This window comes from Coregonus clupeaformis, chromosome 15, assembly GCF_020615455.1.
Source record: "Coregonus clupeaformis isolate EN_2021a chromosome 15, ASM2061545v1, whole genome shotgun sequence".
Classification (NCBI taxonomy): domain Eukaryota; kingdom Metazoa; phylum Chordata; class Actinopteri; order Salmoniformes; family Salmonidae; genus Coregonus; species Coregonus clupeaformis.
The window spans coordinates 41,991,162-42,123,340 of NC_059206.1; the positions used below are offsets into that span (position 1 = coordinate 41,991,162).

The 132,179-nt window shown below is 41.9% G+C and overlaps 3 protein-coding genes across 8 annotated transcripts; 1 reads left to right on the forward strand and 2 right to left on the reverse strand.

Moving 5' to 3' along the window:
• Positions 1-28,257: 28,257 nt before the first annotated feature.
• LOC121583300 (protein phosphatase 1 regulatory subunit 3C-B) lies at positions 28,258-31,361 on the forward strand. The gene is made up of 3 exons (XM_041899484.2): positions 28,258-28,465; positions 29,574-29,650; positions 29,767-31,361. Exons 2-3 carry the CDS (start codon positions 29,637-29,639, stop codon positions 30,797-30,799), a joined length of 1,047 nt encoding a protein of 348 aa, XP_041755418.1. The 5' UTR covers positions 28,258-28,465; positions 29,574-29,636; the 3' UTR covers positions 30,800-31,361.
• Positions 31,362-38,715: 7,354 nt separating this feature from the next.
• On the reverse strand, positions 38,716-66,754 carry prkab1a (protein kinase, AMP-activated, beta 1 non-catalytic subunit, a). 2 transcript variants are annotated; one of them, XM_041898205.1, is made up of 8 exons: positions 66,641-66,754; positions 61,601-61,759; positions 60,137-60,303; positions 41,433-41,526; positions 41,148-41,262; positions 40,822-40,955; positions 39,813-39,881; positions 38,716-39,638 (listed from the first exon to the last, which is right to left on the reverse strand). In XM_041898205.1, the coding sequence occupies exons 2-8, from the start codon at positions 61,727-61,729 to the stop codon at positions 39,561-39,563; spliced, it is 786 nt and encodes a 261-aa protein (XP_041754139.1). In that variant the 5' UTR covers positions 61,730-61,759; positions 66,641-66,754; the 3' UTR covers positions 38,716-39,560. The 2 variants fall into 2 exon arrangements, with proteins under 2 accessions (XP_041754139.1, XP_041754136.1); XM_041898202.1 differs by having other exon boundaries at positions 41,136-41,262.
• A 5,850-nt stretch (positions 66,755-72,604) lies between these two features.
• On the reverse strand, positions 72,605-118,199 carry LOC121582431 (PHD finger protein 24). Of its 5 annotated transcripts, XM_041898200.2 has the most exons (10): positions 110,982-111,013; positions 110,728-110,813; positions 103,802-104,229; positions 101,726-101,911; positions 94,350-94,428; positions 91,385-91,587; positions 86,191-86,357; positions 73,967-73,999; positions 73,043-73,123; positions 72,605-72,915 (listed from the first exon to the last, which is right to left on the reverse strand). In XM_041898200.2, the coding sequence occupies exons 3-10, from the start codon at positions 104,225-104,227 to the stop codon at positions 72,819-72,821; spliced, it is 1,272 nt and encodes a 423-aa protein (XP_041754134.1). In that variant the 5' UTR covers positions 104,228-104,229; positions 110,728-110,813; positions 110,982-111,013; the 3' UTR covers positions 72,605-72,818. The 5 variants fall into 5 exon arrangements, with proteins under 5 accessions (XP_041754134.1, XP_041754135.1, XP_041754132.1 ...); XM_041898201.2 differs by lacking the exons at positions 110,728-110,813; positions 110,982-111,013 and adding an exon at positions 118,052-118,199; XM_041898198.2 differs by lacking the exon at positions 110,728-110,813 and having other exon boundaries at positions 110,982-111,253.
• Between the last annotated feature and the right edge of the window lie 13,980 nt (positions 118,200-132,179).

Here is a 132,179-nt window from a genome sequence, read left to right on the forward strand (position 1 = left end):
TGACAGCATTACACAATTAAACCCTCAAGTGATTTGCCAGATCAAAATATAGGCTGTAAGAGTGGTACAACTTAAGTTTCTTGTTGGAAATTACCAATTGTAAAGTCGTAAATATTAGTTAGATGCATTCACGTGCATTGAACTCGTTGAGAAATGCAGATTGGCTAATGGCCAACAAGTTGCATCAACCATAAACTAAAATGTACAGTTATGCTTGTAAACTAATTATATAGTGTTCAAAAACCATATTAATAGATCACTTTTTATAAATAATGTTTGTTACGTTTAACTGCCAAAAATGTTATTGAAGTCATATCCTTAGTATGTGACAGAGGTCAGCATGTGGTAGAAGGTGGAGCTCAGGGATGATAGACAAGTTTCCCACTAGTAATTATGAGTTGGAGGGGCATTCAAGTAGACCTTCCCCCTCAATTCAAGTCCTGGTTTTAACTTAACAGCCCTTCACTGACATGGCTATGCTATTTAAAGAGTGCATGGTGGGTGGAGGAATTGACTGACAAATCTATAGATATAGCAGCCTGTAGCCTAATTTCATCTGTCAAATAGGTAGGCCTACCTCTTATTTCTTAAATAGGCTCCAATACAAAGCCCTCTTGATGTTCGTAGTCCAATTAAAATTTAGACAGTTGAAATGAAGGTCTGCTCGAATTTGCCTACTTTCAGCACCATGAGCTGTCCATTTCCAATTGATTGTGATGCGGCTGCTTCAGGTGTGATATCCCTCTTAAATAGCTTGGGCTAATGTTTCTAACGACCCAGTAAGGCCAGCAGGCTATTTTTATTGGTATGTAACTGTTATGAAAGATGTATTGTCAATTTGTTTTGTATTTAAACATGTACATGACACTGCAACAAAATGTCCCCATGGGGACAATAAAGTCAGTAAAGTCAAGTCAAGTTTCAGCACCACAATGTAAGTTACTCAAATCTAGCTTATTGTGAGGTCAATAACTGATAAATACATCATGAGCAAGAAACGTTTTTAATCAAATCAATTGTAGTAGTAGCAAGCTATCAAAGTTGACCTCCGGTGTCACGCCCTGGCTCTGGGACTCTGTTATGTTGAGCCAGGGTGTGTTGTTTCTATGTGTTTTGTGTGCTAGGGTTATTATCTAGTTCATTTGTTTCTATGTTGGCCGGTGTGGTTCTCAATCAGAGGCAACGTGTATCAGCTGTTGCTTGTTGTCTCTGATTGGGAACCATACTTAGGCAGCCTGTTTTCCACAGTGTGGTGGGATCTTGTTCCGTATGGTTTGTATTGTAACCAAGGACTTCACGTTTCGTATCGTTTGTTGTTTTGTTCGTTGTGGTACTTAAGTAAAAATTAAGTATGTTCACATTCCACGCTGCGCATTGGTCCACTTCCTCCGACGATCGTGACATCCGGTCCTCATCTTCGTGCTCTCCTTCTCAAACTGAACGTAGGCTAGTCCGCATGCACAATTTTTTGGACTAGGCCTAATCAACAAAAAAAAGTCTGGCTTTCAACTTACTCTTGAACGTTGTAATAGTAGAATGCACAATATGTAATTTCGAAATTGGGTAGTGCATAATCTGTTTATCTTGTCATGTCAGTCATTGCATACCTTAAAGAGCTATTTATAATAATAATAAAATAATAATTTATCATGTGAACTGTACAACGCCACCTTTTTGTTACATGGAGGGAGGTCCTCGGGACAAGTTAAACACAGGCCTGTCAAATAACTGACACAGAGTTAAAAGTGTCAGGGTTTATTACAACATGAGCAATAAATTACAATACATAAGAGTCACCCGTATCCCTCAATCCACCCACCGGCTAGGGCCTACAGAGCACACACAATGTCAGCACCAGGGCCAGAATATGTATAAGAACACAGGACATGGCATGGCATGTAAAGCACTTCTAGGAGAAAAGATGCAAACTTCAAAGTTTATTCACACACATAAGATAGCACAGTCCTTAGGATAACACACGTGACGAAAACACTTTGTAAAATAGTACACTCAGATGAAACACTCTCGGAAAGATGATAGGCCTCCTGTAGCTCAGTTGGTAGAGCATGGCGCTTGCAACGCCAGGATTGTGGGTTCGATTCCCACGGGGGGCAGTATGAAAAATGTATGCACTCACTAACTGTAAGTCGCTCTGGATAAAAGCGTCTGCTAAATGACTAAAATGTAATTAGCATGCGGAAGCACACATGTGAATTCTTAAGGCTGGCTCCTGCTTTCTATTAAAAAAAGCTCCTCCAAACGACAACCAGGCCTGGAGGTCTGTCTGGGGAAGTGGTGATAAAATAAGTCAAATAATACAAACAAAGAAAAATAAACTAGTCCGCCGCCAAGGCAACCCTAAATATGTTGCCCGTGTACCAGTTCAGGTGCTAGGGCGGACTTGACAAAATAACCATACCTTACCTGCCTAATGTAAGGGACACAAACAGTTAACAGTAAGAGCAGCGAAAGGCTTCTCCAAAGTTATCTGAAGCATAATTATAACCCTGGTTAATTTACGCAATATCACAATTTTAATACAATACATTATCAAACATGCCATTCCAATTAAAGTTAAAAGTGCATACCTTTACAGACGGTAAAACATACCCTTTCCAGGCTACAAAACCATCAACCAATACTGCCCGAGTCTCGGACAGCATTGAACGCCTCTCCCAAACCGCATAAAACACGTCACTGAAACACAAATTATTGTCTTACATGGCTGTCGGTTACGTGAGTAAGCTGTAAAACATTCACAGAGAAAGACACAGAGGTTAACTTCCAACACGTTTGACATGAGTTCCACCAATACAGCCAACGGCATGAACAGAGGTGTGCACCGTTCCCTGTCCTCCGGGGCGGAACCAAAACTCTCACCTGAAAGACTTCTGCTCAGGTATTTATGACATTGCTCATCTCCCCTTATTTCATACCAGACACTAGCCGCCACTGGCTACAATAACTTGTTAGAAATGTCCAGATCAACTAGCCCATGTCAGCTAAGGTTTTTTAGCTAGGTTTTTTAGCCCATAGATTTAGTTGTAATGTTTGAGTCACTTAAATATCATATGAATGCACATTAGAGATCGCAAAATGTATAGAATTGCAAGAATATGAGCTTTAAAACTGGAAAATTTTCTCTCTGCCAACAAGAGGGGTGTGAACAGTTTGTGTCATGAACAGTGCTTGTGCCCATAGAAATAGACTTGGCGCGCCCACGCAGGGGGGAGCGAGATGTTCCTCAATGCTGGAAATCTATTTCTATGGGCACAAGCATTGTTCATGACACAAACTATTCAAGTATAAATTACTAAAGTTATGATAGATTGCCATAGATTTTCTGTTAATTACCAAAATTCCTGAAGATTCCAGTTTGCAACCCTAGTTGTAATGCACTTTGCTTTTAGTATTGTCAAGCTGGCCCGTGCTGAACAGGGCTATGGCCCGTCACATGACAGGGCGAAGCTGGTGAGGGAGGTGCGCCCTGCTCAAATCGAACAGTAATCTGCGCCACTCGGTCATGTTGTCAACAAGGCACACTGTAAAAACGGATAAGTTCTGGCTACTCCAACATTTTTAGGAAACTGATTACCTAAAAAAGAGTTAAGAAACTTAAATAGCTGAAGTGAGCAGTACTTCCTATGAGTAATACAAATGCAGATTTTTGAGTAAGGTATACTTAATTTTTTTCATGTAAATCAACTAACGTATTTTGATTTCTCTATACATAAAAGATCACAAGTTAAATTAAATCAATATGGTGAAGTGAACACGACATAATCTTATTTAAGTCAAAGTCACTTAATAAGTATAAGTTGCAATATTTGAAATGTTTGAGTTTAGCAAAGTCCACCTTACTTAGAAACTATAATTTACCATTACTCAAATGTAACTAAGTTTACTTTTTTTTTAAAGTAGGAAACTGATTACTTAAATGTTATAAATTAGCCTTAACTCAAATATAATAATTAAATACAAAACAGTTAGTTAACTACACTCAAAAAGAAAAAGTTCAGAAGCGTTCTGTTTTCCTCTGTGTTAACCTAGCCTAGAGCTCAGAGAGAGCAGGGACCAGTTGAGACATGTTTACGTAGTTGATCAGCCCAAGACAGCAGTGCCCTGGCCCTCTCTCCCCTCTTCCCTTACTGTAAACCCCAATGTGCTGTCGTTACTCAAAACCTTTGAGGAAACCTGTTGCACTAAATATACCTGAGTACAGTTACATGAAGTGATTTTGTAGTCATTACTCAAACCGATAGTCACTGTGACCCTGTAGGGGGTCCAGATTTAAGTTGTATCAGCTTGAAAAATTGTATTAACACCCCCATTAAGCCACGCCTCCAATATAATTTCCCAGTGTGCCTTGCCTTTGAGTGAATTGTAGAGTTATAACCCATGACTGTATTTGTTAGTGACAGAGACACGATTGTTGAATTCGTTCATTTTCAGTCCTGTGGCCTTCACCAGGCGAGTTCCTAGGTGAACGTTATCACTATAATTAAACTCTTTGTGACAATACATTACATATCTCATAAGGCCTTATTTTGAGGCCTAGCTTTACCATAATACAGTGGCCTGAAACTCATGGTTTAAAGACTACATCAGGCCTGCAAGTAAGGTTGCAAAATCCTGGTAATTTTCCCCAAATTCCCAGATTTTCTAAAAATCCTGGTTGAAGGATTTCCAGAAAACTTCCCAGAATTTTGCAATTCTACCTGCAAGTCACATTATGCTGGTTTGCAAAGTTATGTGTAATTCCTATTGGAATCCAGACAGAGTTAGGATCGCCAACTGTTTAAATTTGTATTCACCAGCAACCTGCTTTCATAATGACTGCCAGGGTTTGGAACAGTGGGAGGAGACTACCTAAGCCATTTAAACTTGAACAAGCATTTCAGTAACAGGTGGAAAAATTCTAACTAAATGACTGAATTAGTTTAGAAAAATGTATGTTATTTATCTTTGTGCAGCATAAGATGTCACTCAATGTACATGCAAATACACAGATATTAAAAAACAAAAATCTACCTGCAGTAGAGCATGCTGGGAAAAAAGTTCATTTGTTATCATAACTTGGTGTGACTTCTCATTTAGTTTTGAGTCAGTACCACATAAAAATTTGAAGTAATAATGACTTTTCATTTACTTTGAATTCAACTTACTATATGTATTTCAGTTAAAAATGCCTTGGGGTTTACAGTTAGCATGATGCATCATTCAGAAACATACATCTCTTTTCCATAAAATATAAGTTTTAATTTTCAAACAATGTTTAACTGGAAATGCAGATTTTTATCAAAAGCAATCACTTTTGTATGTGAAAACACAGAATCCTACTCATTACATGGGGGAGGCAGTCTGGTTCGCAGCCTGGTTCCAGAACAAATGCAATCACTTTTCACCCGGTGCAAAGTCCTCCCCGCCAGCTTAATCGAATCCCCTCAATCGTTACATTGTGGGAAGAAACCTGTCACAGGAGGTTGGTGTCAACTTAATTGGGGAGGATGGTATTTTATTTCCTCATTGTGTAGTAGCCTAGCTGATCCTGAAGTCAACGATTCCAAGGCAAGGTCATTTGACACGGAGCCTAGTCTACTGTCTCTGCTCCAACATATTTTTATGGTGTTTATTAGCCTGGGTTTTAACAGGATGAAGGTGCTGCTAACTGTGAGTCATTCCAGAATCTATATCATTCATTTATGAGAAGGGAGGCAACCAGTGGATCTTGGCCCTGAGTTTTGGATGAGAGTGCCAGTAAGTAAACAACATATTGCCTAGATGATTTCTGAGAGAATGTATTTATGCATATAGCTACAGGAAATGTAAAGGTTATGGTCGGTGAGTGAGGAGAGTGAGTCACACTGACAGACAGATGTGCTTGGCTGCTGTGTCAATCCACACACTGAGCAGTGACTCTTTCTCTAGCCAGGATGGAGAGGTTTAGGTCCAGTGCTTGGCAATGTGCTCCTATGCTGGTTTTCTTTCAGGGCAGGGTAAAAGAGTGAATGTTTACTGCAAATATTTGAAGGGCTTCTATCTGTCTGTCTGGTCTGATGCCAGATGGAACATGATACACACATGGGCAGTGGTCCAGTGAGTTAAGCTCTCCTTTTTTGAAAGGTAAAATGTTTTACATGCTTTTTCTTGTGTGTACACTGCATCACGGACCCAACTCCACTGCATGGCATTTTACAGATATCCCAAATGCTGTCAGGATATTCAAAGCTGATGCTCCAGTGCCATCAAGAGGAGCTACATGAAATTACATCTAATCAAGCATTTCTGTCATCGAGATTTCGGTAAATCCACTTAAGTGTAGACCCCTTTCTGTACATAATATCCCCCATAATAGAACTTGCTGAGAGCCGTTCCGCAACTTCACATAATTTTGTAACAGGAAATGAAAAGCATAATGGATATACATAAAACAATGTTTTACAAAAGAAACCATCCATGGAACTTGATTGAGATTATGAATGTTCTATTTAAAACTGCAGATAGTATCCCTACACACACACACACACACACTCATGACTCACACCCACACCCATGAACTCACACACGCACATTTACACTTTATCGATAAGTGGTAATTTAGTATATGGGCTCACAGAAATCAATGATTTTAAAATGTAAAACCGCCTTGTAATCAATTGCATTTGCCGGTTAAAGTGTATCAATGGGGATTACTTGACCAGATTTGGAACATCGATTTGGCTCAAGAGATACATTCTGTTATCTGAGAATTATAATTTACTGAAAGAACCATCAGGGCCAATGTCACGTTCCCTTTATTCAGGTCCTCCTAATTTCTCTATTGATCACTGATTCTGCCAGTAGGCCTACCTGCACTTCCATAATGATCATGAGTCATATTCACTTTGCTGTGGTTAATATTGGTACCTTTCTTTTTTCACTTCTCTTTAATAACAAACCTAGGGTGTTTTATTGCTGTGGTGTTTAGAAGCACCACCTAACAATGTGATCAATCACATTTGCAAACATCTACATCCTATATATTGTGAATTTGTTTGTATTGCTCAATAATCTTCCCCTTATCTCTGATTTACAGCTAATTGAAGCCTGCACATCAGTTCCAGACTTTCAGGGATGGTCGTTTAAGGACATGTATTTTCTTTGTTATTATGAACTGTGTGATGAATCTGGCACCTCTAGTGTCACGTCTGGTATCACCTCTGATATCACCTGCCTCTTTCCATCTTGATGCACTATATGCCACTTCTCTATTGAAGGTTGAGATATCAGAGAGCAGATACTCTATCAGCCTTTAGTGAGATTATTTATGCCCCCAGTTTAACTTTGTGTGGCTCGTTTGATGCAGGTTAAAGGTGAAAGGTTCAGCTGTCTCCTCTACTGTCTGTGTCTACTGAATATAATGACCCAGCAATGCTTTGTTCTGGAAAGAGTCTCTTTAATCAGGGTAACATTTAGGGTTAATCTATACATGGAAAAGCTCAAAATCAATGACCACTTCTGATATTCAGAGACAGATTCAACTATCTGGGGAGATATTAGGGATACGGCTTATTTTCTCCTATTATTGCCAACTATCCGTCATCTTTGAACCACATACTGTATTGGGAGAGAGAAAAAAGAAAAGAAAAGCTTTGGCCTAGAACAAAACCAGTTTTCCCCAGGACAAATGAGGCTCAGAGGCTGGCATACACACAGAAAAGTAGGAGGATCTGCAGACAGATGGATAAACATACAAATTATAGACAGATTAACAGACTAACCTTACTCATTGACTAGGTGTGAGTTTACCAGTGAAAGTGTCTATGCAGTAGACATGCATTGCATCAGCCAATGATGTCACTTCACCGAGACCTTCAGTACAGCTGTGCTTGTATGTCGGGGATGAGAGGTCAGCTGAGGTAAGGCCCCTTTGAAAGACTCCTATGGCTGTGAAGAGAAAATAAAGGTTGAAATAAAAGGTCAAATTTAATCTGAATGCAAAAAATCAATGCAACAGACCTTGCCCAGACATGCCCAATAGCCCTGTGAAAAACCTTTAAGCTTTTAATTAGCATCATTTTTACATAACTCGTTTTTAACTGTCATAAATAACTCCATCTGTATCCTAGGAGACACCCTGTGTCACGCCCTGACTCTGGGGACTCTTATTTGTTGAGTCAGGGTGTGATTTTCTATGTTGTATTTTCTATGTTTGGATCTAGTATGTCTAGATCTATGTTGGCCGGTGTGGTTCCCAATCAGAGGCAGCTGTCGCTCGTTGTCTCTGATTGGGGACCATACTTAGGCAGCCTATTGGCACTAGTGGGTTGTGGGATCTTGTTCTGTATAAGGTATGTTGTTTGTGTACCTTGGACTTCACGTGTCGTTAGTTTGTTGTTTTGTCGTTGTTTATTTGGTTCAAATAAACATGTATGCATATCACGTTGCGCCTTGGTCTGACCCGTCTATGAACGAACGTGACACCATGAAAGTATAATTTTCTTAATTCGCATCATTCACACAAACATTTGTTTTTATTGTATCATGCTGAAATGGTAATGCCATTTTTAATAACACCTGCCCTAGACTGTTTGATTAGTTTATAAAAAGACAACACAAAACAGATGGCAAAAAAGCTGGTACATCCTCTGAACCTGAATGCAGGGTTTGATCTCACTCTGACAATGCATTCCTAATGACAATGTGCCAGTTCAATAATATTGTGGTTTGGTTTCTATGCCTATCTTATAATCCTGCGTTGTGTAAAACAGTTCACCCTGGGTCGTTTCCGTGGGGCTTACCCATGTAGGCAACACTATAACCAGAGCCATGTAGTCGCATGACCCAGACTGATCTCCTGGTAGACTGGGTCAATAGATGGGTCAGTCCCTCTACCTCTGTCTTGAGGATGTGCTTGCAAGTGACAACATGGCGTGGGCAACATAAACAATGTAGTAGTTTGTAAACAAACACACTGTAAACATTGCTATGGCAGATTCAATTGAATTCCAGCCATTCCAAGTGAGAGGATTAGACTAATCCTTTGTTTTTATGTGTTCCTTGTGTGCAATATTACTGTATAATGTGTCTGTAATGTACTTCTGACTGTAAGCACTGCAGTCCGTTTCGTGGGGGTAGGCGGGAACAAGGTGATTCATGGCTGCATCATTATGGAATGCAGTTTTTGCTGGCTAGACAACATAAATCTCACTTGTGTCTATAGCGCTTCCATTTTTTAAAATAGAAACAAAGAAGTTGTGTTTAAAATACTATTGGACTGAGCACTGGATTGTCCCTAATCCTCATTCATAGTGATGTTATGCCATGGATGGGGAAAATAATTGCCTAAGACAATTTTATTTCTGTTGTGTAATATTGTAAAAAGCCAAGGACCTAGCCAAGCGCTGAATAATCAACATCAAAAGCTTTGGAATGAGCAAAGAACATTTAGATATGTGTCCCATTCACAGGCCAGATCAAACCATGTCAGTTAATGTCTTCCCTAATGCTGCTTTTGTTAAAATAATTTTTTTATTGGCGCACCAACGTAGTAATAGTATTGAATAAGGACCTGAAATGTCTCACCTATTTAATCATGCAGCGTTTCATTCACACTGGCTGCTCTGATTGGCCAGGGTGGAGAGTGGAGACATTTGATTGGTTATAAACGACACGGTTCACGTGAAGAATCAAAAGCTAGGGGTACGAGTAGCATCTCATTAAAATAGCGCATGGATGTCTTGTGAGAGAGATCATTCACATTGAGCGTCGAAAGGGGTGATCGATACCGTAACAATGTTTCGAATGGAAACAACTGGGAGGTGATTTTCACACGCACCCACACACCAATGACTCACACATACACACACACACACATTTACACTCTGTTGATAAGTGGTAATTTAGTCCAATCTAGTACAGGCTTAACTGAATGGACAGCATAGACAGAATGCAATATGACATTTTATTAAATAGTTTAGGGAATGGCCTCGTCTCCGAGGGAAGATTCTCGGAGCCAGATGATATGATGGCAGGTAGCCCAATGTGGGCCTGCTGGCATCGACACTCCCCAACTGGGAGAAAGGAGTTCCAATGACGGGCCTTATAAGGTTATTATAGCTGGTGGTGGGGAGGTGGAGGGTTGTATTGGCTCCCAGAAATCAATGATTTTCAAGTGTAAAACCGCCTTGTAATCAATTGCATTTGCCGGTTAAAGTGAATCAATGGGGATTACTTGACCAAATGTGGAACATCGATTTGGCTCAAGAGACACAGTGCATTCTTTTATCTGAGAATTCTAATTTACTGAAGGAACCATGTGGGCTCAACAGCGCCAATGTCACATTCCCTTTATTCAGGCCCTCCTAATTTCTCTATTGATCGCTGATTCTGCCAGTAGGCCTACCTGCACTTCCATTATGATCATGAGTCATATTCACTATGCTGTGGTTAATATTGGTACCTTTCTTTTTTCACTTCTCTTTAATAACAAACCTAGGGTGTTTTATTGCTGTGGTGTTTAGATGCACCCCCTAACAATGTGATCAATCACATTAGCAAACAGGGGCGCCGGAAAACGTGTGGCGAGGCAACATTTGCCACAGCACTTTTCAATCAGGAGCCACACCACTTTTGATTTAGTTTAATAAAAGATATCGACGCAAGGTGTTAAAAAGAGGAGCAAATTGATGTTTTTTTGTTTTTTTTACCAATTTGCCTCATGATTTGTCAAATCGCGCACAATTTCTCTGTCCTTCACATGCTGCTGCAGGCTTTTTGCACATCTTTACCAATGATTTATACAGTTGAAGTCGGAGGTTTACATACACCTTAGCCAAATATATTCTGTTTTTCACAATTCTTGACATTTAGTCCTAGTAAACATTCCCTGTCTTAGGTCAGTTAGGATCACCACTTTATTTTAAGAATGTGAAATGTCAGAATAATAGTAGAGAGAATGATTTATTTTTTAATTTTTTAATTTTATTTTATTTATTTCACCTTTATTTAACCAGGTAAACCAGTTGAGAACAAGTTCTCATTTACAACTGCGACCTGGCCAAGATAAAGCAAAGCAGTGCGATAAAAACAACAACACAGAGTTACATATGGGGTAAAACAAAACAAAGTCAAAAATACAACAGAAATACATATAATATACAGTGTGTGCAAATTTAGCAAGTTATGGAGGTAAGGCAATAAAATAGGCTATAGTGCAAAATAATTACAATTAGTATTAACACTGGAATGATAGATGTGCAAGAGATGATGTGCAAATAGAGATACTGGGGGTACAAATGAGCAAAATAAATAACAATATAGGGATGAGGTAGTTGGGCGGGCTAATTTCAGATGGGCTGTGTACAGGTGCAGTGATCGGTAAGGTGCTCTGACAACTGATGCTTAAAGTTAGTGAGGGAGATAAGTGTCTCCAGCTTCAGAGATTTTTGCAATTTGTTCCAGTCATTGGCAGCAGAGAACTGGAAGGAATTGCGGCCAAAGGAGGTGTTGGCTTTGGGGATGACCAGTGAGATATACCCGCTGGAGCGCAGACTACGGGTGGGTGTTGCTATGGTGACCAATGAGCTAAGATAAGGCGGGGATTTGCCTAGCAGTGATTTATAGATGGCCTGGAGCCAGTGGGTTTGGCGACGAATATGTAGTGAGGACCAGCCAACAAGAGCGTACAGGTCACAGGGGTGGGTATTATATGGGGCTTTGGAGACAAAACGGATGGCACTGTGATAGACTACATCCAATTTGCTGAGTAGAGTGTTGGAGGCTATTTTGTAAATGACATCGCCGAAGTCAAGGATCGGTAGGATAGTCAGTTTTACGAGGGCATGTTTGGCAGCATGAGTGAAGGAGGCTTTGTTGCGAAATAGGAAACCGATTCTATTTCAGCTTTTATTTCTTTCATCACATTCACAGTGGGTCAGAAGTTTACATACACTCAATTAGTATTTGGTAGCATTGCCTTTAAATTGTTTAACTTGGGTCAAACGTTTCGGGTAGCCTTCCACAAGCTTCCCACAATAAGTTGGGTGAATTTTGGCCCATTCCTCCTGACAGAGCTGGTGTAACTGAGTCAGGTTTGTAGGCCTCCTTGCTCGCACATGATTTTTCAGATCTGCCCACACATTTTCTATAGGATTGAGGTCAGGGCTTTGTGATGGCCACTCCAATACCTTGACTTTGTTGTCCTTAAGCCATTTTGCCACAACTTTGGAAGTATGCTTGGGGTCATTGTCCATTTGGAAGACCCATTTGCGACCAAGCTTTAACTTCCTGACTGATGTCTTGAGATTTTGCTTCAATATATCCACATAATTTTCCTTCCTCATGATGCCATCTATTTTGTGAAGTGCACCAGTCCCTCCTGCAGCAAAGCACCCCCACAGCATGATGCTGCCACTCCCGTGCTTCATGGTTGGGATGGTGTTCTTTGGCTTGCAAGTACCCCCTTTTTCCTTCAAACATAACGATGGTCATTATTGCCAAACAGTTCTATTTTTGTTTCATCAGACCAGAGGACATTTCTCCAAAAAGTACGATCTTTGTCCCCATGTGCAGTTGCAAACTGTAGTCTGGCTTTTTTATGGCGGTTTTGGAGCAGTGGCTTCTTCCTTGCTGAGCGGCCTTTCATGTTATGTCGATATAGGACTCGTTTTACTGTGGATATAGATACTTTTGTACCTGTTTCTTCCAGCATCTTCACAAGGTCCTTTGCTGTTGTTCTGGGATTGATTTTCACTTTTCGCACCAAAGTACGTTCATCTCTAGGAGACAGAACGCGTCTCCTTTCTGAGCGGTATGATGGCTGTGTGGTCCAATGGTGTTTATACTTGCGTACTATTGTTTGCACAGATGAACGTGGTACCTTCAGGCGTTTGGAAATTGCTCCCAAGGATGAACCACACTTGTGGAGGTCTACCATTTTTTTCTGAGGTCTTGGCTGATTTCTTTGGATTTTCCCATGATGTCAAGCAAAGAGGCACTGTGTTTGAAGGTAGGCCTTGAAATACATCCACAGGTACACCTCCAATTGACTCAGATGATGTCAATTAGCCTATCAGAAGCTTCTAAAGCCATGACATCATTTTCTGGAATTTTCCAAGCTGTTTAAAGGCACAGTCAACTTAGTGTATGTAAACTTCTGACCCACTGGAATTGTGATACAGTGAATTATAAGTGAAATAATCTGTCTGTAAACAATTGTTGGAAAAATGAGTGGTTGAAAAACGAGTTTTAATGACTCCAACCTAAGTGTATGTAAACTTCCGACTTCCACTGTATATACAATAGATGACTTATAGGGAGCTCTTTTTTGAAGCCACCATGCTTCCATCTTGGCACTCCCCCACCGTTGTAAAAAATATTTTGGAAGCTATAGAAATGCATTTATTAAAGTATACATTTGTTTTTGCCACGTTTATTCTATTACAGACACCTTATGCATACTTTTAAATTATATTATGTGAGCTAAACATTAAATAAAGTATAATCTTATAAAAGTATACTTTTTTTGAAAGTTTTAATGTTACTGTCCCCACTACAACAACAAAAATACTTAGATGCATTAATTTTAAATACTGTAGAAACCCATTGATTCATATGAAGCACAGTTTCCCAAACTCGATCCCCATGGGTGCACGTCTTTGTTTTTGCCCTAGCACTACACAGCTGATTCAAATAATCAAAGCTTGATGATGAGTTGGTTATTTTAATCAGCTGGGTAGTGCTAGGACAAAAACCTAAATGTGCACCCAAGGGGGGCCCCAGGACCAAGTTTGGGAAACCCTGCTAATATGGAGGACTGCTTCTTCTGGGGAGTGCCAATATGGCCAACCAGTAGCTTCAAAGCATTTCACTGGCCAATACACAGCATTAGCAATCCAGGGTTTATATACATCATTGGTCTTGACCAATATGATTCACTGAAATAGCAGGTTGCGCGGGCCTGCACAAAGCTCAACGCGCGCTCTACACTTTCCCCCGGTATTTATAGCACATCACTCCTGACAGACACAAGCAACTCTTAAATAAATGTAGCAGCCCTTACACCTAAACATTAGTGATCTGACGTGCTGTATTGCATGGAAACGAGACTACTTTTAAGTCTGATCAACTGTAGGCTACCAATAACAGAAGCTGCATAGTCTAGCCTATCAAGCGCCCTGTCCCTCTGGCCAGGGTAAACAAAGCGGTAACGTTAGTGTATTTATAGCCCATTTGTTAGTGAGAAAATGGGGGTTCTAAGCTGACATATGGAATTGTTTTAAGATGGTCATAACATGGATCATTTAGCTATTTCATTTTGAATTTTAGGACCCATTTAGGTATAAAACAAATATAAAATAATTATTTGATAAAATATTGAATTTGGCCTTTACTACTATAGCCCATAGAAACGCATTAAAGAACACATGCATAAATGGCATAATTCATAAGGAATAAGGTTTTGAAGTGTCTGTCCTATATCTAGGAGATACGTTTAAGAAAGCTCAGGAAATATATACAGTGGGGACAACAAGTATTTGATACACTGCCAATTTTGCAGGTTTTCCTACTTACAAAGCATGTAGAGGTCTGTAATTTTTATTATAGGTACACTTCAACTGTGAGAGACGGAATCTAAAACAAAAATCCAGAAAATCACATTGTATGGTTTTTAAGTAATTAATTTGCATTTTATTGCATGACATAAGTATTTGATCACCTACCAACCTGTAAGAATTCCGGCTCTCACAGACCTGTTAGTTTTTCTTTAAGAAGCCCTCCTGTTCTTCACTCATTACCTGTATTAACTGCACCTGTTCGAACTCGTTACCTGTATAAAAGACACCTGTCCACACACTCAATCAAACAGACTCCAACCTCTCCACAATGGCCAAGACCAGAGAGCTGTGTAAGGACATCAGGGATAAAATTGTAGACCTGCACAAGGCTGGGATGGGCTACAGGACAATAGGCAAGCAGCTTGGTGAGAAGGGAACAACTGTTGGCGCAATTATAGAAAATGGAAGAAGTTCAAGATGACGGTCAATCACCCTCGGTCTGGGGCTCCATGCAAGATCTCACCTCGTGGGGCATCAATGATCATGAGGAAGGTGAGGGATCAGCCCAGAACTACACGGCAGGACCTGGTCAATGACCTGAAGAGAGCTGAGACCACAATCTCAAAGAAAACCATTAGTAACACACTACGCCGTCATGGATTAAAATCCTGCAGTGCACGCAAGGCTTTTCTACAAAGGGGACAGGACGACTGCACCGTATTGAGGGGAGGATGGATGGGGCCATGTATCGCGAGATCTTGGCCAACAACCTCCTTCCCTCAGTAAGAGCATTGAAGATGGGGGAGTGTGTACGTCTGTATGGAGGAGTGGGCCAAAATCCCTGCTGCAGTGTGTGCAAACAAGGTCAAGACGTACAGGAAACGTATGCTCTCTGTAATTGCAAACAAAGGTTTCTGTACCAAATATTAAGTTCTGCTTTTCTGATGTATCAAATACTTATGTCATGCAATAAAATGCAAATTAATTACTTAAAAATCATACAATGTGATTTTCTGGATTTTTGTCTCTCACAGTTGAAGTGTACCTATGATAACAATTACAGACCTCTACATGCTTTGTAAGTAGGAAAACCTGCAAAATCGGCAGTGTATCAAATACTTGTTCTCCCCACTGTATATAAAATAAATATATAAATAAAAATAAAAATATATTTTTTACACATATTTAACCCCTTTTTTGGGGTAGGCACAAAACGACCTCCATACTTCCATTCATTTTTTGAACCAGTACCAGTTACCTTCAGACGAGTCACGTGACACTTGTGGGGGTTGTAGAGCAAAACGGATAACACCATCGTGTTCGTGAGAGTCTCCTCTTTCCAAAGCGTGGCTACAGACGTTTTGGTGAGAAGACCAATTTTTGGGATGTCTCAGGCTCTGAAAAACACTGCTGTAGCTCGGCCACCTTCCACTGCAGATGCGGAAATCCGCCATAGGCAGATGAGGTGGATTGAGACACAGCCCATGCAAAAAAAGCTCTAGCTTAACTGATTATTTTATTATGTTACTTAGATTGATGCACCGGTGCGTCAATAGACTCATGTTTAATTAGGCCTACAGTTGCATAGGGCAGGACTACACAATGCAGACCTGCATAACGCAAGCTCAGCCCTGTGACTTGTATTGTCCAATCATGTTGCTTTCTCTGTGTCTTTGTATAGGAAACTCACCTAGTCCCCTTTCTTTAAAATACAATTAATAAGAACAAGTACAAGTTTGCTGCAGTTTGACAGGGTTTTCATCTTCCTCAAGGCCAGGAGTTTTTTTTTTACTATGTGACCTGATTAGAAAAACTCTGGTCCCATCATAGCCCATATTAAAACGTTTTACAACAGATTAATCACGTCATACAGTATAAGGTTAAAAGTTTTACCTGGTTAGGTTACCAGATCAGGAAAAACTACGGGCCCAGAATATTTTTTCCTGCCACACCACCCTGGGAGCTGTGGTGCCATCTATGTTAGCAAACATCTACATCCTGTAAATAGATAATTTGTTTGTATTGCTCAATAATCTTCCCCTTATCTCTGATTTGCAGTAAATCCCCAGTGCCCAGCTAATTGAAGCCGGAACACCAGTTCCAGACTTTCAGATATGGTTGTTTAAGGACGTCTTTTCTAGGTCTTTATGAATCTGGCACCTCTACTATCACATCTGGTATCACCTCTGGTATCACCTGTCACTGTCCATCTTGATGCACTATTCTACTTCTCTATTGAAAGTTGAGATATCAGAGAGCAGATGCTCTATCAGCCTTTAGTGAGGTAATTTATGGCCCCAGTTTAACTTTGTGTGGCTCGTTTGATGCAGGTTAAAGGTGAAAGTTCTCCTCTACTGTCTGTATTTATTGAATATAATGACCCAGCAATGCTTTGTTCTGGGAAGAGTCTCTTTGATCACAGTGACATTTAAGGTTAATTTATACATGTAAAAACAGAAAATCTATGACAACTTCTGATATTCAGAGACGGAGTCAACTATCTAGGGATATACTAGGGATAAGACTACTTTTCTCCTGTTCTTCCCAGCTATTCGTCATCATTGAAACACATACTGTATTGGGAGAGAAAAAAAGTAGGCTTGGCCTAGAACAAGAACCAATTTTCCCCAAGGCATATTAGGCTCAGAGGCTGGCACATAGGCAGACAAGTAGGAGGATCGGCAGACAGATGGATAAACATCAAAATTACCAGGTGTGAGCTCACCAGTGAAAGTGTCCATGCAGTAGACATGCATGCATCAGCCAATGATGTCACTTCGTCGAGACCTTCAGTGCAACTCTGCTTGCATGTCTGGGGGTGAGAGGTCAGCTGAGGTAAGGTTGAAATAAAAGGTCCAGTTTAATCTGAATGCAACCAATCAACTCCCTCAAAGATCTTGCCTAGACACACCCAATAGCCCTGTTAGAAACTTTAAGCTCTTAATAAGCGTCAGGCATCAGATATTACATACAGTAACTGTCATAAATCAGGTAAATAACTCCATCTGTATCCTAGGAGCCACCCTGGAAGTACAGTGCCTTCGGAAAGTATTCAGACCCCTTGACATTTTCCACATTTTGTTACATTACAGCCTTATTCTAAAATTGATTAAATAAAAAAGATCCTCAGCAATCTACACACAATACCCCATAATGACAAAGCGAAAAACAGGTTTTTAGAAATGTTTGCAAACGTATTACAAATAAAAAACAGAAATACCTTATGTACATAAGTATTCAGACCCTTTGCTATGAGACTCGAAATTGAGCTCAGGTGCATCCTGTTTCCATTGATCATCCTTGAGATGTTTCTACAACTTGATTGGAGTCCACCTGTGGTAAATTCAATTGATTGGACATGATTTGGAAAGGCACACACCTGTCTATATAAGGTTCCACAGTTGACAGATCATGTCAGAGCAAATACCAAGCCACGAGGTCGAAGGAATTGTCCGTAGAGCTCAAAGACAGGATTGTGTCGAGGCACAGATCTGGGGAAGGGTACCAAAAAATGTCTGCAGCATTGAAGGTCCCCAAGAACACAGTGGCCTCCATCATTCTTAAATGGAAGAAGTTTGGAACCGCCAAGACTCTTCCTAGAGCTGGCCGCCTGGCCAAACTAAGCAATCGGGGGAGAAGGCACATGACAGCCTGCTTGGAGTTTGCCAAAAGGCACCTAAAGACTCTCAGACCATGAGAAACAAGATTCTCTAGGCTGATGAAAAAAAGATTCAGCTCTTTGGCCTGAATGCCAAGCATCACGTCTGGAGGAAACCTGGCACCATCCCTATGGTGAAGCATGATGGTGGCAGCATCATGCTGTGGGGATGTTTTCAGTGGCAGGGACTGGGAGACTAGTCAGGATCGAGGCAAAGATGAACGGAGCAAAGTACAGAGAGATACTTGATGAAAGCCTGCTCCAGAGCGCTCAGAACCTCAGACTGGGGAGAAGGTTTACCTTCCAACAGGACAACAACCCTAAGCACAGAGCCAAGACAATGCAGGAGTGGTTTCGGGACAAGTCTCTGAATGTCGTTGAGTGGCCCAGCCAGAGCCCGGACTTGAACCCAATCAAACATCTCTGGAGAGACCTGAAAATACCTGTGTAGCAACGCTCCCCATCCAAACTGACAGAGCTTGAGAGGATCTGCAGAGAGGAATGGGAGAAACTCCCCAAATACAGGTGTGCCAAGCTTGTAGTGTCATACCCAAGACTCAAGGCTGTAATCACTGCCAAAGGCGCTTCAATTAAATATTGAGGAAAGGGTCTGAATACTTACGTAAATGTGATATTTCTGTTTTTATATTTTTTAAATTAGCAAACATTTCTACAAACCTGTTTTTGCATTGTCATTGTGGGGTATTGTGTGTAGATTGATGAGGGGGAAAGAAACGGTTTAATCGATTTTAGAATAAGGCTGTAACTAGGGCTGTGGCGGTCACGAAATATCGTCAGCCGATAATTGTCAAGCAAATAACTGTCGTTCTCACAGTAATTTACCGTTAATTAACATAAACACATTTAGCATTTCCTGGCTTCCACACATAACCTACAAGCCATTTTAAAAAAGTATAATAAATCCATGTAATATAGCCTACACCTTCACAATAAATCCATTATTTATTTTAGACAGGTCTAAAGAAGCATGATATGAAGAAAATGTAGCCTATTTCAGAAGAAAATAATAGCATACTCTGAGTTGTCCTTATGTTAGGTCCTGATGTGGCTATGCCAAATGGCTGTGGGCTACACTAGTTTATTTAGCAGACAAGATTTGCTTATAATTCCATGCCATTATTTTATAGTATGAAGAATATAATTGAACAAAGCTGAATAAAATATACATATTTTCTCCAAACGATTTGAGGGAGTGTTCACATGCGGCTATTCTGTGTTGAGCTGTTAACTGTGATGAGTGTGATAGAAGGAGTCAGGCGCAGGAGGGTAATCACCGAATGCAGAGTTTATTCCATCGTACACAAATAGCGCTGGATAGCGACAAACGAAACAGGCACAGGGGGAAATCTACCCTGGCAATACAAGGTAACGGTAGCTCCAACAATAACAGGCACAGGGGAAATATCTACCCCGGCAATAACAAGGTACGAGTAGCTCCACCGAGCTCCACTACTAAACAATCACCCACAAGGACAAGGGGGGCAGATGGAACACTTATACACGGACTAATGAGGGGATAAGAACCAGGTGTGTGTGATTGACAAGACAAATGGAATGATGAATAATGGAGCGGCAGTGGCTAGTAAGCCAGTGACGACGAATGCCGAAGCCTGCCCGAACAAGGAGGGGAGGCAGCCTCGGCGGAAGTCGTGACATTAACAAAGAAATAGGTACTCCTATATGCTTAATTTAGAGTTATTAATGTAACTTTAGTTGTTCTACAAACGTTTGGCTATATGTTTTGATTTTTAATACATTGTAAGGCTGCATGATGAGACTCTAATGATGATTTGAAAAAAGTTGCCTGAAAAGTTGCCTGATAGTCTCTCATTCACAATTTGACATGCACTTGATAGTGCCTCGAATTTCACGGTAGCATCCCCCTTGTGGCCTTAATGCACCCTAAAAAAATGCATGCCTTTTGCAGCCCGGAGTGCTGCGTTGTGCCCTTCTCCCTGAGTGTGCTGCGCAATCCGAAGCGCCTCTCACTCACATGGCTCTCTGTCACATGATCGAGTCTTTCTCACATGCTACAAGTGAAGACAGACACATCGGGGACATCACTCTGTTTTCTACCGCAATTGCATAGCCTATAGAAATGTAGCGCAACATTAGCTCATTGGCTCTCATTAAGTTTTTGATTAGATTTTCGAATATGTTTGCATTATTGTCAGAGTGATTAGAAGGACAATAGAGGGCTGAGTACCAGGCAGTTAGCAAGTTTGGTAGGTTACTAATGACCATCAGCAGCATCAGAGCTTGGAGAGGCCTAATTACCGTGACTAAACGGTCATGGGGAATTTGACTGCCTTCATGACTCGTGACTACCGGTGTGGCGGTAACACTGTCACCACAACAGCCCTAGCTGTAACCTAACAAAATGTGGAAAAGGTCAAGAGGTCTGAATACTTTCCGAAGGCAATGTATACTTTTCTTAATAGGCATCATTCACACAAACATTTGTTTTTAGTGTATCATGTTTAAATGGTAATGCCATGTTTTAATAACACCCTTCCTAGGCTCTATGAATAGTTTTTAAAAAATCTAAAAAATTTAAAAGACTAAAGAACCGACTGCAAACAAGCTGGTACATCCTTGTCTGAACCTGAATGCAGGGTTTGATCTTACTCTGACAATGCATTCCTAATGAAAATGTGCCAGTTCAATAATATTGTGGTTTTGTTTCTATGCCTATTTTATAATCCTGCGTTGTGTCAGACAGTTCACTCTGGGCTGTTTCCGTGGGGTTTACCCATGTTGGCAACCCTATAACCAGAGCCATGCAGTCCAGAGGAGGCTGGTGGGAGGAGCTATAGGAGGACGGTCTCATTGTAATGGCTGGAATGGAATAAATGGAACGGTAGCAAACACATCAAACATATAGAAACCATTTATTCCATTCCAGCCATTACAATGAGCCTGTCCACCTATAGCTCATCCCACCAGCATCCTCTGATGCAGTCTCATGACCAATGGTCTCCTGGTAGACTGGGTCAACAGATGGGTCAATCCCTCTACCTCCATCTTGGCGATGTAGTAGTTTGTAAACAAACACACTGTAAACATTGCTATGGCAGATTCAATTGAATTCCAGCCGTTCCAAGTGAGAGGATAAGACTAATCCTTTGTTTTTATGTGTTCCCTGTGTGCAATATTACTGTATAATGTGTCTGTAATGTTGTCTGACTGTAAGCACTGCAGTCCGTTTCACGGGCGTAGGCAGTAGGTAACAAGGTGATTCATGGCTGCATCATCATTATGGAATGCAGTTTTTGCTGGCTAGTCAATATAAATCTCACTTGTGTCTATATCACTTTCACATTTTTTTTATAGAAACCACAGAGGGTGTGTGTCATTTTATATCAATCAGTGGCTTGGTATGTGAAAACAAACATTTGCGACACTTTACTTGTGTCAATGGACAGTGGCATACAGAAGTATTAATATCAACAACCTCCTAATTTAAAAATGATTGTTCATAAAATGCAACTAATTGGATTTATGTAAACTTGATTGTTTAACTCTAACATTAAATTATTAAAATATGTAATACAAATATCCTTGTTGCTTCATGACTATAAAATCTTAATAAATGTAACATTTTTAACCAAAATTCATATTCTGATAGTTTATGGTTTTGACCATGGTGATTCCAATATTTTTTATTAAAATCTATCAAAAGTAGAGAACTTTACAGACCATGAGTGGTATTATTGAGTACATGAATAAGGGGTCCTTATGGTATAGCTGACCATACTCATTCCTGATTAATTCTAGACAAATTTGACAGTTGACCAAACCCCCAGAATCTTTTAGGAATCACAGTTTTGAGAGAAATATTCTTTAAAGTCACAGAGGGCTATTGCAAGAAACTACATAAGATCATTTTTCAGTTAATATCCATCCTTTGCTCCGGACAAGGGCATTTCCAGGCGTAGAGCCGGTATGGAAATGAATAATAATGAAAGTATTTATACAATTCCGAAAACAAAGGGTGGCTATTTGAAGAATCTCAAATATAAAATACATTTGATTTGTTTAACAGTTTTTTTGGTTACTACATGATTCCATATGTGTTCTTTCATAGTTTTGATGTCTTCACTATTATTCTACAATGTAAAAACCCTTGAATGAGTAGGTGTTCTAAAACTTTTGACCGGTAGTGTAATCCTGCTGCTGATGATGACGATGACCTTGACACCATCTTTAGTAGTACAGAGCCGGTAGACCCATTAGATTAACTCTTTCAGCCTGGAATAAGCTCAAGCTCGAGAGAGAGATTTTAGCAGTGGGTGGGGAAGAACATCGCCACAATGTCAAAGCCTGCTAAACCAGCTGCCATTACCCAACACAAGAAGAGGTTCACCAGCGGAAGAACATTCTGGAACCTGCCTGGAACATTCAACCAACACAACATCCATATTCAGTTAGACTGATGTAGTAATGCCTAGTATGCTCACAACTGCATTGTGATATATATATATATATATTGCTATCTTGTGTACATATGTGTATATAATGGTGTTTTATATCATATTTTTACTGTACTGACAAGTGACTGATTCCAGCTGCATCAGAAACCAGTGAAGTGTTGACTTCAACTTCTGGATCAATTCATTGAAGCTATTTCATGAATATCACAATCTTACTGCTAAAACAAATCATGCAGGGAGTTGGTGTATCATTTAAACTTTAATTTGTTGGCAAGTAAACATGTTTTAATAAAACAGTAGATCAGTCTGTCAAAATAGCAAATAAGTAGACATGGCTTGTATTCAAGACAGTTTATTTTCTCTGTAAACCGAGGTGAGTTTACACAGCAGAATGCAAGAACAGTAATGTATGACATATACAGTAGAAGAAAAATATACTACTAATGCTTATAATAAATACTACAGTTCTACAAAGGGAATACTTGCATATGGTGTGTTTGGGTGGTGCAGTGAGGTGTTTGGAGTTACTTTGATACAAAGGGAGATTGTTGTTATGGGACATTTCACATCTCTTGAGAGTCATCAACCTTTTTGTATCCAAGCAGTATTGTCTGTGAGAGAAAGACGAAAATGCTATTAGACATTCATGGGCAATTGTTGTGTAATGTCTGTATTCGTACTGTAGCAGCATGGTCTAGAATATGAGACATCCCACAGACACACGTTAGCTAGCTAGCTAGCTACAACACACAGGTATAGTTATTCCAAGACTAATATGAGTCATAAAGCCAAAGTCATTCCTTTACGCTCCGCCATCATCATCAAAACATTTCCTCCGTTTTGTTCCTAATGAGAGGCACTGAGGCTAGCTAGGCTAGTTAGCAAACTAGATATAATGTTAGATTACAGTACATTTTAGGTATAGCTAACACAGCTAGCTAGCTAGCTAAACTTGGCTAGCTTGGCTTGTAGTGGTACTAGCAATCCTCGTTATGGCCGAATATATCCCCAAATTGTACTGTACTGAACAACACTGCCTCGTGTAAAAAGATAGGTTATTGCTAGCTAGCTACCGACAGCAAAACAACTTACTCGTTTGTCATTTGTCCTCCTGAGTCCTTGTCCAGCTGGTCTAGTCTCCTGCCGCTGCTTGCTGATCTCGCAATTATTTTTCTTGCTGTCTCAACTCCTATTTAGTTTATTCTGGCTCAAATAAATAGGGCTATATGTTCCTATGTTAAATAAAATAAAATAAATATCATCATCCAGCTCTTCTTGGAAAGAGGAATCATCAGAAGCAGCCAGTGTACCTAATTATTTAAATAGCTCCAGTGAACCTGTAAACTAGTACCACCCCTGTTTTGAAAAGCCTGCTTTCGAGTTTGGGAACAAGGAAGTAGGGCTCCCGTCAGCCTTTAGTCTTTACAAAGCCAGGGGAAATGAGTCAACCTAGTTATCCTGCAATGTCCTGGCAGATAGGAACATCGTTCCAATGGCTCTATTGAACAAGGACAACCATATCTACTCGCTGCTAGCGTGATCGTGCAATCGGCGAAACACAAAGACCACAATAATTGCTACAAAACATGACTCCATTCATTTTTAGATCATACAACAGGCTCAATCAACCAATGGCGTCATTGGTTGAACTCTCCCAGCGCGAAAACAAAAAATATAGCTATAGTGCATAGTTATGTCTGAAACACCCTCTCATCAATCATAATTATGTAGGGAGACAGGAAAAACACCCCAGATAGTGTCTAGCGGTGAAGTTCCCCTTTAACCACCACCATGCTGCTGTTTTTGCCAGCGAGCCAGCATAAACTAGCTAGCTGGGAAGGGCAGGACTCATCAGGACAACTGACTGAACTGAATCCATTCATCTCCACTTGAGTCTTAGCTGCACGACATACGTCCTCAATTTGGGCACCAGGCGTGTCCGCATAGCTGCTCCCATGTTCCCTGAAAACCTGAACATCCGGTTGTTGGGGATTCGGAAGAGTCTAGACAAAGATGATGGATATACTGACAAGATACACTACATGATCAAAGGTATGTGGACACCTGCTCGTCGAACATCTCATTCCAAAATCATGGGCATTAATAAGCAGTTGGTCCCCCCTTTGCTGCTATAACAGCCTCCACTCTTCTGGGAAGGCTTTCCACTAGATGTTGGAACATTGCTGCGGGGACTTGCTTCCATTCAGCCACAAGAGCATGAGTGAGGTCGGCACTGATGTTGGGCGATTAGGCCTGGCTTGCAGACGGGGTTCCAATTCATCCCAAAGGTGTTCGATGGGGTTGAGGTCAGGGCTCTGTGCAGGCCAGTAATGTTCTTCCACACTGATCTCGACAAACCATTTCTGTAAGGACCTTGCTTTGTGCACTGGGGCATGGTCATGCTGAAACAGGTAAGGGCCTTCCCCAAACTGTTGCAATGAAGTTGGAAGCACAGAACCGTCTCAAATGTCAATGTATGCTGTAGCGTTAAGATTTCCCTTCACTGGAACTAAGGGCCTAGCCCGAACCATGAAAAACAGCCCCAGACGATTATTCCTCCCCCACCAAACTCTACAGTTGGCACTATGCATTCGGGCCTGTAGCGTTCTCCTGGCATCTGCCAAACACAGATTCGTCCGTCGGACTGCCAGATGGTCAAGCGTTATTCATAACTCCAGAGAACGCGTTTCTAATGCTCCAGAGTTCAATGGCAGCAAGCTTTACACTGCTCCAGCCGATGCTTGGCATTGCGCATGGTGATCTTAGGCTTGTGTGCAGCTGCTCGGCCATGGAAAACCCTTTCATGAACCTCCCGACGAACAGTTATTGTGCTGATGTTGCATCCAGAGGCAGTTTGGAACTTGGTAGTGAGTGTTGCAACTGAGGACAGATGATTTTTACTCGCTACGCACTTCAGCACTCGGCAGTCCTGTTCTTTGAGCTTGTGTGGCCTATCACTTCGCGGCTGAGCCGTTGTTGCTCCTAGACATTTCCACTTAACAAGAACAGCACTTACAGTTGACGGCGGCAGCTCTAGCAGGGAAGAAATGTTATGTACTGACATGTTGGAAAGGTGGCATCCTATGACGGTGCCACGTTGAAAGTCACTGAGCTCTTCAGTAAGGCCATTCTACTGCCCAATGTTTGTCAATAGAGATTTCATGGCTTTGTGCTCGATGTTATACACCTGTCAGCAAAGGGTGTGGCTGAAATAGCCGAATCCACTCATTTGAAGGGGTGTCCAAATACTTTTGTATATATAGTGTACATGTCTCTACGCCCTAACAATGGGAGCCGTTGTCCACAAAGCAGCATGGCAGGCTGTCTAGCTCCAGCCTATCCTTTATTTGGATTGGTGGATACGTCTCATTATTGTAATCCTATTTTGAATATTCGATGAGGATTGTTGGTGTCAACCGCCTGTATTCAATAGAGAGAGATGCTGGGGTGCCCATGTTGCTGGGGATTGGAAGTGTCCAGTGCAAGAGAGGCAGGTTGAGATGGCCAGAGTCAGAGTAGTGCAGAAGGTGTAGTATGCTGAGGCATTGAAGAAAATAGAGGAGGATGGGTCAAGGGTGAGGGATCTGGAGAGGATCCCTGTGACTAGCAGATCTGTGCCAGCACAGAGGGCTAGGCCAACGAGTGATATATGCTTCAGTAAGGTTGGCTTCTTAGCATTCATAGCAATGGTTATCAACTGTACCGCAGAAATGGAACGTAAATCACAGAAAATAGATGTTGTGGTGGCAGCTGCAGAGAAGTATTTGGGTATACGAGATTTGACTTCAGAAGAGTTACAGGGTGTGTTGAGTGGTGGTGTCCCGTCCACTCAGGCCATTGGCATGGTGCAGGAGCAGATAGGGTCAAAGTAATGGAATGGGGTAGTGGATTTTTAATGAGTGTATGGTTAGTTTGACGGGTGTCTTTTAATTTATATTATTAATATTATATTTTTGGTGTGTGATTTTTTTTCCATTTTGTATCACAAGGTATAATGGATTTATATTATAGTCCAGTTGGGGGTGGTAATGCAACATATTGGATGCCCAACTGCCTTTAATCCCCAAAGAAGAAGAAGAATGCCCAAGTATGAAGGGATCTCGTTTCAGGCATTTATTTTGCCTGCTACTGTAGCTGCAACCTGGACTCAGGGATAGACATAACATAGTAAATGTAAATCCGTGAAACTCCAATAAGTATGAAATGTTACGTTTTGTATTGTATGTATACATTTGTGGATGTCCATCATCCATTGCATATGATATGTTACAAATTGCAATTTGTTGTGACTAAAGTTAACTAGGTGTCTAACTTTAGCTGGGCAAGGTTTAGGGTTAGAGGTTAAGGTTAGGGTTAATGTTAGGGGTTAGGTTAAAGGGTGTTAGGGTTAGGGTTAGGGTAGGGTTAGCTAACATGCTAAGTAGTCAAAAGTAGTAAGTAGTTGCAAAATGGATAATTAGTTAAAATGCTGCAGTTGTCAAATCAAATCAAATCAAATTGTATTGGTCACATGCGCCGAATACAACAGGTGCAGACATTACAGTGAAATGCTTACTTACAGCCCTTAACCAACAGTGCATTTATTTTAAAAATAAAACAACAACTAAAAAAGTGTTGAGAAAAAAAGAGCAGAAGTAAAATAAAATAACAGTAGGGAGGCTATATATACAGGGGGGTACCGGTGCAGAGTCAATGTGCGGGGGCACCGGCTAGTTGAGATAGTTGAAGTAATATGTACATGTGGGTAGAGTTAAAGTGACTATGCATAAATAAATAACAGAGTAGCAGCAGCGTAAAAAGGATGGGGTGGGGGGGCAGTGCAAATAGTCCGGGTAGCCATGATTAGCTGTTCAGGAGTCTTATGGCTTGGGCGTAGAAGCTGTTGAGAAGTCTTTTGGACCTAGACTTGGCACTCGGTACCGCTTGCCGTGCGGTAGCAGGGAGAACAGTCTATGACTAGGGTGGCTGGAGTCTTTGACAATTTTGAGGGCCTTCCTCTGACACCGCCTGGTATAGAGGTCCTGGATGGCAGGAAGCTTGGCCCCAGTGATGTACTGGGCCGTACGCACTACCCTCTGTAGTGCCTTGCGGTCGGAGGCCAAGCAGTTGCCATACCAGGCGGTGATGCAACCAGTCAGGATGCTCTCGATGGTGCAGCTGTAGAATTTTTTGAGGATCTGAGGACCCATGCCAAATCTTTTCAGTCTCCTGAGGGGGAATAGGCTTTGTCGTGCCCTCTTCACGACTGTCTTGGTGTGTTTGGACCATGATAGTTCGTTGGTGATGTGGACACCAAGGAACTTGAAGCTCTCAACCTGTTCCACTACAGCCCCGTCGCTACCTTGATTAGATTCGATATGTGTGTTATACATAATGTACATTCACGTTATGTAACCATACCAAACATAACATTTCATACTAATTTGATTGTCTCAGATTTACTTTAGCCTACTATGTTACCTCTAGTCTATGAGACCAGTCTGCTTTATTAGTTTAATTTGATCATGACGCACTTCATTCACACAAGACGCTCGGTTAGAGCAGGGTGGAGACAGGAGACATTTGATTGGTTAAACCACACGGTTCACGTGAAGACTCAACAGCTGGGGGCACGACTCACGAGTAGGATCTCATTAAATAGCGATTGGATGTCTTGAGAGAGAGAGAGAGAACATTCACGAGGCGTCGAAAGGTGTGCTGCTGTAACAACGTTTAGAAAAGAAACAATTCCGAGGTGATTTTCCGACACTATTCAGCGTGTTTATTCTCTGTTCTTCAAGCTAAATACAGTTGGACTTCATCGGAGTGAATATTCCGTAAGTAGCCTACGCTTATTCTTATTTTGTAACTTTATTTTTGTGTCCATCTTTTTGCAAATTAGGCATAATTCGCATGACATTTGTGTTCATGTGTTAGTTTTTTTTATAGATCGTTAACTGGGTCATTCTACGAAAACGGTGGCTTTCCAGTCTGATAAAGACAATGTTTTTTGTGCAAATTGAAGTGTTTTGTTAAGTTAAATTGCAAACAAAAAATTTTTGTTGTAGAACAGGGTCAATAGCATTAAATTGGCTTGTCTCTGGGGTCATGAGTTGAGGTTTAGAGACATATTTTGAGTTTTAAAAAAACATAGTTTTCGCCCACTTTAAATGTCATGCAGAAGCAAGTATTAGTTTTATTCAGTTGACTACTTTTTAAAAAAATACTAAGGTCAGCATAATATAACAAAATCATTTACAGAGAATAGCTGCCTCCGTTGCATATCACTGGTGTTAGCCTACCCTTTCATGAAAAACACCACTTTGAAAAAATTAAATGGAGGCAGGGCTGTTTTTAAAAGCACATGGTGGGTGTGCACTCTGTTAGCAATTTGGTAATTTAATGCAGGGCCTTAAGATGCATCAGTGGTGTTGCAGTCTTTTATAGTAAGAGGAAAGGACATTTTGATTTAAAATAATTGATCAAATCACACGATTAAGTGATTTTTATTTACATTTTAAGAATTGTGGTTCGAGCTACTATGGCTGCCATTTTAGCTATGCATCTTGTCTGCAGATTTGTCACTGGTGTTACCATCACTGGTGTTATAGTTCCTGCTTATGTTAATAGAAGTCTTAATAGTGTTACTGATGTTACCTTCACTGGTGTTACACAATAGTACTTTACACATACCTGTTTAAGGTAAATTATTACTAATAAAAAAATCTTAATATTGTCTTCTGTCTTTGATTTTATATATGCAAATGTATACTACATCCTAAACTTCCATAGAGTAGTTTGGGTTTTAATAATCCAGAAACCCCAAAATGAAAATATTGTATAATTGAGTCAGATGCTCATACCAGTTGTGTGTCTGTCCATGACATTAGGGTTTTAACAGTATCATTATAGATTGAGTCTTACATTTGTTTTTCTTATTCACAGATATCTTTTGGGTCTTTGCTAGAACAACTTTCAGCTCAGCTCCATACAACGTCCAGTCTGAGAATGAACTGTACACAGTAAGTGTTCACTAATGTTTTGGATCTCACCAAACACATTTGTAGATGTTAGAGGGTTTTTTTTTGGGGGGGGGGAATTTATCCCCATTCCTCACCATAATTTTCTCCTTCCTTAGAGTGCTTCATGCATTTGGAGCCTACTCCATACCCCAGCAGTCTGCCATGCCAGTGGACCTCGCCATGCGACTGTGCCTGAGCCAGAGCCTGCCGCTCTGTCACCTACAGGGTGTGTCCCCTCTGAAGGCCCTGAAACCTCACCTTCACACCATAGACTACCAGTCTCCCAGGGCCAGCCTTCACACTAAGCCACACTCCTCTTCATCCTCCTCTTCCTCCTCCCCAGAGCGATCAGAGACAAAGAGCTGTGTGCGCAGGAGCAGTGCCAGCCCTAAGAAGAACCGTGTAGTGTTTGCTGATACTAAGGGGCTGTCTCTCACTGCAGTGCGACTGTATATCCCAGACAACTCCTCGTCCCCTTCCACGGCCCAGAGGGCTGACTCCTCTTCCTCCTCCCCCGTCAGACTGCCGGGCCTGTGGCTGGGTCCTGCCGGTGGGAAGCAGCAGCTCTGGAGGTTAAGTCTGGCCTTCCCCCAACCCATGGCAGACTTCAAGACCTTCCAAGCCCGCCTGCAGGAGGTCCTGGTGCAGCTGGAGAGCTGCAGTGTGACCGAGCGATCGCTGAGTGGCACCGTGCGCGTCTGCAATGTCAGCTTTGAGAAGGCTGTGCACGTGCGAGTGACCTTTGACTCGTGGCGGAGCTTCCGGGACATCCCCTGTTCCTACCTGCAGCAGCGCTACGGGGGCGCTGAGACTGACGTGTTTGCCTTTGACATCCCCCTCCCCCAGAACCTGGATCCCAGCGAGCGTCTGGAGTTCTGTGTGTTGTTCCGGCCAGGCAGCGGGGCCACACTGCGTTGGGACAACAACCGGGGACAGAACTACTGTGTGTGTGTGGAGCCTGAGGGGGCTGGGTATAGTCAGGCCCCGGTACAGCGCCACATCATCACTCCCCGCTCCCTCCAACGTCCCCCCTCATGGCCAAGGAGTGGGGGTACCAGCCTCAAGAGCCCCTTGAACCCTGATCTCACCCACCCCTCGGAAGCCTTCATCAGCCGGAGTTCGGGGCGACTGGATAACACTTTCTGGTAGAGGGAACTCGCCCTGGTCAGGAAGCGAGCCAGCTTTGCCTTTCTGATTCAGGTGTGGATCTAAGTAGCTGTCTCAACTTGTCAGCTGGACAATCTGCCAAGAAAATGTGCAATGTTAAACCTGATTTTAATCTTAATCGAGGAAGTGACTCATTGAATTTACTCAATTGACTGTTAAAATTGAATTGACCCCATCTGATGGTAGAGGTTAGGACTACAATGTGTTCCTTTGTAGTGGCCCCTACTTCCACGGCTCATATGGGCCCCAACTAATGTGAAATTGATTTGCACCTGTGTATTTCTTACAGAATATAGCGCTGTTACTTTTTAAAACTTATTTCAGTGGGTGAGTTTCCAGCACCAAGATCGTCATATTTTAGTGTACCTAGGAATTTTCCAGATGTATTTTTTATTTTTTTTGGTGTATATGGGGGTACTAATTGTACAAAGAAAATGCCCTCTCACTGAGGCTGGATGTTCCTTATAACTGCCATGCAGACTTCTCCAACTTCAGCCACCTTAACTGGCCTTTGAACAGATGAATGTGCCTTGAGTTTTTTATTAAACATTTGAAAATAATATTGTGTTAAGTTCTCATTCTGAAACTTCATAGCAAAACAGACAAATCATACCACCTTCCAGTTTCCTATACTAGTTATCAAAGTCATCTAAGCTCACCCCTAACATAAGCAGGCAACTCAAATGAGCCTACTTTAACAAATGTGGGTGGAATCTTGCGCATTCTTTCTTTTGTCCCATGAATAGAATGCAGTAGAACAGCAGCGATAAAACTAATCAAGCTTTGAGTGTTTTGTCCATATTAGTATAGATAGTATATGGGTCAGCTGTGCAGTTTGCTCATGCTTCCATTACTGAACATCTCTAAGGGCTTGTTATTGTGCTCTACATCAATAAGGCTCAGATTTCCCTGGGTGTCTTCCTATCTGCCACATCATGCATTCCAAACAGCCTGTGTCAATGGTTGTTCTGGGTGGAGGAATGATACAATGGCATACCTCCCCATGACCCACCCTGACTGGCACGCCCACCTATCTTCCTATCTGCCGAACTGTTTGGTAATGCTGTAGAGCCTCCGGCAACGTGAACGTCAACTCATTTGGGCGGTAGGCACAGCAAGTGGTTTGTTACCATGGCAGCATCGGAGCCTGTGTTTACATGTTTGGAATAGGGAGTGATGTGAGTCTGCTTTCACTTGTTCTCTCTAGGACTATAATGTCCTGGGACTAAAGTTGTGAATAGTTCCAGGTAGTTAAGTCAGCCTGAAACTAGTGTGTGCGTGTGTACATGGTTCTCACATTGTATGGTCATCATGAAAGGTGATGCCATGTGTCATGACCCCTCCCCACAAAACATAAAACATGATAGTTCTCTATTTCCAAATACAACTCAAAAGCAAGGATGCATGTGTCCACTATTGTCAGTTCTGGCCAACCTGGTCTCGGAGCATTTAATATTATTCTGTATGTAAATCCGAGACACTCCATTTAGTATGATATGTATTCATTTGTGGATGTCCATCACCCATTTCATATGATATGTTACGAATTTGCAAAACGTACAATATGTTACGACTTGGCGAAACATACTATATGTTATGAATTTGCAAAACCTATGATATGTTACAAATTCTAGCTAGGTGGCTAACGTTAGCAAGGCTAGGGGTTAGGGTTAAGTTTAGGAGTTAGGTTAAAGGGTTAAGGTTAGCGGAAGTGTTAGCTAACATAAGTAGCTAAAAAGTAAGTAGTTGAAAAAGTTGCTAAAATGCTAAAGTTTTCTGTGGGCCTTCCGAGTGGCGCAGCGGTCTAAGGCACTGCATCGCAGTGGTTGTGGCGTCACTACAGACCCGGGTTCGATCCCGGGAGACCAATGAGGCGGAGCACAATTGGCCCAGTGTCGTCTGGGTTAGATGAAGGTTTGGCCGGCCGGGATATCCTTGTCCTAGCGACTCCTGTGTTGGGCCGGGCGCATGCACGCTGACACAGTTGCCAGATGTATGGCGTTTCCTCTGGCTGGCTTCCGGGTTAAGCGAGCAGTGTGTCAAGAAGCAGTGCGGCTTGGCAGGGTTGTGTTTCGGAGGATGCATGGCTCTCGACCTCTCTCGAGTCCATACAGGAGTTGCAGCGATGGGACAAGACTAACTACCAAATAAAATAAAAAGTTGTCCGTGATGAGATTCGAACTCGCATTATACGTTCACCCAGCCAACCACTCTACTTTAGATTTTGTCTTATGTAACCACACCAAATGTAACATACAGGTATCATACTAATTTGAGTGTCTCGGATTTACATTTACTATGTTACGTCTGACGTCTGAGACCAGGCTGTTCTGGCAGACTGGTACAGGTAGGCCAACATGTTGTGGAATGTTCCAAGTTCCAACCCCACAATGAAACGGAATGTCCTGTTCCAAAGAACAGAAACACCACATATTACCCAATAATTATGCCAAGTTAAAATGTCTGGACTTGTGTAAAGCTCTCCCAGTGAAATGTCAGTCGGTGGTCTGTTTCTAAAATGCAGGCTAGGTAGTTTGCCGCCAACCAGTCTGCTTTTCAGTGCCGTTCTGAAAGCTCCCCTGATGAATGTAGTGTTGTCCCACCTGAATGCTACTAACATTTATGAACCACTCGCTAAGCAGAGGGATTATGTTGCTGTGGGAACACAGTTTTTTGTTGCTTATTGCTGCCGCTCTTCACCATGACAGGAGGTACAGGAAGAGGGGGAACGCTCTTTTGTCTGTGAACTCTTTTGTCAGCAGCACACCTGAGATGGGCCTCAGCAGACAAACAGAGAACTGGTCACATTGCGTTCCACAGTTTGGCAGGTGTACAAAAATGTTGTGCATATTCCTCTCAAAGTGCAGGACTTGTCACTAGTAGGAAATATGAAAACATTGGTTCCCTCTACTGGTGGTTTGAATGTTGGCCTGCAGAGTACAATATTTGGGCCCTGTTTGAATTATAATCTCTTTGCCTCCCTCTTTCTTTACTTCCATAGTGGACAGTTATCCAAATAGAGAGAGACACGGTTACACTAGTGTGAGTTTCTCAATCTTTATTAAGTTTAATCTGTTATGTTGTTTATCATCCACATGATCGCAAATAGAAACAAATCTCAGAGTAGAACGAAGTGTTTCATAGAGTTACTGGCTGCTAGGTCACATCCAGATATAGGACACAACAGGTAACATCAATAGCTGACAACCAGATAGATTCAACTCAAAAGGCATTGCATGAGTCCTGACTTGAAAGATAAGGTGATTTCAGCGGGGGAAAGGAGCTACCTGGAGCACTGAAGGAGCAGTGGTGGAAAAATAAAAGTAAAGATACTTTAATAGAAAATGACTCAAGTAAAAGTGAAAGTCACCCAGTAAAATACTACTTGAGTAAAAGTCTATAAAAGTATTTGGTTTTAAATATACTTAAGTATCAAAAGTAAACGGAATTGCTAAAATGTACTAAGTAAAAGTATAAACCATTTCAAATTCCTTATATTAAGCAAACCAGATGGCACAATTATTTATTTTAATTGACGGATAGCCAGGGGCACCCTCCAACACTCAGACATAATTTACAAATGAAGCATTTGTGTTTAGTGAGTCCGCTAGATCAGAAGCAGTAGGGATGACCAGGGATGTTCTCTTGATAAGTGTGTGAACTGGACCATTTTCCTGTCAAAATGTAACGAGTACTTTTGGGTGTCAGGGGAAATGTATGGAGTAAAACGTACAGAATTTTCTTTAGAAATGTAGTGAAGTAAAAGTAAAAGTAGGAAAAAATATATATAAATAGTAAAGTACAGATACCCCCAAAAAAATACTTAAGTAGAACTTTTAAGTATTTTTACTTAAGTACTTTACACCACTGTGAAGGAGCTATCTGAACTATGTTGTCTGGTGGCTGCAGGTCTATCCAGCAGAAGCAGGGTCCTCTGTGGGCCTTACCTCCTGTCACACTCGCAGATGAACATCTCACAACCGTCATTGTTTCCTGACGATGTGAGAGAAAGAACGATAAGGATGGTAGAGAAAGAGAGTAACATGGAAAGAGCAAGGTAAAGAGTGTGATGAATATCACGAGCAGTACTATATATAATGCAATACATACAGTTGAAGTCGGAAGTTAGGTTTGAGTCATTAAAACTTGTTTTTCAACCACTCCACAAATTTCTTGTTAACAAACTATAGTTTTGGAAAGTTGGTTAGGACATCTACTTTGTGCATGACACAAGTCATTTTTACAACAATTGTTTACAGACAGATTATTTCACTTATAATTCACTGTATCACAACTCCAGTGGGTCAGAAGTTTACATATACTAAGTTGACTGTGACTTTAAACAGCATGGAAAATTCCAGAAAATGATGTCATGGCTTTAGAAGCTTCTGATAGGCTAATTGACATCATTTGAGTCAATTGGAGGTGTACCTGTGAATGTATTTCAAGGCCTACCTTCAAACTCAGTGCCTCTTTGCTTGACATCATGGGAAAATCCCAAAAAATCAGCCAAGACCTCAGAAAAAAAATTGTAGACCTCCACAAGTCTGGTTCATCCTTTGGGAGCAATTTCCAAACACCTGAAGGTACCACATTCATCTGTACAAATAATAGTACGCAAGTATAAACACCATGGGACCACGCAGCCGTCATACCGCTCAGGAAGGAGACACGTGCTGTTTCCTAGAGATGAACGTACTTTGGTGCGAAAAGTGCAAATAAATCCCAGAACAACAGCAAAGGACCTTGTGAAAATGCTGGAGGAAACAGGTACAAAATTATCTATATCCACAGTAAAACGACATAACCCGAAAGGCCGCTCAGCAAGGAAGAAGCCACTGCTCCAAAACCGCCATAAAAAAGCCAGACTACGGTTTGCAACTGCACATGGGGACAAAGATCGTACTTTTTGGAGAAATGTCCTCTGGTCTGATGAAACAAAAATAGAACTGCTTGGCCATAATGACCATCGTTATTTTTGGAGAAAAAAGGGGAACGCTTGCAAGCCGAAGAACACCATCCCAACCATGAAGCATGGGGGTGGCAGCAGCATGCTGTGGGGGTGCTTTGCTGCAGGAGGGACTGGTGCACTTCACAATATAGATGGCATCATGAGGAAGGAAAATTATGTTGATATATTGAAGCAACATCTGAAGACATCAGTCAGGAAGTTAAAGCTTGGTTGCAAATAGTCTTCCAAATTAACAATGACCCCAAGCATTCTTCCAAAGTTGTGGCAAAATGGCTTAAGGACAAAAAAGTCAAGGTATTGAAGTGGCCATCACAAAGCCCTGACCTCAATCCTATAGAACATTTGTGGGCAGAACTGAAAAAGCGTGTGCGAGCAAGGAGGCCTACAAACCTGACTCAGTTACACCAGCTCTGTCAGGAGGAATGGGCCAAAATTCACCCAACTTATTGTGGGAAGCTTGTGGAAGGCTACCCGAAACGTTTGACCCAAGTTAAACAATTTAAAGGCAATGCCACCAAATACTAATTGAGTGTAAACTTCTGACCCACTGGGAATGTGATGAAAGAAATAAAAGCTGAAATAAATAATTCCCTCTACTATTATTCTGACATTTCACATTCTTAAAATAAAGTGGGGATCCTAACTGACCTAAGACAGGGAATTTTTAGTAGGATCAAATGTCAGGAATTGTGAAAAACTGAGTTTGAATGTATTTGGCTAAGGTCTATGTAAACTTCCGACTTCAACTGTATATACACATGTTCTGAAAGGCCCCAGAGTCTGCAACACCACTAAGCAAGGGGCACCACCAAGCAAGCGGCACCATGAAGACCAAGGAGCTCTCCAAACAGGTCAGGGACAAAGCTGTGGAGAAGTACAGATCAGGGTTGCGTTATAAAAAAAAATCTGAAACTTTGAACATGCCACGGAGCACCATTAAATCCATTATTAAAAAATGGAAAGAATATGGCACCACAACAAACCTGCCAAGAGAGGGCCGCCCACCAAAACACACGGATCAGGCAAGGAGGGCATTAATCAGAGGCAACAAAGACACCAAAGATAACTCTGAAGGAGCTGCAAAGCTCCACAGCGGAGATTGGAGTATCTGTCCATAGGACCACTTTAAACCGTACACTCCACAGAGCTGGGCTTTACGGAAGAGTGGCCAGACAAAAGCCATTGCTTAAAGACAAAAATAATCAAACACGTTTGGTGTTCGCCAAAAGGCATGTGGGACACTCCCCAAACATATGGAAGAAGGTACTCCTCACAGTGAAGCATGGTGGTGGCAGCATCATGCTGTGGGGATGCTTTTCATCGGCAGAGACTGGGAAACTGGTCAGAACTGAAGGAATGATGGATGGCGCTAAATACAGGGAAATTCTTGAGGGAAACCTGTTTCAGTCTTCCAGAGATTTGCGACTGGGACGGAGGTTCACCTTCCAGCAGGACAATGACCCTAAGCATACTGCTAAAGCAACACTTGAGTGGTTTAAGGGGAAACATTTAAATGTCTTGGAATGGCCTTGTCAAAGCCCAGACCTCAATCCAATTGAGAATCTGTGGTATGACTTAAAGATTGCTGTACACCAGCGGAACCCATCCAACTTGAAGGCGCTGGAGCAGTTTTGCCTTGAAGAATGGGCAAAAATCCCAGCGGTTAGATGTGCCAAGCCTATAGAGACATACCCCAAGAGACTTGCAGCTGTAATTGCTGCAAAAGGTGGCTCTACAAAGTATTGACTTTGGGGGGATGAATAGTTATGCACGCTCAAGTTTTCTGTTTTTTTGTCTTATTTCTTGTTTGTTTCACAATAACCAATATTTTGCATCTTCAAAGTGGTAGGCATGTTGTGTAAATCAAATGCTACAAACCATATATATATATATATTTATACTCCGGACTCGTCCTAATATTTCTATATTTCTTAATTCCATTATTTTACTTTTTAGATTTGTGTGTATTGTTAGATATTACTACACTGTTGGAGCTAGGAACACAAGCATTTCACTGCACCCTCAATAACATCTGCTAAATATGTGTATGCAACAAATCAAATTTGATTTGATTGATATACATTTATTCTTAAAGTACTGTACCAGATAAAGTACAGTAGTTTGTAGTCCCAGACTTTCTGTCTGACTCAGGCGAATGTGTCTCCAGATTAGCTTTGAGATAACATGGCATTACATAACGAACGGACACACTATTGGATAAGAAGTCTAGAGTCGAGGTAACATTGTTGAATTGGTCGTATTTCCACCAATTGGGTGATTGGTTGGAAACATATGACAACTTTCACTGCAATTGAGCTCAGGGCAAACTATAGAGTCACATTACTAGTTGAACAAATGCTTTAGTGTTTTTTTAAATGTTGATGCAACAATACATCAAAATCACACACATTTATACTCATATAGATAAAACATATTATATGTTGTTGTTGTATGGGGAAAGACATGGTGAGGAATGTGTCTGGAAAGAGGGGCTGTGTGTCCTCCTGCAATCTCGCTCTCCTCAAGGTCTCTGTCCTTTTCACCCCAAAACATGTCCAGGAAAGAAATGTCCATATTGCATTGGGGAAGATATTTTTTTAGCCTGACATATTGCTGTCTTGACACTTTTAGAATGCCATCTGGCTACTTCCCCTAGGATCAATAGGGCCATGCCTCAACAAATTGTAAGCTATTACTTGAACATGAAAGAATAGTAATATAACACTTCAATAGATTCACAATATTTTTGGTTCAACAAATACTGTGGAAACCAAATCAAACGAAGGGGAGGAATACATGTTGATTAGATCTCCCATATGTGACACTCAAATTGATAGTCAAGGGCCTATGCCCATCTACAAGAGTTGTATTCCTATCCATACTGGTAAACCCTTTATTTCAGAGATAACACTCAATAAGAATGCTATAAAATCAATTATCTTTATTGGGATAGAAATCTGGAACAAAGAAAGAAATGTACACAACAACATGGTCCAAGAGGGTTACATTAACAAGGACGTCAAAGGAGCTTCATCCTCCTTAATCCATCTCTAACTCTGCTTGTCTGTCACCCCCCTGAGTTGGTCCCTTGGATTCACATGTAGGAGAAGTGTTTTGACCATATATAGTCATTTAGAAAATATACACAGCACTATTTAATGATTACTTAACTTACTACTATTTAAATAAAACATGTGCACTGATACGCAAACTGATATAGCTGGTGAAGCATAATGATACAAAGGCCAGGCACACTGGCCAAATGGCAAGTAACAGAGGCTGAAGAGAAAATCACAATAAAAGGCAGGAAAAAACTCCACTGGCAAAATTAATGATTATTACTACTGTACAGCAACACTGGGCCTTCCATCCTACATCAAACACTGTATGGTTTTCCATGATACTGCACCTAACCTACTACTTCCTGTTCCTGTCTGATGAAGGGACCTTCTGTCATCAGGCACAGGCCACAACACAACCCTTACGTATTATCAGTCAGAATTCCCCACCACACCCCAAAACGTCTCTATCCTTCCTATGCGTAACTATTCTGCTAACTAGTACTCCTCTATGTCTATAACAAAGCAAGGCTGGTGATCAGCAAATGGGACGGCAGTTATTGAACAAGAGGAAAGGCAGACTGAGGAAGATTGGGGTGATAGAAATCATTCTAAACTGAGATATGTACAGGTGTAATGCTGGAGGCTATGCTGTGAGAAGCTGTGGTGTCTGTGGTGCACAGGCAGAGGCTGAGAAGCCATAAACCTCTAGTCAGATAGGCTTATACAGGAGGGTGGTGACATACTTCTTCTTGTAGCGATGAGTCGCACTAAGCACCATCACACCATCCTGAGAGGAGAGAGAGAATTATAGAACCATCATTAGCACATACTTGACATCTCCCTTCAACTCTCCAAAAGCAACTCTTCTGGGAGTCATTCTGTTACCTCTTGCCGACTTTGAATCAATCTACTAATGATCCATGGCTTTGATTTAATCTTTCTGATCTCTCTGTGGTCTTACCTTGATGGACAAGGCGTAGAGGTGATTGAGCATGACATGATTGGGTTCTGGGAGCAATGCTGGGTCACACTGAAGAGGGAAAGAGAAAATCAAATCAAATCAAATTGTATTGGCCACATGTGCCGAATACAACAGGTGCAGACATTACAGTGAAATGCTTACTTACAGCCCTTAACCAACAGTGCATTTATTTTTAATAAAAAGTAAAATAAAACAACAACAAAAAAGTGTTGAGAAAAAAAGAGCAGAAGTAAAATAAAATAACAGTAGGGACGCTATATATACAGGGGGGTACCGGTGCAGAGTCAATGTGCGGGGGCACCGGCTAGTTGAGGTAGTTGAAGTAATATGTACATGTGGGTAGAGTTAAAGTGACTATGCATAAATAATTAACAGAGTAGCAGCAGTGTAAAAAGATGGGGTGGGGGGCAGTGCAAATAGTCCGGGTAGCCATGATTAGCTGTTCAGGAGTCTTATGGCTTGGGGGTAGAAGCTGTTGAGAAGTCTTTTGGACCTAAACTTGGCACTCCGGTACCGCTTGCCGTGCGGTAGCAGAGAGAACAGTCTATGACTAGGGTGGCTGGAGTCTTTGACAATTTTGAGGGCCTTCCTCTGACACCGCCTGGTATAGAGGTCCTGGATGGCAGGAAGCTTGGCCCCAGTGATGTACTGGGCCGTACGCACTACCCTCTGTAGTGCCTTGCGGTCGGAGGCCAAGCAGTTGCCATACCAGGCGGTGATGCAACCAGTCAGGATGCTCTCGATGGTGCAGCTGTAGAATTATTTGAGGATCTGAGGACCCATGCCAAATCTTTTCAGTCTCCTGAGGGGGAATAGGCTTTGTCGTGCCCTCTTCACGACTGATGTGATGTGGACACCAAGGAACTTGAAGCTCTCAACCTTACTCCAGTGCATACACATTACTGTAAATTACATGAATAGCTCTCATGTCTTCATCATTGATATTCCCATGAGGGTTTGGATTCAGTTGTTAGCATCTTGTACTCACAGAGATTCCTGTGTCCTTGTTTAGGATGACCTGTAGCAAGTGAGGTGGGAGAATGGGCGGAGACTTGAACTTTTCTTCCTGCTTGGGTATGTAGGGGTCCTGATGGTATGGTCCGGGAGGGGAGCTGGACAGGTCTAACTCACAAACAGATGGGAGGAGGGGCAAGTTAATAAATACAATGGTAGAGTGAACACCAAGATGTGTCTAGTTAATATTTTGCTATTGCCAGTTGCCATCTAACTTTCTAACACCATGGAGACATTTTCCAATACAGTAGCATAACTTGAATGGGTGAATACGTTATGGATACTAACCTTGACACTGACCTGACATATCAGAGCATTTCTGTGAGTCCACCATAAGTGCATCAAACACCTCGAAGTCAGTCTTCTTGACTTGGATGACATTGTTGACTGTGCCTAGCTGGTTGGTTACAACAGGCTGGGGGACCACAAAACCAGCAATCAAACAGAGAACTCATAAACATCAAATCTGTTACAGTCATTCACTCCCATATGCCTGTGTAAATAGCTGAGTAGACAGTTGTTCCTATAAAGCCATTACAACACGTAAAACAGAGGTCGTTCTGGTCCCAAAAACACGCTGCTCACCTCAGCTGGGTCATGGGTCCAAGTCCCGTCCACATAGAACTTATACTGATGCTCCCCTTCAGGCAGATCCACAATTGCCACAAAGTTGTTCTGACTGAAAGAGAGAACACACTAACAGTAAGCGTTATGAATTCGGAGGGCAGAAATTATTAAACATTAAAGCATTAGACCTCTCACTAAAGGCTTCAGTCATACAAAAGCTATACTTAAATCCAAACAGGTTCTCTAGCAGATTAGTAAGAATGGCTCACCCCGTGTTCAAGAATGGCCTTTTTGCCTTCATTCAGATTACAACCTCTAATTTTCAGTTATTTGAAAATGAAAATGGTTGCAATTTCAGTTTAATCCACCAGAAAATACAGAACAAATATTACAACAAATAATATGGTTAAACTCAAATATACTAATTTATTTTGGGAAAAAAAATACAATTGGTATAGTCTTTGTAAATGATATCATAAATAGGACTGGTGGAGTTATGTCACACATGCAGCTAACAAAAATATATGGAAATGTCTGCTCTGTCCAAAATTACAACCAACTAATTGCAGCATTACCGCAAAAATGGAAGAGGCAAGTGGAAGGGGGAGAAAGTAAGGAACTTGTCTGTCGGCCCTGCATTAAAGACCCAAGCTGGTTAAAGAAAATTGTGATAAATAGTATACCAGTTTCATTTAAGGACCAAAAAATTGACAGCTCTACCATACAGATTGCAAAAAAGTTGGGAAGAGATTTCCAATGTACCGATTCCATGGCACATGGTTTATGAACTGATACACAAAAGGAGTTTTTCTATTTAAATGATTATACAAAACTCTTGCAACCAATATAATATTATATATATGGGGGATACAACCATCCCAGCTCTGAAGATTTTGCTGTGAAGAGACAGAATCATTAGATCATTTGTTTTGGTACTGTCCATATGTTTTTGAGCGCAGGTATGGCTGAAGAATTGCAACATTTACCTGGAGCTAACTCTGCAAATAGCACTGCTGGGTGATTTGAAATGTCATAGTCAATCGATCAATAATATAATAAAACTCTTAGCAAAAAAATATTAAATTGACAATCTGTAGAAACTATGAGAATAGAAAGGTTCAGAACTTTTGTGAAACATCACAGCAGAGTTGAAAAATACAATAGAAATCAAAATTGGATGGTGTTCAGAGATACAGTGGGGAGAACAAGTATTTGATACACTGCTGATTTTGCAGGTTTTCCTACTTACAAAGCATGTAGAGGTCTGTAATTTTTATCATAGGTACACTTCAACTGTGAGAGACGGAATCTAAAACAAAAATCCAGAAAATCACATTGTATGATTTTTGAGTAATTAATTTGCATTTTATTGCATGACATAAGTATTTGATACATCAGAAACCTTTGTTTGCAATTACACAGATCATACGTTTCCTGTAGTTCTTGACCAGGTTTGCACACACTGCAGCAGGGATTTTGGCCCACTCCTCCATACAGACCTTCTCCAGATCCTTCAGGTTTTGGGGCTGTTGCTGGCAATACGGACTTTCAGCTCCCTCCAAAGATTTTCTATTGGGTTCAGGTCTGGAGACTGGCTAGGCCACTCCAGGACCTTGAGATGCTTCTTACGGAGCCACTCCTTAGTTGCCCTGGCTGTGTGTTTCGGGTCGTTGTCATGCTGGAAGACCCAGCCACGACCCATCTTCAATGCTCTTACTGAGGGAAGGAGGTTATTGGCCAAGATCTCGCGATACATGGCCCCATCCATCCTCCCCTCAGTACGGTGCAGTCGTCCTGTCCCCTTTGCAGAAAAGCATCCCCAAAGAATTATGTTTCCACCTCCATGCTTCACGGTTGGGATGGTGTTCTTGGGGTTGTAGTCATCCTTCTTCTTCCTCCAAACACGGCGAGTGGAGTTTAGACCAAAAAGCTCTATTTTTGTCTCATCAGACCACATGACCTTCTCCCATTCCTCCTCTGGATCATCCAGATGGTCATTGGCAAACTTCAGACAGAACTGGACATGCGCTGGCTTGAGCAGGGGGACCTTGCGTGCGCTGCAGGATTTTAATCCATGACGGCGTAGTGTGTTACTAATGGTTTTCTTTGAGACTGTGGTCCCAGCTCTCTGGCCAGGTCCTGCCGTGTAGTTCTGGGCTGATCCCTCACCTTCCTCATGATCATTGATGCCCCACGAGTTGAGATCTTGCATGGAGCCCCAGACCAGGGGTGATTGACCATCATCTTGAACTGGTCTTGGCCATTGTGGAGAGGTTGGAGTCTGTTTGATTGAGTGTGTGGACAGGTGTCTTTTATACAGGTAACGAGTTCAAACAGGTGCAGTTAATACAGGTAATGAGTGGAGAACAGGAGGGCTTCTTAAAGAAAAACTAACAGGTCTGTGAGAGCCAGAATTCTTACTGGTTGGTAGGTGATCAAATACTTATGTCATGCAATAAAATGCAAATTAATTACTTAAAAATCATACAATGTGATTTTCTGGATTTTTGTTTTAGATTCCGTCTCTCACAGTTGAAGTGTACCTATGATAAAAATTACAGACCTCTACATGCTTTGTAAGTAGGAAAACCTGCAAAATCGGCAGTGTATCAAATACTTGTTCTCCCCACTGTATATATATATACACTGTACCAGTCAAAAGTTTGGAAACACCTACTCATTCCAGGGTTTTTCTTTATTTTTACTATTTTCTACATTGTAGAATAATAGTGAAGACATCAAAACGATGAAATAACACAAATGGAATCATGTAGTAACCAAAAAAGTGTTAAACAAATCAAAATATATTTTATATTTGAGATTCTTCAAATAGCCACCCTTTGCCTTGATGACAGCTTTGCACACTCTTGGCATTCCCTCAACCAGCTTCATGAGGTAGTCACCTGGAATACATTTCAATTCACAGATGTGCCTCGTTAAAAGTTAATTTGTTTAATTTGTGTAATTTATTTCCTTCTTAATGCATTTGAGCCAATCAGTTGTGTTGTGACAAGGTAGGGGTGGTATACAGAAGATAGCCCTATTTGGTAAAAGACCAAGTCCATATTATGGCAAGATCAGCTCAAATAAGCAAAGAGAAAGGACAGTCCATCATTACTTTAAGACATGAAGGTCAGTCAATACGGAAAATGTCAAGAATTTTGAAAGTTTCTTCAAGTGCAGTCACAAAAACCATCAAGCGCTATGATGAAACTGGCTCTCATGAGGACCGCCACAGGAAAGGAAGACCCAGAATTACCTCTGCTGCAGAGGTTAAGTTCATTAGAGTTACCAGCCTCAGAAATTGCAGCCCAAATAAATGCTTCACAGAGTTCAAGTAACAGACACATCTCAACATCAACTGTTCAGAGGAGACTGCGTGAATCAGGCCTTCATGGTCAAATTGCTGCAAAGAAACCACTACTAAAAGGACACCAATAAGAAGAAGAGACTTGCTTGGGCCAAGAAACAGGAGCAGTGTACAGTGAGGGAAATAAGTATTTGATCCCAGGCTGATTTTGTACGTTTGCCCACTGACAAAGACATGATCAGTCTATCATTTTAATGGTAGGTTTATTTGAACAGTGAGAGACAGAATAAAAACAAAAAAATTCAGAAAAACGCATGTAAAAAATGTTATAACTTGATTTGCATTTTAATGAGGGAAATAAGTATTTGACCCCTCTGCAAAACATGACTTAGTACTTGGTGGCAAAACCCTTGTTGGCAATCACAGAGGTCAGACGTTTCTTGTAGTTGGCCACCAGGTTTGCACACATCTCAGGAGGGATTTTGTCCCACTCCTCTTTGCAGATCTTCTCCAAGTCATTAAGATTTCGAGCCTGACATTTGGCAACTCGAACCTTCAGCTCCCTCCACAGATTTTCTATGGGATTAAGGTCTGGAGACTGGCTAGGCCACTCCAGGACCTTAATGTGCTTCTTCTTGAGCCACTCCTTTGTTGCCTTGGCCGTGTGTTTTGGGTCATTGTCATGCTGGAATACCCATCCACGACCCATTTTCAATGCCCTGGCTGAGGGAAGGAGGTTCTCACCCAAGATTTGACAGTCGATGGCCCCGTCCATCTTCCCTTTGATGCGGTGAAGTTGTCCTGTCCCCTTAGCAGAAAAACACCCCCAAAGCATAATGTTTCCACCTCCTGTTTGACGGTGGGGATGGTGTTCTTGGGGTCATAGGCAGCATTCCTCCTCCTCCAAACACGGCGAGTTGAGTTGATGCCAAAGACCTCGATTTTGGTCTCATCTGACCACAACACTTTCACCCAGTTCTCCTCTGAATCATTCAGACGTTCATTGGCAAACTTCAGACGGCCCTGTATATGTGCTGTCTTGAGCAGGGGGACCTTGCGGGTGCTGCAGGATTTCAGTCCTTCACGGCATAGTGTGTTACCAATTGTTTTCTTGGTGACTATGGTCCCAGCTGCTTTGATCCTCCCGTGTAGTTCTGGGCTGATTCCTCACCATTCTCATGATCATTGCAACTCCACGAGGTGAGATCTTGCATGGAGCCCCAGACCAACGGAGATTGACAGTTCTTTTGTGTTTCTTCCATTTGAGAATAATTGCACCAACTGTTGTCACCTTCTCAGCAAGCTGCTTGGCGATGGTCTTGTAGCCCATTCCAGCCTTGTGTAGGTCTACAATCTTGTCCCTGACATCCTTGGAGAGCTCTTTGGTCTTGGCCATGGTGGAGAGTTTGGAATCTGATTGATTGAATCTTCTGTGGACAGGTATCTTTTATACAGGTAACAAGCTGAGATTAGGAGCACTCCCTTTAAGAGTGTGCTCCTAATCTCAGCTCGTTACCTGTATAAAAGACACCTGGGAGCCAGAAATCTTTCTGATTGAGAGGGGGTCAAATACTTATTTCCCTCATTAAAATGCAAATCAATTTATAACATTTTTGACATGCGTTTTTCTGGATTTTGTTGTTGTTATTCTGTCTCTCACTGTTCAAATAAACCTTGATGTGTAGTTTTAATGGATTATCAGATGAAATTGAGTTAATCATGAACATATAGTTAAAATTCTTTGTGGCTAACTGAATTGGGCCGTTTGTTTTTGTCTCTCTCTTCAAACACAGTGAAGGGAGCGGCACCAGGGTTGAATAGAGTTTGGGCTAGACCTTTGTCTCCTTGGTATCTTCTTGATTGATTACACCTTGAGGGGGTGAGGTACAGGGGAGCGGGTGATTGGTTGGAGTAATAGTTCAGCCGTCCTCAGGGACAAAGGAAGTGGGTGGAGCAATAAAAGAGCGGGAAAACTGAAGAGGACTATATAAGATGGAGGAAGACGTTAAGAAGGTGTGCCCCTCTGCAGACGGGTATCGGCTGTGTTGAAAACTTTAATAAAGTAATTCCTTGATGCAACGAAAACTCTGTAAGACCTTATTTGTAATAAAGTATGGTGGTTATTTTCCACAACATAATTGGTGACCACGAAGGGACCTGTTTAAAGAGATTTTTGATTGCTTTACCGTCGGAGGAAGTTTGAGCGACTCACACAGACTCAGTGGCCACTGTTTGAAAGGTAAGCTTTGTTCTTACTTAAACTGTGTGTTTCGATCAAGCTGAATCTGGGGGTGGGGTACGGAAGACTTCTCTCCAGAATAAGGACCAAATTTAGTAGAAGAAGCAGAGTTTTTGTTGAAATAAGGAATAAGCATGCATGCAAAGTAAATGAGTGTAAATAAGACAAGCAGGCTAGCATAGATGCAGGCTAGTAGTAGAAGAAGCAGGCTAGCATAGACGCAGGCTAGTAGTAGAAGAAGCAGGCTAGCATAGACACAGGCTAGTAGTAGAATAAGCAGGCTAGCATAGACGCAGGCTAGTAGTAGAAGAAGCAGGCTAGCATAGACACGCAGGCTAGTAGTAGAAGAAGCAGGCTAGCATAGACGCAGGCTAGTAGTAGAAGAAGCAGGCTAGCATAGACGCAGGCTAGTAGTAGAAGAAGCAGGCTAGCATAGACGCAGGCTAGTGGACGAGCAGGCTAGCATAGACACGCAGGCTAGTGGACGAGCAGGCTAGCATACACGCAGGCTAGTGGACGAGCAGGCTAATACGTAGGTTTGCTCGTCCGGAGTAGGTGTGCATCATCCTGGATGAGGGGATGCACAAACTAGACAGCGAATCGGGTAAAAATTAAGTCATCCTGAGAAGGTGACAGCATAAATTGGATGTCGCGCTTTTCATCCCTAGTAGGTAAACGGTTGTGAACGCCGCCAGGGCTTCAAAGTATAGAGAAATAATAAGATAGAGTAGGTCTGCTCATCTTGTGCGGGGGAATAATTTGTTTGAGCGGCTGTGGTTAATTCAATTGTGATTAAGTTGTCATTTGGTCAGCTTCGTTCAATCGTCTGACACTATTGTTTGTCCTGCTTGTCATTCTGTCTGACTCATTTAAGCACGAGTGGCGGCTTATATGTGTGGGTGATCGGACAACAAAAAAAAAATCAGGAAAATAATAGCCTTGTCTTTGTGGAGAAAGTGTAAGGAAAGGGACTATATTCTAGGTCGTTTAAAGCTTCTAAGGCTGGTGGAGAAAGGGAAAGCCCAATCTTGCATTAGGGAGAGAAGAATTAATAGTAAGTGGATATTAATTTACTAACGTAAAGGAGAGAGAGAAATCCTGTTGAAGGAACAGGTCACGTGTACGGGGGTGATCATATGACGTCGACACATTGAATTTCAGTCAAGCCTTTAGGGGTTAATTAAAAGTTGGGAAATTTAGAAGGGATTATGGTAAAATTGACCATAGTAAAGGAATATTCTGGTAGGTTATGCAAATAGTGATGAAGGCGTGTTTGAGAACAACGTTGTGTGGAATGGTATGATAAAGAGATAAAGAGGCGTGTATGATAATGTTATAGAGCGTGTGGCGATAAAGAATCATTAGAAATACGAATGCGGTGGATGATGAATAATATTGACATATGATGTATGTTATGTGTGGGTAATTGATTAATGGAGAGTGGATAAAAGTGGAATAATATATACAGTGGGGAGAACAAGTATTTGATACACTGCCGATTTTGCAGGTTTTCCTACTTACAAAGCATGTAGAGGTCTGTAATTTTTATCATAGGTACACTTCAACTGTGAGAGACGGAATCTAAAACAAAAATCCAGAAAATCACATTATATGATTTTTAAGTAATTAATTTGCATTTTATTGCAACGAGCTGAGGGAATAGCACCTACTTATAGTGGGTTGTAGATTTGTTGAATAAACAAATTTATATTTTAAACTAAAGTAATGCAATAGGCTACAATTATAACATTATCAGAAAAAGGCACAATTTAATTGATCCAGTAATGATAAAAGGAAAGGCAAGGGATAAAATCTAATTTAAGGAAAGAGGAAGAGTATGAAGATATATTAGGGAGTTAAAGACCATTAACTGAGGGATATAAAACGTTTAGCTGAGAAAGACAACAGGAATAATTTACCTTACACCCTAATATAGACACTGAACCACACAATAAGTAGAGATGGCAGGAACACAAGTAGCAATCAGAAGAGAAGGTTCCCAGAAAATAGTAATATTGGTAATATCTCTGACAAATGGGGAAAAAAGGACCAGGAAAATAGTAACTAAATGGCCAAAGGAGGGAACATTTGATGTAAGAATGGATAAGATAAGGGAACAAAGAATAACAAGAAAATTAGAAGAGCGAGGGAGTGAACCAAAAAAGGCTGGTTCAACTACACCACCACATTTACATTTACATTTACGTCATTTAGCAGACGCTCTTATCCAGAGCGACTTACAAATTGACCATACGCAGAAGGGGGGCAGTATTCACAGGTTACAGGTGTAGTCTCAATAACAGGGAATATAGAGATAGAAGAGGAAGAAAAGGGGAAACAACAGGTTTCCACGCCTAAAAGAGGAGACAAATCACATTTAGATATAGACTGTTATAGAGGACTGAGGGATAGATGAACAAGAGTATGATGGGCAAAGAGATGGGGGGAATACAAATGATGAGGAAGGTGAAGAACTTAGACAGTATGCTGACTCTGATCAAGAACAGAGTGAGACAGAGGGACGACTATCAGAGCAAGGAGCCACAGGAGGCACACCTATAGTCACAGAATTAGGTAAGGCACTATACGCTCATCTGGAAAAAGCAAATTTAAGAAACAGAAGGACAATAAAAAAGCCAGAAAAATATGGAGCTCAATGTCCCATTTTGGTAAAGGGGACACAGGTTCATTATGTGCCTTGGGGAAAGCAGGACCTGGAAGGTCTGGTGACTAGACTGCCTAACCTGCATGAAGGAGCAGGAAAATGGATTAGAACATTTGAAGAACAAACGATGGGGAAGCTACTGGCGGTGGGAGACTTGAAAGCATTGCTGGCCAGGGTGGTGGGAGTGGCCAAAATGGAGAACTTGATGCAGGCTGATGGCCTCATACTGGTGGTGCGGAGAACGATACTGGATGGAGTGGCCTTTGACAAGTATAGGCCAGGACTGTGGCACACTCTGAGAATAGAGTATCCAGCCAAAATAGACCCTAAAGCACTAAAAGGGGAGCCATTGGGAGATAAAGAAAACCCGGCAGGTTATCTGGAGGACCAGCTCAAGAGGTGGCGACAAGAAACAGAAAGGGATCCGGAGGGGGATCCACTGATGACAACACGGTTTAGGACATCATTGATGGAAGGAATGCCAACGCCTGTCAGAAGCAGACTAGAAGATGTGGTGGGACTAACGTCAAAGTCACACAAAGAGTTCTGTGACCATGTTATCCACGCAGTGGAGAAATACAGGAAGGATGAACAGAAACTGACAGATCAAGGGAGAGACATTCAAAGAAAACTGACACAAATGCAGCTGGAAGAGCTGTCGAGAAAGGACAAAAAGAGAACACAAGCTCCAGTGATTACTCCGGCATCGCCGGAGGAGGGTGGCATGGCACCTGTCATCCAGGGAGGTCAACAATCACTGCCTCAGCAGCAAGGCCAAAGAGATCCTACCTTACCAGTAGTGAATGTGTATACACACACCAATCCCCTGGGCAGTGGCAAAACAAGAATAATTAAAATGGACCCAAGAATCAATGGTACCAACCACAGCAGCAAACACACCAGAGTGGTGGACCAAGAAGACCAGGTGTCTGCTGGGGGTGCAATCAATTAGGACATATGAGAAGGGATTGTCCTACCAACCCATGGCTGCCTAGGCAACCACAACAGGAAAATTGGCAAAGAAATGGAACCAGCTAAGATGAATGGCAGCAGTCTTAGAACTCATGGGGAGGACCACAACAGGGTAGCTAGAGAAGCATTTATTTTGGACTAGGGGACAGGACTAACTTTTTGTAGGTTCTGGATTGATTACACAATTTATATTTTTACTAAAATAAAGGCAGCAGATTGAAATGATTAGAATACTGGAAAGTGGTTATGGGTTTGTTATGATATAGGTGTATTCCACTTAATGAAACATTAAAATGTCTGATGTGTCTTGATTGGGAGTCTTTCTTCACGGATTGATGGAAATCCCCTACAGTATGAATGATGAGGGAGATGTAGGAGACCACGTCTCAAACAACATTTTGATAGATACTTGGGACCAAATATCACTGATTCCTTACACTGAGGAATTGACTGTATTGAGAGGGAGAAGTATTACATTCAGTGGGGTTAAAGAATCCTTCCGAGGGTCAAAGATACTAAATAAATAAAAAGGTGAAATGTAAATTGACAGTATGTATGGGTGACAGCGCGAATGAGGGTTACAAATAGTCAAATGGTGTATCATGCTGCATTTAAACAATCGCTAGAGGGGTTGAATTTGTGTGTTATGGATTGTAGTAAAGTGTTATGGGTGTCCAATGACGATGACGCTAATGGGAGAAACCATCATCACATTAGTAAATTATTTTATAGGAGGGGGGTCACAGGGCATGTGGGAAAGTACAACCAACGAGGCAAGAGATAGCATATTTGAGTTTTCGACGTCATGAAGCATGTTGGGGGTGATTGAGTGGTAGCAGTGCGGCTAAGGAAAAGCCTAGGGGTTTAAATCATATGGGATTTTATTTCGTTTTATGTGCACTAGATTGTGGAATTCACTGGAGAAGGGAGCAGTCACAAGTGATGTTCTTGAGGGTTGTCTGAAAGGAGGGATCAGGAGATGTGGCAAGAGAGTGAGAATTTCGAATTTAGATGTGGACTGATTAAGAGGTATCAAAATGGAAACTAACTAAATGTGTACTTTTTCTTCCAGGAAAAAGGGGGGAGTGATTCTCCTTTCTTTGAAATATTTGCTGAGATTATAAATAAGGCCTGGCCATTTTTTGTTTGTTTATTGTTTTACTATATGGTGTTCAAATAACCACAAACAAACCACTTAGTATGAAATGTTAGCTGTATAGGATTTTTATTTGGGTTTTGGGTTTTTTCACGGGATGGAAGTGAAATATCTTAAAGGGGCTTTTATTTACTGAGAGATAAGTAAATACATGTGATTTATTTTGAAAAGAGCTGTACTAAAGACATACTGTACACTTGGGATACAACATTTATTAAATGTTTTGACGGTTGTTAATGAGTAGTATACTATTTCATGGAACAATTAATTGAATGATTTCAATGACCTCTGCAATCTATCCTGGCTTTATAGTGTGATCTGATCATCCACACTATAAATCTTGGAGGCATGCTTAATTAGAGGTTCATTATAATAAGCAATTGTAAAGAAGTATATAATTTGGCATTAATCCTATATATCATCCCAAACAGGACAAAGATGAAGTGGGAGAGTTAGTCTTGAAGGAGAGATATCCTTGAATAACGAATGCAATTGGGTTAAGATATCATCAAGGGTTGTCATTTTAAGTTCAGTTATTATTTTTGGTTTAACAAGCAATGTTGTTGTTTTGTTTTTTGAACACAAGGGTCCAAAGGGGGGAAGGTGTTAACGATTTTGATTTTGGGCTTACAGGGGTTTTAAAGGTGTTTTAATGATTTTGGGCTTACAGGAGTTTTAATGGTTTTTAATGGTTTTAATATTTTTTATGTTTTTGTGGTAAGATATGCAAATTGTATTAAGGATATGAGCAGAAGTAATAATGTATTATGGGTTAGGTTAAATCTTTTTAGTTTTTGTGATAGGAGGCAGGGTGTAGAGGTCTGTCTATGAAATGAGGGGACTACAACGAGCTGGAAGGAGGTGTGCTTTATAATCTCAAGGCTTCTCCTGACGGATGAGAGGACATAAGTAGCATACTGTGTCTCACCTAACCTAACAATGTTCTTAAGATTTTTTTCCCATGGGTGAAGGGAACTCTGCCCAACGGAGTAGGAGAATCTGAGTATTTTCTGCGCCCTAGAGACTATGTGATGATAAAAGAGCTGGAAAGACCCTATGTGGAGGGGCCTGTACCAGGTGTTGTTGGCTACCTCAATGATGGTAAAAGTGGCGGAGACAGATACTTAGAACCATGTTTCCCACTATAGGAGTGTTCCAACCCCAGCCATTGGGTAGCATTGTTGTCTTTTGTGTGTGTCTGTGCTTGTGTGTCCTTGCAGCAGTAACTCAGAGCTTCCTTATGGGTAGGCTGATAGAAGGACACTCTTCGCAGACCGATGTCGATAGATTGAGAGGGACTCTGGCTGATCCGGAGACCCTAGTGACGGGAGAAGGTTAACAGCTAAAGTGACCATACATCATCGTCCCGGTTACACCAACGGCGGTACGGATAGAGGGGAGCGCGATCGGGTATCATCTAAACCATTGTACCAGAGTGAGGGAACTGATGACTAAGAGACCGCCAAGAGATTCCAGACCTCCAAGACATTCCAGACCGCCGAGAGATTCCAGACCTCCAAGATGCACCAGATATCTCCATCATTGATTTCTCTGCCCTTGACTAATTTCCCTGAGGATAAGGGGAATGGCATACTGACAATAGTAAAGAGCAAAATAATAAGTCAGAGAAGGGAAGCAGATAGGATTAAAATGTATATTCCTGCACAGGCAGGAAGCATAACTAAAATACAGAAAGGGATCGCTATTAAAGTACGAGGGTCAACTGGTTATTGGTGTGGGAGGAACCAACACAAGGATTATGGGGAAATCACATGGGGTACCTGTGACCTTAAGATAATAAAAGAAAAAGACAGATGGATCATAGACATAAGAATAACAGCCCAGGACGTAGATAAACAATTGGATGTAGTACTTATAAGTGCTACATTTCCAGGGGGTAGGGTTGTTGAAGTAATTATTCCTTGGGAAAGTGCATTAAACCCTTTACATGTTAGAGCCATACCAAATGCAGAAGAAAGGGAATGGAAGGAAGCGTTAAACAATGATTGGTATAGATGAGTACAATATATTACATTACAAGTAAATAAAGAAAATAGTCTAATATGCACCACACCTCCGTTTAAAGAATTAACAGTAGTTCAAAATCTTCACAGTTACCAGGACTGTGTGCTAGGATTCAATCACAACTTTTGTAATATTTAGGGAATTCTAATTATAAACAATTTTATGATCAACCAGGATGAGGAGAGAAGTGTAAGCAATTGTTAGAATAAGAACAAGGAAAAGGGGAACACCAGAGTAATATCAAATAGATTATGAGGAAATATTGGAATGTTACAATAAAACAATTGGGTTATATAATTTGGGAGAATTCAAGGGAGAATGTGAAACTAGGGGGCATTTAAACAGATAGCCTTTGGAATACAGGGACCCCTCAAAGAAGAATGTATCAGGCAGCAGGATCAAGTATTAGAAATGTGTATTAAGAATGAGTGGTGAAACATAATGATTTGTCATATAGTCAATGTTAATAGGATGTTTTGGATTGGACATTAACTCAACTGAACTGTTATGATCTGTCCTTTCCTGAGGTTACTACGGATGGTGTCGTAATGCATAGCAGAGATAATTCGGTCCAGAACGGTGTAAACCTCAATAAAAACCAAAAACCCTCTACCCGGCTGAAGAGGAGCAACAAAGGCGTTAAAGACGTTCTTGTCCGACACCACCTCTGCCAGGAGACCTGAATCCAGCATTAAATCAAAGCAATCAATTGCCTTCTCTTTTGTGCCTTTTCTCTCAAGAATGTGACAGGAGTCCATGTGGAGTGAGCAGGAAGAGAGAGATCTATGCCAATACAACGTTCTTCATAGTTACTGGTTGGCAAAATGGACAAAACAGAATGATGGTGGAGGTGTGACATTGGAATTGGGGCATTGCCATGGGCAATCCAAGATGAACTATGAAGCTATCTGAAGGACATAAGGAGGACGCCAGAAGATTGAGTGCCGGTAGAGGAAGGGAGTGTTAGTTGAGGTAGTATGTTGAATTGAGGAGTTATTATACACTGCTAAATTGATAATTAGTAATTTAGACTAGGAATGCATTAAGATACTGATCTGTTGTAATTCTCGTTATGAGGAAGGTAATGCTAAAATTATGGATAATATAGAGGTACATTCTGTTAGTGTCAATATGTGCCAAGGTGATAGTTTTAACTTTGAATGATGGAACCAAGGGACTGACTAAGAATTGTCATTCTAAATTTGTTTTGGGTAATTAATTTGAGTATGATTATGAATTGTAAGCTGACTGATTGATCTGAATGAAGATATGTGAGTTAAAGATGTTGACACTATTCTTAAACATGTCCTAGGTAGTATGGTTAAAACAATGCTACGTTACTTTTAATGTGTTAGGAGACTAACACTTTTGTTGGAATTATTTTGAGTAGAAATAGTGATATTTTTATTATGAGTATAACCTTGAATGCAAAGATTGGGATTGATAGCATAAGCATAATATACTTTTATAAATGTATGGGATTAGTAATCCCATTGGGAGGGATATGATGTGTAGTTTTAATGGATTATCAGATGAAATTGAGTTAATCATGAACATATAGTTAAAATTCTTTGTGGCTAACTGAATTGGACCGTTTTCTTTTGTCTCTCTCTTCAAACACAGTGAAGGGAGCGGCACCAGGGTTGAATAGAGTTTGGGCTAGACCTTTGTCTCCTTGGTATCTTCTTGATTGATTACAGCTTGAGGGGGTGAGGTACAGGGGAGCGGGTGATTGGTTGGAGTAATAGTTCAGCCGTCCTCAGGGACAAAGGAAGTGGGCGGAGCAATAAAAGAGCAGGAAAACTGAAGAGGACTATATAAGATGGAGGAAGACCTTAAGAAGTTGTGCCCCTCTGCAGATGGGTATCGGCTGTGTTGAAAACTTTAATAAAGTAATTCCTTGATGCAACGAAAACTCTGTAAGACCTTATTTGTAATAAAGTATGGTGGTTATTTTCCACAACAACCTACCATCGGCTGTGTTGAAAACTTTAATAAAGTAATTCCTTGATGCAACGAAAACTCTGTAAGACCTTATTTGTAATAAAGTATGGTGGTTATTTTCCACAACAACCTACCATTAAAATTATAGACTGATAATTTCTTTGTCAGTGGGCAAACGTACAAAATCAGCAGGGGATCAAATACTTTTTTCCCTCACTGTATATACAGTGCCTTCAGAAAGTACAGTGGCTTGCGAAAGTATTCACCCCCCTTGGCATTTTTCCTATTTTGTTGACTTACAACCTGGAATTAAAATTGATTTATTGGGGGTTTGTATCATTTGATTTACACAACATGCCTACCACTTTGAAGATGCAAAATAAATAAAAATCTGAAACAAACAAGACATAAGACAAAAAACTTGAGCGTGCATAACTATTCACCCCCCCAAAGTCAATACTTTGTAGAGCCACCTTTTGCAGCAATTACAGCTGCAAGTCTCTTGGTGTATGTCTCTATAAGCTTGGCACATCTAGCCACTGGGATTTTTGCCCATTCTTCAAGGCAAAACTGCTCCAGCTCCTTCAAGTTGGATGGATTCCTCTGGTGTACAGCAATCTTTAAGTCATACCACAGATTTTCAATTGGATTGATGTCTGGGCTTTGACTAGGCCATTCCAAGACATTTAAATGTTTCCCCTTAAACCACTCGAGTGTTGCTTTAGCAGTATGCTTAGGGTCATTGTCCTGCTGGAAGGTGAACCTCCGTCCGAGTCTCAAATCTCTGGAAGACTGAAACAGGTTTCCCTCAAGAATTTCCCTGTATTTAGCGCCATCCATCATTCCCAGTTTCCCAGTCCCTGCCGATTAAAAACATCCCACAGCATGATGCTGCCACCACCATGCTTCACTGTGGGGATGGTGTTCTCGGGGTGATGAGAGGAGTTGGGTTTGTGCCAGACATATGGTTTTCCTTGATGTCCAAAAAGCTACATTTTAGTCTCATCTGACCAGAGTACCTTCTTCCATATGTTTGGGGAGTCTCCCACATGCCTTTTGGCGAACACCTTGCTTATTTTTGTCTTTAAGCAATGGCTTTTTTCTGGCCACTCCTCCGTAAAGCCCAGCTCTGTGGAGTGTACGGCTTGAAGTGGTCCTATGGACAGATACTCCAACCTCTACTGTGGAGCTTTGCAGCTCCTTCAGGGTTATCTTTGGTGTCTTTGTTGCCTCTGATTAATGCCCTCCTTGCCTGGTACATGAGTTTTGGTAGGCGGCCCTCTCTTGGCAGGTTTGTTGTGGTGCCATATTCTTTCCATTTTTTAATAATGGATTTAATGGTGCTCCGTGGGATGTTCAAAGTTTCGGATATACTTTTGCAAGGCACTGTATTCAGACCCCTTGACTTTTCCCAAAAAAAATTACGTTACAGCCTTATTCTAAAATTGATTAAATTATTTTTTTCCCTCATCAATCTACACACAATACCCCATAATGACAAAGCGAAAACTGGTTTAGACATTTTTGCACATTTATAAAAAACAGAAATACCTTATTTACATAAGTATTCAGACCCTTTGCTGTGAGACTCGAAATTGAGCTCAGGTGCATCCTTTTTCCATTGATCATCCTTGAGATGTTTCTACAACTTGATTGGAGTCCACCTGTGGTAAATTCAATTGATTGGACATGATTTGGAAAGGCACACACCTGTCTATACACGGTCCCACAGTTGACAGTGTATGTCAGAGCAGAAACCAAGCGATGATGTCGAAGGAATTGTCCGTAGAGCTCCGAGACAGGATTGTGTTGAGGCACAGATCTGAGGAAGGGTACCAAAACATTTGTGCAGCATCAAAGGTCCCCAAGAACACAGTGGCCTCCATCATTCTTAAATGGAAGAAGTTTGAAACCACCAAGACTCTTCCCAGAGCTGGCCGCCCGGCCAAACTAAGCAATCGGGAGAGAAGGGCCTTGGTCAGGGAGGTGACCAAGAATCTTGACAGAGCTCTAGAGTTCCTCTGTGGAGATGGGATAACCTTCCAGAAGGACAACCATCTCTGCAGTACGCCACCAATCAGGCCTTTATGGTAGAGTGGACGGAAGCCAGACGGAAGCCACTCCTCAGTAAAAGGCACATGACAGCCCGCTTGGAGTTTGCCAAAAGGCACCTAAAGACTCTCAGACAATGAGAATCAAGATTATCTGGTCTGATGAAACCAAGATTGAACTCTTTGGCCTGAATGCCAAGCGTCACGTCTGGAGGAAACCTGGTACCATCCCTACAGTGAAGCACAGTGGTGGCAACATCATGCTGTGGGGATGTTTTTCAGCGGCAGGGACTGGGAGACTAGCCAAGATCGAGGCAAAGCTGAACAGAGAAAAGTACAGAGGGGTCCTCGATGATAACCTGCTCCAGAGCGCACAGGACCTCAGACTGGGGCGAAGGTTCACCTTCCAACAGGACAACGACCCTAAGCACACAGCCAAGACAACGCAGGAGTGGCTTCGGGACAAGTCTCTGAATGTCCTTGAGTGGCCCAGCCAGAGCCCGGACTTGAACCCGATTATAATAATAATAATATGCCATTTAGCAGACGCTTTTATCCAAAGCGACTTACAGTCATGTGTGCATACATTTTTACGTATGGGTGGTCCCGGGGATCGAACCCACTACCCTGGCGTTACAAGCGCCATGCTCTACCAATTGAGCTACAGAAGACCACGATTGAACATCTCTGGAGAGACCTGAAAATAGCTGTGCAGCAACGCTCCCCATCCAACCTGACAGAGCTTGAGAGGATCTGCAGAGAAGGAGAAACTCCCCAAATACAGGTGTGCCAAGCTTGTAGCGTCATACTTTTGAAGACTCGAGGCTGTAACCGCTGCCAAAGCTGCTTCAACAAAGTACTGAGTAAAGGGTCTGGATACTTATGAAAATGTCATATTTCAGGTTTTATTTTTAATAAATTAGCAAAAATGTCTAAAAACCTGTTTTTACTTTGTCATTATGGGGCATTGTGTGTAGATTGATGAGGGGAAAAAAAGTTTAATCAATTTTAGAATAAGGTTGTAACGTAACAAAATGTGGAAAAAGTAAAGGTGGTCCGAATACTTTCCGAATGCACTGTATACAGTACCAGTCAAAAGTTTGGACACACCTACTCATTCAAGGGTTTTTCTTGATTTTTACTTTTTTCTACATTGTAGAATAATAGTGAAGACATCAAAACTATGAAAGAACACTTATGGAATCATGTAGTAACCAAAGAAATCAAAATATATTTTAGATTTTAGATTCTTCAAAGTAGCCACCCTTTGCCTTGATGACAGCTTTGCACACTCTTGGCATTCTCTCAACCAGCTTCATCTGGAATGCTTTTCAAACAGTCTTGAAGGAGTTCCCACATATGCTGAGCACTTGTTGGCTGATTTTGTTTCACTCTGCGGTTCAACTGATCCCAAACCATCTAAATTGGGTTGAGGTCGGGGGATTGTGATGGCCAGGTCTTCTGATGCAGCACTCCATCACTCTCCTTCTTGGTCAAATATCCCTTACACAGCCTGGAAGTGTGTTGGGTAATTGTCCTGTTGAAAAACAAATGATAGTCCCGCTAAGCGCAAACCAGATGGGATGGCCTATCGCTGCAGAATGCTATGGTAGCCATGCTGGTTAAATGTGCCTTGAATTCTAAATAAATCACTGACAGTGTCACCAGCACCCCATGTGTCTGTTTCTAGAACTCTGTGAAGCATTTTTTGGGGCTGCAATTTCTGAGGCTGATAACTCCAATGAACTTATCCTCTGCAGCAGAGGTAACTCTGGGTCTTCCTTTCCTGTGGCGTTCCTCATAAGAGCCAGTTTCATCATAGCGCTTGATGGTTTTTACGACTGCACTTGAAGAAACTTTCAAAGTTCTTGACGGACTGTCATTTCACTTTACATATTTGAGCTGTTCTTGCCATAATATGGACTTGGTCTTTGACCAAATAGGGCTATCTTCTGTATACCACCCCTACCTTGTCACAACATAACTGATTGGCTCAAACGCATTAAGCAGTGTTTCAGTTCTTGACAGACTCCAACCGGTGTGCCTTGCACCAACTACCATACCCTGTTCAAAGGTCTTGCCCATTCACCCTCTGAATGGCACACATACACAATCCATATCTAAATTGTCTCAAGGCTTAAAACTCCTTCTTTAACTGGTCTTCATCTACACTGATTGAAGTGGATTTGGCAGGTGACTTCAATAAGGGATCATAGCTTCCACCTGGTCAGTCGATGTCATGGAAAAAGCAGGTGTTCCTAATGTTTTGTATACTCAGTGTATACTCACTCACAACACAGTGTGAATTGCACCATAGGCAGGTTATGAGTAGGATGCCCTTCTCATTGCTGCTAACCCACCTCCTGGTTAGGGGGATCTTGTTGGCCCAGTTGTTGAAGGATCCGGACAGAAAGACCTCCTTCCCGCTTCCAGTCCAGCGGAACACAGTGGGGCGGTCCAGTGTGGGCCCTTTATCAGCCTCCAGGTCCTGCCGCCATGCAAGGTACTCCTCTTTCTCTAGTGGAGCCTAGGAAACCAGGGAAGAGGGAGAGATGAGTATCTGTGTGTGTGAGAGAAATGGGAAGAGGGAGAGAAGAGTCTCTGTGTGTGAGAGAAATGGGAAGAGGGATAGAATAGTCTCTGTGTGTGAGAAATGGGAAGAGGGATGGAATAGTCTCTGTGTGTGAGAAATGGGAAGAGGGATGGAATAGTCTCTGTGTGTGAGAAATGGGAAGAGGGATAGAATAGTCTCTGTGTGTGAGAAATGGGAAGAGGGATGGAATAGTCTCTGTGTGTGAGAAATGGGAAGAGGGATAGAATAGTCTCTGTGTGTGAGAAATGGGAAGAGGGAGAGATAAGTCTCTGTGTGTGAGAAATGGGAAGAGGGAGAGATAAGTCTGTGTGTGTGAGAAATGGGAAGAGGGAGAGAAGTCTCTGTGTGTGTGAGAAATGGGAAGAGGGAGAGAAGAGTCTCGGTGTGTGTGAGAAATGGGAAGAAATGGAAATGAGTCTCTGTGTGTGTGGGACGGGAAGAGGGGGAGAAGAGTCTCTCTGTGTGTTTTTTTAAATGTTAGAGTCTTTTGACCAATCGGTACAATTCTGTAGATAATCCTCTAAGAAAACCAATGGTCCAAACCTAATGTCTCTATCATAATTAGTTCAAAAGTTATTAGGATTAGATTGGCCATCCTACAGGGTGACTAAATGGAGGCCAGAGAAAAAAAGTGGTAATAAATCTGGAAAATTGCATCACGTCAGCTAGGCGGGATTCTGTGCAAGAATTAAGGGTACTGGCTACCTGACAATCCGCAGGACATAAAACAATATAGAGGTAAGATGGATAGGAGACATGACATGTACTATTTTAATATATGCTTTTCATATTAATTTGAGATTCCCGTTCTTTTTCGAATATTTCTCACAAAAACAAGTGTATCTCTGTGAAACGTCAACGGAGCACTGAGCTAATTCCCAGCTTTTCATTTTTCTAATCCTTTTACATTTAATTCAGCTCATGTCATGCTAACTTTGCTTTTTGCGACCCGCGGAAATAACTTTGAAGACGACCACCACAAAATGTAAAATCCTCAACAGTTATTACGAGAAACCAGCACCACTGTCAACAGAGCTCGGTGCTTATTATTGGCTGTATTAGGTTACGAAATCCGACTATTTGGATATAATGTTTATGATATGTTAGCGAAAGACCCCACTGAACGATTCAGAATAAGGAGCTTAAATTTCTTCACCAAAGCACATTTTCTCTGGGGCAGAGTGGTTGGACACCCTACATAATTACAGAGGCTTACGCCTGTAAAACTAACCTTGATGTCCTCTCCATGGAACATATCAGCATCCTCTGGACTGTCCATGAGGATTTTAGGCCTGTCGCCCTCCTTGGCGCGGCTGTCCCGCCTGTGTCCCGTACCCATACCGGTGTTAGTGTTCCCCATGGTCCCCTCTGTGTCACTAAGCCAAAATCACTGTGGACAAAGGTTGGAAAATTGCTTAAACTAATGGGACAACAGTAAAAAAAAAAAAAAAACAATAAGGGACATCATGGACAGAGAATGTGGGCACATCCAAAGACTATGCGTAGGGTAAATCCATTTTAATTCATTCACTTTTTGACCGCATCCCTTTTAATTTAAACAACACTTTGCATACAGGTTTGCCCATGGAAGAAGTGGTCAGAAATATACTTTTTGAACATGAATGCCAAAGGTTAAAGGTGCTCAAAGTTGACCCATTTTGCATACCCCACCATAACATGAGAAATCCATGTCTTCGTCACTGGAAAAGATAAACAGTTGAGTTTGATATAATTTAAAAGCTTACAAACAGTGTTGTCAAACTATTCTATTATTCTTTTTATATATATACACACATTACCGGTCAAACGTTTTAGAACACCTAATCATTCAAGGGTTTATCTTTATTTTGTCCTATTTTCTACATTGTAGAATAATAGTGAAGACATCAAAACTATGAAATAACACATATGGAATCATGTAGTAACCAAAAAAGTGTTAAACAAATCAAAATATATTTTGTATTTGAGATTCTTCAAAGTAGCCACCCTTTGCCTTGATGAAATCTTTGCACACTCTTGGCATTCTCTCAACCAGCTTCATGAGGTAGTCACCTGGAATGCATTTCAATTAACAGGTGTGCCTTGTTAAAAGTTAATTTGTGGAATTTCTTTCCCTCTTAATGCATTTGAGCCAATCAGTTGTGTTGTGACAAGGTAGGGGTGGTATACAGAAGATAGCCCTATTTGGTAAAAGACCAAGTCCATATTATGGCAAGAACAGCTTAAATAAGCAAAGAGAAACAACAGTCCATCATTACTTTAAGACATGAAGGTCAGTCAATCCGGAAACAGACACATCTCAACATCAACTGTTCAGAGGAGACTGTGTGAATCAGGCTTTCATGGTCGAATTGCTTTAAAGAAACCACTACTAAAGGACACCAATAATAAGAAGGGACCTGCTTGGGCCAAGAAACACGAACAATGGACATTAGACCGGTGGAAATCTGTCCTTTGGTCTGATGAGTCAAAATGCGAGATTTTTGGTTCCAACCGCCATGTCTTTGTGAGACGCAGAATAGGTGAACGGATGATCTCTGCATGTGTGGTTCCAACCGTGAAGCATGCAGGAGGAGGTGTGGTGGTGTTTTGCTGGTGACACTGTCTGTGATTTATTTAGAATTCAAGGTGCACTTAACCAGAATGGTTACCACAGCATTGTGCAGTGATACGCCATCCCATGTGGTTTGGGCATAGTGGGACTATCATTTGTTTTTCAACAGGACATTGACCCAACACACCTACAGGCTGTGTAAGGGCTATTTTACAAAGAATGAGAGTGATGGAGTGCTGCATCAGATGACCTGGCCTCCACAATCCCCCGATCTCAACTAAATTGAGATGGTTTGGGATGAGTCGGACCGCAGAGTGAAGGAAAAGCAGCAAAGAAGTGCTCAGCATATGTGGGAACTCCTTCAAGACTGTTGGAAAAGCATTCCAGGTGAAGCTGGTTGAGAGAATGCCAAGAGTGTGCAAAGTTGTCATCAAGGCAAAGGGTGGCTATTTGAAGAATCTCAAATATAAAATATATTTTGATTTGTTTAACACTTTTTTGGTTACTAAATTATTCCATACGTGTTATTTCTTAGTTTTGATGTCTTCACTATTATTCTACAATGTAGAAAATAGTAAAAATAAAGACAAAACCTTGAATGAGTAGGTGTTCTAAAACTTTTGACCGGTAGTGTATATACAGTGGGGGAAAAAAGTATTTAGTCAGCCACCAATTGTGCAGGTTCTCCCACTTAAAAAGATGAGAGAGGCCTGTAATTTTCATCATAGGTACACGTCAACTATGACAGACAAATTGAGATTTATTTTTTACAGAAAATCACATTGTAGGATTTTTAATGAATTTATTTGCAAATTATGGTGGAAAATAAGTATTTGGTCACCTACAAACAAGCAAGATTTCTGGCTCTCACAGACCTGTAACTTCTTCTTTAAGAGGCTCCTCTGTCCTCCACTCGTTACCCGTATTAATGGCACCTGTTTGAACTTGTTATCAGTATAAAAGACACCTGTCCACAACCTCAAACAGTCACACTCCAAACTCCACTATGGTCAAGACCAAAGAGCTGTCAAAGGACACCAGAAACAAAATTGTAGACCTGCACCAGGCTGGGAAGACTGAATCTGCAATAGGTAAGCAGCTTGGTTTGAAGAAATCAACTGTGGGAGCAATTATTAGGAAATGGAAGACATACAAGAACACTGATAATCTCCCTCGATCTGGGGCTCCACGCAAGATCTCACCCCGTGGGGTCAAAATGATCACAAGAACGGTGAGCAAAAATCCCAGAACCACACGGGGGGACCTAGTGAATGACCTGCAGAGAGCTGGGACCAAAGTAACAAAGCCTACCATCAGTAACACACTACGCCGCCAGGGACTCAAATCCTGCAGTGCCAGACGTGTCCCCCTGCTTAAGCCAGTACATGTCCAGGCCCGTCTGAAGTTTGCTAGAGTGCATTTGGATGATCCAGAAGAGGATTGGGAGAATGTCATATGGTCAGATGAAACCAAAATAGAACTTTTTGGTAAAAACTCAACTCGTCGTGTTTGGAGGACAAAGAATGCTGAGTTGCATCCAAAGAACACCATACCTACTGTGAAGCATGGGGGTGTAAACATCATGCTTTGGGGCTGTTTTTCTGCAAAGGGACCAGGACGACTGATCCGTGTAAAGGAAAGAATGAATGGGGCCATGTATCGTGAGATTTTGAGTGAAAACCTCCTTCCATCAGCAAGGGCATTGAGGATGAAACGTGGCTGGGTCTTTCAGCATGACAATGATCCCAAACACACCGCCCGGGCAACGAAGGAGTGGCTTCGTAAGAAGCATTTCCAGGTCCTGGAGTAGCCTAGCCAGTCTCCAGATCTCAACCCCATAGAAAATCTTTGGAGGGAGTTGAAAGTCCGTGTTGCCCAGCGACAGCTCCAAAACATCACTGCTCTAGAGGAGATCTGCATGGAGGAATGGGCCAAAATACCAGCAACAGTGTGTGAAAACCTTGTGAAGACTTACAGAAAACGTATGACCTGTGTCATTGCCAACAAAGGGTATATAACAAAGTATTGAGAAACTTTTGTTATTGACCAAATACTTATTTTCCACCATAATTTGCAAATAAATTCATTAAAAATCCTACAATGTGATTTTCTGTAAAAAAAAATCTCAATTTGTCTGTCATAGTTGACGTGTACCTATGATGAAAATTACAGGCCTCTCTCATCTTTTTGAGTGGGAGAACTTGCACAATTGGTGGCTGACTAAATACTTTTTTCCCCCACTGTATATAAAATAGCTTGACAACCCCGTTTGTAAGCTTTTACATTTTTTCAATCTCAAACGTTTATCCTTTGCAGTGATGAAAACATGGATGTCTAATGGTATGGTGGGGTATGCAAAATGGGTCAACTGAGCACCTTTATCTCTTGAATATTTTTGCATTCATCCAAAAAAGTTTAAATTAAATTTAAAAAGGATATAAAATGATTACCAAAAATTTTAAAAAATGTGAGTTATATCTGTCAATCTCCTTGAAAGAAAGTCCAAGAAGCAGTAATCTGTTCTATGTGCACTATGTCTATGTTTCCCGTTCTTACGTTTCGTTTTTGCATCTTTCACTTTGGTACACCAGCTTCAAACAGCTGAAAATATATTTCACAGTGGTTTAGATGGTACAATGATTCTCTACATTCTCTATGCTTGTTTTGTCACATAAAACGAAATTAGGCAAACTATTAGAATTTTAGCAACCCAAAATTATGGATATACTGACAAAATACTTATCTCTCCCCCCTAACTGCCTCATGCCATGAATAGCCATCTCGATACAACTCCGATATAAAGTGTTTTTTCTCAAAGTTGCTGGGATGTCACGTGCCCTACTTGTATCAGTACACGCATAACAACCTAAGCATTAGATAACTTCTATTAGATCAAATAAACTTCACATAGCAAATAAGCCATTTGTTAATTTTGTTGACCAAATTCGACACTCATTGAGCTCCATACAAAAACTCCTTGCTTGGTGGGCGAAAAAACGCCAACTGCTGGAGGGAGACAGATTTTCCATCAAGTGGAGGCTCTCTTTGCCGCTTCCTGTTTGTTTCAGCATAATGCACCTTTAAAACAGGCTGACATTTTGGGGGAAAAATCGATGGATCAACTTCCAATTCCGGGAAACACAGTAAACAATACGGGAATGACGACATAGACCCCTACTTGCAGGTGAATGGATACATTGTTTTCAAATAATTTAAACACTAAATCTTTATATTCTACTATTTTAAACAAAATCACGAAAATACAACAGGGCCCGGATACGCTACATAATTGCCATTTTTTGGAATGAAAACTAACTCATATTGTAATTAATTATAGGTCATATTTCATACTAGATATATGGAAACACTTACAGTTTAGTTTCCCTGGTTAGGGTGCTAGCTAGCTAATGTTTTTAGCTAGCTAACGTTAACTTTACGTTACCAAGCAATGTTTAGTAGCCATGTCAAATCATTTCTGTTTGCTTCCCTGGGGTCCAACTTTTCCACACGGTCGGCTATGAAATGTTTTCCCCGGAACAAATAGATGCGTGCCGTGTAGGCATTTAGGGAAAGATATGGGATCTCTTTTCGAGATGCTGCGAGTGATGGATCATTTAATGCTATAGTTACTAGCTAGCTACCTCTGCGGCTATATCTGGTTAACGTTAACAAGAATCACAGACTGAGAAGGAAATGTATGAATATTGAAAACCATACCTTAGAATGTATGTTAGTTTACACCACTAAATCGCTCGTCTTTTATTTTACCATTTTCCCATGTTCTGTTGTTGACAACACAACCTTCGGCGTCATTCAAGAGGGCCCCGCCTCCTTTCTTCCTTGACTGTCAGATAGCACATGCAGTGTCACTTTCTTACCACAAGGTGGAAGTGTCGACCTTTAATGGGCCATCAAGGCTCAGTCCAGCAGGGAAAGATCTAATACAGTTATAGACCATCCCAGCTAAACACTCATTATTTCAAACATTTTCCTTGTGCATATCTATAGTCACATAATGTATTATCCCAACACCCTACAGCTCTCAGCAGCTTGTGAAATAGTACTCTCCCCGCTGGTCGCCCCACCCTGAGTGGCTGGCACTAGCTGCACTGTCTGCTGGCTCCCTGTCTTCAGTCCGTCTGGGTGTGAGGTGAGCTACAGAGGAGACTGCAGATTATTCTGTCCCTGTTTAATCCTCTCCTTCTCTGCATGTCCTATATGCCAGTACCAATTACTTCCTTACCAGCCTCCCTCCATAATACACAAACAGATAGTGTACACCGCAGGAGGCTAGTGAGGGGAGGACGGCACATAATAAATGGAGGTAGGCTGTTGTTTGACCATGTTTAATGCGTTTGATACCATTCCATTTATTCCGTTTCAGTCATTACTATGAGCCCATCCTCCTCAATTAAGGTGCCACCAGCCACCTGTGATACACACACTCATCCACTCATAAACAGACACTCTCTCATTATACACAGTTGCACATAAACACACTTATCAAGACATAGACACTCACTCGCTCTCTCTCTCTCTCTCGCTCTCTCATGCACAGGTCAGGTACACATATACATAAGGCATCCTCACAAACACACAGATACCCTCCAGTATTGCTTGCTACCGCACAGGGTACCTGTGCCCTTTGCTGTGGCCCATAATGAGGTCCCGGATCAAAGTGTTGTTCACAGGGATGCTGGGTTGTGATGCTCACAGACAGTAGGAGGCTAATTGTCACCAAGCTATCTAAAACAGAATAATTATAGTATAGTAACATGGCCCCATGTTTAGAATCCAATCTACCTTCACCCTCATGCCTTTTATTCAAATAATGAGCTTTACTTTCTAGATGGGAGCAGGATGGTGGTGATTGTCCAGCATCCCTGTGGTGCCCTGTCTGTCAATCACACAGCACAGCACGCCCCTAGAGGCCGGGCCAGTCAGTAGTCCTTCCTCTGAGCTCAGTGGGACGTTTGTTACCCTTTACATTGATTTACACTGACCTTCATTCAGTCACACAAGAGGCTCTACATAGACACACTCTGGCTTGAATGGGCCCTGACCCTGCTGTCACTGAAATAATTGAAATAATAGAAAAATAATAACACGAGGAATGCATAATGAGTAACGATAACTTGGCTATATACACAGGGTATCAGTACCAAGTCGATATGCAGGGGTACGAGGTAATTGAGGTAGATATGTACATATACAGTTGAAGTCGGAAGTTTACATACACTTGGAGTCATTAAAACTCGTTTTTCAACCACTCCACAAATTCCTTGTAACTATAGTTTTGGCAAGTCGGTTAGGACATCTACTTTGTGCATGACACAAGTAATTTTTCCAACAATTGTTCACAGACAGATTATTTCACTTATAATTCACTGTATCACAATTCCAGTGGGTCAGAAGTTTACATACACTAAGTTGACTGTGCCTTTAAACAGCTTGGAAAATTCCAGAAAATGATGTCATGGCTTTAGAAGCTTCTGATAGGCTAATTGACATCATCTGAGTCAATTGGAGGTGTACCTGTGGATGTATTTCAGGCCTACCTTCAAACTCAGTGCCTCTTTGCTTGACATCATGGGAAAATCAAAAGAAATCAGCCAAGACCTCAGAAAATAAATTGGGAGCAATTTCCAAACGCCTGAAGGTACCACATTCATCTGTACAAACAATAGTACGCAAGTATAAACACCATGGGACCACGCAGCCGTCATACCGCTCAGGAAGGAGACGTGTTCTGTCTCCTAGAGATTAATGTACTTTGGTGCGAAAAGTGCAAATCAATCCCAGAACAACAGCAAAGGACCTTGTGCAGATGCTGGAAGAAACGGGTACAAAAGTATCTATATCCACAGTAAAACAAGTCATATATCGACATGACCTGAAAGGCTGCTCATCAAGGAAGAAGCCACTGCTCCAAAACCGCCATAAAAAAGCCAGACTACGGTTTACAACTGCACATGGGGACAAAGATCGTACTTTTTGGAGAAATGTCCTCTGGTCTGATGAAACAAAAATAGAACTGTTTGGCCATAATGACCATCGTTATGTTTGGAGGAAAAAGGGGTATGCTTGCAAGTCAAAGAACACCATCCCAACCGTGAAGCACGGGGTGGCAGCATCATGCTGTGGTGGTGCTTTGCTGCAGGAGGGACTGGTACACTTCATAAAATAGATGGCATCATGAGGAAGGAAAATTATGTGGATATATTGAAGCAACATCTCAAGACATCAGTCAGGAAGTTAAAGCTTGGTCGCAAATGGGTCTTCCAAATGGACAATGACCTCAAGCATACTTCCAAAGTTGTGGCAAAATGGCTTAAGGACAACAAAGTCAAAGTATTGGAGTGGCCATCACAAAGCCCTGACCTCAATCCTATAGAAAATGTGTGGGCAGAACTGAAAAGGCGTGCGCGAGCAAGGAGGCCTACAAATCTGACTCAGTTACACCAGGTCTGTCAGGAGGAATGGGCCAAAATTCACCCAACTTATTGTGGGAAGCTTGTGGAAGGCTACCTGAAATGTTTGACCCAAGTTAAACAATGTAAAGGCAATGCTACCAAATACTAATTGAGTGTATGTAAACTTCTGACCCACTGGGAATGTGATGAAAGAAATAAAAGCAGAAATAAATAATTATCTCTACTATTATTCTGACATTTCACATTCTTAAAGTAAAGTGGTGATCCTAACTGACCTAAAACAGGGATTTTTTACTAGGATTAAATGTCAGGAATTGTGAAAAACTGAGTTTAAATGTATTTGGCTAAGGTGTATGTAAACTTCCGACTTCAACTGTAGGTAGGGATAAAGTGACTAAGCAACAGGATAGATAATAAACAGTAACGGCAGCGTATGTGGTGAGTCAAAAGAGTTAGTGTAAAATAGTTACCCGGCCTAACTATTTAGCAGTCTTATGGCTTGGGGGTAGAAGCTGTTCAGGGTCCTGTTGGTTCCAGACTTGGTGCATCGGTACCGCTTGCCGTGCGGTAGCAGAGAGAACAGTATGACTTGGGTAACTGGAGTCTAACAATTATTAGGGCCTTCCTCTGACACCGCCTGGTATAGAGGTCCTGGATGGCAGCGAGCTCGGCCCCAGTGATGTACTGGGCCGTACGCACTACCCTCTGCAGCGCCTTCCGGTCAGATGCCAAGCAGTTGTCATACCAAGCGATGATGCAGCCAGTCAAGATGCTGTCAATGGTGCAGCTTTAGAAAGTTTTGAGGATCTGAGGGCCCATGCTGAATCTTTTCAGCCTCCTGAAGGGGAAGAGGCGTTGTCTTTCTCTCTTCACGACTGTGTTGGTGTGTATGGAGCATGATAATTCCTTAGTGATATGGACACAGAGGAACTTGAAGCTCTCAACATGCTCCACTACAGCCCCGTCGATGTGGATGGGTCTCTGACCTTCTCCCTGTAGGCTGTCTCATTGGCGTCGGTGGTCAGGCCTACTACCGTTGCGTCGTCGGGAAACTTAATGGTGGTGTTGGAGTCATGCGCGGCCACGCCGTCGTGGGTGAACAGGGGGTACAGGAGGGGACTAAGCACGCACCCCTGAGGGGCCCCCGTGTTGAGGGTCAGCGTGGCGGATGTATTGGTGTCTACCCTTACCACCTGGGGGCAAGCCCGTCAGGAAGTCCAGGATCCAGTTACAGAGGGAGGTGTTTAATCCCAGGGTCCTTAATTTAGTGATGAGCTTGGAGGGCACTATGGTGTTGAATGCTGACCTGTAGTCAATGAACAACATTCTCACGTAGATTGGTTGAGGTGCTTCAGAGCTGCCAATTAACATGAGACTAGAATATCATCACTTAATCTGTTATGAAAACGTTATAAAACGCTCGTCTAAGAAAATATGCTCCCTCCCTCTGTCCCCAAGCTTAAATCTCAATTTAGAGATGGATCCAATCTTTTATTTTTCAGAAGAACAGTATTGACTAACTCCCGGGGATAGTGCTCAGTGGTGTTGATGGCAGCAGCCACTCGCAGTAACCATTTTACTCCCACCACCACAAGGTAGGGCTTCTTAGAAAACCAGCCAGCCAGGAGGAATGTGGATCACTCTGTGCCTTTCACGCTCATTGGAGCCACATGAACACCCGAGGGGTTTCAATGAGCCACTCCACTCTCCCATCAACACTATGGGCAAACTCATTTGTTTGTCCAGTGAGCTGCTTAGGGTACAATGGTTAGTCACTACTACCTATATAGTGCTCTTGGCATTTATTTACAGTTTTACACAGTTACATTTATCTTGATAGAGCCAATGTAATCTAGTAAAGACACTAACATTTGTCCCTTGGGCATTGGACACTTAGCAAAGAAACACATAGTACATAGAGGCCATTATGGGGTTAATGCCATGCATTTATTTCAGCACTGTCACATATTCCCCAGCCTTAACCGTCTTAGCATTCAAGTACCAGACATTAGACCTTCATTACATGAGCATAAACATGATATACTGTAGCACCTGGGAAAATGTATCAACATGTTCCCCTAACTAACACAAACTGTAATGTCATTCCATAAAACCAATACATATCACAGTTAATGTACAAGTCAGGTCATGAAGGCCTAATGCATGGGCTCCAACCTTATTCATCCTACGGAGATCATCCTTTCAAATGCATGATTTCAATTCCAAGAAATAATCCTCAAAGCCATACAATTCTAAATTTCAGTGTTCAAATAAAATATTAGAACAGCAACAGCAGATAATTCCACTTTGTCATTTGCAGTGGTTGTAGAAGGTAACTACAGTACAGGAGCAAATGTACTTATGGATGAATGAACAGGCCAGCTACTGGATTAGTGTCCAATACAACAACAAATGCACAACCCTTATCATAGTCATCAAGATAACAAACATAAATGGATCTTAAACAAGTGAGTGGAAAAATGGAGGATAACTTGGAGGGTACAGGAATAAATACAGCTTTTTAATGCATAATATATGTCATTATACTTATATGTATGGCATGTCTTGATATATAATATTATGTATGCACATAGCTTTCATTCCTGTTTGGTACATGTGCTGATCAGGAGTAGTTGCACTGTCAGTCTTAAAACAGAAGTCTCTATCCATTCATCAACCAAGATTTGAAGGGGCTTCAAAATCTCCCTCAATGACAGATACAATAATATGATCAACAATTATGATACCAAGTGATACAATACAGAAGATGATCCAAATATGATGCTTGAACCAATAGCAGGTTATATGATAGCATAAGCCTATCAATGTAATTCTTATCCAATTCAAATCGATCACGCAAAGGTGTGTTAGACTGTAATATGACAAATGGAATGTATAAAGTAATCATTTAGGGCAGCGTTTCCCAACTCCGGTCCTCCAGTACCCCAAAGGTACATATTTTTGATGTGGCCCCGGACAAACACACCTGATTTTACTTGTCAACTAATCATCATGCCCTTGACAAGTTGAATCAGATGTTTTTGTCCGGGGCAACAACAAAAATGTGTGCTGTTGGGGGTACTCGAGGACCGGAGTTGGGAAACACTGATTTAGGGGAAAGTGAGCCTCCCAGGATACCCCGAGCCTTCAAACCACCACTGAATTGTTGGCTTGTGTGTGAAAATGGGCTGTTGCCTTTTGTCCTCAGTGTTTCATGAGTGTCTATAACCAGTGGGTTGTCAGGTTGTTTGTAATTTTACCGTCAGTATGTACTTGTAGGTCATTGATTGGTGGTGTCAGTTGGTCATTGATCTATGGTGTGAAGCAGGAGATCTGTTGATGGCTTGTTCTGTTCTGTCCTGTCCAGTCTCCGAGTGGTGCAGTATTCCTCTGGTGGGCTTAGGTTTGTCCCCTACAGTGCCATGGTATCTGCTCTCCCAGGCAGGGTGAGGTCTCTGGGGCTATAGTGGTAGGCGGATGTGCATGGCCGAGCTGTTGGGCCGTGCAGCCAGGATGTAGATGGCACTCTCCCTCAGGAAGTCTTCCCAGCTCACTAGTCTGGTGATGGAACAGAGAGGAGGTTAGGGAGCCATCTCCTCTAAACTGAGGTCAACCAAGGAAAGGCACACACACACACACACAGGCCTGTTTACTGCAAACACACATCATTATATTTAGTACACACCTGTTGTCATCTTTCTGACTGCTTCTCTCACTGCTGGAGCTGGCTGGACTGCTCTCAGATATGGGGCCAACATGGCTAATACTGCCTCAGGAAACACACACACAAGACAGAAAGATTGTATCACTATACACTACAATTGGTGGTATTGAGTTTCCAACATGTCTGCCAAGGACAAGACACCCTTTTCCTTCAAAAAGGGATTTGTTTCAGCTGTGAAGAGGTCAGGTGCAAATATAGTGCAAAACCACATTCCCACTGAAAATGTCTCAGTGGGTTATTGAGACCAAACGGCTCTCTTCCAGGCCACAGCCAAACTCATTAATTATTAAAGCTAGAGGAAGAGAAAGGTTCAAGGTCTGCTTTGTGAACGTCATCGATGCTACATCCTCAATCTCTGGCTTAATATTATGTCTATATTATACACTATAAGTAAGCTCTATGCAAAAGCTGTAAATAAAACAGCAGCTTCTCGCCGTGTCTGACCAAAGAGGTGAATTAGAATGCATCAGTTCTGGGCGTAGACCCTCTCACGTCAACGTGGCCCCCCCGTGTCCTCTTAAAGCTGATGAGTGAAGCCTTCTAGAGCTTCTCACAGAAGAACAAAAGCCTATCTTTTGATCTTTCGAATGAGAGGACTGGATCTTTCTTATCAAACCAACAGGGAATCATAATAGGAAGGGCTCTTGGAGTATAGGCTAGACATCTCAATTGTTCTTTCAACTTTATTGCTACCACCAGTAGTGTTTGATCTATGATTTCATTATTCCTCAGGTGGACTTTATCCTGGCCTTGGTGAGTGGGGGAGTGAAATGATGGGTGGAATGTCAAAAAGGAATAGGTTGTGTGAGATTACTTGTGGATTGAGGGCTTGGAGGTGCTGAAGAGAAGAAAAAGACATAACCCATGCCGTGCTGTGTCACTTACCCACAATTCACAGGAGAACACAATCCAATGAGTCTGTGAAGGATGGAACATAAAGTGGATGGAATGGCATTACATGACATACAGTGGGGGAAAAAAGTATTTAGTCAGCCACCAATTGTGCAAGTTCTCCCACTTAAAAAGATGAGAGAGGCCTGTAATTTTCATCATAGGTACACCTCAACTATGACAGACAAATTGAGATTTTTTTTCTCCAGAAAATCACATTGTAGGATTTTTTATGAATTTATTTGCAAATTATGGTGGAAAATAAGTATTTGGTCACCTACAAACAAGCAAGATTTCTGGCTCTCACAGACCTGTAACTTCTTCTTTAAGAGGCTCCTCTGTCCTCCACTCGTTACCTGTATTAATGGCACCTGTTTGAACTTGTTATCAGTATAAAATACACCTGTCCACAACCTCAAACAGTCACACTCCAAACTCCACTATGGCCAAGACCAAAGAGCTGTCAAAGGACACCAGAAACAAAATTGTAGACCTGCACCAGGCTGGGAAGACTGAATCTGCAATAGGTAAGCAGCTTGGTTTGAAGAAATCAACTGTGGGAGCAATTATTAGGAAATGGAAGACATACAAGACCACTGATAATCTCCCCTCGATCTGGGGCTCCACGCAAGATCTCACCCCGTGGGGTCAAAATGATCACAAGAACGGTGAGCAAAAATCCCAGAACCACACAGGGGGACCTAGTGAATGACCTGCAGAGAGCTGAGACCAAAGTAACAAAGCCTACCATCAGTAACACACTACGCCGCCAAGGACTCAAATCCTGCAGTGCCAGACGTGTCCCCCTGCTTAAGCCAGTACATGTCCAGGCCCGTCTGAAGTTTGCTAGAGTGCATTTGGATGATCCAGAAGAGGATTGGGAGAATGTCATATGGTCAGATGAATATAACTTTTTGGTAAAAACTCAACTCGTCGTGTTTGGAGGACAAAGAATGCTGAGTTGCATCCAAAGAACATCATACCTACTGTGAAGCATGGGGGTGGAAACATCATGCTTTGGGGCTGTTTTTCTGCAAAGGGACTAGGACGACTGATCCGTGTAAAGGAAAGAATGAATGGGGCCATGTATCATGAGATTTTGAGTGAAAACCTCCTTCCATCAGCAAGGACATTGAAGATGAAACGTGGCTGGGTCTTTCAGCATGACAATGATCCCAAACACACCGCCCGGGCAACGAAGGAGTGGCTTCGTAAGAAGCATTTCATGGTCCTGGAGTGGCCTAGCCAGTCTCCAGATCTCAACCCCATAAAAAATCTTTGGAGGGAGTTGAAAGTCTGTGTTGCCCAGCGACAGCCCTAAAACATCACTGCTCTAGAGGGGATCTGCATGGAGGAATGGGCCAAAATACCAGCAACAGTGTGTGAAAACCTTGTGAAGACTTACAGAAAATGTTTGACCTGTGTCATTGCCAACAAAGGGTATATAACAAAGTATTGAGAAACTTTTGTTATTGACCAAATACTTATTTTCCACCTAATTTGCAAATAAATTCATTATAAATCATACAATGTGATTTTCTGGATTTTCTTTTCTCATTTTGTCTGTCATAGTTGACGTGTACCTATGATGAAATTACAGGCCTCTCTCATCTTTTTAAGTGGGAGAACTTGCACAATTGGTGGCTGACTAAATACTTTTTTCCCCCACTGTAACAATGAAGGAGGGTAACACAGTGTAGTGCATACAGACACACACACACACACACACACTCATTGTGAATGAATCAGTATCAGGGAGAAGGTCTAAATCACAGTGAAATTGCCAACACTGAGATGAGGTGCAGTGAGATGAAGAGTTATAGAAATAAACCTAGCTTAAGTAAATTATTCCATACAGCTCAGAGGAGCCCTGAAAACTAGAGGAGCCAATAGGTCTCCAACAGGGCCGGCTCTACAAGGTAGCAAAGCCGGGCATGGACCCCCCAGATAGAATTTGTGCCCCCCCCCCCCCCAGTTTTGTTTCCCAAAAACATAACAAATGTTATATTAATTACCCTGCCCGGTTTTGCCAATGTAGCGCTGCCGGGCCTGCCAGTAACACAGACCGGGACAGAGGCTACAGTTGAAGTCGGAGGTTTACATACACTTAGGTTGGAGTCATTAAAACTTGTTTTTCAACCACTCCACACATTTCTTGTTAAAAAACTATAGTTTTGGCAAGTCGGTTAGGACATCTACTTTGTGCATGACACAAGTCATTTTTCCAACAATTGTTTACAGACAGATTATTTCACTTATAATTCACTGTATCACAATTCCAGTGGGTCAAAAGTTTACATACACTAAGTTGACTGTGCCTTTAAACAGCTTGGAAAATTCCAGAAAATGATGTCATGGCTTTAGAAGCTTCTGATAGGCTAATTGACATAATTTGAGTCAATTGGAGGTGTACCTGTGGATGTATTTCAAGGCCTACCTTCAAACTCAGTGCCTCTTTGCTTGACATCATGGGAAAACCAAAAGAAATCAGCCAAGACTACAGCTCAGCATTCAACACCATAGTGCCCTCTAAGCTCATCACTAAGCTAAGGATCCTGGGACTAAACACCTCCCTCTGCAACTGGATCCTGGACTTCCTGACGGGCCGCCCCCAGGTGGTAAGGGTAGGTAACAACACATCTGCCACACTGATCCTCAACACGGGGGCCCCTCAGGGGTGCGTGCTCAGTCCCCTCCTGTACTCTCTGTTCACCCATGACTGCATGGCTAGGCACGACTCCAACACCATCATTAAGTTTGCCGACGACAGGGGGGGGCGCTGTTGGAAGCCAAGGATGTAGCACGCGTCTCCCTATCGCTCCTGAGTTAGTGACCAAATTTATATATTTAACTTTGCAAAACTGCATACATTTCTGTTTGCCCAGGCGTCTGAAGAGACCCATAAACAACTCAGTTCAAGTTTAATAAATTTAAATTCGTAATGACATCAACCCGACCAAAAACAGAGTCTGCAAGAGCAGGCCGCAACAAGCCTGCAACTTCTCCCGACTCACCCCCGCCACCGAACGCTACCAATGCCGGCCCCACGGAAACACTGACTGTGGAGATGCTACAATCCGTGATAGGCACCCTCAAAGCCGACATTTTCGGAAAAATTGACTGTCTCTCTACCAACCTCAGGTCAGAGATATCAACGATCAAAGACGAGCTTAAAAAATCTATCGAGTATACAGAATAAGCTCGACGCACATGGGGTGACTTTATCGGATTTGGAGCGAGGGGCTACAGACCACGGCACTCGCATTAGCGAGCTAGAGGCTAGCGTCGGCTCATTGACAACTAGGGTGGCATTCCTCGATAATAGATGCGAAGATATGGAAAGTAGAATGCGGAGGAACAACATTCGTCTACTGGGAATACCGGAGGGAGTGGAGGGCCCAAGACCCACGGAGTACATGGCCCAGCTACTTCAGGAGCTGCTCGGGCTAGAGGAGAAGCCATTGCTAGACCGGGCTCACCGCACTCTGCGTAGCCGACCCAGGGATGGAGAACCCCCACGACCATTTGTCATCAGGGTGCATTTCTTTCACGTCCGCAACGACATACTGAGAAGATCGGGAGAAGCATCCCCTCTTCTACATAAGGGTAAAAGAGTCTCGATATTTGCGGACTACACAACAGCTGTGGCTAAGAGGCGGGCTAGCTTTGGAGCTGTGAAACGCCAACTACACACCTGCCCGGGCGTGAAGTTCGGCCTCATCTACCCTGCGGTTTTGAGACTGACTTTACCGGACGGTTCCATGCACAGATTCGAGGACCCGGCTATAGCGGCAGATTTCATCAACAAGAACGTGAAAGCGGCTGTTGTACCGCATGGTTTGTAACAAATGGTTGGCTAGCTGGTCTTCCTAGCAGGCTAGTTAGCAGGCCGAATGGGTGACTAACGAAGCCATCTCTGCTGGGTTCATCGACATATGAATGTCATTCTCTTCTTTATCTTTTTATTTCCAGCCCAGGTTTGCCGCCTCTAATGCCAATATCTGGGGGTCTGCATGGCTGTTTCAGTCTGATTATTTACCATCTGCGTCGAGGTTAAACCTCTCTTAATCGAGATAGTTTTCCTTAGATCTATTGGGGACCATTCTATTCATGTTTGGCTTACTCTAGTTAAATGGTCACTAATCTTAGGTAGCACGAGAGTAAGAGTTATCATGCTTAGCTCTAAACTTTCTTCGTATTTAGGGGTTTTGCTTGCATCTCATTTGGGGAGATGCTTCGGCAAAGGCGGGTGTGAGGGAAGGGTTTGTTCATGTATATAGTTTGTATATGTTTTTGTGCCTCTTCGTTTGTCTTTGTTTTTACATTTTGCGCTTTTAGGTTCAACTAAGATCTTCAGTTTACATTGTACCTTGTCCTTTACACATCCTCTCTCTCTCTTAAGATATGACTCAGCCTAGTGTAGCCCATACTGCTGGAGGGAATGGCTTTAATTTTCTTACTTGGAACTGCAGGGGCATAAATAACCCAGTTAAACGTAGTAAGGTACTACACCATCTTCATCATTTGAAAGCTCACATCATCTTTCTCCAAGAAACTCATCTGAAGGTATCACAACACTCAAGTCTTAGGTGCAGATGGGTGGGTCAGGTGTTCCATTCCTCATTTCAGAGTAAGGCGAGAGGGGTGGCTATTTTACTTCCAGATCGGTACCTTTTACATGTTCTAAGGTGATCGCAGATCCCCATGGTAGATATATAATTGTCAGTGGTAGGCTGCTCAATACAAAGGTTCTTCTTGTTAATATCTATGCTCCTAATTGGGACAACGGTGATTTTTTCAAATCGGTTTTCTCTACACTCCCAGATATGTCCACCCATATGTTGATTTTAGGAGGTGACTTTAACTGTTGGTTAGACCCACAATTGGATCGATCCTCCACTAAACCTACCACCCTATCAACCTCAGCTAGAGTTGTTCGAACCTTTATGTCTGAATTCGCAGTCTCAGATCCTTGGAGAATGGTTAATCCAGCTGGGAAAGCATACTCTTTTTTCTCATCGGTCCACCACACTTTTACGCGCATAGACTACTTCCTTGTTGATGACCGGCTCCTCCACTCCATAACTTCATGTTCATATAACCCAATTGTTGTATCTGACCACGCCCCTGTTACTATGGAAGTAGCTTTTCAAAATGTTGACAATCAGCGACCGCCTTGGCGACTAAAAACCCAACTGCTCAGTAATGAACACTTTGTCAACTTTGTTTTGAGTCAAATCGACTTTTTCATGATTACAAATAGAACCCCAAACATCTCTGCGTCTACTCTCTGGGAAACTTTGAAAGCTTATATCAGAGGTGAAATTATCTCCTACACCGCACATGAGAACAAATTGAAAAGGAATAGGTTATCTATGCTAACACGCTGTATTGCCCAATTAGATGACATTTATGCCGTTTCACCATCCCCAGATATTTATAAGGAACGTTTAACTCTGCAAGCAGAATTTGACACACTATTAACAGACCAGGTTACTGAAATGCTTGTCAAGTCTAGGAGCACTTACTATGAACAAGGAGAGAAAGCCAGTAAATTATTAGCTCACAAGTTACGTCAACAATCATCATCATCTCAGATTACAAAAATTCGTACATCATCTGGGATATCATTAGATCCTGGGGGGATCAATGAGGAGTTCAAGAGATTTTACCAGTCTCTATATACCTCTGAAAGTAAAGCGGATACACTGGAATTGGATAATTTCTTCCACTCACTATCTGTGCCTTCGGTCGGCCGGGATTTGGTAAAAAAATTAGAGCAGCCGATCACTGTTGAAGAACTGTCTAACGCTGTCAAATCCCTTCAATCTGGGAGAAGCCCAGGGCCTGATGGCTACCCGACAGAGTTTTATAAAAAGTTTATCACCAAAATAGCCCCTATTCTAATTGAAATGTACAATGATGCATTTGTAAATGGTGCTCTCCCACATACTCTCACTCAAGCAACCATTTGTGTTATTCTTAAAAAAAACAAAGACCCTCTTGACTGTGCATCATACCGTCCAATTAGCCTGCTAAATGTGGACTATAAAATTCTAGCCAAAATTCTGGCAACGCGGCTAGAAACAGTCCTCCCATCAATTATCTCTCCGGATCAAACAGGATTTATAAAAAATAGACACTCATTCTTCAATCTCCGAAGATTATTTAATATTATATACAATCCTTCTGTCAACAATACCTCTGAAGCCATTATATCCCTGGACGCGGAGAAAGCGTTTGATCGGGTGGAATGGAAATACCTTTACACTCTAAATAAATTTGGCTTTGGCTCCAAATTCATGACCTGGATAAAACTTCTGTACTCATCCCCCAAGCCTCTGTCAGGACTAATAACACTCAATCAGATCGCTTCCCTCTGCAAAGATCGACACGTCAGGGTTGCCCTTTAAGTCCCTTACTGTTTGCCCTCGCCATAGAGCCACTTGCAATAGCACTTCGCTCCAACCCCCTCATCAAAGGCATAGTCAGATACGGGCACGAACACAAACTGTCTTTATATGCAGATGATTTATTAATATACACATCCAATCTTTCTGTCTCTGTCCCTGCTGCCCTTGCCACTTTCGCATCCTTCGGTCACATATCAGGGTATAAACTAAATCTCAGTAAAGTGAATTGATGCCACTTAACATGGCTGCAAAAAAATCCCCTTTACATAACTTGCCATTTAAAATAGCACACAGCAGTTTTATTTATCTCGGGGTACATGTCACAATTAGGTTTGAAAACCTTTTTCAAGCCAACTTTGCTCCTCTCTTAACCCGTACTAAGGACGATTTGGAACGGTGGTCTTTGCTACACCTCTCCTTAGTTGCTAGAATTAACTCTATTAAAATGAATACTCTCCCTAAATTCTTATACCTCTATCAGTGCCTTCCAATATTTCTACCCAATACATTTTTCAAAAAGATCGACGGCCTAATTCTACCCTTTTAAAAGCCTCCTAGGATGCGAAAACAGCTCTTGCAGAGGCCCAAACCAGACGGCGGTCTAGCTCTACCAGATTTCAGATTCTATTATTGGGCCGCTAACCTTAGGATCATTCAGTACTGGTTGCAGAGCAGAGTAATATTCCCACCCCCAACTTGGCTGGAGATGGAGGCTGCCTCGTCTACACCGGCATCACTGTCTTCCCTCGCTCACTCCTCTATTACAGGCCCTTACTCCTCCTTCACCAACAATACATGTGTCAAAACAACATTGAAGATCTGGAATCAATTTAGGCGCCACTTTGGGTTTCAAACAACCTCTTCCTTGGCTCCGGTAGCCTCAAACCCAGCTTTTCCCCCATCTATGATTGATGGTGCTTTCTCAACATGGTCTAATCTCGGTATTAAAAGATTCAGAGATCTGTATACTAACAATACATTTAGTGCGTTTCAACAACTATCAGCTAAATTTGGTCTCCCCAGACATCATTTTTTTAGATTCTTACAAGTCCGGAGTTACATCCGCAGCATAGATCCAGGATTCCCCAACCTTTCTAGTGGAACACAGTTCGACACATTTCTCACCCCTCTTCCTAATCAGAAAGGCACAATGTCAATAATCTATAGTCAAATTTGCTCACTACAAGCCATCTCATTAAACAATATCAAATCCTCTTGGGAGGAGGAACTGGGTGAGGAAATATCTGATGAACTATGGGAAGAGGCACTCAAAAGGGTACATAGCTCTTCTATTTGCGCTCGACACGGCCTCATCCAATGCAAACTCATTCATAGGGCCCACTGGACCAAAGCAAGACTATCAAAAAATTTACAAGGATGTGAACCCTAATTGTGTTCGATGTAACCAGTCCCCTGCTAATCATGTGCACATGTTTTGGTGCTGCCCATCTCTGGTTGGTTTCTGGAAAGACATCTTTAACACACTCTCAGAATTAAGCGGCACACAGATCGAGCCAGACCCTCTCATTGCATTATTTGGAGTTTCCTTACCCACAATACAATTGACCAAAATGAATAAGGATGTAATTGCCTTTGTCACGTTGTTAGCGAGACGATTAATTTTACTTAGATGGAAATCCTCTGCAGCCCCTTCTCATGCTCTTTGGATTAAATCTATTTTGAATTGCATAAAGCTGGAGAAAATAAAACAGACACTCAATGGGTCTGTAGACAAATTTTATGCAAAGTGGGCTCCCTTCTTTTCTTATGTCAAAAGAATACATTTCCCTGCAGTTCCAGAGTGATGTATATTTATATATTGGTGATGTAAGAAGCCTGGTATGTGCATATACGACATCTCGGATGTTAAGGGACGGTAATAACTGTGCTAGCTGACCTATAACAACTGGATCAAAACAGATATTCTTCCTTTTTTTTTTTTTTTTTTTTTTTTGTGTTTTATCTTATTTATGTACTTAATGTCTATTTTTTTCTTTCATGTCTGTCTCTCCATGTTTTGCTGTATCGTTGTCCTCAAATTGTTGTTCCATATTCATACCAAATAACTTTCAAGTGCAATTATTTACTAAATGCTGGTACTGAAAATTCAATAAACAAAGTATATAAAAAAAAAAAGTTTGCCGACGACACAACAGTGGTAGGCCTGATCACCGACAACGATGAGACAGCCTATAGGGAGGAGGTCAGAGATCTGGCCGTGTGGTGCCAGGACAACAACCTCTCCCTCAACGTGACCAAGACAAAGGAGATGATTGTGGACTACAGGGAAAAAAAAGAGGACTGAGCACGCCCCCATTCTCATCGACGGGGCTGTAGTGGAACAGGTTGAGAGCTTCAAGTTCCTTGGTGTCCACATCACCAACGAACTATCATGGTCCAAACACACCAAGACAGTCGTGAAGAGGGCACGACAAAGCCTATTCCCCCTCAGGAGACTAAAAAGATTTGGCATGGATCCTCAGATCCTCAAAAAATTCTACAGCTGCACCATCGAGAGCATCCTGACTGGTTGCATCACCGCCTGGTATGGCAACTGCTTGGCCTCTGACCGCAAGGCACTACAGAGGGTAGTGCGTACGGCCCAGTACATCACTGGGGCAAAGCTCCCTGCCATCCAGGACCTCTATACCAGGCGGTGTCAGAGGAAGGCCCTCAAAATTGTCAAAGACTCCAGCCACCCTAGTCATAGACTGTTCTCTCTGCTACCGCACGGCAAGCGGTACCGGAGTGCCAAGTCTAGGTCCAAAAGACTTCTCAACAGCTTCTACCCCCAAGCCATAAGACTCCTGAACAGCTAATCATGGCTACCCGGACTATTTGCACTGCCCCCCCACCCCATCCTTTTTACGCTGCTGCTACTCTGTTAAGTATTTATGCATAGTCACTTTAACTCTACCCACATGTACATATTACCTCAACTACCTCAACTAGCCGGTGCCCCCGCACATTGACAATGCAACGGTACCCCCCTGTATATATAGCCTCCCTACTGTCACTTTATTTTACTGTATATATAGCCTCCCTACTGTCACTTTTTTACTTCTGCTCTTTTTTTTCTCAACACTTTTTTGTTGTTGTTTTATTCTTACTTTTTTGTTTAAAATAAATGCACTGTTGGTTAAGGGCTGTAAGTAAGCATTTCACTGTAATGTCTGCACCTGTTGTATTCGGCGCATGTGACCAATAAAATTTGATTTGATTTGATTTGAAGACCTCAGAAAAAAATGGTAGACCTCAAAGTCTGGTTCATCCTTGGGAGCAATTTCCAAACGCCTGAAGGTACCATGTTCATCTGTACAAACAATAGTACGCAAGTATAAACACCATGGGACCACGCAGCCATCATACCGCTCAGGAAGGAGACGCGTTCTGTCTCCTAGAGATGAACGTACTTTGGTGCGAAAAGTGCAAATCAATCCCAGAACAGCAGCAAAGGACCTTGTGAAGATGCTGGAGGAAACGGGTACAAAAGTATCTATATCCACAGTAAAACGAGTCCTATATCGACATAACCTGAAAGGCCGTTCAGCAAGGAAGAAGCCACTGCTCCAAAACCGCCATAGAAAAGCCAGACTATGGTTTACAACTGCACATGGGGACAAAGATTGTACTTTTTGGAGAAATGTCCTGTGGTCTGATGAAACAAAAATAGAACTGTTTGGCCATAATGACCATCGTTATGTTTGGAGGAAAAAGCGGGACGCTTGCAAGCCGAAGAACACCATCTCAACCGTGAAGCACGGGGGTGGCAGCATCATGCTGTGGGGGTGCTTTGCTGCAGGAGGGACTGGTGCACTTCACAAAATAGATGGCATCATGAGGAAGGAACATGATGTGGATATATTGAAGCAACATCTCAAGACATCAGTCAGGAAGTTAAAGCTTGGTCGCAAATGGGTCTTCCAAATGGACAATGACCCCAAGCATACTTCCAAAGTTGTGGCAAAATGGCTTAAGGACAACAAAGTCAAGGTATTGGAGTGGCCATCACAAAGCCCTGACCTCAATCCTATAGAAAATGTGTGGGCAGAACTGAAAAAGCGTGTGCGAGCAAGGAGGCCTAGAAACCTGACTCAGCTACATCAGCTCTGTCAGGAGGAATGGGCCAAAATTCACCCAACTTATTGTGGGAAGCTTGTGGAAGGCTACCTGAAACGTTTGACCCAAGTTAAACAATTTAAAGGCAATGTTACCAAATACTAATTGAGTGTATGTAAACTTCTGACCCACTGGGAATGTGATGAAAGAAATAAAAGCTGAAATAAATCATTCTCTCTACTATTATTCTGACATTTCACATTCTTAAAATAAAGTGGTGATCCTAACTGACCTAAGACAGGGAATTTTTACTAGGATTAAATGTCAGGAATTGTGAAAAACTGAGTTTAAATGTATTTGGCTAAGTTGTATGTAAACTTCCGACTTCAACTGTAGGTAGGGATAAAGTGTGCGCTTGAGCTGAGGGGTGATGTAATAATGTAATATTTTGTAGTTAAAATCCAAAAATGCATTCTGATTGGGCACCTAGCCATGCAATGTCATAAGGTACCGGAATCATAACTTTGTTTAGGAATCTCATTGGATCCCAGGGTGGGGTTTCTTTCCTCACAGAGAGGGGGAAAAGTTGTTAACTTTTGCAGACAGCTACAGCTAATAATAGGCTAGCCAGTAGCTACTAGCTTTGTTACGTTTTGGTAGCGGCACGCTGAATAATTATAGCTAGTTGGCTAAGCTTTAATCAGCATGGATATAAAAAAATGGCTGGCCACTGCCAAGAGCAAAAAAAAAAAAGAGGAACATGTCGAGAGTGATGCCAAGCTCACTGACCATCCTGCAGCAGGCCCGACCACCGAGATCAAGAAGGGCCAGGGCCTATCAACAGCAGCACAAGGGTAACATCACAACAAGCACCTGCACCTCTGTTACCCCAGTCACTAGCAACTGACGACCTGTTGAATCTAACCAAAACTGAACCAGTGGAGTTTATTGTGGCTCGAACATTCTTGTGAAGTGAAATCGCAACCACAGCCAGCAACAACAAATTAACCCCACTCAGTGTTCTTCAAAGACACGACGGGCCTTTGTCAGTAATGCCGACTGTACTGTTGGCACTGAAAGATGATTCAAAGTTTTGGGGCATCTACAGCATTGTGAGAAAAATCCGATGAAAACCCAGCAGTCAAATGAAACCCCAGCAGTCAGCTTTAGTTCACAGCTCTCACAGGCACAGTCAATGATGTTGCTGCATCTCATACCATGTTAAATAAAACAAATATTAGTTATTTGTTTGCAGAGCAGGGTTCCCCAACTGGCGACCCGCGATTTCATAGATGTTTTATTGTTGGACATAAAAGGCTGAAAACACCAGAAAATCAGCTTCAAGTGATTGACATTTTGCAAATCTGTTCCAAAGTATTCCCACGCATAATAGAGATATATATATATACTGTAGGTGATTGTGTTCAAATGTAAGCAAGGTTTGAAATTATTATGTTTTAGTAAAAAATATATTTGTTTGGGCTTCTTGCAGTCAATTTGCAGTCTACAAAATATTTGTAATTATGTTCGGGCCCCCTGACCATCCGCTCAAGAAAAGATAATCCCGCAGCTGAATCTAGTTGATGTTCCCTGTTGTAGAGTATGAGGCGGATAGAAGAGGAATAATGTGTCATATTGAGTAGGAGCGCCTGACTGCAAGTCTGTGACAGACATTGAATTAACTTTTCAACCTCATCTCCTGTAGATGGATGTTCATGGGCTCAGTCTCACCAGCGTTACGCTCACCTCACGCTGCAGGACTGGGACTCCTTGCTGAACTTCTGAAACCAGGACTGCTGGGCCCAGCGGGTCTCTGCTCCCGTGACCAGAAAGTCTTTATCCAGGTCCAAACCCATGAACACTGACCGCACGTGGTCTCTCTCCTTAGCGCTTAACAGACGCACCAACGAGTTCTGGGAACAAGGCAGTGTTAATTTTGGCACTCTTTAGTCCAGTCTCATTTTGACTAACAGCAGAAATATTAGCTGTCATGTAAATTCCTAATTCAGCCTACGCAGATATTGAACATTACATAAAAAACAAACAGACACACACAAGCACAGAGATAGATAGATAGAGGAGAGGGAGAGGCACAAATCACCAGATGGTGCAGCAAAGTATTGGCAAAGTAGAATGGGTTGCACCTCACGTCATTGCCATTGTTGTCAATGTTCCACAGATGCATCAGCCACATTGGTGTCCAAAAGTAGAACGGGGGCTAATGACTTTCAAGGGGAGCTAATGATTGTTTCGCCCAGTGATGTAGTCGAGTCACTAAACCTCAAGTCCGAATCGGGAGACCCAAGTCCCCTGTACTCGAGTCCAAGTCAGAGTCACCAATGGTCGAGTCACGAGTTGAGTCACAAGTCCCTATGGCTGAAGTCTGAGTCCCAGTGCTCAAGTCCTGGTCCAATTGCTCAAGACTGGGTCCACATCAACTCAAAATAACAATATTTACCCAGTCATATAGTGTAGTGGAAAGATGAAATTGGTCAATAAATTGTTTGCTATCCCCTTTCCCTTTTAACTGTGCAACCAAATGTTTCCATATACATTACCAGTCAAAAGTTTGGACACACCTACTCATTCCAGGGTTTTTCTTTATTTTTACTATTTTCTACATTGTAGAATAATAGTGAAGACATCGAAACTATGAAATAACACATATGGAATCATGTAGTAACCAAAAATGTGTTAAACAAATCAAAATATATGTTATATTTGAGATTCTTCAAATAGCCACCCTTTGCCTTGATGACAGCTTTGCACACTTTTGGCATTCTCTCAACCAGCTTCACCTGGAATGCTTTTCCAACAGTCTTGAAGGAGTTCCCACATATGCTTAGCACTAGTTGGCTGCTTTTCCTTCACTCTGCCGTCCGACTCATCCCAAACCATCTCAATTGGGTTGAGGTCGGGTGATTGTGGGGGCCAAGTCATAATTTTTTTGAGAATGGCGCCGGAGAAGATGGCTGCCGTTTTAAAGCCCTCTAACCAATTGTACTATTATGTGTGTTCTCTCGCGTTATTTGTAATTTATTCTGTACATAATGTTTCTGCCCCCGTCTCTTATGACCAAAAAGAGCTTCTGGATATCAGGACAGCAATTACTCAGGGATGCGTGCTCAGTCCCCTCCTGTATTCCCTGTTCACCCATGACTGCATGGCTAGGCACAACTCCAACACCATCATTAAGTTTGCCGACGACACAACAGCGGTAGGCCTGATCACCGACAACGATGAGACAGCCTATAAGGAGGAGGTCAGAGACCTGACCGTGTGGTGCCAGGATAACAACCTCTCCCTCAATGTAATCAAGACAAAGAAGATGATTGTGGACTACAGGGAAAGAAAGAGGACTGAGCACGCCCCCATTCTCATCGACGGGGCTGTAGTGGAACAGGTTGAGAGCTTCAAGTTCCTTGGTGTCCACATCACCAACAAACTATCATGGTCCAAACACACCAAGACAGTCGTGAAGAGGGCACAACAAAGCCTATTCCCCCTCAAGAGACTGAAAATAATTGGCATGGGTCCTCAGATCCTCAAAAGGTTCTACAGCTGCACCATCGAGAGCATCCTGACTGGTTGCATCACTGCCTGATATGGCAACTGCTCGGCCTCCGACCACAAGGCACTACAGAGGGTAGTGCGTACGGCCCAGTACATCACTGGGGCCAAGCTTCCTGCTATCCAGGACCTCTATACCAGGCGGTGTCAGAGGAAGGCCCTAAAAATTGTCAAAGACTCCAGCCACCCTAGTCATAGACTGTTCTCTCTGCTACCGCACGGCAAGCGGTACCGGAGCGCCAAGTCTAGGTCCAAAAGGCTTGTTAACAGCTTCTACCCTCAAGCCATAAGACTTGAACAGCTAATCATGGCTACCCGGACTATTTGCATAATTTTTTGTATTATTTTCTTAAAAACTGCAATGTTGGTTAAGGGCTTGTAAGTAAGCATTTCACTGTAAGGTCTACACCTGTTGTATTCGGCGCATGTGGCAAATACATTTGGTTTGATGCAGCACTCCATCACTCTCCTTGGTAAAATAGCCCTTACACAGCCTGGAGGAGTGTTGGGTAATTGTCCTGTTGAAAAACAAATGATAGTCCCACTAAGCCCAAACCACATGGGATGGCGTATCGCTGCAGAATGCTGTGGTAGCCATGCTGGTAAAGTGTGCCTTGAATTCTAAATAAATCACAGAGTGAAGGGATCACCAGCAAAGCACCCCCACACAATAACACTTCCTCCTACATGCTTTACGGTGGGAACTACACATGCGGAGATCAACTGTTCACCCACACCGCGTCTCACAAAGACACGGCGGTTGGAACCAAAAATCTCAAATTTGGACTCCAGACCAAAGGATACATTTCCACCGGTCTAATGTCCATTGCCTGTGTTTCTTAGCCCAAGCAGGTCTCTTCTTATTATTGGTGTCCTTTAGTAGTGGTTTCTTTGCAGCAATTCGACCATGAAGGCCTGATTCACACAGTCCCCTCTGAACAGTTGATGTTGAGATGTGTCTGTTACTTGAACTCAGTGAAGCATTTATTTGGGCTGCAATTTCTGAGACTGGTAACTCTAATGAACTTATCCTCAGCAGCAGAGGTAACTCTGGGTCTTCCATTCCTGTGGCAGTCCTCATGAGAGCCAGTTTCATCATAGCGCTTGATGGTTTTTGCAACTGCACTTGAAGAAACTTTCAAAGTTCTTGACATTTTCCGTATTGACTGACCTTCATGTCTTAAAGTAATGATGGACTGTCCTTTCTCTTTGCTTATTTAAGCTGTTCTTGCCATAATATGGACTTGGTATTTTACCAAATAGGGATATCTTCTGTATAACCCCCCCTACCTTGTGAAAACACAACTAATTGGCTCAAACGCATTTAAGGAAAGAAATTCCACAAATTAACTTTTAAGAAGGCACACCTGTTAATTGAAATGCATTCCAGGTGACTACCTCATGAAGCTGGTTGAGAGAATGCCAAGAGTGTGCAAAGCTGTCATCAAGGCAAAGGGTGGCTATTTGAAAAATCTCAAATATAAAATATATTTTGATTGGTTTAACACTTTTGGTTACTACATGATTCCATATGTGTTATTTCATAGTTTTGATGTCTTCACTATTATTCTACAATGTAAAAATAAAGAAAAACCCTTGAATGAGTAGGTGTGTCCAAACCTTTGACTGGTAGTGTGTGTGTGTGTGTATATATATATATACAGTGGGGGAAAAAAGTATTTAGTCAGCCACCAATTGTGCCAGTTCTCCCACTTAAAAAGATGAGAGAGGCCTGTAATTTTCATCATAGGTACACGTCAACTATGACAGACAAAATTAGATTTTTTTTCCAGAAAATCACATTGTAGGATTTTTTATGAATTTATTTGCAAATTATGGTGGAAAATAAGTATTTGGTCAATAACAAAAGTTTCTCAATACTTTGTTATATACCCTTTGTGTGCAATGACACAGGTCAAACGTTTTCTGTAAGTCTTCACAAGGTTTTCACACACTGTTGCTGGTATTTTGGCCCATTCCTCCATGCAGATCTCCTCTAGAGCAGTGATGTTTTGGGGCTGTCGCTGGGCAACACGGACTTTCAACTCCCTCCAAAGATTTTCTATGGGGTTGAGATCTGGAGACTGGCTAGGCCACTCCAGGACCTTGAAATGCTTCTTACGAAGCCACTCCTTCATTGCCCGGGCGGTGTGTTTGGGATCATTGTCATGCTGAAAGACCCAGCCACGTTTCATCTTCAATGCCCTTGCTGATGGAAGGAGGTTTTCACTCAAAATCTCACGATACATGGCCCTATTCATTCTTTCCTTTACACGGATCAGTCGTCCTGGTCCCTTTGCAGAAAAAACAGCCCCAAAGCATGATGTTTCCACCCCCATGCTTCACAGTAGGTATGGTGTTCTTTGGATGCAACTCAGCATTCTTTGTCCTCCAAACACGACTGAGTTGAGTTTTTACCAAAAAAGTTATATTTTGGTTTCATCTGACCATATGACATTCTCCCAGTCCTCTTCTGGATCATCCAAATGCACTCTAGCAAACTTCAGATGGGCCTGGACATGTACTGGCTTAAGCAGGGGGACACGTCTGTTACTGCAGGATTTGAGTCCCTGGCGGCGTAGTGTGTTACTGATGGTAGGCTTTGTTACTTTGGTCCCAGCTCTCTGCAGGTCATTCACTAGGTCCCCCCGTGTGGTTCTGTGATTTTTGCTCACCGTTCTTGTGATCATTTTGACCCCACAGGGTGAGATCTTGCGTGGAGCCCCAGATCGAGGGAGATTATCAGTGGTCTTGTATGTCTTCCATTTCCTAATAATTGCTCCCACAGTTGATTTCTTCAAACCAAGCTGCTTACCTATTGCAGATTCAGTCTTTCCAGCCTGGTGCAGGTCTACAATTTTGTTTCTGGTGTCCTTTGACAGCTCTTTGGTCTTGGCCATAGTGGAGTTTGGAGTGTGACTGTTTGAGGTTGTGGACAGGTGTCTTTTATACTGATAACAAGTTCAAACAGGTGCCATTAATACAGGTAACGAGTGGAGGACAGAGGAGCCTCTTAAAGAAGAAGTTAGAGGTCTGTGAGAGCCAGAAATCTTGCTTGTTTGTAGGTGACCAAATACTTATTTTCCACCATAATTTGCAAATAAATTCATAAAAAATCCTACAATGTGATTTTCTGGAAAAAAATTCTCATTTTGTCTGTCATAGTTGATGTGTACCTATGATGAAAATTACAGGCCTCTCTCATCTTTTTAAGTGGGAGAACTTGCACAATTGGTGGCTGACTAAATACTTTTTTTCCCCACTGTGTGTGTATATATATATATATATATATGCCACACATGCATATATAATGTGTACTACAACACTCATGATTCCCACTGGCTTAGTGGGTTCTGATGGGTTCTGGTACCTCTGTGCGGAACTTCCTGAGCACTCCCAGGGACTCGTGGTAGAGGAAGTCACACCACTCAATCTGGCCCCTCTTCTCTGGGTCCAGGGCAGCGAACTGAGCCAGTACCTCCTCTTCCTGCTCATCAGACAGGTCCTTCTCAAACAGTTGCTTGGACACAAAGTGGCGGTACTGCAGCAGCTCATCCGACACCAGGCACGACTCTACACAGCAAGATAAATTAATCACAACACCCAAAATGAATCATCACAAGCAGTGATCCAGATACAATTAGTTTATGATTATTATTAATTTTACAAAGGTGAAACGCCTCTCATTGATTTCCCTTCACATCCCTTCACACAGTAGGAAACAAGGCTCAAATAGTGTGTAGTTTTATAGTTACCTGTAACAGACAATTGCTAACAAATACATACAGTAACAGGTCGTTACCAATAATTACTAATTGCTAATGTATTAAAAATAAAAAACTTAAATATCACATTTACATAAGTATTCAGACCCTTTACTCAGTACTGTGTTGAAGCACCTTTGGCAGTGACTACAGCCTTGAGTCTTCTTGGGTATGATGCTACAAGCTTGGCACACCTGTATTTGGGGAGTTTCCCCCATTCTTCTCTGCAGATCCTCTCAAGCTCTGTCAGGTTGGATGGAGAGCGTTGCTGCACAGCCATTTTCAGGTCTCTCCAGAGATGTTCAATCGGGTTCAATTCCGGGCACTGGCTGGGCCACTCAAGGACATTCAGAGACTTGTCCCGAAGCCACTCATGTGTTGTCTTGGCTGTGTGCTTAGGGTCGTTGTCCTGTTGGAAGGTGAACCTTCGCCCTAGTCTGGAGCAGATTTTCATCAAGGATCTCTCTGTACTTTGCTCTGTTCATCTTTGCCTCGATTCTGACTAGTCTCCCAGTCCCTGCTGCTGAAAAACATTCCCACAGCATGATGCTGCCAACACCATGCTTCACCGTAGGGATGGTGCCAGGTTTCCTCTAGAAGTGACGCTTGGCATTTAGGCCAAAGAGTTCAATCTTGGTTTCATCAGACCAGAGAATCTTGTTTCTCATGGTCTGAGAGTCTTTAGGTGCCTTTTGGCAAACTCCAAGCGGGCTTTCATGTGCCTATTACTGAGGAGTGGCTTCCGTCTGGCCGCTCTACCATAAAGGCCTGATTGGTGGAGTGCTGCAGAGATGGTTGTCCTTCTGGAAGGTTTTCCCATCTCCACAGAGGAACTCCAGAGCTCTGTCAGTGACCATCGGGTTCTTGGTCACCTCCCTGACCAGGGCCCTTCTCCCCCGATTGCTCAGTTTGGCCGGGCGGCCAGCTCTAGGAAGAGTCTTGGTGATTCCGAACTTCTTCCATTTAAGAATGATGGAGTCCACTGTGTTCTTGGGGACCTTCAATGCTACATAAATTTTTTGGTACCCTTCCCCAGATCTGTGCCTCGACACAATCCTGTCTCGGAGCTCTACGGACAATTCCTTCAACCTCAGGGCTTGGTTCTCTCTCTGACATGCACTGTCAACTGTGGGACCTTATATAGACGTGTGGGCCTTTCTAAATCATGTCCAATCAATTCTATTTACCACAGGTGGACTCCAATCAAGTTGTAGATACATCTCAAGGATGATCAATGGAAACAGGATGCACCTGAGCTCAATTTCGAGTCTCATAGCAAAGGGTCTGAATACTTATGTAAATAAGGTATTTCAATTTTTTGTAGTTAATAAATTAGCAAACATTTCTAAAAACCTGTTTTCACTATCGTTATGTGGTATTGTGTGTAGATTGCTGAGGATTTGTATTTATTTAATTAATTTTAGAATAAGGCTGTAACTTAACAAAATGTGGAAAAGGTCAGGGGGTCTGAATACTTTCCGAAGGCACTGTATGTACTGATCTATTAACCTCTTAAGGATCTGACCTTTTTTTCAACTTTCGCCTAAAATGACATACCCAAACCTAACTGCCTGTAGCTCAGGACCTGAAGCAAGGATATGCATATTCTCGATACCATTTGAAAGGAAACACTTTGAAGTTTGAAGGAAATGTGAAATTAAGGTAGGATCTGGTAAAAGATAATACAAACAAGAAAACATGTGTTTTCTAATTTTTTTTGGTTCCATCATCTTTGAAATGCAAGAGAAAGACCACAATATAATATTGCAGTTTAGGCGCAATTTAGATTTTTGCCAATAGATGGCAGCAGTGTGCGTGTAAAGTTTCAGATTGATCCAGTGAAGCATTGCAATACTGGACTATTTTGTATCAAGTCTGCCGAATTGGTCAATTGATACATTTTCAAGTATATAACTATAGAGAACATACAAAAATGATATGGTAATACAAAATGTAAGTTTACACACTCCCAGGAATGTCATACATGATGGATCATTAGCTTATACCCTAACTTTCACACATCTAGATGGCCGGGCGGGGTGGGTGTGGAGCCTGAGACAGCAGGGGTTCAAACTGTAGAACCCAGTTCCTACATTTGAATATAAAAATGGATTTTATCAAACAAAACTATGCTACATTTTATCTCTGGGACCCTTAGGATGACAAATCAGAGCAAGATTACTGAATGTAAGTATATTATTTACCTTCAGAGGTGAATGTATCACATTTTGTTGTTGTTGTGCACTCTACTCAAACAATAGCATTGGTATTTTTTCACTATAATAGCTACTGTAAATTGGACAGTGCAGTTAGATTACCAATAATTTAAGCTTTCTGCCCATATAAGACATATCTATGTCCTGGAAAGTTTGCTGTTACTTACAACAGTCATGCTAATCACATTAGCGCACGTTACCTCAACCGTCCCGTATACGGGACACCGATCACGTAGAGGTTAATCTGTCTACCGTGCTATACCCAATAAAGCATACTTGTCTCCACTTATAGAGATCTGTCAGCTATGAAATGTATTGTGCTCTAGAGCTGCAGCAGTATGACAGTATGACTGACCAGGGATGATCTTGCACTGCTTGAAGGTTTCCATTAGGCTGTACATCTCCTCTTCAGTCAGAAGCAGGTTCACATTGTCCTGTGGGAGGGAAAGGTCACGGTTAATGGGGAGAGATCGGATACAAACTGCCGTCTGAAGTATAGTCAAGTAGAGGCTACTGGAAAGCAGCACGAAGTAGGTTTGGGCGGTATACCATAGACCGAGGTATTTGGAAATAGCCACGGGATGGTTTTTCAATACCATCAATACCTTTTTTGAAACATTTTTTCAATATTTTTTTTTTTTGTAGCTACTTTTGAAGTAAATACCTGCAGTCAACTTGTGCATTACGATAGGAAATAAAGCAGATTACGTTCTTCATTTCACCTCTCATGTTATTTTACATTATGAAGCTTACCGAAGTACCCCACAACAGCTGAGCCAGTCATGTGTTTGTTTGAAAATAGCACAACAGGAGAAAGCGGGAGCAGGTTAGTCCAGCTGTTTATTGACAGGGCTTGTGTTTTATATTGAAAGTCAACAGTGTTGTTTTTGCTTCAATAGAGTGATCAGGGGCATTTTCATCAGATGACAACAGAAGTGCAGCGCTATTTGGCTGGCAGCCACACAAGTAAATGAGCGTACAATGAAAAAGCAATGTATTTTTTGCAAAAACGATGCATGGCCATCATATTTCTAATGTTTATCATAGAAATAATATAGCCAGCTACATTTCCTAATGTTTTGCTTAAAGTTAATCTTGCATTTTACCAGAGAAAAGTAGGCTACACCACGAAAAGTAGGCTACACCACGAAAAGTAGGCTACCGGAGAAAAGTAGCTACAGATCAGTCCGAGCGCTGTCTGTTGATAAAATGCCCATTAGTGAATTCTCATCTCAGTGGAGAAGTGCAGCTGAAGCACAACATTTGTCTGATGCCGAGCAAAAATTACAATAAGAAGCATTTTAAATCTGTGTTTACAAAACACAGCAAGATATCTCTTAGGGATTGAACTTTATTTATAATAAGGGCTACATCGTACCTCTCTGAAATGAAAATGGATGGCCCTCCCTTCAGCAAAATATATTTGACCTAAACCCTCCCTGAACGCTTGAAAAAACAAAGTGACCCTCCCCTATACCCAAAATAATAATTAAAACAAACTCATTCTAAAACACTGAAAAATATTGAAATTTCATCAATTACAATTTACATGACCCTCCCATGGACTAGATAAAAAATACTAAACCCTTGACTGATATTGAAAAAGCATGACCCTCCCCCATTTTCCACCAGGTACCAATTCTGTACATTTCGATCCATCCTTTATGGGTTTTATCTTTTTTTTCAGTGTAAAAAACACAGATTTTTGCATTAACGACCCATAAGTTTAACTTGCTAGTTATATAAGTAAGGGGCTGAATTAATAAGGAGACGGGGCATCATATAGTGTTAGCTTTCTGCCGTGTTTGAGAAGTCAAAGCCCTTTGGATGAGTTATCTGGACAGCTGTCACTGCTATGATTTCCTTGCGTTTTCTCTCCTCTCTGTTCTTGGCCCTCTGCTCCTCCCCCCTCTTCTCAGAGCAGAGCAGGGAGAGCATGTACACATGCTGCTCCAGAGCCAGTACTGTTCTTCCTTCAGACAAGCATGCGTCAAAATTTTGTCCATTTGCACATTTTATCTTGTTCACATTCACTTGTAAATGTCCAAACTCAAAATTCAGTAGCTCCTACCTATATATGTATGACCTGGATTGCCTGTCTTTGCAATTCATTTATTTTCGTTTGCGCTCATTAGCATATTTAGCTAGCAGCCTCCATGGAAATTCGCTATTACTTCTGCTACTTTTGTTAGCATTCTGGTAATAGACGCCCAATGGGATTTTTTGCGTACTAAGCCAGTAATACCGTAAATCCCGGGATGAGAGAAGGCAGGTATGAACATCTGGATACCGCCCAACCCTAGCACAAAGTGTGACCCACTGCCCTCATACTGTATGCGCTATAATGGCGTGTACCATAAATGAAGTGTTCTGCAGTAGATTATATATGGTGTGCCCCCAAATGGATTAATGTGCAGTGTGTCTGAACGCATTAAGTTCAGCATGTTCTAGAAAGCCCTGGTGTGCTTATTATGCAGTTTCTCTAAAGCTATTATTATCAAGTGTGTCAAGTGTATTAGATGGCTTTATAGTATTGCTTCTTAGAAACTGTCCTGAAATTTAAAAAAAACACAGTAATAGGAAAATATAAGCAGCCATTTTACTACACTCCAGAAAGGTGATGAGTCTGAATGTGCACCATATGTCTACCTGATTCTGTCTACCATGCTGTTCACGCTAAAAACTTGGCGAGGGAGCAATTCAGGTCGAACACATTGAAACTTCCATTAAGTGAATTATCTGCAGCAGGTGTGTGGAGGATGCGGAGGCTCTCAACCCTGATGAGCAGGTTGAGTTGAGGAAGTTGGAGGATGAGGATGACAGAAGGTAATAATTGAGGTGGATAATTGGCCATGATGTGTGAAATCTCTGGGTAGCCCAGGGTTATGGAGATCACATGAAGATCAAACTGTTTGATTTCCAGTAGCATCACCACCTAAATATATTTTGATTAAAGCTTTACGCACTAATATGGAGCTTGAAAACAGGATATGGAGTCCAAAACTAGAGCTCTGTGTGTGCTATTTGGGCTTTCACTAGCCCCTTTACGGAATCAAATTAACAATAGCTTCAGGAAAGATAGGCCTATCCTTTAGAGAATGTACAGTGAGGGAAAAAAGTATTTGATCCCCTGCTGATTTTGTACGTTTGCCCACTGACAAAGAAATGATCAGTCTATAATTTTAATGGTAGGTTTATTTGAACAGTGAGAGACAGAATAACAACAACAAAATCCAGAAAAACGCATGTCAAAAATGTTATAAATTTATTTGCATTTTAATGAGGGAAATAAGTATTTGACCCCCTCTCAATCAGAAAGATTTCTGGCAACCAGGTGTCTTTTATACAGGTAACGAGCTGAGGTTAGGAGCACACTCTTAAAGGGAGTGCTCCTAATCTCAGCTTGTTACCTGTATAAAAGACACCTTTCCACAGACGTAATCAATCAATCAGATTCCAAACTCTCCACCATGGCCAAGACCAAAGAGCTCTCCAAGGATGTCAGGGACAAGATTGTAGACCTACACTAGGCTGGAATGGGCTACAAGACCATCGCCAAGCAGCTTGGTGAGAAGGTGACAACAGTTGGTGTGATTATTCGCAAATGGAAGAAACACAAAAGAACTGTCAATCTCCCTCGGCCTGGGGCTCCATGCAAGATCTCACCTCGTGGAGTTGCAATGATCATGAGAACGGTGAGGAATCAGCCCAGAACTATACGGGAGGATCTTGTCAATGATCTCAAGGCAGCTGGGACCATAGTCACCAAGAAAACAATTGGTAACACACTACGCCGTGAAGCACTGAAATCCTGCAGCGCCCGCAAGGTCCCCCTGCTCAAGAAAGCACATATACAGGCCCGTCTGAAGTTTGCCAATGAACATCTGAATGATTCAGAGGAGAACTGGGTGAAAGTGTTGTGGTCAGATGAGACCAAAATCGAGCTCTTTGGCATCAACTCAACTCACCGTGTTTGGAGGAGGAGGAATGCTGCCTATAACCCCAAGAACACCATCCCCACCGTCAAACATGGAGGTGGAAACATTATGCTTTGGGGGTGTTTTTCTGCTAAGGGGACAGGACAACTTCACCGCATCAAAGGGACGATGGACGGGGCCATGTACCATCAAATCTTGGGTGAGAACCTCCTTCCCTCAGCCAGGGCATTGAAAATGGGTCGTGGATGGGTATTCCAGCATGACAATGACCCAAAACACATGGCCAAGGCAACAAAGGAGTGGCTCAAGAAGAAGCACATTAAGGTCCTGGAGTGGCCTAGCCAGTCTCCAGACCTTAATCACATAGAAAATCTGTGGAGGGAGCTGAAGGTTCGAGTTGCCAAACGTCAGCCTCGAAACCTTAATGACTTGGAGAAGATCTGCAAATAGGAGTGGGACAAAATCCCTCCTGAGATGTGTGCAAACCTGGTGGCCAACTACAAGAAACGTCTGACCTCTGTGATTGCCAACAAGGATTTAGCCACCAAGTACTAAGTCATGTTTTGCACAGGGGTCAAATACTTATTTCCCTCATTAAAATGCAAATCAATTTATAAAATTTTTGACATGCGTTTTTCTGGATTATTTTGTTGTTATTCTGTCTCTCACTGTTCAAATAAACCTACCATTAAAATTATAGACTGATCATGTCTTTGTCAGCGGGCAAACGTACAAAATCAGCAGGGGATCAAATACTTTTTTCCCTCACTGTATTTATCACACGTATGCTAAATAGTCCAAACTCTGCCTGCCAGATATCATAAAAGGGGGTGCCAGAACAGGAGAACAGCAAAAGGAGGGGATGCAGAGGTGGTGAATCAAATCTGGGGGCTGCTAGAGACAGTCTGCTGGGTAACATTTGTACTTTAGTATTTCAGAGGATTGCGTAAACACACTGTGTTCAATATGAGTCAACAAATAATCCCATAATTGTGAGTGCATTGATTAGCCTGCATGGGGAGGCAGTTTCCTGGGCCTGGATCTGGCTGCGTACCATACTCACTCTCACTCAATATCCACCGTGCTCAATCACCTCAGCACCGGGAGACTGCTGACTTCTGTTCTGTACATAGTGGGATGTGTTGAACTTGGTGTATAATTAAACACCACAACCCACTTTCTTGGCTACTGTATGTGTTTGTGTATTCTCCAGCAGGTTTGTTAAACTATTGCTCAAGATCAGTTCATGGTGAAAATAATCCCATTTGAAATCCTCATGGAGCATTACTAAACATACACTACATGAGCAAAAGTATGTGGACACCTGCTCGCCGAACATCTCATTCCAAAATCATGGGCATTAATATGGAGTTGGTCCCCCCTTTGCTGCTATAACAGCCTCCACTTTTCTGGGAAGGCTTTCCAATAGATGTTGGTACATTGCTGCGGGGACTTGCTTCCATTCAGTCACAAGAGCATTAGTGAGGTCGGGCACTGATGTTGAGCGATTAGGCCTGGCTCACAGTCAGCGTTCCAATTCATCCCAAAGGTGTTCGATGGGGTTTAGGTCAGGGCTCTATGCAGGCCAGTCATGTTCTTCCACACCGATCCCAACAAACCATTTCTGTATGGACCTCGCTTTGTGCACAGGGGCATTGTCATGCTGAAACAGGAAAGGGCCTTCCCCAAACTGTTGCCACAAAGTTGGAAGAACAGAATCGTCTAGAATGTAATTGTATGCTGTAGCGTTAAGATTTCCCTGAACTGGAACTAAGGGGCCTAGCCCGAACCATGAAAAACAGCCCCAGACCATTATACCTCCTCCACCAAACTTTACAGTTGGCACATTGCATCTGGGCAGGTAGCGTTCTCCTGGCATCCGCCAAACCCAGATTTGTCCATTGGGCTGCCAGATGGTGAAGCGCAATTCATCACTCCAGAGAACGTGGTTTCCACTGCTCCAAAGTCCAATGGCATCGAGCTTTACACCACTCCAGCCGACGCTTGGCATTGCGCATGGTGATCTAAGGCTTGTGTGGCTGCTCGGCCATGGAAACCCATTTCATGAAGCTCCCGACGAACAGTTATTGTGCAGACGTTCCTTCCAGAGGCAGTTTGTAACTCTATAGTGAGTGTTGCAACCGAGGACAGATGATTTTTACGCGCTTCAGCACTCTGCGGTCCCATTCTGTGAGCCACTTCGCGGCTTAGCTGTTGTTGCTCCTAGACATTTCCACTTAACAATAACAGCACTTACAGTTGACCGGGGCAGCTCTAGCAGGACAGAAATTTGACAAACTTACTTGACGGTGCCACGTTGAAATTCACCTGAGCTCTTCGGTAAGGCCATTCTACTGCCAATGTTTGTCTATGTAGTTTGCATGGCTCTGTGCTCGATTGTATGCACCTGTCAGCAACAGGTGTGGCTGAAATTGCCGAATCCACTAATTTGAAGGGGTGTCCACATACTTTTGTATATATAGTGTAACTGTCAACCACAGTAATCAATTGGATGACCTGCCATAGGTGTTTCTGATTATATGTTCATCTCCCGAGTAATGCCTGGAGTTTTTTAAATGTATTTGTTCATCCAATCTAAACAAGTTTAAATAGGTTACTCTATCCTGAGCACTTTGGGGATTTGTGCACCGAATCAAATAATAACATATTGAAAGTAATTACTTATTATGTTGCAAAGACCCTTAAGCAATAACAATAAAATATAGGGAAACTGTTGTTGTGACTTTATGGTCCCCTTGACAGTGGAAAAGTCTAGTCAGAGGTGACAGCAGCACCAGCTCTAACCACTTTAGACAAAGCCCCAAGCCCCATGACTGTTGGTGAGAATGGCACAACACCAAAGCTGTGAAATTAAATGTCAAAGGGGACACAGCTAGACATTTTGGATGACTGTACTAGGCAATAAAATAAATAGTATTAGTTTCTGCAGCTTCGATGACAGTTCTTACACTCTTAGAAAAAATGGTTATTTTGCTGTCCCCATTGGATAACCTTTTTTGGTTCCAGGTAGAACTCTTTTGGGTTCTATATAGAACCCTCTGTGGAAAGGGTTCTTCATGGAACTCAAAAGGGTTCTACCTGGAATCAAAAGGGTTCTACCTGGAACCAAAAAGGGTTCTTCAAAAGGTTATCCTATGAGGACAGCCGAAATCCCATTTTAGCTTCTAGATAGCACCTTTTGAGTGTAGAGTTGAACTCTTCAGAGATGAAAAGGTGTATTTTTCTCACTGTCACTTTCATCCTCTTCTATCACTGTTCATCACTTCACTTTCTCCCTCTCACCCATACTGATTGTGGGCCAGCGAGGAAAAATTACATTGGCTGGAATTATCTTAAGAGAAAATACTTATATACAGTAAAATGCAGATTTATGCTGCACAGTGTGTGGGGACGAGGTGTGTTCAGGTTCATAAAGTGTGTGTTGTTAACACTTGTGCGTTTTAGCGGTTAGAGCGTTGGGCCAGTAAACAAACGGTTGCTGGTTCGAATACCCGAGCCGACAAGGTGAAAAATCTGTTTGTGCCGTTGCGTAAGGCACTTAACCTTAATTTGCTCCAGGGGCGCCGTATTACTATAGCTGCCCTGTAAAATAACACATTTCACAGCACCAACCCGGTATGTGACAATAAAACTTTTTTTTCATTTTTTAACAGTGGTGGGTATGACTCAAGGTGAAAAAGAGATTACATTTTTCTTTATTTTTTTTCTTTGTGGAGTGTGGTTGGTCTATGTGAATAGCCAATGGGAAGTTCAGATTGACTGAGTGACTCACGCAGTAGTAGCAACTCCAGCCTGTCGCGGTGTGGGCTGTCTCCCTCATCTCCTGCAGGAGTTCGGTGCGCAGGTAGCCCAACTCCCTCAGACAGCCGTCATGGAAGACACGTGTGCAGGTCCTGCAGGGGAACAGGTCGTCGGCCGTCCACACCTCACACACCTCGCACATCTCATCATTGACCGGCTGGAGGAAAAGGCAATTAAGGTCACTGGGTTAAAGGTCATACTCATAATACTCATGGGGGTTTGATGCCTACATAGGAGGACTGTAAGTTGTATTTCAAATCAACTAGCTGAAAGATGCATCCGTATGTCTGTGAAATTTAAGTCACTCACACACAGACTCTCAGACAGAGCAGCTTTGAATCGGATGGCACCATGATGAATGCTAGTGGTCCTCTCATTGATGTTACAGTCTAGACAGGGTATTGGCTTGATTAAAATAACGAATACAAACAATTTTGTGTCAGTCTGCCGATTATGCCATGCACTCAAATATTTGATTTAAGTTTGGATCAAAGCTTAGACAGCACTGTTTTCTTTCATAGTAATTTAATAAGTATGGAGTGACATGTATCATTTTAGCAGCATCAGTTTAGTGTTGCTCTTCTCCTCTGATTTCAGGTCCGTCCCTCAGGACTGTATTTACAGGCGGAACACACTTGACTGTCAACACAGTGAAAATTCTTATAGTGGGAAGTTTGACTATAGCAAAGTCAGTTATAATAATAATAAGTTAGACTCAATTCACTGTATGTGTATTTACCTTTTTCACCTTAGTTTTTATCCTATCCCCATGGTCATCTGGACTGACCTTGTCAAACCTGGTCCCTGACAGGTGACCATAGCCAGAAGGAATCATACCTCCTCCATGCTCAATACTCAAACCTATTAACTATATCCTACAGACAGTGTGGTCTATACTCATCACATTATGAAACGGATGTAACTCAACAGTAGTTTCTATCCATCTTGTCTTTTATCATTATGTAGGAGGATTCTTATTACAGTTATTCTGTAGAGAGGCTGATAGGAAAGGATAAATGTCTCTATTGATTTTATTCAACCATGAAGGGGGCTGAAATTGCCTTCCAACATCATAATTATATCTGCTTTTTTTGTAACTCCTTGACTAATTATGCTATTTTTTCTCTCTTATGTGAAGTATCCTACAGCTCCAAATATGAACAATTAAATGTAGGTCTGATATCTATAATTTATTATCTTTTGTAACAAGTGTTATATTAATAATATATTCCATTTAGCATATATTAGTATAACACTTGTTATATTTTGTTGCTGCTATGGCCATCTGTTTCAGTCAGATGTTAATGTTTTATCTGCTCCTCTCCAGTCTGACCCTGAAGCTCGTATTATTGTAACATATTATTGTTCATTACTGTAAATTGTCCAATCTCTATTCGATTAGTTATATCTGATGAGCACCATTAGTGATAGAAAGCATAACAACAATCACAATCCTCTCTAAGAGTCCTATTATAACAGTGTGCTCTTCCTAATAGCCCCAACCGGCTGATTGGTCATCTGGTCCACTCCTGAACCCCGCCCCCCTCCCTGACCACCTCAGGATCCCAATTAGTTATGGTGACCCTGGGTTGTGAGGCAGGGCCAAGGCCTCCTCTCTGAGACAGCCCGAGTACCCGCCCACACCACAGCACGCTCTCTATGAAGAGCACTTAGACACAAGCTCTACTGTGGAGTGGAAATAGCTGGTGTGACAAAAGCATTTCTTTTTTTTCACGTTTTATTAGTCATATGTAGGGGATACACATGGTATACACCGTCCAATTAAATGCTTACTTGCTTATCTATAAATGCTTATCTCACCTATGGGAGAAAATGATAGACTCACCATACTTAACAGTTGTTTAAGTCTCTTTTCAGTCGGAACATCAACTCAACTGGAGTGCATGGGGGATAAGACTGTTGCCATTGTAATTCCTTTAAAATCTGACACGCATCTTTAAAACCCCAAGGTCTGGGGATTTAAAGAACAAAGTGTGGATTTAGTAAAAGTAAATCCCTTATTGTACAATACCCCACACTACCTTACCTGCTCTCTTTGTCCCAGTGCTATTTCTACAGGCTGGTCATCATTGGCATCTCTCTTGGGACGTACAAAGGCAGGTGGGGTGAGCTGATGGCCGGTCTTGTCCAGATCCTCAGGCTCCACCCCCTTCCCGTCCCGTAACCTATTCCAGGCCTCCTGGTTGACCTTACACTCGTCCCTGGTGGGTGCCGGAGCAGCAGCTTGCTGGGAGGTCCCTGAGGGCCCCACTTTGCTGTCTGTCTCCCCGTGATCCCCCTCCTTCTTCGGGTTTAGTGGTGGCAAGGCTTCAGCCGGCCCCTCTCCTTCCTCTCCAGATCTTTCCCCCTGGTTTGTTGTGGATGGAGCGCGTTCCTTCAAGCCCTGCTGAAAGGCAGAGACGACCGAGGTGCATTTCTGCACCTGCTGCTTCTTGGACATGAGCACTCCCATGACTAGAAAGAGAAAGAAAAAGAGAAAGAGAGAGAGAGAGATTCATTATTACTGCTCATCAATCACATCCCACTGGGCACAGATGTCAATTCGACATCTATTCCACGTTGGTTCAACGTCCTTTTATTGAAATGACGTGGAAACAACGTTGATTCAACCAGTGTGTGCTCAGTGGATGAAATGATAGGAGCAGTAAACATAAATCAACAAATGAAATGGATGGGAAGAGTAGAACAAAACCCAGTAATCTCCAGACAACAAACACAACATGTGTAACTAACTACTTGAGCTCATTCCACTCGGCTCATAAGTGACCATGAATTCCATTATTGAAAATGGGGCAGTTGGATTCAAGTTGATTACACGGTACTTAGAGGACACATGTTGCGATCTGAAATCCAATCCCATTCATCCAGAGTACAACAGGAGTCCTTCCCGGTCTCTGTCCTTCCCTGACTCTGTCCTCTCCTGTCATTCTCAAGTTGAATGGCTTTAGGCTTCTGTTCTTAGGGCTGTTGGTGTACTATTTCCTCCTGCTCAATGACAGGATTTGGAGGACATTCTCGCCTCACACCCATAGGCCTTTACAGATACAGCCTCCTTCTGTGGACAAACTCATAAATGTCCTCAGAGTGACAGGAGGAGATAATTATGCTGGTGTAATTAACCTCACCTAGTGATGTGTCCTTCCTCCCTTAGCTCAGACAGTCAGACACAGTGATGAGGCTTAGGTGGTCTGTCTGGGTACTGTCTCATATTAGATAGGATTGACAAAGTCAGGAGTAATGGCAAGGTCCAGGGTGGTCATCTTTGTTGAATCTACTCAGAATGTACTGAGGAAACATACAATTTATTTGTCACGTGCACAGGATACAACAGGTGGAAAACAGTACAGTGAAATGCTTACTTGCAAGCTCTTTCCCAACAACGCAGTATTAAATATCAATGGTACGAGGAAATAATATAAATGTGAGCTAGTGTAAAGGTGTTTCCAGACACCAGAACTAAGTTAAATGAAAGTGAAGGACTTGCACTGTGAATAAGGAGAGGAAAGACCATGCAGAGGATCATATAAAACATGAGCAGGTAAAAAAATATATTCTTTGCTCATGTCAGATATCTTCCATGATGGGAAGTCAGACTGTATCTGGGAGTTGGAGCTCACATATTGCTGCAAGACTCATGGTACCCTGTTGTGGGAAGAGTCTATAGAGCTCACGGGGTATCTGATGAAAACCACAGGGAGGCTACAGTCAGGCTCCACTGGAGGCCATCCCTGGCTGACCAGACCTGGCACACACACTACCATCCTGACTAAAGGGCCTGGCACCCCCTGATAGACATAAGAAATCTGCCTCTCATTACTTAACATCCTCTCCTGGAGCTGGAACTGCTCGTATAGAGACTGAGCAGTGTAGCAGTCCTCCCCGTTTTTAGGTTAAAGGGGCAGTGCAGTTAAAAACATGATTTTCTTGTTTTTTTAAATGATATTTCCACACTGTGGTCGAAATAACACTCTGAAATTGTGTAAGAGCTGTATGGAGAGAAAAAAAGCCTGGAATTTCAGCCTTTTCAGGTGGGATGGAATTTTTGGCCCACATCATGATGTCAATGTGATCCGATTATAATAGACCAATTACTGTTCATCTGGGTAAGGGAGTGGGCTCTAGACGATCCTATGAGCCAATCAGGGCGGTGTATGTAAATATCTTCCCATTTGTTTCCTAACGCCCGCACGATCAGACTGAGCATTTCAAGGGCCAAAGGAGGCTCATGGAAATACATTCTTAAATAAACACACACATTGATTTATTAGACATACAGTGATGACTTAACAATGAATACCAAAGACTGCATGGGGGCTTTAGTTGAAGCTGACACAAGTTGGTCAGTACAAGCTTTGTACCTTAAAGGGAATTGAGAAATACGCCACTGGTTGTCTAGCAGGTCTGCAAACCCAAAGCTTTTGCCAAGAAACTGTCAAAAATGCTAACATTTTATTCCCGAAACTGTCACAAAATAATATACTTCCCCTCACACTCGGCTGGTGTTTTAGTAAGAGTGTTTTACACTAATCTTACCTCATGAGACACTCAGAATGTGTAGCCTATGATCAATAATTTATAGTACTGAAAACTTCATTTATTTACAGAGGGGGTAAAGACTCAAGATGTCTGTAAGATGGCAACAACCTTTATCTTTTGGCCCACATACTACAACTCAGGCTAAATCCAGAGAAATGTGTAGAGGAGGAGTGCTGTGGTTCCGTCAGGCTGGGTTTTCACTCGTTTCCTACAGGAGCAGCTGCCTGTGCTGCTCTGCACAGAAGGTCAGACCACTCTGAATGATTTAAATGCCCCTGGATCATTTCTTTGGGAAGAAGTGGACGGAGTGGAAAACATGGCCACTCCTTGGGGCAGGACCTGACATATATGCATGGCAGAGAGAGAATCCCAATCTGAATGAGCTGCACTGCGACAGCCTGAATATTCTCCCACTAGGTCTCGAGATATGGGCGTCATTCTAGGCCCTTTTATTGGCACTTGTATCTTTCATATTTTTCCGTATAACTAGACCCGTAAAGCCTATGGCGAACTGGGTCTTACTGTAATACAGCAAGAATAACGATTGTGCAGTGTTTTTGGCAGAGCAACAGCATAGTGAATTTTCTCAAGCTAAAGAAGAGCACTTTCACATGCAGTGATCATCTCTGATTTATTTTTTTATGAGCGGTCAACATTTTGCAACATTTAACAGATATCACTGTTAGATGTCTTACACTACTGCTTACTCAATGTGTGAATTGTTGCCTACAGAACCCTCTGAATCAGTTTGATTAGCTTGTTAACTTTAACAAAGACCTCAAACTGAGTTTGCTCTCTGAAGCAAGTCCCCTAATGGTGGTGAACAAGATGGATGGAGCTCACTGCACCGTCTTGGTGTGATTTAAATATTAATAATTTTGGAAGAAGATGGCGCCATGGTGCTCTTTAAATCCCTCTGATCTAGCTCTCGCGCCCAGTAATCCTGTTTGTAGGCTGTCTACACTCCACTGGTCAGACATTATCTATCAGAACGAGACCATGCCTGGAACTGCCAGCCAGCTCTGATGAAAGTCCTTGGGTGTTATAAAGAATCTAGTTTTGTCCCGCAGAGATGACATTTTGGCAAAGACAGAGCACATGCCAAACAGGAAATTAATCGTGGGCTGGAATTAGAATGGGTTGGCTCCTGTGAGCCGTGTATCAGGGGCAGATCAGGACACCTTGGTTCTCCATAAGTATTCAGTCAGACACCTCCTCTGCACAGGTGTCTAAACACGTTTTATGCGAGTAAAGCCATACCGTATAACAAAAAAAATCACGACAGCTGTGATGGAAACAGGAAGTGTCGGTACAATTTTATAAATGTCAACAGACACTTTGTTTGTTTGACATTGTGGGATCTTTTTGTGCCTGTAAAATTATTCATGGGACAAATTGAGGTGGAAACGATTTCTTGCTCAATTGTTGATAGAATAACCATCATGTTAAGGCAAATTTGCAGTCACCCCACTAGGCACAGACGTCAATTCAATGTTCCACATTGGTTCAAAGTAATTTCATTGAAATGACGTGGAAACAACGTTGATTCAACCAGTGTGTGCCCACTACAACTGGAAAAAGCATGCACAGTTTATTAGGCTACAGATGAAAGCTATAATGAACTTCACAGGATGGTGAAAGTGTACGCCGATGAGCTTGATGCTCCTTTCCAATAAATATCGAGGGTCGTAATTTGTATGCTATGACATGATGATCAGTGCTTAGCTGCCAATGAACAAATACATTTCATCAAAATAACCTAACCTTTCTACTTTAACATTTGTTTATTTGGATCTCCATTGGCTTTTTAAGAAGCAGCGGCTATTCTTCCTGCGATCCACACAAAACATGACAAGTAACAAAACACTGATAGACAAGGACAGTCACAAATTTAAAATACAATGATATACAAACAATACAACTAAAACAGTGTGTGTGTGTGTGTGTGTGTGTGTGTGTGTGTCCTTACAGTCCCCACCATTCCATGAGAGGTTGTTTAATCCGTTTTTTAATAAAGGTAATTTTGCTGTTTGCTTGAGTAATTGGAGATGGATGGGAGCGAACTGTCTTGAGAGCATGCGCAAAAACCTGATTGGGTAAGTTTGCCATTTATCGCAATAGTTTGTGTGACAAAACCATCAATAGATTGGAAAATGCAACGGAAACACATTGAATTTATGTTTTTATTCGGTACATGAGAACTTAAGCGCAGGAGTTATTTTTATGTGCACTATATCACACACAGCCTTTTATCCGCAACAAGTCAGTTTGATGGAAACAAACCTCTGGTGGGAAAATGTGCATATTTTTTTTATGCATATTTTACATAATATTTGCATGAAAATCTATCGCAAATTAAATGGAAACCTAGCTACTGTTGAATGTCATCCAAGTTTAGCGCCTACATTATTTTATTTTATTCCTGCATTATACAAACTGGTGGATTTAACAGATTAGTTCAATGAATCCAGTTTCACAGTAAGGGTTGTGGTTCTGGGTCTGACTACAGAGTTGATTGTACATGTGACTGTTGTGACATGTTTTTCTTCACAGGTCCATTCTGGGTATGTGCTGATTAGAATCCCAACCAGTCCTCCTTTTCATTCTGGGATCATGGGGGGAGATTCTCTGAATGGGGGGGGAATGAATGGGAATGAATCCCATTTAGCCAAAGATCTCATCCACGGACCCACAGAGCAAAGACCTGGAACTAATTACACTAACGAGTTTGCCAATGAGCAGAATCGTTTACAAACGTACACACAACCACACACTGGTAAGCATACACAAAAATGGCAGAGACAACTGTTTCTTTTTGGAAACACAGACCATCAGGCAGCAGATGTATAATCACGTGTGAGGCATACTGCCATAGTCCTCTGTGCATGTAGAGAATGCCTGAAACAAAATATCCTTGCCCTGCTGGGATTCCTTATCTCTGGTACACCGAGAACACCTCTTCTCTTCTCTTCTCTGTCCCAGAACCCAACAAAGACACCCTGGGGGCTGAAAAATGTCTGGTTGGTCCCCAAAACAACATATGGGGAGTTAAAATTCTGTTTGTGTGCTGTCCATGGTGCACAGACAGAGGCGCCTGGAAGTAGAGGAATTTAAATCTAAATGCAGCTCCTATGTTGGCATTGACAGGCTGCCAGGCAAGCAGAAAGTCTGTGCCAGTGCCAGCCAATACACCGAGGCTGAGAGAAGCTGACAATGGCCACTGTGAGAACGGCAGAGGAACATGCACAGGCTGCAGGGATCTGTCGCAGGCTGTAGATCAGGACTCAGTCCAGGGCTCCAGGACTCCCTAGGTGCAGGACCAGTGTTTACCCCAGGATGGGACACACATGCTGAGGTAGTATTGAACCAAGGACTGGCAATAGAGAACATGGGCGTCAGTCTATGGGAACCAACAATAGGCTCTGTTGCAGGTATCCTACTTAGTGTGACATGATTCAGCCTTTTGTCTTGAAGAATAACAGGAGGTTATTTCCCCAGGAGGTTATTTCCCCCCAAACATAGACAAACTACTTTTCCCACCACCATAAATTGAAGTGAGCTATCCTACACTGCCCAAAGAGAAGTTATGATGCACAAAATGATCAAATGTGGCTAGAATCTACCCCCGGCTGAATGCTGACCTAAATCGGATGCAAAACGTGCTGCATTCCAGCCAGTTTAAGTGGAAGGATTCCAATAATTTTTCTAATTAACTGTCAGTATGCCAACATTACATACAAACAATGCAGTCAATCAACAGCCATTCACTGGCAGAAATCAGTTGATGATAGGAGTTAGGCAAGTTGTAAATGCAGCAAGTACTGATATTGTAACATATAACACTCACAGCTTTCCTAGAAAACAAACTTTGAGACATTTATGGTCTGTTTACATTTATTTTAGAGGCTATTTACAGATAAAATTGGTATAAAATCTGTGTAAATGTATTTATAATCATATGACAATATTTTAGGTTGACAGTAATTATATTACACAATTTCTGATATATCAGATGCCTTACTTACTACTGCCATTAATTAATTAGACTGGTTTGGATTTCTCCCTGACCACAATGGCTGCCATTTTCATACCATTTTGGAACTTGAGGGTTTATGCCATAGCCCCTCTAGTAATTTGAATAGGATATCTGTGGTTTCACCCCTATAGCACACACATTGCATTGCGATACGAAGGCCTTGCTCACTATATCCAGCCAATGAATGTTTAGTTTAAAAACACAGCCATCAATCATTGTCAGGTGAAGAAAAATGCTATAGCCTAGCTCTTGCAATCACCCGAGATGTGAATTCAAGCCTTAGCGTATCATCATGTATTAATTAAATGGAACTCTGAAATATGTTATGCAACAATTTTGCTGTTGGTCTGTATGTCATATTGAAAATAAATGGAATTTACCTGAGATAAAATCGGACAACTCTCCACCGCGACTTGAGACTTTCTTTTTCCTTGTGTCTCACGAACAGCTACCCAGCATTGCAAGGCTTCGCTTGAATGAAAAGTGCACGTTTAGCCTACTCAAATAGCCTGGATTTCACAAATCTATACTGCAAATGTGACATGAATTACCTATCCGTGATAAGAGTGACAAGAGTCAGTCAAAACGCTTACGCGGACAGCTCCAGTGCTGAAATGTTTTTCTTGCCACTTACGCGTGTGGAGAGCGACAGTGCAGCTCCGCCAAGGGAAACGCGTCCTTGAAAATGCAGCCGTTTGCACAGCACAGTTACAGCGAGAATAAAGAACCATGGAGCAAGTGCTATTCACTAATCACACCCACACTAACAACAAGCCTTGCTAGTCAATCGAAAGCATCGAGGAGCAAGATAACGTGTAGGCTACTAAATCTACCTTCTTTATTGGCCGGAGACCAGTTTTTTTTTAAATGAAGTTTGTACCAGGATACACTTATAGCCAATATCCTCCCAGAAAGGTTGAGGACGTCATATTATGGAGTCTGGAGGCTTTCACAGCCCTCACTCACTGCTCTCATGGATCAATATCATCAGCTCAAACAACATCATGATGCAATCTGGAGATCTAATGGAAACCTATAGAACTGTCTGTTGGCCTGTTTCTGCCACCCCAGGAAACTCAAGCTAGCAATAAGAAAATGACTTATGGTCATCATTCAGTTACTATTGGGCAAAACATAACACAAAACATATCCCAAAACACAACCAAAACAAACTGCAAATGCATCCAATGAGTTTGTAGAGTCACAAGCTTTATGTAGTCATTGCGGGCAAGGAATATGGGTCCAAATACTAAAAACGTTTGATATGAATACCCTTTAAGTGACTAGTTTCCTTTACACTGACCGGCTGGGATGGTGCAATGGAACAGATCATTAGCAGTTCATCCACAATGCAATTGCATAACCATTAGCATTCATTTGGCTGGATTTAGGAAAATAGCCTTGGCTGCTTTTCATGCATCCTAATGAACAAATGCCCCAGCACCATACCAGAGACAGGGTGTGTCACAGTCTCATATCCCCTTTCCTTCGCACCCATACCCTCCATATATATGGTAATTGTTGCATTGCCTTATGGTTGAGCCAGGATTGATGTGTGAGTGAGTGTGTGTAATATGCTTGCTTCCTTTGTCCTTTTCTTATACAGACCCTCAACTCAAGTACGAACCTTTACAAGTCCTTTTATTTTTCAGTGTCCTTGCCTTCTGCGATCCTTGTGGCCTTGTCACTGTCCCACTGTAGATGGAATTTCCTAAATGACTGACTGCTCAGAATTCAAACCAACAGAATCTCTCTCTCTCTCTCTGTTCGAAAGATCCTTAATAAAATAAAATGTCATTCAATTATCTGTGTTATCAAACAACCCAAAAACATGAATTAATCAAAAGGGCAATTCAAGGCTTTCTTCTTTTGTATACCATGCAAAAAATAACAAAGATCTAGAGAGTTGGCTATTATCCAAGTATCCATTCCCTCATTTGTAATCAATGTCTAATATTTTGTAATTGAAGATTTTCAAAGGTTATAGAAATATTTCACTGTCTCCAGATTGATCATCTTTCATCCCCTTTTTTTCTTCAAGCTGGACTGTTGCATTACAATTGCTGATATGCCCACAGCCTCTCCTCATTCCATGTGCAGTTATACTGTATCTGTATTTTGTCCAAGACAGCTGAGACAACGGTACCTATCAGGATTTTCTTTCAGTGTACTCTTCATAAAATCAGCTCACACTGCCAAACACAGTGCCCGTCAGAGACTTAAAAGGAATGTTTAGAGGCCAAAATGTGCTGCCGCCAGGAGACCGTTCCAGAACTTTGACTCTTCAGTTTAATGCAGCTCCCATCAGAGGCCCACCAAAACTCAATAACAGAGTGAACTTAGGTTTAGAACTTTGGTTTGACAGCCCCTCATCATCCCATTTAGTCTGACATGATTCAATCATGTAACCTGAGGCTGTACAGTATAATACTTTAAGTGGAATGCTTCACTATAGGGAGATTCCCCAGCCTTGGCGGTTGGTCTTGCTGAGGAGGAGCAATTTTCGTCTATCTTTTCAAGACTTCAAATAGCTACGATATAATATTCTAGTAGTGTAGGGGTTTACACAAAGAGATAGAACCCTATGGGTTTACACCCCTCCAAAAATAATCTAACCCAGAATTTGTTGCATCAATGACCTACATATGACTGACCCTGGAGTTCTCTGAGATAACCCAGTTTGGAAAGCAGGAGGCTAAATGTTAAAACGGTCCTTCATGGTTAGATGGGGTTTAATATAGAAACTTAAGAAAACATAGCTGTGCATCCCTATATTAATTTGATTGTGTTACTTTTTATAAATGTTTTACTTTAGCTTATTTAGCAAATATTTTCTTAACTCTATTTTCTTAAAACTGCATTGTTGGTTAAGGGCTTGTAAGTAAGCATTTCACGGTAAGGTCTACACCTGTTGTATTCGGCGCATGTGCCAAATAAAAATGTGATTTGATTCAAACATGAATAAGTGTGGGATGTAAAAATATAGTGATGGATGATGATGCCAGGACTGTAGCCTAGCAACTAAAGCAACTGATTTAGAATTACTCCAAATGTGTGAATTGTTGCTCTTTCAAAGTTACATGTCTAGACTAACCCGATTGGCACTGTGCAACTATCCTTATAGGCCCTTCCTTTGTAAACCTGAGAGAAAGAAGCAGCTGATTACACATCCTTACCTGACATAATAGAATGTCATGGTAACTGAATTAGGGTCCTAATGCTGAAACGTGATAGAGACTACTAAAGTCAATAGTCTCCTTCATTCAGGTGTCAATCAGAATCACCTTTATTCGCCAAATATATTTGCATGTACAGGAATGACTTGGTGAAATGGTGCTGCTACCGCGTTACTGACAGACAATAGCAGAAAATACAAAATATATATAGACGCAGAATTTACACAATCCACATACAGTACGTACACTATAGGCACTGAAGCTAAAAACTACAGACTATACTATAAACACTTTAAGCTACATTGTAACTATATGTGTAGAGATGGATGAATAAAAACGAATTAAGAGAAACAATTTATCATGATGATGTGCAATGGGGTAAATATACACTATACATACAAAAGTATGTGGACACCCCTTCAAATTAGTGGATTCAGCTATTTCAGACACACCCGTTGCTGACAGGTGTATAAAATCGAACACACCGCCATGCAATCTCCATAGACAAACATTGGCAGTTGAATGGCCTTACTGAAGAGCTCAGTGACTTTCAACTTGGCACCGTCATAGGATGCCACCTTTCCAACAATTGAGTTTGTAAAATTTCTGTCCTGCTAGAGCTGCCCCGGTCAACAGTAAATGCTGTTATTGTGAAGTGGAAACATCCAGGAGTAACAACAGCTCAGCCGCAAAGTGGTAGGCCACACAAGCTCACAGAACGGGACCGCCAAGTGCTGAAGCGCGTAGCACATAAAAATCCTCTGTCCTCGGTTGCAACACTCAATACCAAGTTCCAAACTGCCTCTGGAAGCAACGTTAGCACAAGAGCTTTTTGTCGGGAGCTTCATGAAATTGGTTTCCATGGCTCAGCAGCCTCACACAAGCCTAAGATCAAGCGATGTCAAGCATCGGCTGGAGTGGTGTAAAGCTCGCCACCATTGGACTCTGGAGCAGTGGAAACGCGTTCTCTGGAGTGATGAATCACGCTTCACCATCTGGGTTTGGCAGATGCCAGGAGAACGCTACCTGCCTGAATGCATAATGCCAACTGTAAAGTTTGGTGGAGGAGGAATAATGGTCTGGGGCTGTTTTTCATGGTTTGGGCTAGGCCCCTTAGTTCCAGTGAAGGGAAATCTTAACGCTACAGCATACAATGACATTCTAGACGATTCTGTGCTTCCAACTTTGTGGCAACAGAAGGGGAAGGCCCTTTCCTGTTTCAGCATGACAATGCCCCCGTGCACAAAGAGAGATCCATACAGAAATGGTTTGTCGAGATCGGTGTTGAAGAACTTGACTGGCCTGCACAGAGCCCTGACCTCAACCCCATCGAACACCTTTGGGATGAATTGGAATGCCGCATTGCGAGCCAGGCCTAATCGCCCAACATCAGTTCCCGACCTCACTAATGCTCTTGTGGCTGAAAGGAAGCAAGTTCCCGCAGCAATGTTCCAACATCTAGTGGAAAGCCTTCCCAGAAGAATGGAGGATGTTATGCCCATGATTTTGGAATGAGGTGTTCGACGAGCAGGTGTCCATATACTTTCGGCCATGTAGTGTATATATGGGAGTCAGTCCGTGGCAGAGCGCAAAGGCAGTACAGAGAGCAATATGCAGTCTAGGATGAAAGTGCATGGTGCATAGTCCACTGGTCAGAGCCTAGGATCCTAGGACTGGTAAATTAGTCTGTGGTTTAACATTCAAAATCAAGCAACATAACTTGACTAATATTAAGGATGATAAGATAAGAGATATTGCTTCTTGTAGAGTGTATAAGGTCAGGGTTAGGGCCAGTTATCTTGCACAATGCATAGATACCAACACTAATGTATTGAACAAATAATGAACCAAATAATTGACTGGTTGAGTTTGCTAGATTAAATCTATCGATGGTGCCTCTTGCTGAGCAGTCGATTACAATGCTTTATGGCCTCTGAAGGAAGAGATGAGTACATGAGGATTCCATTGCTTTATCTGTTTGACTCCATCACCAAGTCAATAGTTCACATACGACAGAAGAAACCCTGCGGAATGGTGCATGTCTCCTCTTAGGTAGGAACAGTTCAATCTTGAGGTTTGGACCATTACATTTTAAGCTTAAGGCTGTCTGCCCAACTTAAAGGGCAACTCCGCCACTTTTCAACCTCACATTCATGAAAACCTGTGTCTACATATGTGAAAACTGCACATTTGTATGTTTTGTAGAAAACATTATGTTAAAAAGTTCTACCAGATGATATCAAAAGTGGTTTTCAAACACTTGAGATTCATGGTGACGTGGGGAGCAAGAAAATACCCTCCCTCTGGCTAGAAACTCTTTGCAGGTTTTGAAAATCACAGTTTTTCTTACTTTTAATCCTATCGTGCGATGTCACAGAAGCATTTTTCAGGACCTTTCTTCTGATCTCTTTAACCACAGATCATAGAAACGTGCCGTTTTCACATATGTAGACACTGGGTTTGGTGCTGGAGATAATGAATATGAGGTTGAAAAGTGGCGGAGTTGCCCTTTAAGGCTAGGTGACGGCACATCAGTAGTATAGTAAGCTGAGCCAACAGTGTGGGCCTGTCAAACAGTCATTATGGACCACAAACATCCATTAGGACCAGTGAGAGGAGGGCCAGGCAGAACCGCTGACAGCCTTGAGCAATGAATTTAATTAAATGTGTCACAGGTTTCTGCCTATTTATGGCACAGCTTGAGTACAGAGGACAGGCTGTAACTCTGGTGAGCAAAGCAGGAGATTTATGCCATTTAATCTCCCCTGAGAAAAAACTAATAGACCAAACACCATTTAAAAACCTGGACACTAGCATGTGTAGCTTGCCAAGTGGAAAATAAAAAAAGTATCTTAAATGCAGATAAATGTGATATACCGATGTCAAAAATATGGGCAGAAAAAGAGAAGAAAGCTAAATGCAATTGGAATTGAACAGATCAGCTGGAGGGTCTAATTCCCCCCTGGCTTCATTTAACGTCTCATTTCCCAAGTGCTGAGGGGATTCATATTTGATGTTTTGTTGAAGCAATCAATGACTTATTTTCTATTTACACAGTCTTTTGGGTCATGACTCTTAGGTCCCGTGTGGCTCAGTTGGTAAAGCATGGTGCTTGCAATGCCAGGGTTGTGGGTTCGATTCCCATGGGGGACCAGTATGAAAAAGTATGCACTCACTACTGTAAGTCGCTCTGGATAAGAGTGTCTGCTAAAATATAAGTGACCAGCTATGTGTACATCTCATATCGATTATGCAGAAATGTTTGTACAATGTAAATCAAGTTAATGCTTCCTCTCTGACACAATGTAAATGAAGAACCATCTGAAGAAATGCAATTAGCAGTTTACAATAACAGATGATCAAACTGTGTACAGTAATGATTCATCTGGACATTTGTCATGATTATTCTACAAACCATCAAGTGTTGATGATGAGAGAGTGATAGAAACTGTTCATCATTACAGTTGCAGACTGTTGCATGATACGAGGAATCCAAAGACATCTTTTACATTTTCTTTATTATTATTGAAAGCAGAAAAATAATCAATTTTTTTTATATTTTTTTTTAGTTTACAGACTTCAGACAGAAAGTTGACTGAAAATGTGCTACTTTCATAAGTATCACTTTTTTTTGCAAGCCAAGAGTAATTACAATACTTGCTAATATTAAATGCAAAGCTGCAGAGGGACACATGTCAAGTCTTGATAATTAGGATGAAATGCGACGCAATCATGCTATGAAATATTGTGAATTGAATTAGAATGAATTCTTGTACCATTATTTAATTAGGTTATTTTAAAGCAGGAATCCCTAAATGGTGAAACTGCCATGTCCATTTGCAATATTACAACGACAAATATGTTTTTTTCAAACAACGAACACTGTTTTTACTCCTTCTGACATTATTGCACACATTTACCACGATGCTGGATGCTCCTCTTCTCCGTTTCATTAACAAAACAAAAACAAAAACAAAAACGATAACAAATGTGCTGGGGCCAGCAGTGGCGCTGTTTCCCCTTATGCGGATTTCAGCTTTAAGTATTCAGTTCATTTAAGAGACCTGCTGCCTCAAGCAGTAATAAGTAAAACAGGATTACTAACAAAAATAGATATGTTTAAATGCTATTTATACAGCCAGCTGAAAACTGTGGCTGACAGCAGCCTGACAAAACCTTTGTCTACCTCTCAACATGAGAGGATCTCTGCTGATAAAAGAGGAGATGAAGAGATGAGCCAAGAATGGCCACCTCTGACTTCATTCCTCTTGAGAAAATCTCTGTTATTTTCCAGTAGGGTAGTTCATTGTTAATTTGTCTTTTAGCAATATATCTTTGATTTACTGTGAGGGCACTTCACTGAAGAGTAAGTTCATAAAAGGGATGATGCTCTAAAAGTTGGACAATAATGAATTGAAAGTGCATTAGCTTTAGAGTAAGGAGAGAGAAGGCCCCTTCTGTCTGCCAGACAATCACTCAGATGTCAAATATAAATAGTGTTGACAGCACAAAAGGAATTCCATCTTACCGTGGCAGTAATCCAACAAGCCGCTTTATAGCACTTCTTCCTGTAAAGGAAATCGGTATAACCAGAACCTGATGTTGTGGTGCACTGAGCATTCAAACTTTTAAAGCATCAGAGGGAAACTTTGCTTCCAGAGTGTTAGGACATGTAATACGTGTGACAAAGCCTATCTGCACTGCTTTCCATTGCATGCTATTTGAAACCAATTGAAGGCTGTCTAATTACTGGGCTCCTCTCATTTGCTGAGAAGGATTTGGGTGTGGCCGCCCAGAGGAAGGAGCTCCATGGAGTGGACACCAGGGCTGCGTTCAGTACGTTTTTATGTTCTGGAAAGTTCAATTGAACAGAAATGGTGCTGTACTGAACAACCAGTTGAAAAACGGGGAGGGGTTGGGTTGTGGAACGCTGTCAGCATGGCCACTTCCCTTTAATTACGTCACTTATTGCTTCAAGCCTCACCCACCAAACGGGAGCAAACGTACCGCAAAGTCCGTTCAAGAACGCACAATAACGTTTTGGGGAAACATATCGTTCAGTAAACCGTACCACAACATAGCAAACATTCAAGCGAACTGAACACACTCTACAGTAAACGCTTCCTTGTATGTAAAGATCAAATAAATGCTTGACTCTTTACTTGGTCTTTGTCTGTTCATTTCCATATTTGCAGCTCAAGCAGATTTCTTAGAACCTTAGAGGACTTCCCCTCTAATGAACATGGTAGCATAGTCTTGGCATTGTTACATTGGCCTCACAACCACAAGGCAGCAACTGTACTCTATTACTGTGCACTGTTTATCAGAATAAATGAACATGAAAAAGTAGTGACTATAATGTTGAATAAATCAACACAACATAAGATAGGCCTACTTTAATAAGTGCTCAACAAATTACTGTTGCGTAAGGGAATATGTGACATGTAATTTGGAGGTAATACTTGAAAACAGAGAGCTGCAGGGGAACATCTACTATCTCACTGATCTAATTACCCTCTTCTGCACATCCTCACAAATTACTGTACGGCTGTCTGCCCAAATCACCAGTTGGATAAGTAAAAAGTGCCTCTCTCCATGGCAGCATGACACCTTGCAAACAGAGAGAAGGAGAGATGTGTAACGGCAACATGATCTCATCAACTCACTGCACTGAAGTTTGTTTTTGTTCAGATTCAGCACCAATGAACCCAGCTGTGGTTCTTGAGATTGGGGACTGATGGGCGCAAGGGAGACGCAAGATAAAGACGTACATCCATCACATCCAAACTGCAGTCGTCACCGCTCCAGCGATGATGCTCTAATGTACTTGAGTCAGAAAGACAGGCTCAGCTTGCATGCATAATTGATTACGTCGCTGGGCCAGATTAAAGATGGACATGCTGTTGTGCGCGATGAGAGGCGGAAAATGTTTTCCCTTTTGCCCTAATGTGAAAGGAAATGGACTGCCACTTATCGGAGATGCACTGTTATGAATGCCTTGTTTGTTGGTTCAACTCATCCTGTTGTCGGCATGGATACAGAGTGAAAAGAGAGGGTAAGACAAAGAGAGGGGAGAGGTCAAGAGTCTGAATCTACGGTAAGCTCCAAAAGTATTGGGACAGAGACCCATTTTTTGTTGATTTGGCTCTGGACTCCAGCACTGTAGATGTGAAATGATACAATGACTATGAGGTTAAAATGCAGACTGTCAGCTTTAATTTGAGGGTATATTCTTCCATATCGGGTGAACCGTTTAGAAATTAAAGCACTTTTGTCGTGAATAATGATGAGTGAGAAAGTTACAGTCACACAAATATCATACCCCCAAGACATGCTAACCTCTCACCATTACAATAACAGAGATGGTTAGCATTATTTGGGGGGTATGATATTTGTGCGTCTTTAACTTTCTCACTCATCATTATTCACGATTCATTCAGGATTATCTGTTATCATGCTAGCATCCACATTAATGTAGAAGTGTTTAGAAACATATTCTATTCTTATTTAATAAAAGTAAAAGTGACTCCAAAATGACACAATATATTAATTACCATTCATTTCTATTGGGCACGAAATAATCTGAAACACCCAAAACAAATAGCAAATGCATCCAACAAATTTGTAGAGTCACAGGCTTGATGTAGTCATTGCGTGCTATGAATATGGGACAAAATACTTAACTTTTTACTACTTTAATACACATAGAAGTGAATTTGTCTCTACTTTTGGTCCCCTAAAATGGGGGACTATGTACAAAAAGTGCTGTAATTTCTAAGTGTTTCACCTGATATGGATGAAATCCCCTCAAATTAAAGCTGACAGTCTGCACTTTAAGAAATATATATATAATATGGATAAGAAAGGTGGATGTGTGGATAAATGGGTTGATATGTATTCCCTTCCGATTGTTTATTTCTGATGTAAAATTGACTTTTAAGGCACTGAATGCTGCCATTTTCATTTGACTTATATTTCCCTTAGATGGTTATTAAAATCAAATCAAATCAAATCATATTATATTTGTCACATACACGTGTTTAGCAGATGTTATAGCGGGTGTAGCGAAATGCTTGTGCTTCTAGCTCCGACAGTGCAGTAATATCTAACAAGTAATATCTAACAATTTCATAACATATACCTAATACACACAAAACTAGTAAGGAATGGAATTTAAGAAAATATACATATATGGACAAGCAATGACAGAGCGGCATGGACTAAGATACATTAGAATATTATAGAATAGAATGCAGTATATACATATGAGATGAGTAGTGCAAGATATGTAAACATTATTAAAGTGACTGTAAACATTATTAAAGTGACTAGTGTTCCATTTCTTAAAGTGGCCAGTGATTTCAATAGGCAGCAGCAGCCTCTAATGTGCTAGTGATGGCTATTTAACAGTCTGATGGCCTTGAGATAGAAGCTGTTTTTCATTCTCTCGGTCCCAGCTTTGATGCACCTGTACTGACCTCGCCTTCTGGATGATAGCGGGCAGGCAGTGGCTCGGGTGGTTGATGTGCTTGATGATCTTTTTGTGTCTTGGAGGACGGGTAGTTTGCCCCCGATAATGTGTTCGGCAGACCGCACCACCCTCTGGAGAGCCCTGCGGTTGCGGGCGGTGCAGTTGCCGTACCAGGTGGTGATACAGCCCGGCAGGATGCTCTCAATTGGGTTTTAGGTGCCAAGCCGAATTTCTTCAGCCTTTTCACCACACTGTCTGCGTGGGTGGACCATTTCAGTTTGTCGGTGATATGTACGCCAAGGAACATGAAGCTTTCCACCTTCTCCACTGCGGTCCCGTCGATGTGGATAGGGGGGTGCACCCTCTGCTGTTTCCTGAAGTCCACGATCATCTCCTTTGTTTTGTTGATGTTGAGTGAGAGGTTATTTTCCTGGCACCACACTCCCAGAGCCCTTATTTTGCATGCATTTGTGATGGCCTCTCGAAAGAATGGCTATAATAGCTTTAATGCCTGTAAAGTTGAGATTCCATATGCTTTTGTATTGAATAATCCATTTCTGTGGCCCATTCCTTAAAACTGAGAACAAATAGGCCTGGAGGATTTTTTATGAGCATTGACACATCCCACTGGGCACACACTGGTTGAATCAATGTTGTTTCAACGTAATTTGTCAACGAATTGTGACGTGGAATCAACATGGAAAATACATTGGATTTGAAAAAAGTAATCAACCAGTACTGTTTTCATCTAATTTCAACCAGCGTTGTAAACATAAACTTAAATATATTGACTTAACCTGACTAACAGGTTGTTACATCAATCTCATTTCAACATAATCATCAGAACTAAGTATACAGTACATTGAAATTGCGTAAAAAATTCCACATAGAAACATCAAATATATATTCGGTGGTTGAAATGATGTTGAATTTTTGATTTGATTAGACATATTTTATTTGACCTTGTTTTAATGTTGTTAGTAAAATGGTATGTTTGAATCAACGTGATTGTTTCACCGTCATGCTATCAACCTAAATGAAGAGCTTTATTGAAATAAAATGTGAAGCTACAGTTCAACGATTTCTGCCTGAACAGTGACTCCTACTGGTATATGAGGGCTAATGCACTTCAGTGAGAACAAGGCTACCATCCAAATGCCTACAGTACCTTTATGTACCATGCTTATTGTTGGAAACAAGCTGCGTTCGTTTCAACTGAGCCATCATGTCAACACATTTAGGCATTGATCAGCTTTCATACTCATTTGCGTAGACTATCTCTAAACAACATTGAATAGTTGAAAGTAACTCTAACTTTTCTTATGCAAAGAAAAGAAAAGAAAATTGTATTGGTCACATACACGAGTTTAGCAGATGTTATTGCGGTTGTAGCGAAATGCTTGTGTTTCTAGCTCCAACAGTGCAGTAATATCTAACAAGTAATATCTAACAAATTCACAACAATACACATAATACACACTAATCTAGGAATGGAATTAAGAATTTATAAATATTTGGACGAGCAATGTCAGAGCGGCATAGACTAAGATACAGTAGAATAGTATAGAATACATTATATTCATATGAGATGAGTAATGCAAAATATGTCAACATTATTAAAGTGAGTAGTGTTCCATTATTAAAGTGGCCAGTGATTTCAAGTCTATGTATATAGGGCAGCAGCCTCTAATGTTCTAGTGATGGCTATTTAACAGTCTGATGGCTTTGAGATAGAAGCTGTTTTTCAGTCTCTCGGTCCCAGCTTTGATGCACCTGTACTGACCTCGCCTTCTGGATGATAACGGGGTGAACAGGCAGTGGCTCGGGTGGTTGTTGTCCTTGATTATCTTTTTGGCCTTCCTGTGACATCGGGTGCTGTAGGTGTACTGGAGGGCAGGTAGTTTGCCCCCGGCTGTATGCGAAAGTAAATTCAGAATGAGGTTGGGTTTATGTAGATTACATTGACATCTGATTTGCCCAACAAAGGACACCATCATTTCAATGTGAAGCTAGGTATACTATCATTCATCCATGGTTGATTGGATCTTTGGAAGTTTAGAAGTAGTTACCATTAGCCCAAATTAGATTTATGTAACAACCTGTTAGTCAGGTTAAGTCAATGTATTTAAATTGAAGTGTTACCCCTAATTTCAATGTTTACAACGCTGGTTGAAATGAGATGATGTACTGGTTGATTAAATTTTTCAAATCCATTGATTCCACGTCATAATACATTGACAAATTACGTTGAAACAACATTGATTCAACCAGTGTGTGCCCAGTGGGATTGCTATAGATTCTTTATTATGACATATCCCGTTCTGAGGACTAATCTATAATTAGGAAGTACACAAACACATTGAGTCATTCTCGTTCACATTGTGAATTACCAAGTAGTAATTGGTTGTAAATAAAAGTCTATAGATACAAAGTGAGAGAAACATTTTGAAAAATGACAGGTAGTCACACCCTGATCTGTCCAGGTGTCGCCCATCTTCCCCATTATCCCCAGTGTATACTGGTTTCCCGGTTTTGACCATTCTGCCTGCCCTGACCCTGAGCCTGCCGTTCTGTACCTTGTCACACCACCCTGGATTATTGAACTCTGCTTGCCCTGACCCTGAGACTGCCTGCCATCCTTTACCTTTTGGACGCTGATCTGGATTACTGACCTCTGCCTGCCCTTGACCTGTCGTTTGCCTGCCCTCTGTTTTTGTAATAAACTTGTATACTTCGACACTGTCTGCATCTGGGTCTTCTCCTGAAACGTGATAGGTCCAGGCAATACTGACTAGTCTCAGCCTCATTTTGTCTTTATTTTGTGCCCTTTTTTCTCCCTCTGTTATTTTTAGCCCCAGTTGGTGTTGTGCTGAGTGTGGCTGCAGAGAAAAGCTGATAAAGATAGATTGTCCCTTCACCACAGTTTAACATGGAGTTTACAGTACAAACTCCTTCCATTTGTTTTAAATGGTTATCGCTCCAATTCTGAGACCAACGTATGCTGGCTTGTTTGTGTCTACAAACACATTTCTGATTACTTGATAAGTGAACATCTGTTGCAGTTTTGATGGTGTACTCTGTACGTCTTTGATTTGCTTTGGTTTCACTGGTTTACACCAAAAGATCAGATGCAAACTATCTTCAGTTTTTCCTGAAAAACATTTAGGCTCTTTCCTCAGACTCTTGATCATCTGATGATATAACAGCTCATCAGTTGCTCAACGGCTTTTAAAGGCTCAATTATTTCCAACAAAGTTGGTTGTTTCTGCCTCAGCGTTTTATTCCTGGACCCCCCAACCAAGGTCAGATAACGCTGTAGAATTCCAATGTGCCATCTCATTGGACTAAACAGCAATTCAGACAGCAGACTGGGCACACACTTCAAAAGAAGATAGATGGACCAAAACACACTGAAAAAACACAAACACACTCAGCAAAAACACTGTCCCTCTTTTGTTCTCTCCGTTATACATTTTCCAACACTATCGATTCTGCTCGCTCCAGGAAGTGAGTGAGAGCGGGAGAGGAGGCTTTCACCCTGTAGTCCTGAGAACATCCTTCCTCTGTGTTGGCAGTAGCTGCAGTAACATAAGTACAGAGCCATGATAGACAGCCTCTGGGAATCAGGCAGGCTTTCATGACCCAATCCGCCAAGAGTGGTGATCCTGAACGGGATTCATTATCATTATGGTCCCCTGAAGACCTCCAGGGCTACGATCAGTCATGTACATTCCTCTTACATGGTTTCTTAGGGGCACTCAAGGGGATTACTGCAGAATAAGGGACTGCCTGAGTATCCACTTTCAGACATGGACATTTAGTATGCAACAATAAGACATGGAGCTTTCTGCAATCCACGGCCGCACAACCCTTGACTGTGGTGTGATGCACTTTAAGCTTATTATAGAAGGGATAGGACTACTGTATATTTACAATAGAGACTTTAATATAATCTGCTTAAAAGCAGATAACTGTTAGAATACCAGTTGGTGAAGAGAGGTACATTTGGAAGGCAAGCAAAGCAGCACTCCACAAAGATCCACATCTGGGAAAGAGGCCTACAAAATGCCTGTCCTTTCCTCTCATCAATAATGATGGTTAGTTATGGTAATTATTTACTCAGCATTCTCATCCTGTTTCACTCTGTCAATGCAGATGTTATCCACTCCCCTCCCACTGTCCAATGATGTTAACCACTGCAGATAAAAATGTAAGATGGAACAAGATACAGAATTGGTTTGAAGGCTTGCTTCTACAGTGGCTTGCGAAAGTATTAACCCCCCTTGGCATTTTTCAATATTTTTACATTAAAACCTGGAATTAAAATGGATTAATGGGGGGGTTGTATCATTTGATTAACACAAAATGCCTACCACTTTGAAGATGCAAAATATATTTTTTTGTGAAACAAACAAGAAATAAGACAAAAGAACAGAATGCATAACTATTCACCCACCCAAAGTCAATACTTTGTAGCGCCACCATTTGCAGCAATTACAGCTGCAAGTCTCTCGTGGTATGTCTCTATAAGCTTGGCACATCTAGCCACTGGGATTTTTGCCCATTCTTCAAGGCAAAACTGCTCCAGCTCCTTCAAGTTGGATGGGTTCCGCTGGTGTACAGCAATCTTTAAGTCATACCATAGATTCTCAATTGGATTGAGGTCTGGGCTTTGACTAGGCCATTCCAAGACATTTCAATGTTTCCCTTTAAACCACTGGAGTGTTGCTTTAGCAGTATGCTTAGGGTCATTGTCCTGTTGGAAGGTAAACCTCCGTCCCAGTCTCAAATCTCCGGAAGACTGAAGCAGGTTTCCCTCAAGAATTTCCCTGTATTTAGCGCCATCCATCACTCCTTCAATTCTGACCAGTTTCCCAGTCCCTGCCGATGAAAAACATTCCCACAGCATGATGCTGCCACCACCATGCTTCACTGTGGGGATGGTGTTCTCGGGGTGATAAGAGGTGTTGGGTTTGCGCAAGACATAGCGTTTTCCTTGATGGCCAAAAAGCTCAATATTAGTCTCATCTGACCAGAGTACCTTCTTCCATATGTTTGGGGAGTCTCCCACATGCCTTTTGGCGAACACCAAACGTGTTTGCTTATTTCTTTCTTTAAGCAATGGCTTTTTTCTGGCCACTCTTCCTTAAAGCCCAGCTCTGTGGAGTGTATGGCTTAAGGTGGTCCTATGGACAGATACTCCAATCTCCGCTGTGGAGCTTTGCAGCTCCTTCAGGGTTATCTTTGGTCTCTTTGCTGCCTCTCTGATTAATGCCCTCCTTGCCTGGTCCATGAGTTTTGGTGGGTGGCCCTCTCTAGGCAGGTTTGTTGTGGTGCAATATTCTTTCAATTTTTTAGTAATGGATTTAATGGTGCTCCGTGGGATGTTCAAAGTTTCTGATATTTTTTTATAACCCAATCCTGATCTGTACTTCTCCACAACTTTGTCCCTGACCTGTTTGGAGAGCTCCTGGGTCTTCATGGTGCCGCTTGCTTGGTGGTGCCCCTTGCTTAGTGGTGTTGCAGACTCTGGGGCCTTTCAGAACAGGTGTATATATACTGAGATCATGTGATGGATCATGTGACACTTAGATTGCACACAGGTGGACTTTATTTAACTAATTATGTGACTTCTGAAGGTAATTGGTTGCAATTGGTTATTTTTTTCATTTCACTTCACCAATTTGGACTATTTTGTGTATGTCCATTACATGAAATCCAAGTAAAAATCCATTTAAATTACAGGTTGTAATGCAACAAAATAGGAAAAACGCCAAGGGGGATGAATACTTTTGCAAGGCACTGTATGTCCTCTAACACAAAAAGCTCTTCTCGTACTCACTACTGCTCAAACATTTATTTCCGTCCTTCTCACTTCATCCCCGACAGAACTAAACTGAAGGGTTTTGAGAACACTTTGGGAAGCCCATATTTGGACCAGGATGTGATGGAGTGAAACCAGTGAAAACATCGACCCCAGGTTAGCTTATACCTCTATTCATGACAGGCAAGTCCTGAAAGGATGAGAAGGTCTATAGTTGCCCACAACAACCGTGATGCCTAGCACTATTTCATACTTTAAACAGCCATTAGGTCAGAGTTCAGAACTCTCTTATGATATTCTTCCAATACAGCTAGAGAGGAAGAGGCGAAGCGAGAGGACTCAGCCCCCCAAAATCTGTCCGTGTGAGAAATAAAGCGCGAAGGAGACCAAGTGGGGATGTTTTGTATGGAGGTCAATGAGAATGTCGAATTTGGTCAACATGAAATTGAATTGGTAATTTGTTAAGTGAGGCTTTTTAGATCGAATAGATGTTTAGTAATGTTTAGGTTGTTATGAAAGTACTGATATACAGTGGGGAAAAAAAGTATTTAGTCAGCCACCAATTGTGCAAGTTCTCCCACTTAAAAAGATGAGAGAGGCCTGTAATTTTCATCATAGGTACACGTCAACTATGACAGACAAAATGAGAAAAATAAATCCAGAAAATCACATTGTAGGATTTTTAATGAATTTATTTGCAAATTATGGTGGAAAATAAGTATTTGGTCAATAACAAAAGTTTCTCAATACTTTGTTATATACCCTTTGTTGGCAATGACACATGTCAAACGTTTTCTGTAAGTCTTCACAAGGTTTTCACACACTGTTGCTGGTATTTTGGCCCATTCCTCCATGCAGATCTCCTCTAGAGCAGTGATGTTTTGGGGCTGTCGCTGGGCAACTCTGACTTTCAACTCCTCCAAAGATTTTCTATGTGGTTGAGATCTGGAGACTGGCTAGGCCACTCCAGGACCTTGAAAATGCTTCTTACGAAGCCACTCCTTTGTTGCCTGGGCGGTGTGTTTGGGATCATTGTCATGCTGAAAGACCCAGCCACGTTTCATCTTCAATGCCCTTGCTGATGGAAGGAGGTTTTCACTCAAAATCTCACGATACAAGGCCCCATTCATTCTTTCCTTTACACGGATCAGTCGTCCTGGTCCCTTTGCAGAAAAACAGCCCCAAAGCATGATGTTTCCATCCCCATGCTTCACAGTAGGTATGGTGTTCTTTGGATGCAACTCAGCATTCTTTGTCCTCCAAGTTGAGTTTTTACCAAAAAGTTATATTTTGGTTTCATCTGACCATATGACATTCTCCCAATCCTCTTCTGGATCATCCAAATGCACTCTAGCAAACTTCAGACGGGCCTGGACATGTACTGGCTTAAGCAGGGGGACACGTCTGGCACTGCAGGATTTGAGTCCCTGGCGGCGTAGTGTGTTACTGATGGTAGGCTTTGTTACTTTGGTCCCAGCTCTCTGCAGGTCATTCACTAGGTCCCCCCGTGTGGTTCTGGGATTTTTACTCACCATTCCTGTGATCATTTTGACCCCACAGGGTGAGATCTTGCGTGGAGCCCCAGATCGAGGGAGATTATCAGTGGTCTTGTATGTCTTCCATTTCCTAATAATTGCTCCCACAGTTGATTTCTTCAAACCAAGCTGCTTACCTATTGCAGATTCAGTCTTCCCAGCCTGGTGCAGGTCTACAATTTTGTTTCTGGTGTCCTTTGACAGCTCTTTGGTCTTGGCCATAGTGGAGTTTGGAGTGTGACTGTTTGAGGTTGTGGACAGGTGTCTTTTATACTGATAACAAGTTCAAACAGGTGCCATTAATACAGGTAATGAGTGGAGGACAGAGGAGCCTCTTAAAGAAGAAGTTACAGTTCTGTGAGAGCCAGAAATCTTGCTTGTTTGTAGGTGACCAAATACTTATTTTCCACCATAATTTGCAAATAAATTCATAAAAAAATCCTACAATGTGATTTTCTGGATTTTTTTCCTCAATTTAACTGTCATAGTTGACGTGTACCTATGATGAAAATTACAGGCCTCTCTCATCTTTTTAAGTGGGAGAACTTGCACAATTGGTGGCTGACTAAATACTTTTTTCCCCCACTGTACGCTACCAGTCAAAAGTTTGGACACACATACTCATGCAAGTTTTATTTTTTACAAAAGACCAAAACTATATTATGGCAAGAACAGCTCAAATATTAAAAGAGAAACAACAGTCCATCATTACTTTAAGACATGAAGGTCAGTCAATACGCAAAATTACAAGAACTTTGAACGTTTCTTTAAGTGCAGTCGTAAAAACCATCAAGCGCTATGATGAAACTGGCTCTCATGAGGACCACCACAGGAAAGGAAGACCCAGAGTTACCTCTGCTGCAGAGGATAAGTTCATTAGAGTTACCAGCCTCAGAAATTGCAGCCCAAATAAATGCTTCACAAAGTTCAAGTAACAGACACATCTCAACATCAACTGTTCAGAGGAGACTGTGTGAATCAAGCCTTCATGGTCGAATTGCTGCAAAGAAACCACTACTAAAGGACACCAATAATAAGAAGAGATCTGCTTGGGTCAAGAAACACGAGCAATGGAAATTAGACTGGTGGAAATATGTCCTTTGGTCTGGAGTCCAAATTGGAGATTTTTGGTTCCAACCGCCGTGGCTTTGTGAGACACGGTGTGGGTGAATGGATGATCTCCGCATGTGTATTTCCCACCGTAAAGCATGGAGGAGGAGGTGTTATGGTGTGGTGGTGCTTTTCTGGTGACACTGTCTGTGGTTTATTTAGAATTCAAGGCACACTTAACCAGCATGGCTACCACAGCATTCTGCAGTGATACGTCATCCCATCTGGTTTGGCCTTAGTGGGACTATCATTTGTTTTTCAACAGGACAATGAACCAACACACCTCCAGGCTGTGTATGGGCTATTTTACCAAGAAGGAGAGTGATGGAGTGCTGCATCAGATGACATGGCCTCTACAATCCCCCAACCTCAACCCAATTGATATGGTTTGGGATTAGTCAGACGGCAGAGTGAAGGAAAAGCAGCCAACAAGTGCTCAGCATATATGGGAACTCCTTCAAGACTGTTGGAAAAGCATTCCAGGTGAAGCTGGTTGAGAGAATGCCAAGAGTGTGCAAAGCAGTCATCAAGCCAAAGGGTGGCTTTTTGAAGAATCTCAAATATAACATATATTTTGATTTGTTTAACACTATTTTGGTTACTACTTGATTCCATATGTGTTATTTAATAATTTTGAATAGAAAATAGTAAAAAATAAAGAAAAACCCTGGAATGAGTATGTGTGTCCAAACTTTTGACTGGTACTGTAAGTGGACGCAAGTGGCATCCTGGCAACTTTGAGAAAAAATATTTTACATCGGAGCTGTGCCTGTTGTTCACGTGTATCTGCCCTCTTATTGGCTAGAATATTCCCGCCTACTCCCCCCTCCTCCAGCCTGCCTTCGCCTGTGAGGACATTTATTCCCATTGTTTGAGTAGACAGTCCAGTATCTTGTCACTGTAATAGATAATGCTTGATTCAGCATATCTCAAGTATAAATACAAAAACAGGCTCAATATTCGTGCAAGAAAATAGTATACTGTAGCTTCTCTAACAAAGTCTGCTCTTGCAACACACTGATAAAAAGCCTCCCCTAGTTTCTCCCAGGCAGACCCAGTGATTACCCAGCATGCTCTGGGTAGATGATGCATTAGTGAACAGAGGTTGGAGGTTAGGGGAGTGTAAGGAGTAGCCCACTGGCTCCATCCATTAGCCTAATGTGTTCCTTCAGCCCATTCAGTACAACTGCCCCATTCTGTCAATGCCCCCTCACAAACACGCACGCTGGGACGCACGCACACACACACCCTCCCATCGTCTTTCAGTGCACTGTCAGAGCTCTGCTCCGGGGAACTGAAAGAAAGAAAATAGATATTATCACAGCCCCTCATCTCTCGTTCTCTCTCAACCTCAAAGTGGCAAGGGGTTGAGAAGGGCGAGCACAACTCTGTGAAGTGCCCACGTGAGTGTACTGCTGAAAGGAGCCCAGAGAGGAGTGAGGAGGAGAGAGAGAGAGAGAGAGAGAGAGAGAGAGAGAGAGAGAGAGAGAGAGAGAGAGAGAGAGAGAGAGAGAGAGAGAGAGAGAGAGAGAGAGAGGAGAGAGGAGAGAGAGAGAGAGAGAGAGGAGAGAGAGAGAGAGAGAGAGAGAGAGAGAGAGAGAGAGAGAGAGAGAGAGAGAGAGAGAGAGAGAGAGAGAGAGAGAGAGAGGAGAGAGAGAGAGAGAGAGAGAGAGAGAGAGAGAGAGAGAGAGAGAGAGAGAGAGAGAGAGAGATCATTCTTGTGTGAGAGGCAGAGTAAGAGGCTGCTGATCGGGTGTGTGATTGCAGAGTGTGATACCAGTTGGATTGCACACTGGGAGGACCAGAGACAGGGTGCCGTTGCTGAGACTGACACAAAGTGACTATGAAAGGGAATAAATGGAAGGGAAAGAAAATAGAGCAGCAAGAGACAGATGGAACATTATTTTCGTACGCAAGCCCTTTCTTGTTCCACTCCTGCAAAATTGATCACGGCTAAACCAAAAAGTGCTTAGATATAAAAACATAGATGTAAAAACATTGTTTATATTTTATAATGAATGAAAAGCTGTCCCCAATCCCCAGATATCCTCAATGTTGGTGAAGAAAACTACAGTAACATCCTCACCCTTTCTTAGAAAGCAATTTACCGTGTTGAGAAAGCTGAATTTTGTCTCATATCTTAGAGTGTAGGGCTGTAATTGGTGCGTTCTGGGCTGCAGGCAGTGAAGGATTCTGGGACATCTGGGACATCTGGGATGTGTGTGTGTGTGTGTGTGTGTGTATGTGTGTGTGTGTGTGCGCGTGTGTTGTGAATCTTAGCAGTAGCCCCAGAGGAGAGAGAAATCAGTCTCAGTCCAGGGACCGCAGAGACCAACGCAGAGGATTACCCGCCAGCTGGGAAAATGTCATATCCAAAAGAAAACAAGATCTGTCTGGTGTGTGTCATCCTATGTGTGCTACTCTTACTCTTTCAGCTTCTGATATCAATCAAATCCACCGAAAAAGATTCATGTGAATCTCTAAGGTCATCTTCAAAGTATCCCCAGCATTAAATATTGTTTTTATGCAGCTAAATGACTTTGTAATCCTATTTCATTACCCTTTAGCCATCCACACAGCAGGTACATATTTCCTGTGGAGCCAAAGGGGAAATAAAGCTAATTTACAAAGCATGCTCTGCCTGAGCTCATCTTCATAAATTACCAGCAGATGACGCACTTTGACTTTCACCTCTTCATGACTGAGGATTCTGCTC

Bases quoted from the DNA above. Each gene is read 5' to 3' on its own strand.
- prkab1a (XM_041898202.1), bottom strand. From the start codon at position 61,729: ATGGGGAACACTAACACCGGTATGGGTACGGGACACAGGCGGGACAGC. The intron at 39,882-40,821 runs GTGAGTACAAGA...TTCCCTCTTCAG, and splicing joins ACAAGGACACAGGAATCTCT to TGTGACCCAGCATTGCTCCC. The intron at 39,639-39,812 runs GTAAGACCACAG...CTCTCCTCTCAG, and splicing joins TCTACGCCTTGTCCATCAAG to GATGGTGTGATGGTGCTTAG.
- LOC121582431 (XM_041898198.2), bottom strand. From the start codon at position 111,078: ATGGTTCTTTATTCTCGCTGTAACTGTGCTGTGCAAACGGCTGCATTT. The intron at 104,230-110,981 runs GTAAGTGGCAAG...TTCTCTTTCTAG, and splicing joins CACTGTCGCTCTCCACACGC to TCATGGGAGTGCTCATGTCC. The intron at 73,124-73,966 runs GTAAGTGACACA...TTCCTGAGGCAG, and splicing joins TGTTCTCCTGTGAATTGTGG to TATTAGCCATGTTGGCCCCA.